General features: G+C 31.9%; 4 protein-coding genes and 1 long non-coding RNA gene across 7 annotated transcripts; 3 read left to right on the forward strand and 2 right to left on the reverse strand.

Moving 5' to 3' along the window:
• Positions 1-43,697: 43,697 nt before the first annotated feature.
• Positions 43,698-53,652, reverse strand: LOC139528886 (neural cell adhesion molecule 1-B-like). Its single transcript, XM_071325121.1, has 10 exons — positions 53,596-53,652; positions 52,092-52,157; positions 51,077-51,370; positions 49,811-50,092; positions 48,746-49,009; positions 47,629-47,925; positions 46,820-47,143; positions 45,950-46,326; positions 44,591-44,637; positions 43,698-43,968 (listed from the first exon to the last, which is right to left on the reverse strand). The coding sequence occupies exons 2-8, from the start codon at positions 52,132-52,134 to the stop codon at positions 46,070-46,072; spliced, it is 1,761 nt and encodes a 586-aa protein (XP_071181222.1). The 5' UTR covers positions 52,135-52,157; positions 53,596-53,652; the 3' UTR covers positions 43,698-43,968; positions 44,591-44,637; positions 45,950-46,069.
• A 2,748-nt stretch (positions 53,653-56,400) lies between these two features.
• LOC139528879 (uncharacterized) lies at positions 56,401-61,651 on the forward strand. Its single transcript, XR_011665715.1, has 3 exons — positions 56,401-56,913; positions 58,473-58,570; positions 59,114-61,651. It is a non-coding gene; the product is annotated as an uncharacterized lncRNA (long non-coding RNA).
• Positions 61,652-68,692: 7,041 nt separating this feature from the next.
• On the forward strand, positions 68,693-80,632 carry LOC139528887 (uncharacterized). Of its 3 annotated transcripts, none has more exons than XM_071325124.1 (7): positions 68,693-69,259; positions 70,132-70,211; positions 70,945-71,262; positions 71,848-71,960; positions 77,904-78,075; positions 79,149-79,320; positions 80,319-80,445. In XM_071325124.1, the coding sequence occupies exons 1-6, from the start codon at positions 68,709-68,711 to the stop codon at positions 79,313-79,315; spliced, it is 1,401 nt and encodes a 466-aa protein (XP_071181225.1). In that variant the 5' UTR covers positions 68,693-68,708; the 3' UTR covers positions 79,316-79,320; positions 80,319-80,445. The 3 variants fall into 3 exon arrangements, with proteins under 3 accessions (XP_071181225.1, XP_071181224.1, XP_071181223.1); XM_071325123.1 differs by lacking the exon at positions 80,319-80,445 and adding an exon at positions 80,001-80,133; XM_071325122.1 differs by having other exon boundaries at positions 79,149-80,632.
• A 3,831-nt stretch (positions 80,633-84,463) lies between these two features.
• LOC139526752 (uncharacterized) lies at positions 84,464-89,973 on the reverse strand. Its single transcript, XM_071321918.1, has 5 exons — positions 89,943-89,973; positions 88,835-89,107; positions 87,986-88,084; positions 86,815-86,854; positions 84,464-85,932 (listed from the first exon to the last, which is right to left on the reverse strand). The coding sequence occupies exons 1-5, from the start codon at positions 89,971-89,973 to the stop codon at positions 85,431-85,433; spliced, it is 945 nt and encodes a 314-aa protein (XP_071178019.1). The 3' UTR covers positions 84,464-85,430.
• A 196-nt stretch (positions 89,974-90,169) lies between these two features.
• On the forward strand, positions 90,170-90,805 carry LOC139526753 (uncharacterized). Its single transcript, XM_071321919.1, has one exon. The coding sequence runs from the start codon at positions 90,170-90,172 to the stop codon at positions 90,803-90,805; it is 636 nt and encodes a 211-aa protein (XP_071178020.1).
• Positions 90,806-144,179: the final 53,374 nt, after the last annotated feature.

Below are 144,179 nucleotides of genomic sequence, written 5' to 3' on the forward strand. Positions count from 1 at the left end.
TGGTTATACATAGTTAACGCCATAATTTATCAATGCTAGTTGTTTGATTGGGTGATTGATTTTGTTTATCACCCATTCCAATACCGTTGGCTTTATCGTGGCGTTCAGATTGTATCAGCGGAGGACGTCCAATGTAGGGTATTTGCATATGCTTAGTGAACACATTTTAAGTCGATGCTATTCCAAAGATTTTCCAATCAAAATATGACTGCCATACATCTCCGTAACCTCTGATGTCGCCACTGAGTAAGCAAATTTCAAACAACCAATTAAAAGAACCAATAAACAATATATTTTCTTGAAAAAAGTTACTCACTTTGTATGCACGTCTGTCTCCTTGAGGTGTACAATAAATTTAATTATATAACATGTTCATTTATATCACTTAATGAAGACAAAGTTTAAGGTACAGATAAAGTAAGATAGATATTTCTACGAATTTTAACTCCCTTTTCAAAGAAACATGCATGTTATCTTTTTTTAAAATCATAATTAAACATATGCATCATGAATGTTATTTTTGCTGAATGCACATAATTCAAAGATCATTACTAGAAATAGCTCCTATCTCTTATTTGGGTCCCCAATACGCGTAACTTTTATACTTTCATAGCTTTCTAACTATTTTGATTTTAGCGTCACTGATTTTGTAGTCGAAACGGCCATGTGACGTATCAATTACCTTTTATAACTATTTACACAACTGGGTCAATGTCACTGCTGGTGGCCGTTTCGTCCCCAAGGGTACCACCAACCCAACTGTCAGCAATAAAAAAATAGCCGTGCTGATAAGTGTTTTTTTAGGACACAACGTGCGTCCGGTATATAAAGTTGTTAAGACTTTTATCTATGACTATTAGTTAATGTATACATTCTTCTTATTATGTCACGATAATACTGCATTTGGATAATCTTAAGTTTTACAGTGCGAACATTGTATAAACGGTACTTCTTTAAAGAAACGTGACTGGCCATTCTTACTATTGGGATTTAAAACAAAGAGAGAGAATATACAAACAGGGCAAACAAAATAGTAATACCAATAAAACAAACACCTATATGACCACGATAAACACGACGAAAGGACTAGCAACATATATATCAAAACTTTACACGAATGACTTAAGACCAAACACCATAGATTTGACATAAACCGGGACAGGAACAAAAGCAGCTCTTGATGCACACGTGATATCAATCTGGCTAATTGCCCAAGCAAGTAACAATCCTACGACAAATCACTTTCAGTAATGTTGGTATTGTGATTTGTGGTGTTGTGTTGTTGATTTGTGAACATGCCTAGTTAATGTCTTTGATTGATTGAGCACTTTTAACAAAATCCTTCATATGTATCAGAGCTTTTTGTTGTTTTCCTTGTTTGATCATGTGCCTATTTTGTTATTTTTTGTATATTTATGTCTAACTTTTTTTCTGTATATGTATATGCAACTCTCTGTCTATTTCCTTTTATGCATTAATACATGTTTTCTTATTTTATGTTTTCTCATTTTCACCTGTTTTTTTATTACTTTCATTGTTGTTTACGAACGTGTAAATCCATAAATATGCAACATTAACTCAATCTACAAAAACGAATGTTTCTACCTATTGGATAGTATTGTGTATGGCTATGATAAGGGTTTTTAGTTCGTATCCGGACCATTTTTATTAATTTAAATATTTTATGTGTATCTATTTTGTGGCTTCATGTTGTTGTTTTGTGTATCCGATTTTTTCTATTTTGTTGTTCTTGTATGTAGTCTCGTTTTAAAACTGTAACATTTTGTAAGTGTTATATTTATATTTTGAATGTGCACCTGTTATTTTCTTTATTTACTTTATTTGAATATGAACCGGGTTGGTTATTTTCTTTTTTTGCATGTGTACCGGGTTTGTGTTTTGCTTTTTTGTTTGTGTACCTGGTTTGCTGTTTTCGTTATTTGCATGTGTACCTGGATAATTATTTACTTTATTTGCATGTATATAAACCGAAAAGAAAAAGAAAGTTTAGCCAATGTCTTACATGAAACAGAACTTTCAAGAGGGAGATAAATGTCAAAAACAATACCCGTATGTTCATGCCTGTACCGACATGTAAGTACTGGCTACTGGGCTAATGACTGGGATTATCAGGTAATGCGAATAGCATATATACATAGGATATACATAATTTATTTTACTACTTGGTATTTCATAATGAAACTTTGTATGTGTGAAATTATTCATTACAGCGGGATCAGAATTTTAGAAATTTTTAATGGAATGATTATTGAATTATTCCCCTTTATCTTTGAATTGTGCGCATTCAGCGAACACGATAGTTAGGGTGCATTTATTTAATTATTTTAACAAAAATTGATAACGTGTTTGTTTTAGAAATGAGATTAAATTCGTAGAAATAACTATCTAATAGCCGTACCTTAAACTTTGTCTCGCATACATCATATAAATGTACTTGTCAAATCATACAAATTATCTCAAATCGTCCGGAGTCAGAAATCACGTGGAAAGTTGGTAAAATAAAACAAGAAGATAACCAATGAAAATAACTCTGAATTAATTTTAAAAACTACTGACGTTTAAATACATGTTTTCGAAAGGAGATATTTTATCAAAAGGGACATTTATTATGTTAAAGAATCACACACAAAATATTTAAAATAAACTACAATTCGTATCTGTATCGGTCAATAAAGCATTTTTCCTTCGACTTTATTACAGTATATGTATACCTTCAAATCAGCGGTATTGTGTAAGTCGTTCAGAATGGTATGTATTCTTACCATCCATTTACATCAATATTGATGTTATGATATACGTCTAAATATGTTCGACTTTAAGACGGACATTCTCTATTGGTTATATATAGTTAACACCATAATTTATCAATGCTAGTTGTTTGATTGGGTGATTGATTTTGTTTATCACCCATTTCAGTACCGTTAGCTTTATCGTGGCGTTCAGAATGTACCGTTGGCTTTATCGTGGCGGTCAGACAGTACCGTTGACTTTATCGTGGCGGTCAGAATGTACCGTTGACTTTATCGTGGCGGTCAGAATGTACCGTTGGCCTTATCGTGGTGGTCAGAATGTATCAGTGAAGGAAGCCCAATGTAGAGTACTTACAGAGAATCATTGACCTTCGGTTTGAAAACAGAGAAGCCTAGTCGACAAAGATCAGATTCGAGTGCATAAGCTGAAACCGAGGTACAAACTGAAACATCAGCCGCTTGGAAATGAACATAGAAGGATCCAATATTTTTTAGTGTCGGGGAGAGGAGTGTACACTTCCAAGATTGAAAACAAAACAGCCGCGCGAAGTTTTGTGAAAAAATTTAATATCGATGCGATTTTAAAAGATTTTACAATCAAAATATGACCGGCACACACATCCGCATCCCCTGATGTCGCCACTGATTTAGAAAATGTCAAACAATCAATTTAAGGAATCATTTATCAATTAACATTGTTTTTTCTTTGATAAAGTTTACTCACTGTGTGTGCTCTGCCTGTCTCCTTGAGGTTTACAATAAGTTTAATTATATAACATGTTCATTCATATCACTTAATGAAGACAAAGTTTAAGGTACAGATACAGTAAGATAGATATTTCTACGAATTTTAACTCCCTTTTCAAAGAAACATGCATGTTATCTTTTTTTAAATCATAATTAAACATATGCATCATGAATGTTATTTTTGCTGATTGCACATAATTCAAAGATCATTACTAGAAATAGCTCCTATCTCTTATTTGGGTCCCCAATACGCTTAACTTTTATACTTTCGTAGCTTTTTAACTATTTTGATTTTAGCGTCACTGATGAGTATTTTGTAGACGAAACGGCCATGTGACGTATCAAGTACCTTTTATAACTATTTACACAAATGGGTCAATGCCACTGGTGGTGGACGTTTCGTCCCCAAGGGTACCACCAACACAACTGTCAGCAATAAAAAAGAAAATAGCCGTGCTGATAAGTGTTTTTTTAGGTCACAACGTGCGTCCGGTATATAAAGTTGTTATGACTATTAGTTAATGTATACATTCTTCTTATTATGTCAAGATAATACTGCATTTGGATAATCTAAAGTTTTACAGTGCGAACATTGTATAAACGTTACTTCTATTAAGAAGCGTGACTGGCCATTCTTACTTTTGGGATTTAAGGATGTACTAAGGTGAGGTTTTGGAATTTGTGTCAAATGTTCGGACTCCTTGGTGTTTTTCCATACAATACCATGTAAAATATTTTGCCCCATAACACCCATTTATTTTTTCATATAAGACTAAATAGCTCATGAAAGGTCATTTACCAAAAAATAAGAAGATTCTTGATTTTTTTTCTTTTGTTTTGAGACCCAAATGATACCAATGCAAATATAAGGCAAAAGCTAGTCCGAGTCAGCCTTTTCCCGCCATATTTTAAATCTCTAATATCTCGAAAAGGAGGTCCATGACCTATCAATATTTTTAGCTTATCTTTATCCTTAATTGATGCTCTACCAGCTTATAGTATCAATTTTAATTTCTTAATTTCTCAATTTTTACCTAACCTCACCTAAGTACACCCTTAAAACAGAAAGAGAGAATATACAAACAGGGTAAACAAAATAGTAATACCAATAAAACAAACACCTATATGGCTACGATAAACACGACGAAAGGACTAGCAACATATATATCAAAACTTTACACGAATGACTTAAGACCAAACACCATAGATTTGACCTAAACCGGGACAGGAACAAAAGCAGATCTTGATGCACACATGATATCATTCTGGCTTATTGCCCAAGCAAGTAACAATCCTATGACAAGTCACTTTCAGTTATGTTCATATTGTGATTTGTGGTGTTGTGTTGTTGTTTTGTGAACATGCCCAGTTAATGTCTTTGATTGATTGAGCACTTTTAACAAAATCCTTCATATGTATCAGAGCTTTTTGTTGTTTTCCTTGTTTGATCATGCGCCTATTTTGTTATTTTTTGTATATGTATGTCTAACTTTTTTTCTGTATATGTATATGCAACTCTCTGTCTATTTCCTTTTATGCATAAATACATGTTTTCTTATTTAATGTTTTCTCATTTTCACCTGTTGTTTTATTACTTTCATTGTTGTTTACGAACGTGTAAATCCATAAATATGCAACATTAACTCAATCTACAAAAACAAATGATTCTACCTATTGGATAGTATATTTATGTGATTTATGAGATAGTATTGTGTTTGGCTAGGATGTTTGGTGTTTTTTTTAGTTCGTTTCCGGACCATTTTTATTAATTTAAATATTTTATGTGTATCTATTTTGTGGCTTCATGTGGTTGTTTTGTGTATCCGATTTTTTCTATTTCGTCTATTTTCGTTCTTGTATGTAGTCTCGTTTTAAAACTGTTACATTTTGTAAGTATGCCTGTTTTCTGACATTGTACTGTGTTGATTGATGAACCGGGTTGGTTATTTTCTGTTTTTGCATATGTACCGGGTTTGTATTTTGCTTTTTTGTTTGTGTACCTAGTATGCTGTTCATTTGCATGTGTACCGGGGGTGCATTTTTCCTGATTTTCATGCGACCTGGATCATTATTTGCTTTATTTACATGTGTATAAACCGAAAAGAAAAAGAAAGTTTAGCCAATGTCTTACAGGAAACAGAACTTTCAAGAGGGAGATAAATGTAAAAAAACAATACCCGTATGTCCATGCCAGTACCTGCATGTAAGTACTGGCTACTAGGCTAATGACTGGGATTATCAGGTAGTGTTAATAGCTTTTTATACATAGCATATACGTAATATATTTTACTACTTATTTCATAATGAAACTTTATGTGTGTGAATTTTTTCATTACAGCGGGATCAGAATTTTATACATTTTTAATGGAATGATTATTGAATTATTCCCCTTTATCTATAGATATGTTATATTTTGTAACGTGCTGTGTTCTTTTCTAGTGGTTTAAATACATTTCTGCTGGTCGATCTGAACATTTAATAAAACAAATGTGATTTGGAATAATTGGCAATGAGCTAACTATCAGAATAAGTTTTGCCGACTTTGATAAAACGAAATTGTAGCCACGTACGAATATCATCAACATGCAAACCACGTTTTAACTGGTTTCATAGTTAGTATTTCCCGCTAATCCAATGAACTCCGATATGAGCCAGAACGGATGTGTTGTTACAAAATGTATGCAATGAATGCATTAAACACAATTTAAAACTACACGTTGTTAGTCTTGAATGTCTTTTGATACATTTTAGTTCATTTATAAGTTTTAGAGTTGAGTATATCCTCAAGTTTCACTGAACTAGTATCAATTTTTTAGTGCAAGCATAATCCTGCCTCCATTTGCTATATTTTCTTGTTGTGTTCCTGCCGTTTTCAGCCCTTTGGTCGGGCTGTTGTCTCTTTAATGCGTTGCTCATTCCATTCTTAATTTACTCAAATATACAATCACAATTAGGAAATAATTTCGGTGCGGAAAATTGAAATATTGTCGCTAATGAATTGAAATAATGATCTAAGTCGGCGTAAACATGGTTTAAATGAATTCAAAGTTACTCAATATACCGTTTTTAACATGAGATGCTTAATTTTGTTTTATTTTGTATTTTGTTCACCATTATTTTCTGCATTTTTATGAAGAAGATTATTCATTTGTATCTTTGAATTCGACAAAAATACAATACTAGTTCATTGTAGACAGGAAATTTCTTTTAATATAATCTGTTGTTCTACTCTTAGATAGTCCCTGTATATTTAGTTCATCATTCACCAGCTTTAATACCTGGGTTAAGTAAATCCATAGGTTAATGTTTATGTAGGTCTTAAAACATAATTTGAATTATTGCCCCTTATACATGATAAATACGATAAGATTTGTCGATAAAGTTAAAATTTGTTGAAAACATTACGTTCAAATACATTAGTCTTAAGTGTTGTCTTTCGGATGAAACCGAGATTGTTTCATGAATAAGCATGTGCATACTAAACTATGAATTGATATTATTTTATGAAAGAAAAATTCATAAAGAACGTTTGTTTATTCAGACAGGGACGTCAAAGGCATACAAATAAACCCTGTAGCAACAAAAAAATATAGGCTTAATCATCACAGTTGAAAATCATCTGGTTTCAATATAATAGAAGGCTTTTGATTACACTGCATATATTTGTAAATAAAGGCAACAGTAGTATACCGCTGTTCGTAATTCATAATTCGATTTAGAAAAAAACAAATCCGGGTTACAAACTAAAACTGAGGAAACACATCAAATATAAGAGGAGAACAACGACACAACAGAAACACTAAAATGCAACATACGCAGAAACGATCTATATTATAACAAATGTATTCTACTGCAGAACGATCTTTTTGAAATGTATAGACAGATTCGTAAGTATCTTCATTTAATGATATATGATATCAAAATACCAACTCACAAGATCTTTTTTACGATATCTCTGTTATATGAATGTGTGTGTGTGTTATGTAATATAATAGTTACTCAGAATCAGAATGGCATTTTGATATATTGCACCATACAGAAATGCTTTAAAAGTAAACTGAAACAGTAACATTATTAACCGCAGAGTTACACCCCGGTACCATATGTATAGAACTATAACTCATCATTAACTTGGAATCATAATTAAGGAATGACTGTACTATTTTTACTGTCTAAAAAGGAATAACATAAAAAATGTGGTGCACACTGAATAACACGCGTAGCGTATCATTTTAAAGTGTGCACCACATTTTTTTATGTTATTTATGATAGACAGAAAAGATATTACAGTCATTTCTTATGATTTATTGATTAGTTCCATTTTAAACTGGAGTAAATGTCATGAAAAAAAGTTGATGATGTCACGGTCACATTAATAAATTTTGTCTATGAGCTGATAGACAAAATAACGTCGGCCAATTAGAAGACGCGTTACATCCACAATTAAATTATTAACTATTAAAGTTACACCTCATTACAATCTTAAAAAATCATATGAACAATCATTAAAAGAAAATTATTAGTGACTCACAGTGTAATAATGAATAAGTATAGATTCTGTAATTTCATAAAGTTTTTATACGATAGGGTTGTTTTATGATGAGTATTTTGTAGACGACACGCGTATCTTGCGCAAATACACAATTTTAATCAGGGTACCTATGACGAGTTTATATGTGATGTATCAAAAAAAAAACTATTAGCATTTTCCAATTGTTTGATGCAATATAACCGACTATCTTTAATCACTGGATGAAATATTAGAAACTCAAAAAAGCTGTTTTGATTAGTTTCTGTTGCCTGAATTATATTCTGCAAAAAGTTTTATGAATAGTTGTTCGTCAGAAAGACAACGACAAAAGTACAATTATATGCTCATTTGTTTTAAAAATTAAAGTAAGTAAGTAACCGAACGTCAAGGAATGCTCAAAACGATACTGAACGCATATGTTATATGTGGTGTGGTAAACCAGGTAAAAGTGTCTGTTTTACATAACAAAATGTCTGCATCAAGTCAGGGATATGACAGTGATTGTGTGTTCGTTTGATGTGTTTCATCTTTTGATTGTGCCTTTTGATGGGGGACTCTCCGTATTGAATTTTCCTCGGAGGTCAGTATGTTTGTGTTTTTACTTTTTTGTATTAATTAACAAGCTTAAAAGTGAATGTCAAGGACGCATTATATTAGGGAAAACAATTCAATAGTTTGAACAATACTAGTGATAACATTCAGAATTATTGATAGAGGGTACATTCCGGAAGTAATAACTACATATGTACTTATAATGTCAAGAGAGGACATCCTTTTCAAGTGCTATTATATAAACAATAGTCAATTATCAGGCACACTTTACTGGGAACAATATAAAAATTAAAAATAGAACGACCATGTAACAATTTAACACCAAGTAAATTGATAAAAAAGCAGAATCGACATATCCGAGTGTGTTTGAGGCGCCAACAATTTTCTTGTTAAAGTGGATGCTCTTCAACTTTGTGCTTGTTTGGCTTTATTACTATTTTGATCTGAGCGTCACTGATGAGTCTTATGTAGACGAAACGCGCATCTGTCGTGTTAAATTATAATCCAGGTACCTTTGATAAACTATTTACTTTTGTATCTGTGCGTCACACATAGGTCTTGTGTGGACAAAATACACTTCTGGCGTATTAAAATTTTGAACTTGTTGGCTGTCGTTCATGTGATTCTTTGTCAATTGTGTTCTCCAATTTATTTATATTGTAGTCCTGTGTTGTCATTTTGATGTTATATTTCACATGGCCATAAAAGTGCGAGGTTTGGCATGCCACAAAACCAGGTTCAACCCACCATTTTTTCCTTTAAAAATGCCCTGTACCAAGTCAGGAATATGGTCATTGTTATATTATAGTTCGTTTCTGTGTGTATTACATTATAACGTTGTGTCGTTTGTTTTCTCTTATTTTTGAGTGTAAATTCACATTAAGATAAGACGTGTCACGGTACTTGTCTATACCAAATTCATGTATTTGGTTTTGATGTTATATATATATGTTATATTTGTTATTCTCGTGGGATTTTGTCTATGTGTGTTACATTTTAGTGTTATGTCGTTGTTCTCCTCTTATATTTAATGCGTTTCCCTCGGTTTTAGTTTGTTATGCCGATTTTGTTTTTTGTCCATGGATTTATGAGTTTTGAACAGCGGTATACTACTGTTGCCTTTATTTACACCACTGGATCGATGCCAATGCTGGTGGACGTTTCGTCCCCGAGGGTATCACAAGCCCAGTAGTCAGCACTTCGGTGTTGACATGAATATCAATTATATGTTCGTTTTTATAAACTCCCTGTTACAAAACTTTGAATTTTTCGAAAAACTAAGGATTTTCTTATCCAAGGAATAGATTACCTTAAATATTTGGTATCCCTTTTTTTTAATTTTGGGTCCTCAATGCTCTTTAACTTTGTATAGTCCTGGTAACTATTGATATACTTTGATGAAAGATACCGAAGGGACATTCGAACTCGTGATTACAAACAAAACTGATAAAGGTTCAACAGACAAACAACAGTAGATCAAGAAGACAAAAACATAAAGATTGAGAAATACAAAATCCACTAAAGGTTTTAAGGTTTCCCCTGGCACAAACCAATATGAACGGACTTCATGATGTCAATACTAAACAAATAATCAGGTTGATATTTTTGCAGAATTCCTTCTTTTGTAATAGCATAAACAGTACCAATGTTACTGCACCAGCTACAAATTCCAACCATTAACTTTTCCAAGTGCTTTCAGAGGCAACAGCTATGACATAGATGTTTAAATGTTAAAGGGCAATAAGGAAGTCACACTTAATTATGTCAATACATATGTTTGATTAGCCTGGTTTCGGTTCTTTTGTGGAATAAAATGATTATTGTCGATTTTTTAACCTGATAATTTATTTTTATGTAAACAAAATGTAATCGTTTGAAGGTAGAGTGATCAAAATAAAGTAATTTCTTATAATGTGATTTTGCAATTAGTGCATAAGTGGAAAATGGTACATAAATAAAGACAAAAGTAGTATATACCGGTGTTCAAAATTCATAAATCGATTGAGAGAAAAGAAATGCATGGTGCGAACTAAAATCGAGGGGAAACTTCACATATAACAGTAAAACAAATAACAGCATGAACACTGATGTGCAACAAAAATAAACGCCAACATACATAGAAACGAACAATTGGGTAACTGCCATATTCTTGACATGGTACAGGACATTTAAAAAAAAGTGGTGGTTTGAACTTGGTTTTGAAATGTTTATTTTTCAAATTCCTTTTGTATTTCCTGCATACATCTAATTTAGCGTAAACCTTTTACTGGTGAATATATCCCTTTTTTACATATTGTAGTTTGCAATAACTTGTATCCTTTAATTCCGAGATACAGTTCTTTATCTGTAACAGAATATATGACGAACATCTGTTTTAAGGGATTCTATTCGAAATGAGTGTCATGCTGATACATATATTTGATATTATCTTGATGCATTGAGGAAAAACGGTATATGAGTATGAATATTCATCGGACTGACAGGTAGACGGACATATAGACTAACGGATATACCGACTCACGGAAACAATTGCCCGATCACCTTTTATAATAAACACGTGAATAACCAGAAATAAAAAAAAAAACCAACCTACATAAGTGTCAATGATTAGTGACGGGAAATTAATTTTGTTTTAAATAAACGTTTGAGTCGTAGTATCTATCTTTACAGAAGTTTTTTTTTCAGTTCGGTTAATCATTTCAATATCGGTATGTACGCAGAAAAGATGCCATTTTGTATCATACACCTATTTGCTGTATTTGTCTTTTGTAGATATATATTTATGTACACATGATTACACACCAAAACACTGAACGATACACTTGGACTGTTTTATATAAACAGAAGATGTGGTATGATTGTCAGTTAATCAAATTTTCACAACAGACAAAATGATACATTTTCCATTTCTATCTCAATTTAATACTACTTATTTGAATTTGTGTCTAGTATGTTCAAATCTCATATCTATATACAATATGACTTAAATGATCAATGTTGTGATTTAAAAAACTACGTTCAGTACATTAAGTCATCTTGTTATTCTTACTATTATCTTAAGTGTAAAAAGATAAAGGAAGTACACTTTTCATAAAGATAGTACTTTAAGAATTTGTTTTTCTTGACATGTGTAATGAAATCGTACGTTTGCTTTCTCAAACACTGTGATATAACAAAGTTATTTATAGTGATGTGTTTAGTACATTTATAGTTTAACAAGTAAGATAATAATCTATAAAAGACGAACAATTTATATCTATTATATCGACAAGAAGCATTAGGTGTAAATGAATAATCATATTCGGGCTATTTAAATGTTAATGTATTGGTAATATAAATACATACACATATACAGGTAAACATGGATCATAATCATAATGAATTTGTGTTGTCATAATGATGAGGCGATTTCAATGATATCGGATCGACAAACCAATACTTCCTTTTGAACAAGTTTAAATGCATTTAACCTAGTGCAGATAAATTGTCGAAATTTTACTTTAAAAGAAGATGTTGAGATTCCAGTAGACAGAAAAGAATACACCAAGCAGTCACAAAACCATAATAGTCAAAATATACAAAAATACAAATATCATTACTAGAAGTAAAGCTGAAAATCTATACAACAACATCAATTACAATACAACAAAATACAAGTCAATTCTTTGTACGTAATACATATTTTATCTAGTTCATATTATGCACCAATGGAAATAAAAACAAACATGTCGGGTCGGATATCCGGATGTAATTGTTTTATACGCATAATAGAAGTCTTCATTTAACATTAAATCCTTTGAGTTTTATTTAGCTTCGATAAGACACTATAGAGTCCAATGCCTTTACTATGAAGTCTCTAGCAACGTTGTGTCTTCCTCTTTAGATTCAACAGACGTTATGTGTTGATTCATAGGAGAACCATGTCGTAACACAATTTATTTTAGATATGAATATTTTCATTGCAGTAACATTCAAGTTACTGATCCGTTGATTTTACTCACGATGTCTTTGTATAACGGAATAAACCCAGATCCACCTCATCAATGCTTTTGAATTATTTCCTATAAAGTGAGAAATCTTAACAAAATATTTAAGAAAATGTGTATGTCTTTTATTGTGATCGTCTCCAATACGACGCAGTTGAACACTTATATCATATACCTGGTTAATGTCTTCCATCTTTATGTTGTTATCCATTTCAAAGTCAAATTAGGAAATAATAGTTAATATCACAAATATAGCTTGAACACATGTATATGTAATAAAATATCATAAATGAAAAAAAAAAATAAAAATAAATACTCCCATTGTGACTGAATGTTTGGGTATTTCTCTTAAACTTATTTTAGGTTATTTCAGCAGTGCACCAGTTGAAAAAAACCGAACTGATATATTTATTCTAATGCAGTGTATTTTTGGACAAACTGAAATATTTTAAAATAGACGCTTATCGGATGGTTCTGATAACGATTACAATGTAATATAGACATTTTTAGAATTAAAAAATATATGTTATATATAAAGTGTTAGTATTATTCAGTTAAAATAGAACAATGCGAATATTTTTTTCATAAGATACTGATTTATTCAATTATTCATTTGAAAGACTCAGATCGTTATATTCACAAATATGGTGTTGTCGTTCTTAACATTTTGACACATATGTGTGAATTAATTGCTATTTCAAAAATATTGAATTAACTCCCTCAGTGTCAGATTTTTCCACAGGGTGAGTTACAATGATTTGTATTTGGTGCACGTGGTGACTGTTTAAAAATTCATGCAATAAACACTTACAAGTTACGGTTGCTAACATTAATCTTAGACTATATTGGTGCGTTATTTAACCCAAGGCACATAATACATAGATATACAACTATTGTCTAAAGATACATAATGTAATGTAAATACAAAATGGTAAAAATGATCTTTTCATTGTTATAGGAATACACAAATGGCATGTAGTCACCCTATAGACAAAGCATATGATAAAAAATAATTGAAAATATTAAAAAAAATATTATATCGCGTTGACGTAAGGGCGGTTGCTATAATATTTATCAAAGGTACCAGGATTATAATTTTGTACGCTAGACGCGCGCTATAAATGTTTGATATCGTATAGTTCATTTTTCATATGGTACAAAATGATACTGCTTTATCATATGGTACAAAATGGTATATCTTTTTCCATATGGTACGGAATTGTTTCTTATGGTACGAAATGGAATATGGGCATTGTACGAAATGGTTATTTTGGGTACGAAATGGCAATGGTACGAAATGGCTATGGTACGAAATGACTATGGTACGAAATGACTAGCTACCTAAATACAGAACTACACCAAAATGATATTACAAAAAATGGACTGAACTTACTTTTACAATTTGACATATTGAATAAACCTTCACGTGTTAATTTGTTATCGGGGAACAAGTACGTTTTATATACTTTTTTTAATATACTATCAATATTTAAGAAAGGGCTCTTTCTTTGCACCGTTACCATGGTTACATTTGTGGTTGGTTGCGGAAAACCTTAACAGTTAATAGCAAATTTACCAATATCTAACAATTTCATCAATTCTATTTTAAACATCTTGAAACGTTCCAACAAACAATAGGGGGTCTTATTAACTTTTATTTATATTGTCTAATAACATAAAGATGATCTGTGCCTTAACAACCAAAATGATCAAAGCTGTTGATTGAATTTGTTTTTAAATCTGAAGAGATATTTATTGTAGAAATTCGAATTTAGTCCAGAAAAAAGTAGGGTACTGTTAAGTTATATGTGTAACATTGATTTATAAAAATATAGGTCCAATTGAATAAATCTTCAAAATATTTCTGCAAAATTTTAAAATGGATTTGGTACCTAAATATTATCTTCATACTAAATAGCATTAGAATGTCTATTCGAGTTTCGATCTTTTCCCACAAAATGAAAAAAATCTAATAGGACTAATATATTATATCACATTTCTTTCTGACATTGAACTTGTTCTTTGGCACAGATAATTCAATGTACAGTGATATTTAAGGTAAACACCATACATGTAGTATATGCTTGATATAACTTTTACTTCAATATGTTTAAATAGTGTGTATTAGTTTCACTTTGATTTAATTTGCAGATTATGTTAATCGAACGGAGGTAGGATATTGTTTGACGACATAAGGCTATAACTAATACAAAAAGTTTCAAAAAACATTTTACATTAACATGATTAACAAATGGTTTTGCAAAGATATGGCTTATACATTTTTTTTTATTAAAAAAATCTGCAGTACACAACGAAGGTACGTGAGCTAAAAACAACTTTCCGTATGACTTCACTTCTATTTTGAAAAATATAGAGCCGTTTTCTTATAGTTGTCAATGAGAGCTGTGTAAAAATACCTTCAAGTTGATGGAAAATATACTTTACATTTGCTTGAATATGTTTGTTTGTAAACACAAACGGTCGTAAACTAGCACACGCCTATCTATAATAATAACTTATCTTTTGAGTACGTGACATGCGAAATGACCTGTTTTTAACCTAACTTTTTTGTTATGCAGTATTTATATTTAAAATAATTACAAAGAAACTATACCATTTGATCGGATTATTTGTGGGCATACTGCCATATTTTTCATACCCACACTTCACGATTAGGGACCTTTGATTTCAACGCGACATGATATATGAATTGACATTTCCGATCACAAGGAACTAACTTTTAACCATTGTTTTCTATTAAAGTTAATTTTTACATGTCTAAGACGCATTTATAGACCAAAATGTTATAATAAAAGATGAACTTAATACGAATACGACTGTTAATCCGAATATAGTATTAAACCAATTATCGACCCATTAAAAAGTAAAAACACAAAAATACTGAACTCCGAGGAAAATTCAAAAAGGAAAATCAAAAATCGAAAGGCAAAATCAAAAGTCCAAGCACATCAAACGAATGGATAACAACTGTCATATTCCTGACTTGGTACAGGCATTTTCTAATGTAGAAAATGGTGGATTGAACCTGGTTTTATAGCTAGCTAAACCTCTCACTTGTATGACAGTCGCATCAAATTCCATTACATTGTCAACGATGCATGAACAGAACAAACATACTCAAAGGGTAAAAATGTCAAAAATAGGGGTACAACAGTCAATACTGTGTTATCATCTTAATATCACTACTTAAACAACAAATGTAACAAAGTAAATGTATCTTTCATGCATGAATAATGATAACAAATATACATAAGTAAAACAGATATATTCACCATTTCCTTTCTCAATTTTTATAATGTTAAGAATTCATTCTTTATAAAAATCAAGCAATTCTGGTTGTAAAAACTTCTTTTCATTTTTAATTGGAGGTGAAGGTACTTGGGAGGACAATCACAAACCATTGATCTACCAATATCAATCGGAAGTTAAAACACAAATAAACAAACAAGCGAAGGCAAGAGAAACTATTTCCGGGGAAAACGCGGTTATTTAAAAAATAATATTTATACAACTATGCATTATTCAAGTATGTCTCTTGTGAAGAGTTGTCTCATTGAAAATTGTACTGCATCGTCTTTTTTAAACCATGATCTAATTTGTAATGGTGTACACAAGAAAAGCATGGATGGAATTTTTGCATCGTTTTTTTTTATGATATCATAATCGAGTGAATGTCATATTAAAAACTTTATTATAGAAAAAAAGTCACAATAAACTATTTTTGTTTATATATAGACATCGATACGACCCAAAAACTGTGGAGCTATCTACGTGGATTCAGTCATACATTTATCAAATCATAAACAAAAATTTCCACTTGCTTTTTAACTGTTTTAAAAATCCCTAATCTACATGAATTTTATTATATAAACATGGGTATACAAGTTCTTTTTCAAAACAAACATCTGAAACTGTAACACAATGGACGAATCACAAACACGAAGTGCTAAAGAATGTGGATATAGCCTGAGAAAATGTGCCGACAATTTTTACAATGAATACTATCAAAAATGTTTATCGTCTTGCTACCCTTCATTTCTCGTTAAAACAACAGAACGTACTTCAGGATACTTGGTGCTCGTAATCTTCACACTGTCGTCAATACAAGGATACACATAATAAGAAAACATGAACGATGTTCACTCACTACCCACGGTTTGATTTGGTGCTACAAGACATTTATTAACAGAAGACAATGTACAATACGAGTACAGAGTAAATAGTTCTAATGTAACAATTGCTGGGACATAAATCATTTACCTGAATCGTATGCGATGTTTGTATGCGTAATCTTAAATCTTATGCAGACTGTAAAACATACATTCAGTGTCTTGTCCGATGGTATGAAGTTCTGACATTTTAGCTGTATTCGTACTGAAATGATGGACTCAACAACTAATTTGTTCATCTCAAGACATGTCATTTTTAATGTTCTACACGAGAATTCCTTGGTGAACATGGATTGTAAATATAAGCATCCGTTATATTGCGGCAATTGCGGCAATGGATTGAAATCAAATTTACAAAAAAAAACTGAACTCAAATGTAGATTAAGAAAGGTGTGGAAGGTCATCAAACTGACAAAATCAAAAGTTATCAACCAACGAAACGAGTTGTACAACAACTGTCATAACATTATATTAATATATTGTTTATATTCTGCTATTATATCTTTTTTAATATATTTGTTATTTTCTGGTTTATACAAGTTTAATAAAACAATGACACAAAACAGCACTGTGTGTTTGTTGAATTTTTGTATCTTGACAGGCACATATAGAATATGTCGGAGTTAAACTAGTTTGGTGGCGGCAAACCCTCCCTAACCTGGGGCAAAAGTTTTCCGATACAACATAATAACTAATTATAAAAATCAGTTGAAAAGGACGAAACTCATCAGATCGATACAAAGCAATCAAACACTATCAAAAACATAGACCAGAAGTGGCCTGGTATTTATAAATCCACACATCAACAAAGACACTTAGTTTATATCTGAGAGAACTCGCTGTTACTGACAGCAATAAGTAGATCAAAGCCAGTAGCAAGTGACTACAATTTATAACATATCAAAATGTACACATCCAAAATCCAATGGTTGTAGTATAAATACGTCACAAACAGTAAAGGAAAACAGGACCTCCTTCATTGTGAATATTAAAGATATCGACATATTGTAAAAATGGCCATGTGCATATTTGTATATCAATTACATTTGGTTTGGTTTTAATTTACTGACAACATATCAATACCTTTATCAATATAAAAACATATTTACACTTTCTTTTGATAAACTAACAGATTTCAAATAATGACTGATGCCTTCCTCTCCTGTATTTTAAATTTAAAAAAAAATCAGAAATTTTCATCTGTATGTTTATCTTTTTAATGTCTGTGTTTATTACTACGTTTATAATTTGTTAAATGGTATCACCAAACCGTTTAGAGATTATGTGTATCTATTCATCGTAGTAAAGTTTTTAGTATTTGACTATTAAGAAGATACCATCTTATTGCAAAACATTCTAACAATGTAAAGTTTATAATACAAAATACAATTAAGTTTGAAGTCCTGAAACAGTTTTGTTTATCTTGAAGTCTTGAAAAGATGGGCGAAAGATACAAGAGGAAAAGTCAAACCCATAAATCGAAAATAAACTGACAACACCATTGCTTAAAATGAAAAAGACAAACAGACAAATAATAGTACACAAGAAAGACTGAGCAACACGAACCCTAGCAAAGCTGGGGGTGATCTCAGGTGCTTCAGAAGGGTAAGCCGATCCTGCACCACATGTGGCACCCGGCGTGCCTTTTTCATACATCAGTCAATGCTTCAGATTTTCTGTTTAGAACACTACTTGCAACATCTGGGAAATTACAATATTCCATCATGGTCGCATGATCAAAAATTGCTAATATTTTTTCCCAGCACAATGATATTGCACGATGAAATTACTCATAATTGTTAATCATGAATATTAAAAAAAACAAATCAATTTTATGTTGAGCTCATTGCAAAACAGGAAGTTTTTAAAAATCTCTGAATTAAACGTAAGCTTTAAAAATACATGTACATTAAATCATAATCAATATGACACAGAATGAAATGTTTCTAACATATTTTGCTTATACTAATGTTCATATGATAAGAAAACATTTTGAATATTTTGATACTTAAAGCAAACTTGCTGTTACAAGATTCAAAAGATAAAAAGCATATTGAAGAATACAATTTATTTTACATTTGAGTAATGTAAGGTTTAAAAGCAAATACTTAATAAACAAAAATAATCTTTTATTTTAAAATCTCCAAATTAAAAAAAAGGGGCACTAGCTGTTAAACTCATTTTAACTGATTTGACTTAAATTCTGATATTTCATCTATAACAATGTAAACATTTATCCAAATTTAAAAGAGTTTGAAATAAACAATTTACAGGGCATATACTCGTGAATATGGAGCTTAGTTTCGTGTGTATTATAATCTAGAAGCCATTTAATAAATATTGAGTTGACCTATGAAAACTCTTTATTGTTATATAAGCGATAATAATATAGATATAGCGAACTCGTGCAGTTGGATTTTTTGGTTAAATTCCATATTATAGACTAAAATATATGTTAATCATCATTTTACCTGTATAAGAATGGTGCTTTGTGGATCGAAATGATTTATCGTTGTTTTAGTTTCAATGTAACATTTTTTTAAGTTTTACTTTAAATCACTGAATATAAATTCATTTGTTATCCATTTCTAGCTAATGCATTAAGGTGAAGTTTGCGTAAATTTATTTCACATAATAGTGTGGTCATAACCTTCAAATCTATGTTTTTTTAAAAAGAACTATTGTTTAATAAGTTGCTATGCTTGATACTAGTTTTTGAAAACTTATGCTAATTAGTGTTTTGTATCGTTCGATTGTAGGCCTTATTAAAATTAATTTAAATTCATTTAAGTGCACAATGAACTGATAAATTAAAAATAAAAACATGTTTTTTTTTACGAAACAACGTATTTGCTACAATGACTTCCCGTTGACTATATTGTACATAACCTTATTGTTTTTAAGAGATTTCGAGTAGATAGCTTCTGATCACTTCAATATGCATGAATATACTTGTCATTTGATACGTCTCCTTGACAAGATTAGGTCTAGTCTTCTCAAGTAAAACAATAGAGACAATCGAAGGTCAATTAGTGTTTGATGTATTGAAAAGATTAAATTAAAAAGTGTCTAAGATTAAATGACCCATTATACTGTTGTCTACCGATATATACTTATTTCTTATTTGTTTTCGTACCTTTTTGACATTGCGATATAAGTGCATTGCGTCATATCGTTCAACATTTTGACGTCCTTGTACATTAATACGATTTAAACTAAAAGATCAGTTTGATAAGACACACTATATTTGTCGTATAGAATACACAATACAGAAATGTGTCATTTTTTTGAAGAGTTGGTACATGTTTTTGTATATCATGAGGTGATGGATGAAATTTCTAAAAGATGACCCTTATCTCAAAGATTTAGAACGGAGGGCAAGTTTAAAATTCGGATATCTTAACGAAATGAAGGGAATCGCTTTTAGATAAATCCTGTCGCATGTTATTTGATCACAAAAATACTGAACTCCGAAGAAAATTCAAAAAGAAAAGTTCAAAATCAAATGGCAATATCAAATGCTCAAACACACCAAACGAATGAAAAACAACTGTCTTATTCCTGCTTTGGTACATACATGTTCTTATGTCGGAAATGGTCGATTGAATCTGATTTATAGCTAGCTAATCCACTCACTTGTATGACATTCACATCAAATTTCAAATGATAATGAACGAGATTATCAAGTTTGTTTTAACTATATTAAAAGGAAAGGGTATTAAACAAAGCTGAGCTTCAAACTATACAGATGTAATTTTATTACACACTTGTAAATAACTACGTGTAGTTATTTTCTCTAAAAATGTGTATACTCTGGTTTTTGGTCGGATTGTTGTCTCTTCGATCGACATATTCCCCATTTTTCTTATCAATTTTATAGGTACCATTAAAACCGCATGTATATAGTACCTTAATAATTTTATCATTATTGATTTTTTTCTTGTTTTATGGTCGGTTTTTGTCTGAGGAGGGGAGAATGGTTGTTACTATTGGTAGTTGTAACCTTCAGTTGTGGTGACAAATCATGTTATTCCATCCCAGTATGCTTTATCATAATAAATAACCTATAACATAATTTAAAAAGATATGACCCTTATCACAAAGATTAAAAACGTTTTTGGCGGGGTTCGTGTTGCTTAGTTTTCAATGTTGGGTCTTGTGTACTATTAATTTTCGGTTTGTCTTTTTATTTTCTATCCAAGGCGTTGTCAGTTTATTTTCAATCTATGAGTTTGACTGTCCCTCTGGTATATTTCGTCCTTCTTTTAATTATACATACATATTGTAACAGAAAAGGAGGAAGCTACAAAAGCTATCATCATTAAATACATTTTTGTACATTTATTTAAAAGATATATTTCGGTGAAGTATATATTGAAAAACGAATTCAGGATTGGTTGTCAAATAAATATCTTGCTGAATTTTGATACCAATAATGGAACGATATATTTGCAGACGCTAGATCATTAAAGGAACAAATGAAATATGGCGTCAAAAAAGTATTTTGGATATACTGTGTCATTCTGATGTGCAGGTAATATGATGTAATTATTTCAGTTTGTGTCTCATTATATCGAATCTTTTAATAAAAAGAAAGTGAAAGTACTTCACCATATTTCACAAAATGGGAAATCACCACAAATATGACACTTGTGAAATATTCTTTACATTTTTTAATAGTTCTGAAGTTTTAGTTTAACATGGAGAAAAACAGTAAAATAACAAGTGTATAAAACTAAAATAAATAAACAAAAATAAATCAATAAAAATAAATATTATAAAATATAAATAACAAAATCTGACTCAATAGACTAACATCAAGTTTAAACAATTGCAGACACACATTTCTTGCTTAACATACTTGTACAACAACAAAAAAAGAAGTAAAAACAACCAATCGATATGAGCAAATCGACATGCACAAACATCGCATATCCATGAAAACTATTCAAAATACAATAAAGTTTAGAGATCACTACAAAAACATTCAAGTTAACTGTTCAGGTTTCAATGAAACATCAGGAGAGCAATATAAACAGCATAAAACCGAAGGCAAAATTCAGATCTATCAATGACGGTCATATATTTGAATCAAGTAAATGTACAAAACAAAACTATAAATTCGATTGAATGGTCGTACTGGATTAAAGTGAATACACTGACATCAAAATATGGATTGTTTTGCCTGTACCAGACTTCAGATTGACACCTCCCAAGGCACCTCATTGTTCTGTTCGGATTGATACAATGCATTCAATTGTTATATATTATCTGGATATTTGAAATATATATTCACAAGATAAGGTAAGATTATTTTTCCTTACAGATAAAGTCCAACAGTGACCGCTGTACTGGAATTCATATTCCCGTTTTTCTGATTTGGTAAACGGTTGTTATTGTTCTAGTTTGTGTATTTTCGTAATTTCGCCAAAGTCGCTGTGACATAAACCAAATGTCTAGCTGTTTTTTCAACGACACAACTAAGAACTGACAGGAAAGAAGAGGATGGACTGTTCTCTCTGCTCTGTATGTTCTGGTACTTTTCATTTAAAATATCACCACATCTTCGAAAACAAGATCCGCACTCTCTAGCAGCCCGTAGTTGTGTTTCATCCATTGCGTGTGTTTTATATTGTGATTTGTATAACTATGAGAAATTAATCAACATATATTTATATAGTCAATTTTGGTTATGTCACGCAATCTGGGGATTTTGGTTTTTATTTTAAAACAATTGAAAGTGTATTATTTAGTCAGAAGAATATTTTTAGGTCATATAGTAAAGCTTAATATAGATTAAAACAGGTGTCATTTGTAGTAACCAGTTATACATATTCCATTTTGGGTTTTCAATTTGTTTATATGTGCCCCTCAATGAGTTCTAACATTTACGTTTTACTAACGAAGAGTCATATCAACTACATGTATATGTTCCTTTGTTCCTTGATATGGGAACATAATTTAATTGCTTTGATTGGATTTATTTAACATGTAAACAACTGGAAACCTACTTTCGTTTGTCAACGGAATTATTTAAACCGTCTGAACTGCTTGAGTAATTTCAAATATAAATAAATCTGCTCTTTTAAATTTAAACTTAAAACAGCCTTGAAAATTTGCCAATATCAATCATTGTCTGACATATTTGATACGATCCATATACCTACTAAACTATTATAAAAAGTTATTTTAAAATTAGTTTGAATGTGACTACTCTACCTGCAAATCAATAATAAATCCTTTGTAATATATTGTCAAGGGTTTAACATATACTCTGCATGTCTGTTAATCAATTAAAGTTACAGTGTTAATTATGCAAATATCATGTCGAGACATATGAACTATTGTGATAAATTTTAATTTCGACCAAATGTGCCTTTGCAACATTTTATTTAGCTACATATATATTAAAGAGAGATGGTTACATTTATAAAGATACAACAGCATGCTAAGGCCGAACGATGACCAATAGTTGTTTTAATTTAATTATTTCAAACTAAAAACAAAAAACAAAAAGAGGCAAGGGATACTAAAATGGACAATCAAGCCCTAGAACAAAACGGAATGAGAACACCATGGCTATCGACAGACAAACACCAAAAGGCAAACAATATTGCACAAAATACAACACATAAAACTAAAAACTGAGTAACATGAACTTCACCAAATCTTGGGATGATCTAATGTGCTATGTAAGGTGAAGTATAACCAGAACTAGATGTAGTAATCTTCGTGTTGTAGTGATGAATCTTATTCTTAGGTAAAATTTGGGGAAAAGGGAAAAGGGGTTTGGGGTTCAGTAATTTGGGACATATCACATTTTCGAACTCTTGATGGCATTCATCGATCAAACTAAGGATCGATTTCAACTCCACCCTTTAGAATTCTTGATTTGATAATTTCCTTGTGAGCAGCAACCCTTTACCAAAGGAAACACAAGCCCTGTAATATCGTATTAACTTGGTGATATATACATGTACTCCGTATAGAGGTGTTGCTGAAATGTCGCTGCATAAAGATGAAAAGTTCTCAATTGGGAAGATTTGTTTGCTTGTTTTTAACAAACCTTTATTGTCAGTATACAGATGTAGGTCAAGCAAGATATGTATAATAAGTTGTAACTGTTGTATGCTTTATCTCAAGTTTGATGTGCTAGATGCGTTCAGTTTTGAATAATAAATTGAGAGAAAACCATCTATACACTGGAAAATTAAAATTAATGACCAAATGTAGAAGGACGCCACAAAACCGTATATTGTAAATAGTTATCAAAGATACCAGGATTATAAGTTAATACGCCAGACGCGCGTTTCGTCTCCGTTAGACACATCAGTGACGCTCAGATCAAAACAGTTAAAAAGCCAAACAAATACAAAGTTGAAGAGCATAGAGGACCCAAAATTTCAAAAAGTTGTGCTAAATATTGCTAAGGATATCTACTCCTGGGGGTAAGAAAATCCTTCGTTTTTCGAAAAATTCGAAGTTTTGTTTAACAGAAAATTTATATAAATGACCATATAATTGATATTCATGTCAACACCGAAGTGCTGACTACTGGGCTGGTAAACATGTTTTCAATTCAATGTGCAGGTGATAAGATGGCTGCACTATATTTGTATTCAATTCATGTCGAGTTACACGATAAAGAGAAAGTCAAAGTACTTCCACTGAATTTATTGATAGAGCAATCGCAAAAAATAAGTTTTTAATAAACTTTTGTTAGGTTTCTCGAATTCATTATTTCGTCTTTATAACTATCATGTTGCATTAGAATTTTAATCTCCTAGGCACAGTTGATCTTAAATGGATTTGGCTATTGTGTTGTTGCCCACTTTGGTCATATAGCTCTTCAATCGTTTCGGTTCTTGTATAAACGTGGCTTTGATGGTTTCCAATTAAAGAAAATCAAGAAAAGCGCGTTTGACAGATACAATTCAGACAGTATTGTTTTCCTTTTCTCTAAAGAAATCAGATTGTCAAAAGTGTTTTATTTTCCGTATCAGTTTTTGTATAATGTATACTTTTGAATATATAGCACATCAACAAACAATCAGCATTTCCATTGGAACCAACTTTATCCCTCTTCTTGTCAACTTGATATTTTATTTTTATGAAGTTGACTTCATACAAGAACTTCATAGGAAGAGAATTAGCAATATCTATTACTTTCTCTTTCCTCTATGTATCGATGACGGTCTTTCACTGAATAATTCAAAATTTGGTGACTATGTTGACGTATCAATCCCATATGATAAACAAGATACAGTTAAGTCGGCCTCATATCTTGATTTACAACTAGAAATTGACAATGATGGTCGATTGTAAACAAAACTTGATGACGAAAGAGATGATTTCAGCTTTCCAATTGTGAATTTTCCATGTATCTTCCAATAGATCCTATATACCTGGAATATCACAATTTCCTTGGTAGAGAGTTGCTGCTCAAAAGGACGGTTTTAAACCAAAAGTTTCAAATCTTAAACTTGAAATCCTTCCTACGTAAATTCTACGGTCGCAATCACGAGTTTGACCGTTACGGAATATCAGTTTCATAAATTGATATCGGATATGTGGTTCCGTATGTCGTAGCTACAATTCCGGACCCTTTCCCCGAATGTGACCTACCGAATTAGACTATTTACTAGGTTTGTAATAACATGAGCAACACGACAGTCATCACCTATGGAACCGGATATGCTTATCCTTCCGGAACACATGAGAAAACTCTAAGTTTTTGGGTACGTATAGCTTAGTAATATGATTTCAATATTGTGTCTTGTGCACTATTGTTTGTTTTTTGTGTCTTTTTCTTTTTAAGCAATGACGTTTATTTTGATCTTTGAGTTTGACTGTCCCTCTGGTATCTTTTGCCCCTCTTTTAAACTTGAACAAATTACAAATAACAAATAACCTATATGATGTTTGCACGAACTAGATCAAACGTTACATAGTTAGTTTTGTTTTAAATGTTTTTGTTCTATATCAAAACAATTTTTTTTGTAGTCTTTTTCTTAAATTTTATTTTAACATGAGTATAAACTGTAAAATAACAAATGTATAAAAGTAAAAATAAACAGTATTGCCAAAAAAAAAGGTACCAAATCTGACTCAAAACTCCATTGCAGATAAATATTTCATGTCTGATATAGAAACCTTTACACTAGCACATCACAAAGTAAAAAGAAACAAAACATCACATGGTAATAAATATTGCAAAGATACTTAAAAATATAACATTCATCCTTGCAAATCATCAGAAGCCATTATTAACATATTCATTTAACTATTGGGCAACTTTGTAAAAGTCCTATTCAAACAACATTCGAGTTTCAATGAAAGGAAACATGATCAAATGAGATTTACAAGTTTAAAACGACATCAATGTTGACACAATTACTGTAGGGCATGTATTGTCAGTCTAATGTTTGTATCAAGTTTATATACCAAAAACTCTCGAGAATGGTCTTCCTGGGTAAAAGTGAAATTTAAAGTATATACTAAGGCATCAAAACACGGATATTTATGCAACCAGTCTGTAGATGGATACTTGCGAATGTAATTCCTTATGCCGTACTGAGTTCAGGGTATTTCTTTGTTTGTATCATTGTTTATATATATTAAATGGTGTTAATAGTCACGTTAAAAATGTCGCCGATTACTGATACAGCATAACAGTGATTGTTGTATAGATATTGCCATTTTCACTTCATGCTTCGGAATGACTCGCAAGTTAAAAGGTCTTTGTTCTCTTAGTTGATGTATTTTCGAATTTTCGCAAAAGTCGTTGTCAAGGACATCAAATATCTAGAAGTTTTCTCTATCACCAAACCAATATCAGAAAGAAAGGAATCTGATGGTCGGTGTTTGTACTCAGTATCCAAGTTATCTCCACATCTACGAAAACACGATCCACATTCTCTGGCAGTTCGTTGTATTTCATCCATTCTGTTTTCAATAACTTTATTTGTATCTGCTAGGAATTAACAAACACATGTATATATAATCGCCGGATATGATCACGTGTTAAGAGTTATTGCATGAGACCTAGGCATTTTCAGCCTTTTTTAGGAACATGTGTAAATGTATTTTATTATTAGATACAAATCACTGGAAATATACGGGTTTTCAGCATGACCTGTATATAGAATCAGTCAGGTAAAACCAGTAGCTACTAGGAAGAGATAAATTGTGATATATGACGTCATTTACAAAACAGTCGTCAATGACGTATTCGTAAATATCATATGTAGACGGGTATCTATTTTTTTCTTTTCTGTTTTTTATATATAGATTAGAACGTTTGTTTTCCTGTTTGAATGGTTTTACACGTCTAGTAATTTTGGGGCCCTTCATAGCTTGTAGTACGGAGTGAGCCAAGGCTGAATGTTGAAGGCCGTACATTGACTTATGATGGTTTACTTTTATAAATTGTTATTTGGATGGAGAGTTGTATCATTGGCACTCAAACCACACCTTCCTATATCTATTTGTTGATAAAAATATTATCTCCATCAATTTTTGGTTATCCAGTATGGTCTATAGATAGATTGAGTCAGACAAATCAGGAAGAAATAAAACGTTAGAAATAACGTCATTGATTTAATTAGTCTTCCATATCGTAATCGTACATACCGTAAGTATACGGGTGTCAATGTATTTTGTTAAATAAAACATTATATCTCTAAAAATATACGGTTATAAAGTATGATATATATATATATATATATATATATATATATATATATATATAGAGCTAGTCAGATAAAATCAGGAAGAAATTAAACGTTAGAAATAACGTCATGGCCCAGATTAGTCTACAATACCTTATACGTAATAGCAGAATTCGTGATAGTTATGTATTTCATTTCAAAATGCCACAATACATAATTAATGATAATTGTAAATTTTGTTTTGTGATCTCAAGTAAAAATTAATGATTGTATTGTTGTATGTTGCATATTGTATATTTATAATACCTGTAAGGTAAATGATAAATTGTTATCTTGTAAATTGTATTGTTATATTTTATGTATCAAATACCTACTTACAAGATGTTTATAATATTTCTCTAAATCTTCATTGTTATGAATAAGTAATGTGAAAACTCATTGGGTACAATTAAGTGTTTTGAAAGTTTGTAAGGACAATCGTTTTCTTCATTCAACAGGGTAATAATTAAAACGACACGTCTACCTGAATATAATGTAAGTTGTCCTGAAGGATTAGCGTCAAAACACCTTGTATTTAATACATTTAAAGATATGACTAGTCTAATGTTAAACGCCATTCGTTAATGCTCACATTTACGAATCATTTCGTGTTACATACATTAAAAACAGTTTGTTAATCAATTTGACAAACACATTGTACCTGAATCTTCAGTATATCATATTTGTATTGCCATCTTGCACTAACAACCGCTTAACTCCTTAATTCAGGATATTTTGGTCTTTTATAAAAAAACAAAAAACAAAAGGGAGACATCACATACATTATAAACTGCCATACACTGTATTCATATCTCTTGATCGCTCCAAATGTGGCAAGATGAAAACACTTTACCAGGAGTACTATATAACATATATTTCAGAAATATTAAAATATTGTCATGACATTTATTTCATATATTCGGGTGCAAATTGTGCTAATGATTACGTATTAAATCCACTTTTGACATTGAAACTATTTTAGAATAATTTTGCAGAATAACAATAGGATAAAATAAAAAAGACATGATTGTATTAGATCGGATTTCAATGTGAGCATACTGTCAACGTATGATTCAAACTTCAACATTTCAGACTTTTGTTTTTAAAACAAATATGAAATTTCATGTGTCTATTACCGTCGACAAGGAAAATACTTTTTATACAATTAAATAATGATTATTTATATTCCTTTGATTTTTCTATATATATAACTGCTTTTATATAGCATTAGAGAGAAGCTTTTTGATAAAGTTTTACGGATCCATGTGATTAATTTATTGTTTTGAAATGATGTTGGCATACAATAAGACCAATACCATATGTTATTGTCTGTTTGTTTTGCAGTCTGTTTAAAAAATAGATATCCGTAATATTTTAAGATACTTTTTAAAGGATATACGACATGCATGTGGTCTTTTGCCATTTAATAAAAATCATTTCCACATGGCACAATTTACTAATTACTTAGAAGGTCCCATTTGTATATCATCTTGACCTAGCGAAAACAAAAATCCGAATTACAATTTGTTCTTCGTCATTTGTAGCCATTTATCTCAAATTTCATAACAGGATTTATTTCAGTACTATATTGTATGACTCATAAGACGATTTCGATTTTGACAAGAAAAGATATATAACATTAGCTGCATTATACTAACTTCACCCACGTATGGAGAATAAATTCTTAAATCAAACGAATTCTAATATTTTGCAGCTACTACTCAGACTCTATAAAACATCACCGCTATTTGGTCAAATAATGTGCTGTCCTTTTTCTCACATATATATATAGTGCATACTTCACAAAGAATATAATATGGTCTTGGTAATATCTGAGTTATTTGGTCTCTTGTGGAGAGTTGTGTTATTGGTAATCATACCATATCTTCTTTCAGGTTTCATGGTGCTGTTAATTTAAATTCCAGTATATCTTTTTATTCTACTTAGTTGACACGCAATGTGTCGTCGTTCAATTTACTTTTTTTCAAAGTGGTATGATCGAATTTTAATTTTACTAGTATCGTCTACATCCCTTCATCCGTTGTTTGACATTTTTGTATAAGGTATTCATCTTGCTGGTAGTTACTGGTGTGCGATTCGGACATAAAGTGTTGTTTCTATTTTTTACCTTTGTGTTTTTACTAACTTGATGTTTACACAATCGACGAACTAAATACGAGTACTATGGATGGTATTTACTATATTTGAACGTCACTGCCAAATTAATCCCGAGTTTAAGTTACACTTTTCGTACTTTGTTAGGTTATAGCACCTTATATTTTTAATAAGCTTTAGAGTTTTCAAATATTTTGGCCTTGGCGTCACTGAAGAGACATTGACATTTCTATCTAAAGACAAACAAACAACAGCACACACAACACAACATTGAAAACTAAAGAATAAACAACACGAACCCCAGCAAAAAACTAGGGGTGATCTCAGGTGCTTCGGAAGGGTAAGCAGATCCTGCTCCACATGTGGCACCCGTCGTGTTGCTTATGTGATAACAAATCCGGTAAATAGTCTAATTCGGTATGTCACATTCATGAAAGGGAAGGGGATTGTAGTTACGACGTAAGGAACATATCCGATATTATTTGTGAAACGGTTATTCCATAACGGTCAACCAACTCGTGATGGCGTCCGTAAAATTTACGAAGGGGTGATTTCAACTTCACCATTTGGAAACATATCCAATATCGATTGTGCTGCAATTTCCTTGACCTGTACTCAAATTATCGCAGCACAATCGATATCAGATATGTTCCGTACGTCGTAACTACAATCCCCTTCCCTTTTAATGAATGTGACATACCGAATTAGACTATATACCTGATTTTTTTATAAAATAAGCAACACGACGGGTTCCACATGTGGAGCAGGATCTTCTTACCTTTCCGGATCACCTGAAATTATCCTTAGTTTTTTAATGGGGTTCTTGTTGCTTGTTCTTTAGTTTTCTATGTTGTGTGTACTATTGTTTATCTGTTTGTCTTTTTCATTTGTAGCCTTGGCGTTGTTTGTTTATTTTCGATTTAGGAGTTTGACTGTCCCTTGGTATCTTTCGTCCCTCTTTTACAAGTTTAGTCCGTCATTTTCTACATAACAAAATACCTGTTTCAAGTCAGGAATATGACAGTTGTTATCAATTATTTTGATGTATTTTAGCTTTTGATTATTTCATTTGATGAGAGACTTTACGTCTTGAATATATTCTAAAGGGTTCGGTATTTTTGTATTTTTGTATTTTTGTTTACAGTCAGTCGATGATACTGCTAGTAAACGTTTAATCCCTGAGGTATCACACGGCCATTTTTTGCTGACGTGAACTTTCATTACTATGTTGTATTTTTTTTAATGTATATATATATACTGTCGATTACATTTTTTTTTTAATGATTTTGCATTCCTAAACTTCGTTTTTGACTTGGACTTCGAACTTTGTCTTTACTAGAGCACCATACATAAGATAATTGTAAATGAAAAATTAAAGCGAATCTGTTAGACATAATTATGAGCTTAACAATCAATCGAGAGAGGGATGAATTAATTGCTTACTGAACTAAGAATTGATAAATATGTACTAGATTTTTCAACCAAATGAATAATTTAACCTAGGTGCACATGTTCTAAGTCAGGAACCTGATGTTCAGTAGTTGTCATTTGTTAATGCGATCCATAAACGTTTCTCGTTTCTCGTTTTTTAATGAAATTTGACAGTTGATATACCTTTAAAAAATCGTGTTGTATTTGATACACCATTTCGTGGTTCTTTTTTTGTTGCTTATTAATTTGCAAGTACTTTCAAATGTTTTATCATAGCGCTACTGATTAGTTTTATGTCGACGAAATACCGAAACACGGGTCTGCCGTATAAACATTACAGCTGGTATCTATACCCGGATCGGACGTGTCAGAATTCTATCTATTGGAATATTGACAATCAAATCTGTTTTTCAGGGGAACGAACGAGAGGAGAACCCTAAACGTAAAATAGATATTAGCAAAAAGTAATGATAAAAGACATCCAGATTAAAGCAAAACCAATAACTTAAGGAAACTCAGAAAACCAGGAGTTCTCGAGAAGGCTTTATAACCTTTAATTTATAATGTTTATAAAGCCAACACGTTATTTTGAAAGCATGCCAATATGTTCTATAAACAGCAAGATTAGTTAGCAGGAGCAGTTGGGTACGTTTTATGATTCATTTGTTATGAGTGAAATTGATAGACTTTCAACTCATCAAATTCCATTCGTTCTTTAATATTTTCAGATGTTCTGTAAGTCGTGAAAATAGGTTTTGCTTGAACATTTTGAGTATAATGTATAGTAGTATTTTTCTTTTATATATTTTGAGTTTCGTATGACGGTAATTTTTACTAGTACACATACACTAACAAGGGGTTAGCTGACGCCAGCCTCCGAGTGAGTAATTTTTCCGCTGTGTTGAAGAACCATTCGTCGCATTTTGGCACTTGTTTTGGATCTTTGTTCGGGTTGTTGTCTTTTTGACACATTCTCTATTTCCTATCTCAGTTATTGTAGTAATGGTTTATATAAAACAGGAATTTAGTTTCTATACACTCAATATAAAAAAAAAAGAAGATGTGGTATGACTGCTAAATGGGACAACTCTCCGCAAGAGACCCTTTTACACAGAAAGTAACAAGTATCTCGTTTATACATTATAAATAACTATTTACATTTTAAAGACACATGTCCTATAATATCTCAGATGAAATCGAAAAAGTCAATGATTCGTAGCATAATCATGAAGTGAATAAAACAGTAAAAATAGATTACAGCAAAAGGAAAACAGACGAAAAACCCAATTATGGTAAATTTAGATATGAATACCTTACGATATTACCAATTTATCAAGGGTGAGATAATCATATTGTTATAAAATCAAAACATAAGCTGTTTGCACTTGATCTTTAAATACATTTAAAATCCCTCAACCACGTGAATTACGAATATATAAGCACAAGTTCAATATCGTATAATCAATTGATAGATCTTAAACCGTACAATGGACGAATCACAAAAAAGAACTTCTAGAGAATGTGGAAGTCTCTTAAGAAAATTTGGAGACAATTTTAATGATGAATACAAACAAAGACCTTTATCGTCTTCCTTCTGCTCAATTCTTGGTAAAGCAACAGAACAGACTACAAGATACTTGCTTCGTTTAACTGCTATAGTGGCGACGATACACGAATGTACAAAGTAGGATTAAATGGACAACAGCCAGTTGTAGATCGGGCCAAAGAAGATTTCCAAGTAAATGTAAGAGTAGTGATACTGAATGCATTGAATGCAAAGAGTTATTCATTAACATTAACAATGAAAATAGAAAATAAATGTGCCTTAAATATCATGACACATCAACATGTATTACATGTACCAAGTATATGTGTGTGAGCGAACGTAGTCTGGATTCAAATGGAGACAGACAGTTTATTTTCCTGAGCATAAGAAGTTTACATTATGGTTATAAATATTCGATGCAATTATATAAGTATTTTACGTCGTTTATATTGTATTGCACATATCAACTCAATTAACCATAAAAGTGGCCTGAAAACCTTGACGTTGCCATGAACGAGGTTTTCTGTTTTATTGTGTGTTTCTGTTGATGATCTCACAGTAGGAGATGTTAGCAAACATTATCGATTATGATATACTGTAGTAGAAATTGTTATGGATTTGTTTTTAAATTACGTTTATGCAAATGACTACAAATGACACCAATATATATACTTCAATTTTGTAATTGTATATAACTTCCAGTTGTTATCTTTGTGCTACACATGTCAGTTTATCATATAAAATAAAAGTAAACTGAAATTATTTTCTATTAGTTGTTCAATTTCGTCAAAACCAAGCATTTGAAAGCTAAGGGTGTATCATGAGCAATATCCCAAAATGGAATAAATTATTCTATACCTCCCCTCAAAACAAATAAAAAAGAAAATGTACGCTGAGATCTCCAACATGTTGAGATTTGTAAACCGATCAGTATTTAAAGCACGTAAAAGACAGGCTAAAAATATCAGCAAGACTTAGTCTCCTATGCTATGGAAACAGACGTAAATCGTTCAAAAGTCAAACATCAGATCAGAACATAAAAACTAAAGACTGAGAAACTAGAATAACACAAAAGCTGCGCCGATGTTCAGACAAATATACATTTTGAGATTATCATTTCGTACCGACTCTTCCAGTAGGTAACATATGACACAGGGTGCGAATTTCGGCAATAAACGTCTCTCCAGTGATGCTTGAATAAATTTAAATATAAACAAGTACGGACATTAACTAGCACACGTCCTTCACATTGGTCTTTAAACCGTTATCAGTACATAAAAAGTAAATATAACTTATTGTAATTGGAGATTTTTAATACGTAGTAATTGTCAGTCAAATGATTTGAAAGAACTATATACGAACAATTATCCATTAGATCAATTTCATGACTGGCACTTTGACAAGTTATTATTTATATCTACAATTCCATATGAGGAAGTTTTGTTTCAGAGAAAGACTTAACCTGATATTGTGTGTGTATATTCCTGCATATCAAGTAACGATTCCTTGTATTCAAATACGAAGTATGGTCACAGTACGTAACACTCATTTACTTTTAAAAGAGAAAAGAGTACACGTCCCTCTCATTTTATTTCAAAATCACTTAAAAAAAGTAGAGCAGCCGCACTTGTCATCTGATACGTCTATTTGACAAGTTCACTTCTAGTCTTATGTGGAGGGTCAATTAAAATTTTTAAATTGATATTTGGAGCATTTGAGAACCAGTGAGCCATTATACCTTTGTCTACAGATATATGATTATTACTAATTTGTAATTGTACCTTTATCACACGAAGACAATCTTTATCATACAGCGTAAAACTGTAATACAAAGGCGTACTGTCAAATATGTTGACATACTGTATTAACCATTGACCTTTTGAAACATCGATACTAATATATTAAAGGACTTGATGATATTCAAAATAAGGCCCGTTTTTTTATAGTTAATCTTTAATGAAATAAAAAGAACAAACGGAAATGCGCTTTTTTTTGACGAAATTTGGATAATGATATAATGGGAAAAGATCCGTAGTAAGAAAGGGACACACAATTCAATTATTTAAACGGAAATTAATATGAATTTGACACATATTTCGGGAAGTCGAAAATGACTGCAATAATATAATTTAGTTATGTTGTATATTTGCAATGTATGTTTACACATTTTTTGCTGCCGGATACTAAGTAAAGCCACATGGATGCACACACTATTTTGCAAATATATCAAAACTATATACGACTGTCCTATATGTGAGAAAAATAAGAATCTTTCAATATCTTTTAATCAACCATTTATAATGCAGTGGTTGTCAAAGTCAGGAATTTGATAGTTGTTGTACATGTACAGTCGTTTCGTGGGTTGCCTTATTCAATAAACATGTACACACAAATTTTATAGTCAAACACATCACATAAACGTAAGCAAATCACGAAGAACACATATTCGCTTAAAAAAGCATATTTTTTTAGAAACAGATGCGGTAGGATATTAGTTGAATAAAATTATATAATATCAAAATCCCTATAAATATAATATTATCTAGATAAAACTATTTTAGGTATAAGGAAAAAACCTATAATTTTGAAGTTACTTAATTTGAAAGATTAGTCAATAACAATGTCCGAAGAGGAACTACATAAAAGTTTTAAGATTGATTAAATTAAAATTCGTCAGATAAATTATTTTGATAACATATGTGTCATGCCAGCTGTAAATTCTATATCACAATCGGTTTATTACTTACGAACACCGATATACTACTGTTGCGTTCATTTATTCATGTATGCACTAATGATTTAGTAAAGGGTATTAGTAAACATAGATTTAGTTTCTTTATACCCAAACTTTTTTTCAACATCTTCTTTATACATTATAGAAAACCATTTACATATAAAAGATATGCACACTAATTAATCAAGTAAAATTCAACAAAAGAATGTATTCTTACTATTATCACACAGTGAACAACACATAAAAAATAGAATATAAGTAAAAATTGACTGCTAAAAATATTCAATTACTATAAATTTAGATATGAGTACCTTACAATAGTATCAATTTATCCAGGTTGAGATAATCATTTTATTATAAAATCAAACACAAACTCTTTCACTAGATCTTTAATTATATTTCACTTCCCTAAACCACGTGAATAAGGAGTATATCAACAAATGCTTAATATCTTATATCAAATTGATAAAGAGTAAACCGTACAATGGACGAATCACAAAAAAGAATTTCTAGAGAATGTGAACGTTTCTTAAGAAAATTTGGAGACAATTTAAATAATGAATACAAACAAAAACCTTTATCGTCTTCCTTCTGCTCAATTCTTGGTAAAGCAACAGGACATACTTCAAAATACTTGCTTCATAGACGCGACGATACACGAATGTACAAAGTAGGATTAAATGGACAACAGCCAGTTGTAGATCGGGTCAAAGAAGATTTCCCAGTTAATGTAAGGGTAGTGACATTGAATGCATTGAAAGCAAACAGTTAGTCGTTCACATTAACACAGTGGCCATGTACTATGACAAAAGAAAATAAATAAACGTGCCGTAAATACCACATCAAAATATTACCAGGTATACGTAGTCTGAATTCAAAAGTACAGACAGTTTATTTTTCTGAGCAGAAGAAGTTCATATTATGGTTATAAAATTCGATGCATTGATATAAATACTTTACTGTTGGTGATCTCACAGTAGGAGATGTTAATAAACCGATATAAACAATTATGATAATATTTAGTTGAAATTGTAATTGACGTGTTTTTGAAATACAATTTCGTTTATGCAAATGACCAATGCAAATACTTCGATGTTGGAATTGTATATAACTTATAGTTTTTTTTTTTTTTATCTTTGCGCTATGTAATCAGTTTATAATATAAATGTATATTGATATTGTTGTTTTCTATTCGATTTATTCGGCCAAAACCAATCATTTGAAAGCTAAAGATGAACAATATCCAAAAATGAGATGAACAAATTTATTTTTCCCCAAAACTCATAGAATGTACACAAACCAATTCAAACCACCTTTTCAGATTTGTAAACCGATTAGCATTCACAACTCATCTAAAGAAACATTGACGACAGTAAAAAATATCATAAAAATATATAATCTCATAGTTGGATGATCAACACTATGACAATAATTTAAAATAGACGAGAAAAAAAAGGCAAACAGCTGTACACAGCAAAGAAAACTAAAGACCGAGGATCTAAAACCAGAAAAATAGACATTTTGAAATAATCTTTTAGTACCGACTCTTTCAAATAAACGTTGTAGATTAAATAAGGCACAAGGTGCGAATGTTGTCAATACAAGTCTCTTCAGTGATGGTCGAATAATTTTAAATATAAACACATACGAACGTAAACTAGCACACGTCCTTCACATTTGGTTTTTAAATCGTTATCAGTACACTACGTATAAGTCAATATAACCCACTTGTAATTGGATATTTTATACACAGTAATTTTCTGTCAAATGATTTAAACAAAAACTATACATAAAACAATTATCAATTAGATCAACTTCATGACTGGCAAATTGACAAGTTATTATTTATATCTACAATTCCATTTGAGGAAGTTTTGTTTCAGAGAAAGACTGAACATGATTCCTTATATTTAAATATAAAGCTTTATCGTCTTCCTTCTGCTCAATTCTTGGTAAAGCAACAGAACATACTTCAAGATATTTGCTTCGTTTAACTGCTATAGTGGCGACGATACACGATACTACGTATACCTGGTAATATTTTGATGTTCCTTTTGAAATAAAAAAAAGCTCTCAATTGAGCGTTAAATGTATTGACCGGGTATCGATATTAATGATAATTTGTGAGAAGTGTACATTGATTTAAGTTTTAATTGCCCTTGATTTTCATTGCACTGAAACTATTTTTGCTTGTATAAACTTTATTGTTTATTTCGTTTTTATGCTTTTCAATTTTGTTTTTGTATATTCTTTTCTACGAAATTTGGATAATAGTGTATTCAAATGAAGAGATGTATCATACTTGCCAATAGATACAATCATCTACCAGATTTAAAACAAAGTGGAAATGATAGGATGATGTGTGCCAGTCAAAAATGAGAAAAAAACCACATCGTGTAAAGGTTATCAAAGGCTCGAAAAAAAGATATGAAACAAAACACTTTACTCATTAGACAATAATATGATAGACATATACAAACTACAACCACTGTTTACCGGCTCCTGACTGTAAACAGACACAAAAAGAATTTAACGGGATTAAACATGTTTTTGAGCGCTCAACAAGAGCTCTCTTACAAGAAAACAAACCCTAACATTAAACTATAAAGTAATTCACCACACACAGCGAGGCACGAACTTTACTATTTACATTTGGGTATGAACTTTTTCAGTTGACATAATTATCCTAGTTTTTTTTTAATCGACAAATGGAAAATAAGGATAATTAAAAAGGCACAAGATTATCAATATGGTTTTCCGTTTTTACATCTTTACTGTTCTGTCAGTAAATATATTGGTTACGATTAACAATTTGTTTATTTTAAACGTGCTGGTATTCTTTGTTGAACGGAACAGCATATTCGCTTCTTTAATCGTTCCCTTTAATCATTATGTACCTATAACACTAAACATTAGTGTCTTAAAAAGTTTTCAAGTGTAACGCTTCCAAATCACTGTATTAAACGTGAACATAGACAGACTTGTCATTTGATACGTCTGTTTGACGAGATCAATAATAGTTATCAGTGCGACGATTAACGAGGCGTGATCAAGTTCAATAGATGTTTGTCGTGTTTTTGTAGATTGAATATACAGCGTTAACGAACCATTGAGATATCATACCTTTATCTACAAATATATAATTATTACTAATGTGTTATTGAACCTGTTGACACGAAGAAATCTTAGTGATATAGAGTAAAACTGTTATAAAATGGCATATCTGCAAATATAATTATTATTCGTTCAGTGTATTCATTTGTTTGTGTAAGTGAGTCTTTTGTTTTAGTTAATCTATTTCAATTGATATTTCAGTGTGTATTTCTATGTTGTGAGGTAATACTATTGTTTTAAGTAAGGGTGGAGGTGGGTAATATATTAAATTATTTGAATCAGATGCATTTGTTTACACCTGTCCAAAGTCAGGATATGTGGTTATCGTTTATTGATGTTGTTTTTAAGTGTTTATCGACAGTCGCTTTTTTTTCTATAGATAAAACCGTTGGATCTCCCGTTTAAATGGTTCTACATTAGTCATGTTATGGGCCCTTAATTGCTTTCTGTTTGGTGTGAGCCAAGGCTGCGTGTTGAAGACCGTTCTTTGACCTATAATGGTTTACTTTTATAAATTCTGACTTGGATGGAGAGTTGTCTCAGTGGTACACAAATGACGAAAATGGATAGACATGTATCTGTATATCTATCCATCAATACATTCAGTCAATGTTTGAATCAAGCTAATGTACAAAGTACAACATTCTTTTAAATGATCTTCCTCGATAAAAGAGGGACGAAAGATACCAGAGGGACAGTCAAACTCATAAATCGAAAATAAACTGACAACGCCATGGCTAAAAATGAAAAGGACAAACAGACAAACAATAGTACACATGACACAACACTTAAAACTAAAGAATAAACAACTCGAACCCCAACAAAAACTAGGGGTGATCTCAGGTGCTTCGGAGGGTAAGTAGATCCTGCTGTACATGTGGCACCCGTCATGCTGCTTATGAGATTACAAATCCGGTAAATAGTCTAATTCGGTAGGTCACATTTATGAAAGGGAAGGGGATTGTAGTTACGACGTAAGGAACATATCCGATATCATTTGTGAAAAAATGTGTACACACAGACATTGCCATATTATTTCCTCAGAATTTTATATTGTTCTAAATAAAAAAAAGTTGTCGATAAAGCCATGTTTAATATACCTGTTTAACCCCGACGCATTTTTGCGCCTGTCCCAAGTCAGGAGCCTCTGGCCTTGTATTATTTTTATTTTAGTTTCTTGTGTACAATTTGGAAATTAGTATGACGTTCATTATCCGTGGACTAGTATATATTTGTTTAGGGGCCAGCTGAAGGACGCTTCCGGGTGCGGGAATTTTTCGCTACCTTGAAGACCTGTTGGTGACCTTCTGCCGTTGTTTTTTCTATGGTCGGGTTGTTGTCTCTTTGACACATTCTCCAATTTTATTGTCCCATTTTGAATTCATGAGGTTTAATTCACTGTTATTTATATAATAAATGTATTTATATCTGCAAAAAAAATAATAAGTCTCGCAACGATTGTTGTACTGGCACTTGAAATCCTGCTTCAAGCAACGGAAATATATAAAACAAAACATTTTTCTCTGAGTTTGTATATCGTCGTATTTCGCCAAAGCCTCTGTTAAGAACAGCAAATTCCTAGATGTGTTTTCGATCCCAGAACTCATACCATACTTTTTTTTTAATATCAAATCAGATAGAAAAGATGATAATGATATGTATTGGTATTCATTTTCGTAGTCGTCTTCAGATCTTCGAAAACATGATCCGCATTCTCTCTCAGTTCGTTGTTTTTCGTCCATTATGTCTGTTGTGCAAATGACTTTTTTTGTTTTTGTTTGAAATATGAACCATATGTTTATATACTCAACCATTATGGAAGTTGGCAGACAACCTAGGAATATTTTTTTTTAAGAATCAGATGTAATAGTATATTTGTTATATATATAAAAAAGAAGATGTGGTATGATTGCCAATGAGACAGCTGTCCACAAGAGACCAAAATGACACATACATTAACAACTATAGGTCAACGTACGGCCTTTAATAATGAGCAAAGCCCATACCGCATAGTCAGCTATAAACAGCCTGATATGACAATGTAAAACTATTCAAACGAGAAAACTAACGGCCTTATTTATATAAAAAAAAAAGAAAAACAAATATGTAACACATAAACAAACGACCACCACTGAATTACAGGCTCCTGACTTGGGACAGGCACATACATAAATAATGGGGTTTAACATGTTACCGGGATCCCAACCTTCCCCTAACCTGGGACAGTGGTATAACAGTACAACATAAGAACGAACTATAAAAATCAGTTGAAAAAGGCTGAACTCATCAGATGAACAAAAATACAAGTAGACGTTGCCGGGTACTTATACATCCCGACAACAAAAATACAGTAGGAACAGATCTTAGAGTACTCGCAGTTACCTGACAGCTAGTTCAAAGCCACTAACAACTAATACAAATATCATGCATATATGAGTTATATATATCAAAATCTCTATAAATATAATATTATCTAAAACGAATTATATTTAGAAACAGAAAACAAAACAAAAAATGTTTGAAGTTACTTTTTTTTTTAGAGTTAAGTCAATCGTTATGTCGTAAGCGGAACTTCATAAAAGTTTTATCAGTCGATTAAATTAAAATGTGATGGATAAATTATTTTTATGAAGTTTTCGTCATGTAAAGTGTAAATGCATTATCATGATTATTGTATGAAATCATTGTAACAGTAAGAAAAAAAGCATATTTTCGCTATGTAAGAACACGCGTTTTCTATTTTGTTAAGGGTTTGGGAATGTTTTATAAAATTTTCGGTAATCTTAACGAATAAACAATAATTGTATATTGGCATCCTTTTCGGTAATCTTAACGAATAAACAATAATTGTATATTGGCATTGTACATGTATATCATCGACAAAGATAAAACACTCAGAAGAAGACCAACAGAGATATCAGAGGTATTACTTATAATGCAGGTTAACAAAAAAAAAACAATAGCTTTTTTCATTGGCAACTCGCTGATTACAGTTATGAGAAATAAAAACAAACTTATCATTTGATATTCAAATTTAAATATTCTTATTATATATTATTAAATAAAACAGTTAAACGTGCGTTAAGGGCAATCGTTAGCGTGTAGATACAGTACAAATCGTTGACCTACACAGGCAAAATTTGCTCACATGAATTTCACATGAATCTCACATGAAATTCACATGAAAAATTTCATGTGAGATTCACCTCAATCGAGCTTATACATGAAACTCACGTGAAAATGTTCATGTGAATTTCACTTGAATTGAGATTCACATGAATCTGATGTGAAATTTTTCACATGAATTTCACGTGAAATTTACAACAAAAAAATTTAATATTTTTCATGATTTGATTAAATTTGAAAATTTAGATGTTATTTGAAATACTTTATTTTAAAAATTCATGTGAATTTCACATGAAAATTTTTTATGTGATTTTCATGTGAAATTCACATGAGTTTCACATGAGATTCACATGCAACTCGCAAAAACTGATTTCACGTGAGTTTCACGTATAAGCTCGTTTGAGGTGAAATTCATGTGAATTTCACGTGAGATTCACATGAATTAAATTTCACGTGAAATTGATGTGAGTGAAATTTGCCTGTGTACTATACAATTATAAACATAGACCCTTTAAATTGCTACAATTATGACTACGATACCCGATTTTGATCGTAATACAATACACCATAACGTATTACCAGAACTTTAATAACAACACAGTATTTCCTAATTATTTTTCACACACATTTTTCTACATTTTTTATAAACAAATTCTACTAGTCAAAATGATAACATGCTGAAGTTCATTTTAAAAACGAATATAAATCGTTTCAATTAAACCCCATGTGTTTTATCTTAAATAATGGTAAATTGAATTGCAGGAAACATGGTCATTAGACTTAAATTTATGTATTAAAATATGCAAATTAATATTTATGTCATTTATGTTGGATCTATCTGCCAACCTATTTGGAAAACCTGTGAGCGATCAAACAGACATAACGTTTTGCACCACAAATGTTGAATTATATGCAGCAACTAGTGGTAATATAATCGGAATTCTAAACAATTCTGAAGATTCGTATCACAATAGTTCAGCAACATTAAAACGAATTTTTATCGCTCGTCACTATTATTCACCATGCTCTCTTCAAAAATTGAATACATAGTCTTATTTGATATTCTTTTTCCTAAATTTTCGTAGTTTTAAAGTTCGAACATAGTCATGGCAAGCATAACGGGTAACGTTTGCGTAGATAGGTCTTGTTACCTCCATGCAGAACACGAGTGTTTCTGATGGAGGTAACTTTGTGAAAGATTAATGAGCTTGTTCGAATTTTATTCATTCTTTGTCTTGTCGTTGTATTGTTTTCTGCGAATTTTGATTATCTGCTTGGTATCTTCCGTCCCTTTTATTGTTTTCTGCGAATTTTGATTATCTGCTTGGTATCTTCCGTCCCTTTTATTGATTATCTGCTTGGTATCTTCCGTCCCTTTTATTGATTATCTGCTTGGTATCTTCCGTCCCTTTTATTGATTATCTGCTTGGTAACTTCCGTCTCTTTTATTGATTATTTTGCTGTAGTATGGTATTGATATTTTGCAATTAGAACTAATGCAATCAATGATTTTTTTTTTTTATTAATTTCCATAACCAGAAAATGAAACGAAATTGAAAAAAATATTCTCCGTTGTTTATGTTGACACAGTTTTATTTCAATGGTTAGCATGTTGAATTGAATAAAAGATAAGGAATACAGAACAGCGGATTATAGATCCTTATTCGAACCAGATGATTATTAGTATTTGAGGAGTTAAGGTTAATATTTCTTATCATAAACCTTGTTAGCGCTTAATTCTTCCCGTTACATTTTTATAAACCTTGTCTTAGTTTTGGTTGGGTTTTTGCTGCCCAGTCTTAAGTTTTCTATGTTAACTGCATTTTAAACGTTATTTAATTGTCAACTGTCATACAAGTGAGAGGTTTAGCGCTATAAAACCAGATTCAATCTACCATTTTCTAAATTTGAAAATGCCTTTACCAATTCAGGAATATGACAGTTATTTTTGTGATTTAATACTTTTTGTTACATGATTATTATCAGAATGTCCTCTTTAAGTCTCCAACGCCTTTTATTTTTCAACTTAAAATGTGTTGAAATAAACTGCAAATGACAATATCAATATTGTAAAATAAGATAATGATATGAAGTATGTTTTTCTTCTCAAAACTATACAATAATACAAACGGCTAAAGAATTTTTTACATTATGAAAAAAGAAATGATTGAAACATTAACACAATTACAAAAAACAACAGATTTTGTATTTTTCACTCCTCATATTTCAACATCGCACATGCTTGTGGAGTGGAGTCATCGTCACTTTCTATGTGACTATCTACGTATGAACATATTTTTTTTGAGAAGTCTATGTCAACATAATTTGTTCTGTTTTCACTACCATGAATGTGAAACTTGTATTCGTTTGGTGTTGGTTCAAAGCTAACTTCAATATAGCTAAGTCTATCAGGACCCTAGAATAAAAAAGAAGAATGTATATTCAAATAGTTTATAATATTGTATATTTGACATCATTTCCCCTCCTCAACATAAAGTTAGTCCTTTAGAAAAAAGAAGTGTAGTCATATTTTTCTATTTTATCATTTTTACCGCAGTTTTGGTTTACTGCTGTAAGTAGTTCGGGCGCAGTCACGAATTGGTTGATCGTTATTAGAAATCTGTTTGACAAATGGCAATGTATATGTTCAATCGTCAACACAATACCGTTGTCTAGCCACGGATCTGACCTACCAATTAAGACTTATCACCCAACAGGTTTGAGCATCAAAATGGATGCCACATGTTGATCATGATCTGTCTACCCTTAGTGAACACATAAGATCATCCCTAGTTATTGGTTATGTTCGTGTTTCGGTCTATCAGGTTTGACGTTGTGTTATCTGTCTTAGTTTTGTTTTTCATATATCGTAGTCATTTTCCGACTTCTGAGTTCGAATGTACCTTTTGTATCTTTTGTCTCTATTTTGTAATGTTTTCTTCTATTTAAAGTTTCATTTGATTTTCCATACCACATTGCAACATGTATTTGACAAAAAAAAGATATATAATTGCAATCTTTATATAAACTACACGAACCTTCTTTATCGCCGAGTTCACAGTTCCACTAGCCTCTCCAACAGATGCTACAATAGCAATTCCCTTGATGAAATAATAACATGTTCAAGAAAAGAGTTCAACTATATTTTCCCCCCATTACACCAGGTTTATATACAGTATGATCACGAACGCAATCAACATATTTTTGTTAAACTAGAAATAAATCTAGATCTTTGTATTTAAATTCAGACAATTGTGCGCATAATAAATTTAAAATGTCGTTTTTTTATAGCACAAGGCTGAATCCGTTAACTGTATCAAGTAGCGCTTGAGAGTATTACAAACTAAGGAACTAGTTATTGTGAACCGTTAATTTTTATGAAATGACATTCATAATTTAGAATTATTTAAATTGATAATATTTTGTACAGCTCTTTGTGCAGGTGGTATTATAAACGCGATTCGGATTTTTTTTATTGTTAACATCTTGTCCGCCCTTGACTTTGTATTGTACCTGCGCCAACAATGTAATAACCAACATTAAAATCGATACTACACACATGAATTTGTTGAACGACACAACATGTATGTGTCTTTATACACTAGCACTATTTTTGAAATCTTTGCTCTGAATAGTCGTTACTTTTGTCATTTCATCAATTCTGTTCTTTTCCCGCCTTCGACAATGTGAAAACAAAATCGTTATTGATGGGTCGGAGTGGGGATTGGCATGGCGGGTCGATAACACGCTGAATGTATCAGAAACGATTACTATCTGGCACATCCGGTACCGCGCCGTGTAGACCTTTGATAACTATTTACTTATTTTTTAGTTTGATTTTAGTGTACATTTAACAATAAAAGCTGAAGGAATTACATCACTTACCAGGACTATAATTTAATATGCCGGACGACGCGCGTTTCGTCTATATAAGACTCATCAGTAAAACAGTTTGCATGATAGAACTAAAGGTATATTAATAGTTTTTTTCAAGGATCTAAACTGCAATGATACTAATATCACTGAACTAGTATACATATTTGTTTAGGGTCCAGCTAAAAGGCTTCGCCGGGTGCGGGAGTTTTTCGCTGCATTTGAAGACCCGTTGGTGGCCCTCGGCTGTTGTCTGCTTTATGTTGGAGTCTTTTTGACACATTCTCCATTTCAATTCTCAATCTAAATATGACTGAATTCATGAATTCGAAAGTATTTATCATTATACCAGACATTAGAACATAATTAATACAAATTATATAATTATCTATATATAATAAATCAATCATATCCGATTTAGATCCGATGCTGAAGCAGTACCAAATCTCAAATACAAATGTAATAATGTAAGAATGACGCAGCGCATGCAAATGACATGAAGTTATAACATTTCACAATCTAACCTCCATTCTCTTGACGTTTTTCAAGTAAGTTTTTTTTCCGTTTTGGTGTTGTTGAATACGAGACGGTCTGTCCTATTGTAAGATTTGCTCGTCTGTCGATAGAAGAATATACAGGGACATCTAAGTTCTGTGCGACTGCATTTTGTGCCACTGCATTTTGATGTACATTGTTCTGCATCTCGTAAACATTGTTTTCAACAGCTCCAACGCCAACTTTAAAAATGAGACTGGTATTGTATTCCAGTACTGAACATCACGTCTACGATACTGGATGTAGACTGACTGTGGAAATCCACCATGAAACCTTTCTCTCCACTGGATAAGGACCGTACTTTCCTTAGGCATTATCTTCATAATTTCTGGTGTTTCAGGACAACCTACAGAAGCAAATACATATCTTTTTAACGAAATGATGTTCGTTTTTTTCTTATTGTATGATTCAATTTTTTTAATAGATGCACGTGTTTTTGGATTTGACATACCTCTGTAATTGTGAAGCACGACAACATATTTCTAAAGATTATGATTAACAATAAAATGTCACAATATATATATATCAAGCCATGTACTTGTTTAAAGGTTGTTATGTTACAAAAGTAGTAGAAGGAATGAAACAACTAGTGGAGTGATATTTTCATGTTCAATTAAAAAAAACAACAAAAAAACTTGAAGTTAACAATATTAATGTTTTTGCAGTATTTTGTAATATAATTAGTTATCAAAAGTACCAGGATTATAATTTAGTACGCCAGACGCGCGTTTCGTCTACATAAAGACTCATCAGTGACGCTCATATCAAAATGTTTATAAAGCCAAACAAAATAAGGACTAAGTTAAGAAATTATTACAAGTATTACGATGATTGCTTACTTGCTGACTGAAGGGAAATGTTGAAGTTGGCTGATCCAAACTTATTACTCAGTTTTATTGTATATGATCGGAAGTCATTTTCATTCCTTATGTTCATTGATAAGACCAGTCTACTGCCATTCACAATTACAGTTTTGTTATATACTTTGTCCATTACCCTCCAAGATTCCAGAGTATAATTGTCTTTATAGTGTTTCATATCACCATCAATAACGGTAAAGTTCGTAATCTCTGGAAAACTGACAAAGTCAACGGTTAGGTTACCCTCTTGATCTTTAATTCCATATTGCGTGTTATTATTGGAGGTAACAAAATACGGTTTTCCTGGTGAAATAAAAATATAAAATTGCAAGGCAAAATATGTACATAATATAATATTAAACAAGACAAAGATTGTGATCTAAAAATGTGTAATACGTTGAAATTCTATCAAAACAGTAAAACATCGAAATAAAATATGTACAACAATTTGAAGACAAAGTACGAAATTAAAGTATACAATCTTTCATTCATTGTCAAAATGCTCATCATGTGCATGGAAATTGGTACTGTTAAGATTATCACTGTTACTGCTGTGGGGTCTGTCATATTTTGTCAAAAGATATTTATTTAATATATTCCCTGTATTAAAGCAAAGAATTTGCAAAGAAAAATGTGATTATTTAAGGATTTTATAATCCCTTGGGGGCTAAATAAAATCACTAATCAGTTCCAAAATTGGACATTTTAGAGAGGAGACATTTAACGGAATGATAAACCAAATTGGTTGTTACATTAACTTCTGACGCAGAAGACCAGAAAATACTTACCTTGTGATTTGAGAAAAAATTCTCCACGAATGAAAGAGTTGCTACCATTCAGCGACACATTATTAGAAGCATGACAAATATAAAGTCCTCTGTCGTGATAACGATCTGTCTCTCCCGGGATGTTGGGAAGTATAAGTCTACCACTGCTATCGTCGGGGAGATATCTGATCAGACCAGAGTAGGCAGACCTATGTTCCCACTGTGTAAAGATGTATTGAGCTGGTACTCCATTAGCTAAACAGTTCAATTGTTTATAGGTACCGTGGTCTTCAAATGTGACCTGTACCGTTGGCGGATCTGTGAATTTACAAACAAATTATGTTACAAATTGAGGCGGCCTTAGTTTACCAATACTGAAATCTCATAAATCGACATTTATCTATTATTTGTGTCAGAAAAAAATCACACGATATGCTTCATCATGGAGAAGGTTTATTAATTTATAATGAAAATGAAAATAATAAGCTACATCATTATGATAATCAGCAATATTAAGTGAAGATATGTGGTTATGCTGAACACTTGATTTTAGGTTAAAATTAAAGTTACAATGTTAGTGTCTGAATAATTGCATTTGTACCATTTACGGAGTTAACTCAATGTGTTTCCTCTGGTACGATTGTAGGGGTGAGACACAAGGTTAAGTCCTGCAACCAATCACGTTGTTCTTTCATCCACTCGACTTTGAATATTGAACAATGGAAATCGTTAACAGACTTACCATGGACGTCGTCTAAGTGAAATGGCAATAATATCGTGCAAAACGAACTGAGACGATCCATACTTAAAATAGGCGATCCATACTTAAGTGTATTGTGACAATCTATTCATCAAAGTATCATTTTTGTTTCAATTTGTCGTGTTTTTCTTTAAGCTAATGCTATTTCCTTACAGGCTGTATTACCACTTTTGCCAACATTTTTTCCGGAATCCAATGACTCTTATCGTAATATTTGTAATTTCGAAAAAACGTGGAGGTGATAAAAACATTTCTGTGTGTATATATGTAATTCATGGACCATGAAAATTATGCGTAAACACATTATGCATTATATGCAATTATGTAGATTTTGGCAATTTGAATTTTTATTGTAAAATTAACAATAATAGAACTTACAAAATACTTCAATGGTCACGACATCTGACGCGCTGCCGGCCATATTTGTGACGGTGCATCTGTACTTTCCTGCATGTTGTCTATCAATGCTCTTAATTTTTAAATACTGTGATCGCTCATCCAGTGAACTTTCATATTGGAACATTTTCTCCCATTTCAATTCTTTTACATCGTGGTTTGAACTGTAGTTGCAATACAATGTCAAATCTGCTCCTTCCTGAATGCCCAGTGTTTTATTGAAAGAAATCGAAACTATTGGCGGCACTATAAACAAAATAATACATAAATACGATTAAAATTTTTTTTAACACACGTTTAGTGTTACACAACAATATAGGTTCAACATACAATGTTTCGATAAATAAATGATTTTTATAATTAATGCTCAATAATGCAACGACTAAATAAATATGATTACTAACACATAATAGGTCTTTTCAGAATCTAAAGGGGAATTGGTCAAACAATTGTACGTACCCCAAAGTGAAAATAACGCCACGTCAATCGTATCATTTCAATTGATTCGGACGTTTATAACGAATAACTACGTTTTGGTGTACACTTATGAAAATAGTACCAGAACGCATTAAATTCTGAAACGGCGAATAGCTAAAATACCCTCAAAATGATATAAAACAAACAATGATATCAAGCATCATTATAACTCTTAACCAAGGCTTCACCAACATGTTTGAAATGTATGATTTTGATTCAGAAAGCATTTTTCACTAATTTTTCTTTACATAAATATAAGGAGAACTTCTACATCGAGCCTTGGCTCACACGGAACAACAAGCGTTTAATCGCCCAAAGCATGACAGGGGTAAAAAAAACATTTAAACGGGAACACCAACGGTCTAATCTATATAAAAAACAAAAAATGTAACTCATTATGAACCACAGTAGAAGTTTCATTATTAATACTGTAAATGTAAATAAATATACTGATGAAGACATTTCATTTTATAACATTCCCGCGGTAAAATTATTATTAATCTGGAGTGTTAAGTATCGACTAAACAAACCATGAATGCCATGAATATAACTATATTTATAAGTACTAACTGTATACAAACAATCGAACAGTGCGCTCCATAACATATGGTACGATATTGCTTTTCGTCGCACATGTATAATTTTGTAAATGGTCTTCTTGCTTTGGTATGAACGTATAGACCAACAACGATGATGCTTCTTCCTCAAGAGTCTTATTGTTAACCATCCAAACTAATTTGCCATTTGGAACCCCATGAATAACAGTACAACTTAACTCCAATACACGATTGAGATATCCGTACACAATGTGTTGAGAATCTTCCTCTACTATCGTTAGGTTGCTGGGACTTTCTGAAGTATATAATATTTATAAGTTTTATTTATAATTAATTCCCCGCAAAGTAAACTCAAATATATATAGTATTGACAATTAATCAATCACACTCTCAGATACATAAAATCATTCGCAATATAAATGATTTATAAGTTTTATCCAACAAAAATATATTTTCAAAAGGGATATTTTTGTTAAAAAAACCGATTACACATGTTCCATGTAGGATATACAAAGTTATGGTAAAACTTACAGTACTCTGACTGCAATGTGTATGTACATACTATCATATAAAACGTGGAGAGGAATGTAGATGTTTCATTCTTAAGCTTGTAATTATATAATAAGAATATTGTTGTATTGCAAAACTTAATCATAACATATTTGTCTTTTATGTTAAATGTAAATATTGTAGCCCTGCAAGTGAAAACAAATAAGTAACTTCTTTTATACAAGTACATATCAGTAGTGCATGTAAAAATAAAATGTTAAGACTATTTCATTGAACGTGTTTCTTGATAAACTATGACTGTGCAAGAACTCATCACAGATACCGGGTTATACTTTGGTACGCAAGACGAATGTTTTTCTTCACAAAATCGTCCGTCAGTTGACCTCCCTTCCACGATTAAAAAAACCAGGTGCTTGTGCAAAAATCTTATCTTGACACAGCCATTTACCCACCTGCAAACATAGAAAATGTATGTAAATATTCAGCAAACGATTGTATATTGGTGTAATAAACAAACCAACACGTTTATTAATGTCTTGCGTCCAAAGCACTTTTCTGGATTTACCTTTATCAGGGACACTCAAAGCTAAGCATTTGAAATCCGAAGATGTAAAAGTACCAAAACTGTTGAAGAGCTATATGTCAATATATTAACAGTTGTTCCAATAGCTATAGAATAGTATGATGAGCGATTTTTTTTATCAAAAAAGGAAACTTTGAAAAGAAGGAGATCTTGAAGTATATATATATACCTGTTGTAATGACTTACTTCCAATAAACAAAGCAAAGTATTCCTCATGGATATTGCTTATAACACATTTGTAGTGTCCTTCATCTTCACTGGAAAAATGGCGAATTTGCAAATTATACTGATGACTTCCATTGACATGTATAATTGCTAGTCTGTTGGATTTAGACAACTTGGGATTTATGATATCCCCATATCCATATATAAAATAATTTTCTGGTCCCTGCCATACTATCTGTTCATTTGACAATTGCTCACATGGTAAAATCACAGTATCATCTTCAAAATGGTACAAAACATTTACTGCCAACAACTCTGTAATAGTTTACGTAAAATGTTTTTTAACTATCAAGACACACAATACACATTCTTTTTTTTATCAAAATGATCATACAAAATGAAAGTACATATGTAAAAATGATAAGAAGTATTATATTGCTAGACTAGAGAATTGTTATCTGTTGATTGGTATGATTCAGGGTTTAGCATTGCGTCCATTTCACCGAACAGGTATATATCATAGGTAAGGGGCAAGTCGAAGCCCGCTATTGTGTGCATGATTTTTATACTACGTAAAAAAACCATTAACAGGCTCTTTATATTTTTCTGCTCTTTAGTCGGATTGTTGTTTCATCGACACACATTCCCCATTTCAATTCTCTATGTAATTGTTATCAACAACAGTGCTTCGTCACTCATATCATAACTAGGCAATGTGCTTACATCTGTATTCCAACAAAAAAGGCGACACAAGAAAATATTTCTAAATACAATCAGTTGTGACAAATTGATTAACGTGTCATACCATTGATACTTTCGAATATGTTTAACTTATAAAAATACAAATGAGTTTAAAGCCATTAAGTGTCTCTCATAAATCTAGAATAGACAATTATAAATTGTGATAGATAAGGTAAGATACAAACGGACATCCAAAGTCATGAGTTGAAAATAATCTGACAAACAAGAGTATACAAGACACTATGAAAAGAATATTATGCAACGTTTTGAAATAAAATGCGGGTCACAATCTTACCTGAAAATGTAAGAGTGAGACTAAACAGTTGGGAAATTCTCATTTTTTTTGAAAATGTGTTAATCCCTAAAAAATAATAATATATGTTATTTACTACATCTTAAACATGTAAACATACTGTAGATTCAAAAGAAAAATGGAAAATATAATTTGTTACATTCACGTGTAATGTTGTCCTTTTAATGTTATAATTAACACTGCCATTAAACCCGGATTTGTTTTTTCTCTATCCATTTATGAACTTTGAACAGCGGTATACTACTGTTGCCTTTATTTACCTACTATTGTATTTTTGAAAAAAGCATGATGTCAATTTCAGTTTTGGGAAGTTAACAGTTCTATATTTTTTGTATAAGATCTACTACGTCCTTATGCAGTAACTGTTAGTCCAGTCAATCTAGCATAAATCTGACCCTAAAATTGAAGTGATTGCAACAGAAGATTTTGAATTTTTAATCTTTTAAATTCTACCCTAAATATACACAGGAAAAAGTCCCATCAAATTTAACTTGAGGAAAACTAAAATATTATGATTTTAAAATTCCTTTGGAGATATACATTGATGCGAGATATAACTTTACAACTTCTATTCAACAAAAGGTATTGATTCCTGATATTTAAGCCGTCTTTAGAGTTTAACAAACAACTCGAAAATGTTTTCGTATCTTTAATCAAGCTATAACCTAGATTTAAAATTCATTAGCTGACCATTTATTAGATTTTCAGCATGGTAAAAAATCTCAAATTGAATAAAACTACATGTAACTAAGCATATATGCTTCTTTTTGTGGTTTAAAGTTTCATTTAACAAGGTAGATGCTAAACATATATAATTTACAGATATAAGCAATACCAAATGGTCACAAAGCCATACATTTGCAATTTCTTCAATGAAAAATGTGCAAAAAACCTTAAATTCCCATAACATATCGAGTTTCTAAATTTCCCGAGCAGAAGATTATTTAATATAGTCAAATACTAACTTATAACCCTATCAAAGTAACATATTTAACATGAATGTTAGAAAATCAACCAAAAACTTACAAAAAACAAAGACTCTTTTATGCGGGGTTATCTAACTTTCTAGCAAAGCGTTGTCATTTTATTTCCGATTTATGAGTTTGACTGTTCCTCTGGTGTCTTTCGTCCCTCTTTTCGTCTCATGTGAATATCCAGAAGAAATAAGAAATGCAAAACTTAAGTTTTCTTACAGTTAGATTTTAAGGGACTTTTCTTTGTATATTTGGGGCTAAATGCTATAAATTACAACACAGACATTTTCTGTAGCAATTAGTTTAAGGCTCAAACTTAGCTTGACTGGACTATGTTGACTCTTAAAAAAATACTTTGACATTATAGTCGTCTGTTTTCTGTGTTGTTGTTTTTCCTATATTTTCTTTGGATGTGATGTTATCTATCTTTTTTGTGACAACTAATTTTTACTTATTTATATCAATAAATACAGCAATATTATAATATATATTTAAAAATGTTAAATACTTACCGATATATATACATCATGATACAATACTTGACGCAAATTTAAAATTTCCTCTTATTAGAGTTCAAAATATAAAAAATAAAAAAACAAATGATTTGGTAATTTCCTTTTATTCACCCTAACAGGAAACTGTTATGTAAAATATGTTTAAAATCACGTTACACTAAACTGAGTTCAATTTATTACAATCATTATAATTATCATCCATTTTATGAAAATTGTTCATGATAAGATATGAAGAAGGTAACACAATGCTCTTCAACTTTGTACTTGTTTGACTTTACAACATTTTTGATCTGAGTGTCACTGATGAGTCTTATGTAGACAAACCGCGTGTATGGCGTACTAAATCATTATACTGGTACCTTTGATAACTAAAATGACATCTTTGATCTACATGTACATGTACTTATTGAACAGCGGTATACTCCGTCAATGCTCTTCCACTTTGTACTCGTTTTGCTTTATAACTTTTTTATCAGAGCGTCACTGATGAGTCTTATGTAGACGAAACGCGCGTCTGGCGTACTAAATTATAATCCTGGTACATGTACCTTTGATAACTAAAATGACATCTATGCTCGGAAATAATGTTCTATTAAAGGTAGATCATAGATATTTATTTACCGTAATTTTCTTATACTTTACCCAAATGAAGATTTTGCTATGCTCTTTTCAAAATTATGATTAAAAGGATTGGTCACCGTGCAATTTTTCAAGCTATGAGACTTTGAAAATGGCATAAATGTGATTAGAATGATCATGTAAAAACACATTTTTGTGCATGATAATAAATCTTGTAATTAAAGATCTGATGCCAGTATAAATTTTGTACTGCAGGATTATCTCATCTTTATTGCCTAGTTGAAAAATAATGATTCTAAAACACCATTGTGTGGTATTTGTTTAAATATTCTGAATATTGCAATAACTCAGCAAATTATTTTTCATATTAATAAACAATATAACAAAAAAAAGTATACATCTGTCTATGAATTTACAGAATAAGGCAAATAACTAGACTGACTGTGTACTGCGATAGGACACTCCAAGACGGCGGTATGCCATGAATCTACCTTGAATTTGCTGTTACAAAGTTTTAAAATCATTATAAATAAAGGATTTATCTCTCTCATAAATGTGTCTGATTTGCGGTTAAGTGTTTGTGTTTACACTAGGTTTTATAAGCTCTTCGATGTTTTATCAGGTTGTTGACTGTCACATTTGTGGGCCTCAATGCAAGTTTTACTGTAAATACATTACACACACACACACAACTTTATTTTCACAACATTACGCTTGCTTAAAACTTAGAATTGCTTCGCTGTATCATACTTCTAAAAAGGACATGGTGGATTGATATCGAAAATGCATTTTCTATCTCAATAGTGCTTACACTTATAAGTAGAAAATTGTAAACCCGTCTTTTATATATTTGGATGCATCTGGATATCCTCATTGATGTTGTCCTATGCAACCACCATTTTACTAAATTGTTATGAGATACATCCTTAGTATTTCAACCCATTTTCACCACACTTCTAACTTGTCATGTGGTCTTAACGTATTTGTATCATTTGTTATATGTTCGGTTTCATAATATGTTTCCTAACCATATTCTAAAATCAATATAGTAGTCATATCGTAGTAATACGTAATTAAGTTTTTATATATGCATATAATGTCGAATGTAAACTCATGATCACAAACATCTTGGTTCCTATTTTTTTACGTTAACATAAACTTCTCAAAATACCTATTCTAAAGTTTGGTCCGAATATACTATCTAATTCTGTCTCGGATAGGCTCCTAATTCTATATGTTTTTCGAAACAAGATCATCTTTTCAATAACATATAATATATAAATAATCAATAAAAACAGATTTATGTTACGTAATAATTTTCAGATGACGTAAATACCGTATTAAACATAATAATTTTGCACCGTGGTGCGAAGCAAACATGCATATTTGATGCGATTCATTGGTATCGTTAATGTTAGCACGATAAGTTTTGTTGTGCTTGTAACACCGTAACACTCGTTAAGAGCCAATCCGCCAGAAAACCATGCAATATTCAGAAAATCGTCCAAATCGACAATCACAACTTGACAAATTTTTATATATCATCTCAATCCTTCACATAAAATAAAAAAAATGGCTACTTAATTTTCGCCAGAATCATATCTATTTTTAGTAACAGCCTCATTTGCATAATTATGTAAATTCATTCGAAAACCAAGGAAAAATCCAACTTTTAATGCCTTTTAAGAACTACCCAGAAGCATATTAAATGGGGGAGTTGAGTTTTTAGAGTAATGTCAGCTGGGACCCATTCATTTTACTATGTTCTGGTCAATACAAATGAAAATTTAAACTATTTGGCACATTGCCAGGAGCACGGACGCAAAGGCTAGATTTTTCATACATGAATTTACATGACTTTTACTTGCTTTTAACTTGCAAGACCCATTCCATATATGTTTGCAACTTATATTAGTTTTAATTATGGTGTATTTTTTTATAATAGATTAAAATATTAAGCTTGGCAAATGACTATTACATGTTAATTTTTGCCTTGGAAGAATGGTGATTTTAGTCCCAAATTGGCACATTTTGATTTTGATTTTAATTTAATTATAAATACAATTGTAATAAAATAGCTAATAAAATCATTTAAAAAAGTAAAATAAATGTGTCTAAAAATTTAAATAAGACGTTTTTGTACTGCAAGTGCAAAAATCAATAAATTGGCTGAAACCAGGGAGTACATCTTTTATGCTCTTCCTTTGACTTATCTCCCTTGGGCAACATGTCAGCTCCCAGTGATGGACTTGGCAGACAAAGTTTACCTCGAAGTTTGCAACTTTAATAATCTAGGAGGACTATTTGGGCTATCCCAGCATTATGCATCTACATATTACAAACTATTTAAGATATCTGAATGCACTAAAGAACAAAAGAATAATTACTGCCAATGCAAGAATCTGCCAATCATGACAATAATTTACCAGACAATAATCATAACTTAGTGAATAAACATGATGCAAACTATGGTGTAGAATTTCCAACAGGAGTCCTTGTTTTATATAAGACGAGGAGTGGTTTATTTTCCTATGGTTGTTATATCATCTCGTCTTAGACATGTTAGAATATGCTTGAAGTACAGGGACTTTTATGGAATTCATTGACATCATAGTCAAGCAAGATGTCAACATCCCGTCCAACCGTCTTCCAGCAAAGCCAATTTGAAAGCTGACCAAGGATCTTCATCATTTCCTGACAGGGTGTATACAGGACGAGTCATTCCACTAGGATCAGGTACATTGTACAACTCTTAACAATCAATTTTCATAAGTAGTAGTACAACTTCTTAACAATAAATTTTTATTAGTTCTTTATACATTTATAAAGGCCGTTTAAGGGGGTCTCATTGGGGGGTGTGGGGTTCTGATCCCGGAACACCGCTTATTGTTTTGTTAGATTCCAGTATCCCGCTTATACTATGCACCTAAGGGAGCTTCCATTTGATTTTTATGGGGGGGGGGGGGGGGGGGCTAGGATGAAAATTTTTGTACTGCATTTTTTTTTAGTTTTTTAGCTGTAATTTCTGTGCTGCCTTTTTATCTTTCACTCTGTTTGGTCCTGCCTTCTTTTTTTTTAGTTCATCTTGACTTTTCTTACCTAAATTGTCGTCCTGACTTATTTTTTTGCAAGTGTCTCATCCTGCCTTTTTTTTTTACTCAAAAATCATGTCCTGCCTATTTTTTTCAAATTTCATCCTAGCCCCCTAATGAGACCCACTATATAGTCAATCTGAAATTAGGAGACCAACATTTGATACAATAGCCAGATGAAAAAAAGAACGGAGGGAGTTGAAAGGGCATGTGAATATTCTTTTACACCTGACCTGTTCTAGGACATCTTATCTATTTCCCATAGCCAAGTGCAAACAAATAATATACTGTAAATTGAGAAATTATTGTAATGTTTTTATTATAGCTAGAATGTGAAAGGGTAATCATGTAAAACATTTTTTTTTGTAATTGCAATTTAATTAAAACTCACATTTTGAGTATTTTTTATATGAATCAAACAGGATATTTCTGAATATCTCAAAATTTAAATCACATTTCAGTCTTGAATTATAAAATCGCATTAATAAACCCATGCAACAGTTATATATTAAATGTATATATGGCGTGAGTCTTGGGACCATTTAATTACCAAAAAGAAAGGGGGAGGATTAGAATGGTCAAAATATCCTTGTCAGCTAAGGACAGAATTTAAATTGTTAAGCTATTAACCAGGGTACAATATACATCATGTACATGTATATTAATTTTTTGCTTAAAAAAAAACAATTTATAGACCATAAGCATGATAAGCATGATAGTAATCAAAATTTATTTCAACATGTTCAACATTAAGCAGGACAATATGTGTTTATTCTCTTACCCTAAGTTTAATTTTAAGTTTTTAATGGAAGTTGTACATGTTCAGGTCTTTGTTTATTAAAAAAGCTTCTACCTGGTGGTAAAGCCTCATTCCAAAACATGTTTTACATACAACATTCTGTACATGAAACACTAGATAACTTTATCTAAAGAATAATCTTGTTTAATGATCTATTATACAATGTCAATGAATGTAGGCCATGGCGACTAAAATATCAAAAGCATTGCAAACTTTTATAAAGTTCAATTTTGGGACCTTACATGTACATTGATGTACATGTATGTATAAATGTATGAATTATATTTATAGAGCCCTTTTTAAAAGAAACAAAAAAAACATGCACAGTGATGCTACACTACCCTACAATTCCTGTGATACAAAATTGAAGAATTATTTTATAGTTTAACACTTTTCATTTGTAGGACTATTATCATGATAATAGATGCAGGCAATGCTGATGATTTTTGTGAATGTGACAATAGCCAGGTCAAACTAAATACATGTAAAGAACAAGATACTGGTAAGATATTATTAACCTATATATTAATTTAACTGTTTGAAAAATATGGTTATAATGACATACAAAGTATATACGTCATCACCTTTATAATAATTATACATCAGTTTTATTGAACATGTCTTTGTTAACTTGGTTTTCCCATTGAAAAATCACTTTTATACTTATTCAATTTGTAGTAGGAATACATGTAGTACATTCATACATATATAGGGCGGTCCTATGTTTTGCATTCAACAACTATTACATTTTCAAGATGGCCACTAAGGATGGCAAAAAAAAGTCGTCATCTTTATTTCCTGTCAGTGGTAAACATGTAAATGAAAAATATGAAAAAAAGTGGTATGATTGCCCATTAGAATAGATGACATACAACTTATATGTAAGCTATCAGTCTTCATATGCCATATGGCCTTCAACAATGCACAAGACCAATACTGCATATCTATTCAGCCATAAAAGGCCAAAAAATTGGAAAATGAAAAAATATGAAAGCTAACAGCCTGATCTATATATATATGTACATGTATGTTTTGTGATTTTCAGATCTAGACTCACAACTAACTGAACTTTACAGCAGTCAACATCAGATTGGAAGACTGATTATGCTTCTGACAGAAACAATTTCAACCAACCAAACAAGTAACAGAAACTTAAAAACACTACTTACATCTTCCATGGGATGATGTTCCAAAAAATAACAGTTCATCATTAATGAAGATTTTTATGTTATGGATTTTCTTTTACAAGAAAGTTAATGTACACTTGTTTTTATAGTAAAACCTTGCTGTTCAAGTATCAAAAAAACATTTAACTTTATTGAAATTTGAAGATTCATATGACTTGTTTTAATTTTGTTATTTCTCAGGATGTCATGTAGAGGTACAGTCATGACAGTAATCTAAACAGCTATTCAATTTCATTCAAAATTCTTTGAAAATTTGGCACTAGTAAATATAAACTGAAGTAATTTGTTTTTCGTCTAGTTATGGGATTTTTATGGCCAGTAACAAAGTAGTCGGTGCCTTAAGTTTTACCCTTGTACTAAAATACCGATTTTCCGTAATTCCATAATTCAGTCATTCCGAAACAAACCATTATACAGTGTTTTTTTCTAAACGCCATAGATATTTGCCTGATTTTTGGTATGTAAGTTGACTATTATGAGTTACAGATCAAGTATAAGTTTTGTTCCACTCCCCTAATTTCTGTTGAAATTACCCGCTATGGACTTTGATAAATTGTTGAAAATCACAGTTATATGCACTTTTTTCCTAAAAGCTTTCAGATATTGGGCTGATTTTTGGTATGTGAGTTACAGATCAAGTTAAAGTTTCGTCATGCTACCCTAATATTTGCTGTAATTTCGGGCTTTGGACTTTGGAAAATCAAAGTTATATGGACCTTTCTTCTATTAAAATGCTTTCAGATATTGGGCTGATTTTTGGTATGTGAGCTAACCATGATGAGTTACATATCAAGTTTAAGTTTCGTTCCACTGTGTAATTTTTTCCAGAATTAAGGGTTTTAAACTTTGAAAATTGTTCAAAATTCACATTTATATGGACATTTTTGTATATGCCTCCAGATTTAGAGCTGATTTTTTTTATATGTGAGACAACCATCATGTTTGTATCCACATGTGTTATTGAAATTGCAGATTTTCAAATTTTTGAGACGTAGCCTTTCGTGTTGCTTTCACACATCTAGTTTAAGATACATTTATGATTATCATTTTTATATTGACTACATTACAGTAGATGCATTTATGATTTTCATGTTTTTATTGACCACATTGCAGCAACGTAGATATATAGGTACCTGGCAAATATTACCTTGTTAGCATACTAGGCTCAAAGGGCCATAAAAAAGTCCATCTCTTAGTGCCTGTTAAAATCATCTCTATATTGCAACTGTTTACAGTTTTCTCTATTAAACCATTATTTTAAAAACTTTAGAAGAAGTATCATACATATATGTACAACTCGTCTTAACATCAACCCAACAATGTTAGATCTGTAAATTTGCTTTCGCAAATTTTTGGTTCTTCCCTCGCCGGGATTCGAACCAATGCTACTGTGATATCGTGACACCAAATCGCCTGCACTGCAGCATATATATATATTGTAAACTATCAAAATGTCAAGATCTTTTACTACCCAAAATTTTTCTGTAAAATTGGGACGTAACATCTATGAGCTATTGTCCCTGAAGTGTGTAAAGGAGTAGGTCCGGTAAGACCCCTTTTTGGCCCCAAAATATAACAGTTTTACAAAATTGTTAAAATGTAAACTTTAAGTTATTTATTGGACAGTTGAATGCTTCTGCTACATAAAAATGGGCTGTTTTTGACAATACAATTGACATATATCGGGTTGTAGCACCATTAAGTCATGCTAAATTACTGAAATCTTCAATATTCTATCATTTTAGTTAAATTTTAGACGGTTTCCGTGTTAAACGAAAGTGGCCACATTCGTGTTCATTCTTAATATTGAAATGTAAGTTGTATTTTATGATAATACATAACATATATAAAGGTTGTGGATGAACACAGATGCGACCACTTTCATTTTTGACAAAAACCATCTAAAAAGTGACGTTTTTTGGCATATTTGAGAGATTTTGCATATTTGAGCATGAATCTGATTGTCTTAAATGACTACATCAGTTAAAATCTTTCACATTTACTAATTGAATCAAGTGAAATAGACACTTAAGTGTTTAAAAAGTGGTCAAAATCTTTCGTCAGATGAAACTGAAATTTGAGGCCAAAATGAGTCCTTACCGGACCTTCTCCTTTACAAATTTTCAGAGTTTTCTGCTAATATCTGACAGCTATATCAATATGATATAAGAAAATATTGCAAAAGTGGTCAGAAAAACTTATTTTTACAGTCTGAACTTATTCTGAATTGTTTTAAATTTATTGCTAATGAATTATGTGTTTTTTATCGTTTTGAGGTGCACAATTTGTCAATTCAAGCTATTTCGGCTCCTGGGAGCCTCTAGATTTTTAATGAATAATTTGTATTTGTATATGATTTTTTTCTTAATGTATTAAATGAAACATTAATTAATCTTTTCCTTTTGTTGTTATACTTATTTATAAATCCAGATCTTATAATATGTCAGATTTTAAAAATTAGACGGCAAAATTGAGAAAATTTGAATATGCAGGCTACCCCATTTTGTTGTGGCATATACTAGACACCAACATTATTTGCCGAGCTTAATATTTTTTTGATTGAGTATATATAGTTATACTTTGCAAGTAGATATGTTGTTTTACAATAATAAATGGGTCTTGGAGTATTTTGGCTCTTAAAAATTACCAAAATCAGCCATTTTGGACTTAAAGCTAAATAGAACATATTGAAATGGTTAGATTATACATACACTTTATAGACAGCATTGTTATTTCTATGCATTCTTACACTTAAAGTAATGTATTACTAGGAACAACTATCAAAAAATTATAAATATTGCCATGTTTTTTTATTTAAACCATCAAAATATGCCCAAAAAGGCTTATTTTTGACGTTTTCGAGCAATTTCAGCTGTTTAAAGATGGCGCCTAAAAAAAATCAAGATCGGTTCAAAATTTCCAAAAAAAATTTTGTGTGGTTAATTACATCAATAAGGTGCACCAATGTACCAAGTATGAACTCATTTGGCAAAATTGGCATTCGGACGGTTTTGCATGGTTTTCTGGCAGATTGGCTCTTAAGTATAATATAAACATGATAAATGCAATTTTCTTTTGTATATACTTTAATCAAAATGATATATCTTTTTCCCGTTTTCTTTTACTGATTTATTGTTATAAATGTTACTGCTATAATATTGGTAATATTACTCTATTATTAAGATATGATAGTACAACTCATCGTTCCTATGAAAAAAATAAAATTGTTCTACAATATCATCAAATTAACATTGAAGTAGATCTATTAATATTGTCTCAGTGTCATATTCAGGGTATGTTGTGTTCGAATTAGAGCTGCGGCTCGTTTCACAAAAAAATCTTTATAGTAAAACATTCAGTATAAATTACGATCAATTTTACATGTTATTTTTTAATAGAGTATGATTTCTCCCTCTATAAAATAATCCTATTGGTATCTATGTTGGTCATTATAATTTATTAATCTCAGAAAGACATATTCTTTGAATTTGTCTTCAAGTTTGACATTAACATGATTAAGAAAATACCTGTTTAAGGTGGTACCTAACACTACAGGTAGATAACACTACAGGTTGATAACTCTGTAAAGTAAGCTAAACGTTTTAATTACGTTGTGTTGTAAAGGGAATATTAAGCTTCTCAATGATCAACATTTGTCAAATTGCTATATAACCAGTGTAACTTTTCTGACAAAACGGTTGGTTCAAAATTTTTGATTTTTTTTTTATATTTTTTGGATCAAAGTAAATACTTTGTCAAAATTTTATGAAAATTAAACGAGCCAAATTAATTTTAGTGAAAGTGTTAGGTTCCACCTAAAGGGATAGAAAAGTAAAATATTTTGATGCCATTGCGAGTTGAAAAAGATTGAAATTGCGAAACACTTACATATACATATCTACTTCGCACACGGTTCATGATAATTCACAATAACTCGTAAGTCTAGCTTTTATTGTTGATAACGACGGGTGCCACATGTGGAGCAGGATCTGCTTACCCTTCCGGAGCACCTGATATCATCCCCAGTTTTGGGTGGGGTTCGTGTTGCTTATTAGTCTTTGGTATTCTATGTTGTGTCTTATGTATTAGTATTTGTCTGTTTGTCTTTTTATTCTTAGCCTTGGCGTTGTCAGTTTGTTTTCGATCTATGAGTTTGAATGCCCTCTGGTATCTTTCGTCCCTCTTTTAGATGCTAAAAGTTTTGAAAGATTTTTCATAGGGCACTTATTAGATACATAAATGCAGCGTTAATTCTTAGGACAGGTTCGTAATAAAGGTACTAGAATCCAACAATATCGCAAATCTATTCAGAGTTTTGCGTTTTCAAAAATTTGCAACTCTGTTCTTTATTTGCCCGTGAATTTTTAGTTCAAACGCCACTAATAAGTATTTTGTTAACGAAACGCACGATTGACGTAAAAATTGTAAATAAACTCATCATAGATACCAGGACTAGATTTTGCATATACGTTGTTACCTTTTCTGATTCATTAGTTACATCACTATCTCGCCTAATTTTTCCTTTGGTCAATTTGTCTTTGTACCAACCCTAAACACCTCTATCGTTGGTGTCCGCAGTTGCTGTCACTCAACCTATATTATTTCAATTTTACGTGTTGCTGTGTAGCGGTCATCCTTTACTCACTCCCATCCCAAACCCCATCACACAATCACTATATATATAAGGATCAGTGTTACTCAATGGCCCTCTCTTCTCTCTCTCTCTCTCTCTCTCTCTCTCTCTCTCTCTCTCTCTCTCTCTCTCTCTCTCTCTCTCTCTCTCTCTCTCTCTCTCTCTCTCTATCTCTCTCTCTGTTTTTATGTTCAACTCTAACAAGTCGTTTTATTTTTGATATGTGAACACAAAGAACTCCAAAACATTTATTTAAAACACTATGTTACACCACACTCTTGTAATACCATCACTGGTTGCATATTCGATCTAAAAATATTGAAACAGTTCTGCTTATTTATTGCCAATAATATTTTCACAACCTTCTATTAATTTGATAATAAAAATAATCAATAATAGTTTGGTCTGATTTGCGATTATTTCATTTCTTTATAAGACGAAATATCATCTCGTAAAGACCTACACTATCTAAAGATTATGTCCCCCTATAAAATTTGCAATTCATCTGCAATATCATTATTCATTTTACACGATTTAAAAATACTTTGCTTGACATTTAATCCATACTAATTTCATGGTTTGAATTACAGGTAGAACGTCTGGTTATGAAGTGGAAGGAAAATTGCAAAGTGTTATATGTATGTATATATATCTTTTTAGCGAATTTACAGATCTAACATTGTTGGGTTGATGTTTAGACGAGTTGTATATATCTTTTTATATTCTTTTTTTAATGAACTTCATTTGTTATGACAATGCATGTATTTAACAATGTCCTTAAAAATATAATCCTTTTTGTTTGTGATTATTATTTAACTAGTAGATCATGTTTCGATTACACTTGTATATGTGTTCGCTTTATTAGACGAAAGAAATTATTGGAAATGTGTCGATTTTGCATTTAGTAAATTTCATTTTTCGAAAGACCGAATCCTGAATACATAGCTTAAGAAGTATCAATTATTTACTTTCAGTTTCGCTTCCTGGAATTTAACTTACTGGGTATAGAAGTCTTATAATGTGTGTTTTTAAATAGTAAATACAAATAAAATCGTTAAAGGTAAAAATCTTGGATCATTGCTTTTCAAGTACATTCTACCCAGCAAAAACTGACTTTGCATCGATCATTTTAAATCAAATGTAATATTGAATCCTATTACTAGATTTGCAAATTATTCACATTGTACCTGTATATTACCTTTATATATGGCTTCAAGTTTTTGTCCTTTATCGACAATAAGTACTTGTGATTTTTACATATAATCCTTTTAATTGGTTTTAGATGGATATGTGTTGGTTGTTCGAAATATAAAATTTATAAAAAATATAAAACATATTGATAATCAAATCCAAATAGAAATCACAATCAGGTGAATATCTCATTTTTATCATATACGTCGGACGATATAACACACTCTATTGTTTCGAGATATTGAACAGTACAGTGAGATGAAAATGAAAATAGCTTCTGTAATGAAATAAATACATGAGTTCAATATTCGATCCGATATGCACTTATATCATTTCTTATAAGAAATAGAATCCTACGTCACTACTTATTATATTCATATATCAATGAACTTACTTGAAGGTTAGTTTAAATGCATATGCAATATTCAAATCTGGAGAACGGTTAACACCAATACACAAAATTTGCATAATATGTAGTCCACGATAATGTCAAGGTGTCCATTATACATAGAACGTCTTCTTGTATAGTTGACGGAAAGGTGCCAAGTGTTTTATCTGTATGTACATTATATTTTTATACGTTTTGATTTTCTTTTGAATTAACTAAAGTTGTTATTGCATTACAATTGTGTAACATCTCTTTTGCTTCTTCTTGCAAGTATGAATATAATGTTTTCGAATAATATTTAATACAAAAGTCAATTCTTCGTTTTAGACAAACGAAAAATAATTGAGAAAGGGTTTATATTCATTTAAAAAAAACTCCTAATGTTATCTTCAACGTGTAAATTTCATAATCACAAATTATAAATTATTTTATTTCATATTCGCTTTCAGATCTACCAAGAATTAAATCTTGTTCTAGGACTCTTATTATGCGTGTATGCAAATGATATGATAATAGAAGTTGTCATTTGTAAACAGGAAGTTTAAATTATCACTGCTGTTCAGTTGTTCTATTGTCTTATGTAAAAGAAACATCATTAGGGAAAATCAGTAGTTATATTTGGTTACTTTTCAAATGTGTTTGTATGTTTTTCTTTGATAAATAGGTCTTGAAAACCAAGCATGTATATCTACAAAAACATATTTTTTAAAAAGCGTTTTGAAAGGATATTTAGTATACTAGTATAACTTTATTTTTATATGCCTTTTATGCTATCGCGGTATACTTATCAAATGACCTCTTTGATTTAACCTATGATAATACGTTCAAATAGGACAGGTAAATATATACCATTACATATGATTAAAAGTGTGTTAGCGATAAGTGCAACAGGTGACAGATACACGCATTATTAGAAAGCCGGAAATAAGCTGAATTTATAAAGACGTTGGTTGATTCAGGTCTGTATAACATTTGAAAAATTATAAAAGTAAGTTTTTGATAAAAAGACGAGACCTGGTAGTATACCATAATTCAACATTGTTAATGAATCAATATGATCAAAACGACTTAGGTATCGATATTATTTTTAGTATTTGATAATACAACTTGGTTATTGTAGAAATGTTTTAACTAAATAAATATAGTCGCGTAAAAACCTTTATTTCCAGCAAATAAAAAAACCGCTTTGCTTGAACTATTTTTACATGTATAATCAAATTATTAAAAGTTCAAACGTTAAAGCTGTTCATGTTCTTTTACATAATTTCGTTTCCTGTTATTGTTTTGCTGGAGTTAAGATTGATTGTTAAACTAAATTTCCATTGAAACCAAATAACTGCATTGATAAACGATACAGTATACTGGTGTTCAAAAGTATAACATCGATTGAGAGAACAAATCCAGGATACAAATTAAAACCCAGGAAAACACATCATTTATAAGAGGAAAACAAAAGAACTACAAGAACATTGAAGTGCAACAAAAACAAAAGTCAACATATATATCGAAACGAACTATTTCATAATAACTGCCATATTCCTGACTTGGTAAAGGACATTTTAAGATAAAAATGTTGGTTGAACCTGGTTTAATGACTAGCCAAACCTTCCTCAATATGACAATACTATGTAACAGAAAAAATCACAAACAACAAATTGACGTCATTGATCGATATGATGTTACAATTTTTTTACTTGAAGTTATTTAGTTTTACGGGTTTTCTGGTTGACTATTTAATTGTCTGTCAAGTAAAGAGAAAGTTTGAGTAAGCACATGCACACCTGGACTATATCGTAAACTAGTGATGATGCGACTGCTTTACTGAGGTTATGCTGGCTATAAACCAGGCTTATTCCACTATTTTCAAGTCAGGAGTATTTGATATGCAACCCAAATAAAAAGCACGCGAAATAGACCTACACCTTTTCCTTATGTTTTCATTGAACTCATTTGTGACTTAGTTTGACTTTATTGACTTTTTCAATCAAAGACGACCACACTGATTGATCTTGTGAGGATATACTCGCTGGGGGACATGTTTGAAAATAAATATAACACCAAATCGCAGTCTCTGTTGCTGATCTTGTACCGTTGTCAACTCCAAAATCTAGAACTATACCATATAATAACGTAGAGTGCTATTAATTGGAGATGTATAAGAACACGATTAATTCCGTAACGTTTTTGAATTCAAATTTTTAATCATTATCATACTGCTATTTATTTTGGAGATGAAAAAAACTCAGCCTCAGTTGTCATCACTTGCCAGTAGCCAAATTTACATTTTGAGTATTACACATCTCAAGACGGTCATTGTTGTTTATTACGAATGTATTTCCCATGCAATCTTTGATTTTATATCTTAACTTTCATTTTCAGTGAAATTTTATAATTGTACCAGTGTATATCCTACAATAACTTTTCTATAAGTAGCACAAGTATTCAGTTTCTTCTGTAAATGCTTAACCTACGCCATGTTTAAAATTTTTAAAATGGTAAAATCGTTGTTATATTCGGTCAAAGTTATATAAAATTATATAAATTGGTGATTGTTTTAGCTAGAATCAGATTAGATTGTTATGATAAATTTTTCATCATAATCATACTGATGAAATATATGTGTTATCCGTAGTATTTATAGATAATTACATTTATGTTTCTTTTTATTTATATTCGGTGGTGTTTTGTATACTTTTGACGCGTTTTCATATATTCATATCACACGACCAAATTCATTTTTGAAAGCTATAAAACTACTAGATATACTTATGTCATTTGTGGTAATAAGTTAATTTATTGGAACATATAATTACTCTTTAATATATATACATTCCACTGATTAAATCTAAATACTCAATTTGTTTAATACAAATACTTATAGAGCTGCGTATACACGATATTTGTCATATGTATTTATATGTTTTTAATTTGTTACTTTTGTCTATATAAAATACTGCGGTATTGTGACTTCATTTCTCTACACTGTTCCGTAAACGAAAATATGGAATGTTTAGATATAAAATAAAATTTTAAATCTATGAAATATTTCCGTTTTTCAGAGATATATCATTTGTACTTTAATAGATACAAATATCATTTGAAATTCGAACAAAAAATATTTATAACTGGGATTAAAGAAAAGGTTATTCCTTAGTGCATTATTTATGTTCTAACACAAACACTGAACAAATACATAATGCATATTATAGCTGTTTGATCTATTTTTGAAGGTGAAGTGGTAATGGAAAAACATAATTTGCGAATAGTATTTGTTAGAGAAGCACCCGTTGGAAAAGTTGCAAACATAAGTGTAGTGTTAAGTTATCATACGTTTATAAAAGATCTCACGTCAAATCGTTTTAAATGGTTTTATTTGCACGTAGAGAGAGAAAAGTGCTGTGGAACACATACGAGTGTGGATACTGTAGAGGTACTACACATAACAGATTTAAGAGAAACCAATGCAGCAATACAAACACTGTTAAAGTGTGACCGTCATCGGATTACAATTTCCTGCATAGCATATCATACAATGAATAAACGTAACAAATGTGTTCTCGAACTGCAGATGGAAAAAAATATCAATCTATTCACCCAATTAAAACCGTTTTGTGAAATTATAAACTGGGATAGCCTTGCTTTCAACAGATATGTAATCCCATCATTGCATTTGCTTAAAATAAAAAGTAAGCTTCAACATAGTGGAGAAGCTGAAAATCAAGTTAAAACCATAATAAAGAAGATACATCTTAATAAAAAATTAAGAGAGACACATTCCAATAATTTTATAATGTAAGTATTTAATCAATCGATATTACATTTACTAAGATGCATATTATTTAACTCATGGACACAGAACGTCAGACATATAAAATGTGTTTGTTACATTTTATCAACTAACATTTTTAATGATATACTATGACATATTTCGTTTCATTTTTCTCATTAAATTGTTCATAAAATTGATATTGAAATTCTCAGCCAATTAACATTATTTTCTTTCAGTATCCAAATGATAAAAAAATGGTTTGTAGAGTTCTCTTAGATCAGAATGATAACTTGAAATGGAACATAACAAACAGTTGTATAGTTTTATCTCTTTAAGCAAAGTGATGTTGGCCATCACAAATAGTAACACGCATATCTACAAATTTTTCTAACCCAAATATATATTTCAATTCATACCGAATCTAAAACCATTTTGTCATTGAAATCTTGAGATAAACAGATATTTTAAAGATGTTGTGTCTTTTATAAACGACTTTTGATATGAAAAAGATGTCGAAATTCATCTTTTAAGGTCATATATAACAAAATCATTAAGTTGCAGAGTCATATAGAACGGTTTTTTTTTGTAATTATACCTACCGACATTGTGTGACTTTGCTATGTTAGTATTTGTATTCTTGTGTTTCGTTTTGTGTTGATTACCTATAACCTCTATTTGGTTTGTTAACAAATTGTTGTCAATATAATGGAAATGAATGCGACATGCATTTGTTTGATGTGTTTAAGCTGATGAATTGCCATTTGATCCGAGACTTTCGTGTTGAATTTTCCTCGGAGTTTGGTATTTTTGTTGTATTACCTTTTTTAACACTGTTTGCTTTATGATCGCTCACAGTACAAATATGTAGTGACATATTTAAATTTTGTTTTCACAGACGCTGTAGTCGTTCAACCAAATATGTATTACTAGTCATTATAGTACTATGGTATGCAAAAAAAGCAAACAGCGACGATGGTAAATATGTTTTTAAATGATTTTGTAATTTATATATTTGACAGTATTTTTTTGTTGTTACAAAGGCCATTACTTCCTCACAAAAACACACAAACTTGTAACATATTTATAATCTTTTGACTACCTCCAAAGCTAAATTTTATGTTAAGTAAACCGTTGACGTACATATATCATTTATTTAGTCTTATTCGTCTTAAACGTCAATACTAATTTTTTTTTAATTACAGGACCATCTACTATATATTTATAGTAGCTGTTTAATCGCATCGTTGTTAATTTGATAGAATTTGATGCGACAGTCATTCAAGTTAAGGGATTTAGGGCTTTGCTCATTGTTGAAGGCTGTACGGTGACCTATAGTTGTTAATGTTTGTGTCATTTTGGACTTTTGTGTGGATACATGTAGTTGTCTCATTGGCAATCATACCACATCTTCTTTTTTATATTAGAGCTAAAAAAAAAAAAAGAAAGGTTCAATTCACCATTTTCTACATCTGAAAATTCCTGTACAGTTGTTGTCTATTCGTTTGATGTGTTTTATTATTTGATTTTGCCATTTGACTCGGGTCTTTCCGTTTTAAATCTTCCTAGGGGTTCAGTATTTTGTTATTTGTTTTCGGTAGATGTTTAAACGAAATTAAGTTTATAGATTATCTTAGTTAATCTGGTTATACAAGTTTATGAATACAGCAAGGCATTATTTTAAATTTTGGGAATTATTTTCATTAAACAGAAGTAATACAGTGGAAACTAATGACTAAACCTGTGTATTTTGGAAAAAACGTTGTTCTTGAATGCATCATACATACAGCGGAGAAATCTGCACCAATGTTATGGACTAAGCTACCAAACGGTAAAACAATAGCCAAGAATAAATGCCCGGCAGACACTGAAAAGTATGCCGTTACTGTTGAATATCATGAGAGTAAAATGGTATACAATCTAACGATAAAACATTTTAACTCAACTGACATTAATTATGTGTATAGATGTGATTTCGGATTTGACTCTTATAAAGGAAATATTCTGCTTAATGAACAAGATTTCATTTGTAAGTAAATGATCAATTTATCATTGCTAGTCCCTTATATCTTTCTTTTAATTAATTTAGATTAAGGATGTATGGGGTACTTGTTAATTTTAGAGACACTGTTCGACAAACATAACAAAAAAGCATGGAGATAGCAAAATACAGATTTCCGCAAAAATGTGAGATCCCTTAGTATATAATGCTCTTAATCGTTGATTGATTGAAAAAATCGAAACAAAATATAAAAACTATCATATATTTGTAATTGCCTCCTTGTTCTACATACACATCTAAACAGTAGGAAATCTATGTAGCCAATTTTTATTTACGGTCCAAACACGGGATAAGTATATGAGAATGCAGGATTATTAAGTTTTTATAAGATTTCAATTCTTCCATGTAATCTTAATAAGTTAAATAAGTAAAAACATACACGAAAAACTTTCTTGAATGTTTATATATTCTTCTTGAATAAAATAGCAATGTTTTAAATAATTTTATGCAGATTGTCTTAAATATTCTTAATAAGATATTTGGACGAATGTAAATCTACCTGTTTTTTTATCCAAATATTTGTTGTTGATAAAAATCTGTTGTTCTTGTCAGCTGAACCCTCGGTTAGAGAAATGAAGAACTTCAGCTTAGATAATAAGAAGTTACATGGTATTGTAATGCTTGATAATGGTTATCCGAAACCCTTGTGTTCTGGAAATTTTGAGGTAATAATTGTATATGATAAGTCTGATATGTTTAATTTGATTAGAAGTCTTAGTGCAATTGCCAAATACTATGGTATGGTATTCGTTAAAGAATTATGCATTATTATTTCCATTTCCTTTAAATATTATTGTTTAGTTGTGACATCAGTTCGATTTGACATTAGATTTGGTCGAGTCTCGAGGTTGGACAACTTTACTGTTGTGGTTACCAATAGCGTTAAGTTGAGAAAAAAAAATTGTTGACCATATCGTCGATACATAACCGCCGAACACTTTTTTGAAAGCTTACATTAGATAATGCATGTACCTAGTCAGGTATACTACAATTGTTTGCCATACGTTTGATAATTTTGGCAAAGGACTTTACGTTTTGAATTGTCCTTGGAGTTTTTGGTATTTTACTGTTAACATAAGAATTACGACTAAAAACTCTTTCATTGAGCGAGATACTAAATCATTTGGTGTACTAAATGTTAAACACCGTCTTCTCAAATATAGGAACCACTGTCATGTGCTGACATTACTTTTCATAAGATGATAAAGCAACGCGTACTTATACTCATATAAAAACAGACAAAGATGACCTCACCCAAATATACCACAAATATAAATAAAATGCTCAATTTGTCATTTATGGTTTATTCTTTTTTTTTAACTTCTGAGTTTTTTTATTTCCCATAATTACAAGATATACAAGACATACATACAATATGATGCATATTCGATAAATACAATGTCATTATTATAAATACATCTTAATTGGAAATATTTTACATTTTCTTTTGAAAAGAAAAATAAAATATATAAAGAAAAAAAAAAAAAGCAAAAAACAAAACACAAAAGGATTATCCAGTTACATCCCTATTTATTTTTTAAATATTACATATTCATGTTGAAATTTTTTTTTCAAAATTAGTAAGACATATTTCTTTCGTAACAGCCATCAACACAGATTTAGTATATAACATGACAATAATATTTTCTTTAAAATAAATTATGATTAAATAGTCACAAGTAATCGTAACAAAACAAATAAATGAAGACACTAGCTGGTATTCAATACAACTTTTTCAAAAACATTCCATACATTGTCAAATTCAGCTATCTTTTTATTTATTACAGCTTTCATACTCTCTAATTTATACATATCTTTCAGCTTTATTAACATTGCTTGCAATGATAGATTCTTTTAAAGCATCTAGAATTATACACATATTGTGTAAGATAAAGAAAAATCATGTTGTATGGGTTAATTGGGGAATATCTTGGATAAGTCTCCAAAAGGAAAGTTTAATTTATTCATTGTGAGACTTATACTACTGGAAAGGAACCAGTTATCAATATAATGTTGAAAAGTTTGTACAGTATTGCAATTCCAAAATATATGCTCTATAAACTCGTTATCTGATTTACAAAATGTACATAAAGGATCATTGCTCAATTTTATTTTAATTAAATACTGGTTTGTTGCAATAATGCAATGGTTAATCCTATATTGCAACCGCTGTAATTTACTATTTTTAGTAACAGCAAAAGGCAGTCTGAAAATCTTCTTCCAGTTAAGATTCTGTTCACCTAAAATGTTAACCCACTTAAGCTGTCCAGTAGGAATAACATTATTTCTTGTCAGTACATAATACATATCTTTTAATCCTTTACAATGTTTCAAAAATATTTGCAGAACGATGGTATAAAAGGACAAAGTAATTTGTAAGATCCTTTACGGAAAGATTTTGATGACTCTTCCACTGCTGAAATAACACTGTTAAATTTAAGTAAATTTGTGTTAATGTTATAATTTTGCTTAAATTGGTCAAATGAAATACATGAAATATACCATCCATTTTGGTCAACTATTTCATTTACAAATCTAATACCACTTTTGAACCATTCTTGATAAATTACTGATTTATGACCAATCTTAATATTATTATTTAGCCATAGTGGATTTGATAAAAATGAATCATAAGTAAAAATTCTTTCTTTTTGAAAAATCATCTCCCAGGATCTTAGTACATCTTTCCAAAAATGGTTGCTAACTGTCATGTAAAGTTGTGTAATATAATCAACACCAAAACTAAACAACTTTCTTCTATCTATATTTGACATGAAAATATTTTGCCATTTACTATCTCTCTGCAAAATCCTCCTAATCCATGTTGATTTAAGTGCTGTAATGAACATATTCAAATCAAGCATTTTCAAACCTCCCTCCAAATAAACTTTGATAAGGATATCCTTCTAAACTCTACGTGTAGGTAAGTTCCATATGTATGTATGAATAAGTTCATTTATTCTCTTAACAATAGCATCTGAAGGATTTAGCAGAGATATAATGAGATGGTTTACAACAGGCTAGCCTAGAGTTATTCAACCTATTATAGTTAGATTCCTTTTAGACCATTGCTTTAAAGTATTTTTAATCTGTACAATTCTTTGAGAATAATTTATTTTAACATTTTTTTCAAGATCTACATGAAAATGATTTCTGGTAAATTAAAAGAAGTTTCGCCCCAAGACAGATTTCTGTTAGGGCATAAATTATCTGTACTATATTTGTTGCTTCAAAACCAAATAACTTGCGTTTTTTAGAAATTAATATTCAGTCCAGATATTTTTGCAAACCAGTCTAATTCTAATAATGATTCTTGTAAAGATTTTTCACTCCCGTCCATAACCAAAGAGGTGTCATCAGCAAATTGTAAAAATTTATGCTCAACCCGTGTGACCTTTATACCACTTATGTCACTATTTGCCCTTATTTTCAATGCCAGAATCTCAACACATAAAATAAAAAAAATGGAGACAGGGGGTCCCCTTGTCTACAACCTCTTCCAATGGTAAAAAAATCTGAAAGGTTCCCATCCTGGATGACAGCAGAGTTGATATTATTGTAAAAACCTTTAACCAATTAATGATAGATTCGTCAAAATTGAAAAATTTCAAAACATTTATAAAAAAGTCCCATGATATGGAATTGAATCTTTTTCAAAATCAATCAAAAGTAATAACCATGGTATTTCATGTTCCTCTGTGTACTGTAATATATCATACATTAGTCTTATATTTTCCCCAATATACCTTCCACTAATAAAACCAGTGTGATCAAAATTTATCAATTTATCAAGGAGACTCTTAAATCTGTTTGCAATAGCTGCGGATCCAAATCAGAAAAGATATAGGGTGCCAGTTTTTTTTAAAAAGTGTCGGGGTTATTACCTTTCGGTAAACAAATAATAATCCCTTGTTTTTGTGCTACAGATAGTTCCCCTGTTTTTGCACCATAATTTAGACAATTTACAATAAAAATTTGAAGATCCTTAAATTTTTGTTTATAGAACATGTAGAACTCTGCTGAAAAACCATCCGTTGCAGGAGTTTGTTGTTTTTCATTTTTTGCAATGCTTCTCCAGCTTCTTCAACAGTAATTCTAAATTCCAAGCTTTCTTTTTCTTTATATGAAAGTATTGGAACACTTCAATTTTTCAAGTCTTTTTTTCTGATCACTAAAGTACTTTTAGTATCCCTTGTTTATAAAGATTGTCATAAAAATATTTAACTTCATTCAAAATATCTTTTTGTTTTGTTATAATTTCCCCAATTTCTTTCTCCACTTTCGGAATAATTTTGCTCATAAAATTTCGTGATTCTAAGGCACAGAAAAAATAAGTAGGGTTTTCCCCTTCCTGTATCCATTGAACACGGGATCTTACTAATTTCCCTTTTAATTTTTGAGTTCGTAAACTTTCAAGCTTATTTTGATTGGCTCATAATTTGTTAATGGAATGTTCATCAACTCTTTTCTTTAATGGAGTTACTTCATTTCGAAGAATTATTTCCCTTGTTTCGTCCTGCTTTTTTTTTTAAAGCTTGAATATGAAATTGTTTTCCCTCTAATTTCCATAACAAGAGTCTCAAGCATAAGCTGACAATGAATTCTAAAATGAATGTCTGTATTATTTATTTTGTCAATATTTTCCATACACAATATTGTTTTTTACTTCCTGAATTTTTTACTTGATAGTATTTATATAGTCTATATCATTTAATAAAGAGTTGTTAAACTTCCACAAACCTTTTCCCCTAATGAAAGGGTTAAATTCTAAATCTAGCAAAATCCTAGAGTGATCTGACCGATAGCTTGTAAGTACATTACAATTTTTTTAGACTGTTTAAAAGTTTTCAGTGAGAAGAAAAAAGTCTAATCTAGCCTGTTTAAAAGGATTTCTCTTCCTCCAAGTGTATCGCTGTACATCTGGAAAAAAGTTCTCTATACGGGTCTATCAAGTTTCTTTCTTCAATAAATTCAAGTACTTTTTCTCTAGCTTTCGGATTGTTAATATTCACATAGTTGCAATAATCTATACATGGGTTTTTGGACAAGATTAAAATCACCACAAATATATATAATAAAGTATTCATTTTCAAAATCATCAATAACAGATATGATATTGGAAAAAAAATATTGATTGTATGTATTTGGTACGTATAGACATACAAGAGTTATTTTTCTATTTTCTACAAGAATATCTTAAATTAAGTAGTTTCCATTTATATCTTTTTTTCTTTCAACACTTTGCATTCAAAATTATTTTTGAACAAAATAGCTACACCTCTAGAGTTTGAGCTAACAGATGAAAAGTAACACTCATAACCCCCACATAGATCTCACTATGTTTTCTATATCATTTGTAAAATGAGTATCCTGAATACAATATAACATACAGGATAATTTTCAAAGTAGCGTTAAATAAATGAAAAAAAGAACAATAAATGAGAAAAAGTTAAAAAAAATATTCAATGGATTGAATATGACAAGTGTGATATAGCATTTTCATAGTTATGAACAATGTCTTACATTTTTTTTAGTTTATACTGAATAATATCTTTACATTAACCATGTTAAAATTTGCCATAAGTTTGAGAAGTATATATTTGCATGTTCAGTTATGAAAATAATAGAAATTAGTGACTGAAGGGAGATAACAAAAAATTACAAGTTAGGTCACCTTAAACATTATAAATGTTATGATTGTATACGCTAGTTCTAAGTATACTAATTTTACCATAAAGTTTCTATGTAATATAAATTATCATCAATATTTCTTATTATAAAATAGTAATGTATAAATAAACTCATCATAGATACCAGGACTAAATTTTTTTATATACGCCAGACGCGCATTTCGTCTACAAAAGACTCATCAGTGACGCCCGAATCCAAAAAAATGAAAAAGGCCAAATAAAGTACGAAGTTGAAGAGCATTGAGGACCAAAATTCCTAAAAGTTTGCCAAATCCAGATAAGGTAATATATGCCTGAGGTAGAAAAGCCAACATATTCCATGGCAGAAATTTGACATATTGATTCAACAGAGATAATTCACAATAAAAAAGAATTGAGTCACTTTCAATATAAGTAGTTAAATTATTAATGGTGTATTCTTATACAGTGTTGATTTTAAGTACAAACGATGAACGTTTATAAACCAAAACCTCTAAGTTGATCATTTGTCTATTGTAATATCATATTATATTGTTCTCATTGCATGTCACAAGGTAAAAATGTTTGTGTTGCTATAACATGTAACTACTGCTTTGCAAATAAAGAATTCATTCATTCATTCACACTAAATTATTACATACTTCAGTAAGAGAGTAAGAGAGTTTCATTAATAGGTAAAACAGATACAATTAATAAAGTCAAAGGTAAACATCGAAATGATCAATTCCTGTGTGAACAGAATTAAGAAAATACACTAAACCGTTATTTTCAAGTTACTTACGGCATAACAAAACAAAAAGAAATAAAGTGTAAAACTATTATCAAAAAAATGTTTTTAAAAACCTTAACGTCTTTAATTTCAGATGCATATGCACGTGTTATGAATGAGCTAACCGTACATGCAATGTTTACGTTAAGATTAATAATCTTTCATTTTAGGGGCAGGACATTTCAAAGTATATAAGCACGAGTAATACAAACATTTCAATATTCTACGAAACAAAGATTGAACTTGACTACAGTACAGATGTGTGTGCAGGCACTGTCAATGTGACATGTACTTATGGAATTCATAAAGTGCTGATCACTCAACTCGTTGATACTTGCACAGGTAAGCCATTCTATGCATTTAAATATTCCTGTAATATCCAAAATAATATTGATGTGCATTCATAGTGGATATATTCTAATTAATTGATATTATCAAGAAGCATACATGAAGCCTGTTGATCGGTGTGATGTTTTAGATTTTGTTTTTCATGAACATCTCATAAAATCGCAGTTATTTTCCATATTAAACGTTGCCTAAAAGTGTTTCATTTATTAGGTTTTACCTCTTTTCTGTGGAGAGACCTATTGTATATCTTTTGATTATTGTTTTTCTTCTTCCGCCTAATTTTGTTCTTGCGATAAATATTTGTTTCGCAATATGTCGCTTAGATATTTGGTATATGATATCGAACAGTTTATGCGACTTTGAAATTAACCCTGCGTAACCGAATACTTTCTTTGTAGTAGTTATCTCCCCGAATACTGTTTTCGTTGTGTCCACTACTCCTTCGCAACCGTAAAAGATTACGACAAATTTATTTTATAAAATTGCTCGTTATATATCTTTCACATGATTTGTTGTATTTTTACTGAAGCGATATGAACACTCCATATAAGAGTTATTTCCCTTTTGCATTTGATATAAGTGACATGCATTTCTATCTTGTAAACCTTAAGTTATAGAGACCTATGATCTTTTGATTTGAGGTCCTTGATCCAAAAAAAAAAAAAAAAATAGGTCATGGTCAAAGTTCAAGGTCAAATTCTAAATTTTGACTTTTGCTTATTTTTGCATTTATCCCATCAGTATGAAGAAACTAATGATTTGATGCCATTTTAAAGTTTGAGTTATTAGGAACTACCTTCTTTTCAACTGTTTTTTTTTCAAATAGTTGTGGAAAGACCTGCAATTGTTCTCTGAACAATTGGTTTTAAATTCTACCAGAGTTTGTGTATGATTATTATGACCTATTTTTACGAATCAACAAGTTTACAAATTCAATAAATTACGATTTTAACGAAAGCTGTTTTCTAACTTATGTAATTGCAATATTCAAGAATATTATTATTGACTAATAAGTTTCCTTAAGTATTATAAGTAATTAAACTAACTGAATACATTTTTATTTGCAGATTTGCGAGAATCAAACCATACAACTGTACATATAATGTTGATAACATTAGCAGGAGTCGTGCTTGTAGGTGTTTGTTTGTCTGTCTATCGTTATCGACAATGTAAACAAAGAAGAATTCCCGATTCAGTTCCTTGTACGGAGTCTAATACAGATCCATTTTTGTAATATATGTAAGTTGTAAGTTGGTGTTTTTATCTTATTAACATGCTGTTGTGGTATATCAACGTACAAAAATCAAAATTATCTTATGATTGTGTGGACACCAGCTGTATCAATAAATAAAAATTAGGTGGTGACTGAAGATTTTGTACATGTGAATTTAGGTTTAAATCATTTGTACAAACTAACATAATATATTAAACAAATTATAGATTTTCATATTAAAGGCTACAGATGAATACTTTTGTGTGACAACATGAGTGGATAATATTAGGTAAACTGATACGAAATTGTTTTATCTTTTGTTATAAATGTTTAGAACCTTCTGATCATTTTTTTTTTATTTGGGAATTTAAGTAAATGTCATGTATAAAGTGATCATGCTTCCACTAGAAATCAAGAGTATTGGATGTCAATATATGTGCCTACAAAAAATGTACTGAAAACATATCGACGTATTAGACACAATTCCGCTACTTCCAACAACACACACATTTGAATTAGTCAAACATATTTTAAAATTTAAGAAGATATTAAACCAAAGATGCAATTCCCAAAACAATGTTGTAATTTCCATTTCCGTAAAAAAACCCAGCTTACTTTGAACATGTTTTGATGATATTCTGTCTTGAAATTCCTTAAACTTATACACATACAAATATAAATCTTGAAAGCCTTTCCTATTTTGTAGATACACCATTTGCATGTACCGTCTGACAGAATAACAAAATTCGTAAAAAACAATTGCAGTGAACATGAACTTACATTCTCATTATTTAAATGTTGGATAGTTGCCTAATTGGAAAGTCATGTACCTTTTTTTTTTATTATATTCATTATGAGTACAGAATAATATTAAAGATGAATATCGAAGAAAGTGTTCTAATATTATTACGTTCTTGAAATGATAACATTAATTCGTTAATACATTGTAATTAAATAAACTATTTATCATGACACATAACAAATTGAAAATAGAATATCAATATGAAAGAATATATTTATCTAGTAGATGTCATATGATCTCCAGTCTTTGACATGGATAAAAACAGCCGTACTTCTTAAAAGACAAATTTAACTGTGCAACTGTAAACTACTCAAAGGAACACCTGCCCTCAAGGACAGTGCATTAATTTAAAACAGTTTTACGGATGAATATAGTGGAGACTTTTATATATATGATTGTTAAGTTTTAATCACTTTTTCTAATAATCTTTTTAAATTTACATAATAAAACAAACATGAAAAAAGATGATTCTGTCTTTGTTTTTTTGTTTATGAAATTATCAATAGTAGGTTTTGTTTTTAATAAACTGTTTTTTTGGTTTACGCTGACAACTTGATGTTTGATATGCTAATTGTTTTCAATGCAGACTGTTATTTATATAATGATTGCGTCCAAGCCCTAAAGAGAAATGATGTACAATAGCAATGAGTAAAACCTAGGGGTGTTTTGAACACAATATGACAAAAATTTCATAACCTAGTATTTTCTTCCTTATGCGCTCCAAATCAAATCATTTGCAAGTAAAGTTTACCACTGTCAATAGTTTGAATTAACTCCCTTTTCATAGATACATGTGTCATGCATTTGAATTGTTTAATCGGACGTATATGGTGTATTCCTTGTGTCGTAACTACAATCCTGATCCCTTTTCACGAAAGTGACGTACCGAATTGAACTTATTACTGAGGTTTTACTAGCATGTGTAAGACGACGGGTACCACTAGTGGAGCAGGACCTGCTTACTTTTCCAGATACCCCTACCCCCAGTTTGCGTTGGGGTTAGTGCTGATTAGTCTTAATTTTTCTATTTTAGGTTTAGTGTACTTTGTTTGCATGTTTGTTTTTTTTATTTTTTAACCACTGGATGGTCAGTTGATTTTCGATTTACGTGTTTGAATTTCCCTCTGATATCTTTCGCCACTCTTTTTTAATCTTGGTGTGTCAGATGTGTTAAGCATCAATATGAAAGAAAAAGTTTAATATACATATTTAATGTTTGTAATGATTAATACAATATTTTTCACTTGAATAATAAGCGTACAAAGTAAAAAATACAGAACTCCGCGGAAAACTCTAAACGGAAAGTTCCTAAGCAAAAGACAAAATCAACAGCTCAGAAACATCAAACGAATGGTACAGAAATTTCCATATGTAGAAAATGGTGGATTGAATCGGTTTATAGCTAGCTAAACCACTAACGTGTATGACAAGTGCATAATTTTTCGTTATATTGAAATCGATGTGTGACCAAAATAAAAAGACATGATGACAATGATACTAGTCAGAGAAGATATCATAAAAGACAATAAAACGCATATAGAAAACGCACAGCACAAACGAAGGATATGAATACAGGACTTTCTATTGGCAACAACACAATGACGGGCTATTAAATTACCGAGTCACGTCAAATTATACTGTCAAAAACAGGCTAAACAATGAAGGTTATTGTTGAAATAAACAGATAAAAATTCTATAACACGTTCTTGAGGTTAATATTAAGATGATAAACATCGCCAGTGCCTAGACCATCGTGTAGTATTTGTGAAGTTGATATGGAATATTTATCAACACGTCTTTGTATCTTTTCATGAAACTTTATTTAGAAATACGACAAGACATTCTTCTGCGCAGACACTGGTCACGTTTACAAAGTCTGGGTAGCAGCGTCAAAATCTCGAACTAAATGAGGTTGAAAATGTAAATCCAATATGCAGGAGAAGTTGATACATTGCTACCAATTAAAAAAGTGAAGATGTGGTTCATTGCCAATGAGACATCCTCATACGAGAGACAAAAAAAAAACCACACAAAAATTCACAACTATAGGTCGCCGTAGGGCTTTTTTTTACAATGAGCATATCCCCAACCGCATATTCAGCTATAAAAGACACAGAAATGATAATGTAAAACAATTCACACGAGAATACTAACGGCCTAATTTATGTACAAAAAATAAACGAAAAACAGCTATGTAATACATAAACAAACGACACCAGGCACATACATACAGAATGTGTCGGGGTTAAACATGTTAGCGGGATCCCAAACCTCCCCATACCTGGAATAGTGATGTACCAGTACAATTTAAGAACGAACTTTGCAAATCAGTTGAAAAAGGCATAACTCCTAAGGTGAGCACATCGTAAACATCATCAGTGATAAAAAAATATAATGTAATATGTAGACAGCTCTCTCACAAGCAAAACACCTCTAACTGTAAAAATATACACTTCAGTCACGGTGACAAAATGTACTGCATCCACACAGCACGAGTAACAAACCCTGCAGTAAATTAAAAAAAAGGAGATGTGGTATTAAGGTTGGGAAAATTTAAAATTGTCTTGTGTGTGATGCTGAGATGACCGCTCATGTTAAATTTGAGCTATATTTAAAAAAGATATGGCACAAGAAACTGTATAAAATTTTGCTGTTTCATTAATTTCTAGTTCTGTAGGATACATAAATGGACAAAATCATATATCATGTACCTACAAGAGTGTAAAACAGACACGACACAAAATTATTCTAATAATAAAACTCATCATAGATATCAAGATTAAAATTTTATAATGACGCCAGACGCGCGTTTCGTCTCAAAAAGACTCATCAGTGACGCTCGAATCAAAAAATGTTTAAAGGGCCAAATAACGTACGAAGTTGAAGAGCATTAAAAACCAAAAATTCCTTAAAGTTTTGCCAAATTCATTATAGCCACAACACAAGGACTAAAAGTGTGTACGCCTGACGCGTAAGTCATACAAATTATCCACCAGAGACCAATAGTCTTATACTAAGTACTTCATCCCGAAAAGATAGATAAAATTTCCGGATAAAGGGACTAGGTACTGCAATGTTTTATGGCTGCAATTATAATATCAAAGGAGTAGGAATTTTGTCATGTCCAACCTGCAGCGATGTTAAAATACAATAAACAAAACCATCTGCCTAATGTTAAAAAGTCTGCAAAATCTTTTGGAGCTTTGATAACTTCTGTCACTCTCCTATAGGGTCACAATACATAAGAACTATTCTTTTTTCACTGCATGTTAATTTTTTAAAATGTTTGAGAGATTGTACAATTGACAAAGAATGCATAAATACATTTTCTCCAATATATATAGACTTGTCAGTGTAATCTGTCATGTAGCTTTTTTACGTCTTTTTACACCAGTAAGATCGGAACCTTCACATGACGAAAAGAGAAAAAAATCCTTTCTGTTAACTACCAATAGAGGAATTGATGCAACCAGCATCAGCAACGTTCTACATCACAAGAAGGTAACATATACAATTCCCATTCATTTTCAAAATCAGTCTGTTTTTATTGTTTGAACCAGTATTTTGTAATAAACAAGCATACCAGGGCCTTGATTTAGAACAATACCTGAAAAACCCTCTGACATGTTACTGTCCGCAGTCACTTTATAATTATAGACCCTTCGGTCATGTTGTTACTGGGGATCTTAACATAATTCTAATTGAAAATCTCTGGAAGGTTATTTCTTATGGTCCTAAGTTTCGAAAACCTAACAAATTTGGAATCATAACTTCAAAAACATTATTGATTCCATTAAGGTTTTCGGCAGGGCATGGGTTAACCGAAAAGCAGTTGAAGTGGACACTTTGTCAGAATTGTAAAAATAATCAGGTCTCTGATAAAACGTCGAAGTTAAAAACTATGTGAATGAGATACAAAAGTCCGTTTACAGGGACAAAGAGGCTGTAAAGCGTCTATCATGATAAGTACTTTGTTGATCCTGCGGAAAAAGCTTCAAACAATTTTCTCTTTGTATGTAAATCGTTCTTCTACGAGTGTCTCGTAAAAGAATAAGGAATACATAATACATGAGCACTCATGTAATCCCATATGTATTGGACAAGGATGAGATATTGGCAAATCATAAGTACTTCATGAATTCAATGAACATTGCACTGAACAACAAATCGGAGTACTAACCTTGTTTGTATTGGATACCTTATCTTCACAAAATTACGTACAAACAACGGTACTTTTTTTTTGTTCAAATGAATTATACAAACATATTCTGTCTTTGTCAGTTGGTCTCTGCTTAGCAGAGAATTGTCGCATGACAATCATACCCCATCTTCTTCTAATATATTGAAAAAAAAACCAACAACGACAATGAAACAGTTAGCCTTTATGTACTTGATAGACAGTCACTGGAACCACCACAAATGTTCGATTATAATAGATCTCTAGCGGTCCGCTCGAAATTTGCATCCATAGACATAACTTATAAATATATACAAAAGATCAATTTTCAAAACGTTAAACTGATATACTGCATAGTTTTAAATGTCGTACACAGTTCATTTGCACCATTCCTGATCCCACGTAACACCATTACACCATTCCTCTTAAACCTTTCATTATACACTATAGGACTATACACATTCTTCCATTGCAATATATGCCATAAACCATTACACCATACACGTTTTTAACATCCATATATCTGATTGTTTATAAAAAATTTCAAATGAGTAATTCCATACGCTCGGTTTATTTACATTTTCACCGACGAAAAACTTTGGAAATGTGTTATATGTACAATGATGTACATCGCATATCATTGAGTGATCTTTAAAAAATGAATAAGAGCATTAGTATGCATTTTAGTATAAATGTATATGAAATGATTGAATTATTATTCACGGTAATGATGGATTATATACAAAAGAAATGAGAAAAGGGTCCTATCTGATATAATCTTACATAAAGAATGTGTGCCTGTCTCCGTTAAAGAACATAATCATAAAACAATAGGCGGTAGTTTGAAAGAGGGACGAAAGATACCAAAGGAACAGTCAAACTCAAAAATCTAAAACAAACTGACAACGCCATGGCTAAAAATGAAAAAGACAAACAGAAAAACAATAGTAAACATGACACAACAGAGAAAACTAAAGAATAAACAACACGAACCCCACCAAAAACTAGGGGTGATCTCAGGCGCTCCGGAAGGGTAGGTGAGTTACAATCACCCTATTTATGGATACTTACGACGGCACACTTAAATAAAATGAAATCATTCACATTGGAAAAACAAAACAAAAAATCTGCAGACGAGCACATTACTCATTTGGAGATTACTCAGTTTCGTTGTATTTCTCGTAACAATGCTCATTTACATCAGACACGTTTAATGTTTCGTATCTTCGAATAACATGAATAACCTTGATATTCGTTTCGCTGTTGTTACTCGAAATGGACGATTCGTCTAGGTTTATTGCTGTTTCTTCGTTACCTGTATCTTGATGTTCATTTTCGGTTATCTTCACATTATCTAAATCAATATAATTCCTACAGGGAACCAGATAGGATTCGTCCGATGATGATCTCAGGGAATTATTCTCCTGACTGGATTTTAACTGATAAACAGTACAAATTACATTTCGATTGGAAATGTTGTTTGCTTGCCAATCTCCTAAATTGACATTTAACGGTTGACGTGTGCTATCTTGTACGTTGTTTCTGGAGACGTGATGGGAAATAGTAGCGTTTATTGAGTTATAATACATACTATCAATTTCATCGTAATGGGTTGGTCTCATAATTGTTTCATCATTTCTGCGTGATAGGGTCCCTCTACTGAGATAAAGATAAAGTAAGTTAAAATAAACTCAGCACAGTAACCAGGATTGAAATACGCAAACACACAAGTATTACGCTGTATTCCGTTCTAACCAATCATACAAAGCGGGCATAATGAATATGTGAGAAATAAAAACTCTCTGTTCTGTTTTAAAACAACGTATAGAACCAGGGATTACGATTTCATCAAACGGCATAGAAACTAATTATACATTATTCAATTTTAATTCAAGACATATGTTTTGTGTTTTATGTAACACATCCATATTTAATGATGTTATGATAATATGATTATAACGAAAGACATTACATTACTTCTAGTTGAACTATGTTTATTTATGTACCATTGTAATTTTGCTAAGTTTCATCAGTTACCAATTTTGACATCGGACCCTAACTTCTTTTAAACTGATATTAACTCTGCGTATTGCTGTTTGTTTGTTTAATCTATATTGGCCAGAAGAGCTCGGAAGTGTTGAGATCTAAGAAAACATGTTTTACCCCACCATAGCTGTGCGCCTGTCCCAAGTTAGGAATCTATGTAAGTCATGTATGTTTATTTTTATTCAAATTTGATTATATGTTTTGTAGTTTAGAGTGACGTCCATTTTTTAATAAGTAAGAACACATCGGCCAGGTGAAGCCTGCCAACTGATGCGAGATTAACCCGCTGTGCTTAAGACTCTTTGGTGACCTGTTTTCTGATCTTAAGTCAATTGTTGTCTCTTTGACACTGTTGTATCCTTAAAGACGCTAAACATTGTTTTTTTTCTAAATCCTGTCAAAATAATCTAGAACTGAATTATATTTTAAACCAATATTTTAGCCATTGATATTTTAGCAAAGAACGATCAAGAACCAACAATAAAGAACACATACATATTTTGGATTCTGCTGGACCGTTGTTTGTACGTCAATGCTGAAATTAAAAATAATGTAACCTTAAAACAGCTAATTGAGTTGAATTCAGGAATAATTACCCGTTTGCAAATACACGTTATAACTTGTAGTTGAGTAATTGTGTTAATTCCAACATATTTACACCAAATTCAAAGAAGTAGGTCCAGTAAGGGCCGATTTTGGCCTCAAATTTCAGGTTCATCTAACGAAAGATTTTGGACACTATCTAAACACTAAAGTGTCTATTTCTGTTGATCCACATAGTTAATGATAAAGATTTTAACTGATTTAGTCATAAAAAACGCTCGAATTCAAGCTTAAATGTGTCAAACAATGTCACTTTTCAGAAGTTTTTTATTGAAAATGAAACGCATCCTCAACATTTATATATGATATGTATTATCATCAAATACAACTTACATTTCAATATTAAGAATGAACACACATGCGGCCATTTCATTTAAGACGGAAACCGTCTAAAATTTAACAAAAATACTAAAATTGTGAAGGTTTCAGTAATTTAGCATGACTTAGTGATGCTAGTACCCGATTAATGTGCATTGTATTGCCAAAAACAGCCCAGATTTATGAAGCAGAAGCATTTTCCTTCCAGTATATAAATAATGTTGTCACTTGTGTATAAAGGCAAACGCAATACTGAAATGTAAGCGACTTTGATTTTTAAATTATATAACATGATTTAAACGTTTTGCCGTCTTTCAGAAATTTAAACGTGTGAAATGTGAAATTTAAACAAAGAAATAATTTATAAGATTAATAATGACTATCGCATTAAATACTAATGATTAATGCGTATAATACTGGGGATATTCATTATCATTATGATGATAATAACAATAAAGATTAAAATAATCATAATACATAATTATGTTAATAATAATAATAACAATAATAATAATAATAGTGATACTTACAATATAAATATTCCACTAATTAAATAAACATAATCTGTGAGGTTCTTTCTAATTGTATTTGTTTACAAAATGGTATTTCCTTGTCTTTTTGTGACATGTTTTACATTTTTACAATGAGACTTAAAATCTTGAACTCCCATTTTTTTTTCATTTATACGAAAACAACTATGATATAATTCCTCATATCTTTCATAGTATTATATAAAAAAAATTACCTTTGTTTCCACACCAACAAATAACGATAATTGAAAATATCACTCCAAGTATCATGGCCAATTCCACCGTGAAGACTGTAACCTTAGAATGTTGCTTTTCTATGATTAGAGATGATATATTATATTAACTACTTATCATTTCTTTACATTTCATTACCCGCCTGTAAGTCTAATATTTGTTTCACAAAACAGACAGAGAGAGAGAAATGTATATTTCATAAATATCATTGTGTAATTAATATTTTCGCTTAAAAAAATCTGCATCTGTGGATCCGTTGTGATTATAAACAATAAATAATTGGTAATTTTCGACTACATCCACGTTGTTTTGTAACTTTGTTGTAGTTGTTTTATGACAAACATACCGTATTTACAAAGAGATGATACAACCCGAAGAGAACCGAAATGTATAGCAACACGTTGAAAATCTCCGATATCCAACAATATGATACAATCCGTAATATTTAATTTCCAGGGCTTATAAATCAATTGCAATATGTGCAATAAACCAACTTATTTTAATTTTTAGTTTCTTGTGTACAATTTGGAAATTAGTATGGCGTTCATTATCACTGAACTAGTATATATTTGTTTAGGGGCCAGTTGAAGGACGCCTCGGGGTGCGGGAATTTCTCGCTACATTGAAGACCTGTTGGTGACCTTCTGTTGTTTTTTTTTCTATGGTCGGGTTGTTGTCTCTTTGGCACATTCCCCATTTCCATTCTCAATTTTATTAGTCTTTAACTGCCAATGTAGAACAAACAGAAACTTGTGTAGATTGATTTGATAAATACATCAATCGATACTATTTACACAAATCAAACTGGGTTACCTATTTGTGCAGCCTACCTGTTTTAACTATGATAATATCTGATCTGCTACTTTCACCAGCTGCAGTCTTCGAAAACACACGTAGGAAGTAAACTGCACCAGATTGTAAACCATTAAGTATAGCGGTAGATTTGTTTTCTGCCGATACTTGACTCCATAGTGATTCAAAATGTTTACGATATTCTACGAAAAAGGTTTCTTGTAATCCGTTATTGTGGTTACCCGTCCATTTGACTATAATTTGTGTATCCAATGCCACAGCTTTTAGGTTTTGTGGTGCTCTGAGTTGTCCTACAAAAATAGAAAAATAATATGAATTATTGAAATTACTTTCTTGAACATCACATGTCTGTGTCGTAATTGTTGCAAGTTTTGCCGCTTATGTTCATATCTAAATCTAAGATTGTTATTATTGAAAGTGACTGTGCACAACTTCTTCAATCCTTCGTACGAACTAAATTACCTTGTAACCCTCGAAATGAATATATGAACTGACGTTATACGTGTTATACACATGCTTTTATAGAATTGTCCATTATATTGGGATATCAACTCGCAATCGTAAAATGCAAGATAACTAGAATAGGTGTAACTCAATATGTAAATTACCAGACCTGACACATATATTGTATATACATATTAAATCTAGGAAGATGTGGAATGGTTGCCAATGCGAGAACATTATTCATAGAACAATCGATTTATTTACAAACAATATGAACAAAATATATTTAATCAATTGAAACATTTACAATTATACATCGTTTCATATGAAACAGAAAAGCATAAATATTCATTAAAGATTATTAGTATTCTTTCCTGTCCTTCAAAAAGAGTTGTATTTTAACATAATTGTTTACAAGGTAATTGTTCATGGAAAGCCATGTCATCATATCTAAACACCTAATTCCTATTCCGAGCCTACGAGCATTTCTCACTGATAACGCATGCTAAGCGGAGAAGCGGTAACTGTTTTTTTACAATTATTTTTTTTTATAATAAAATCGACTACAACTCTCACTAGAGTGTACTTTACTTTTATAAGACCATATTTTTTATAGCTAAAATCAACAAAAATCAAGGTCTGACAAGAAAAAAAAAAGCAACCACTGTATAAATTTCAAACCTCTGAGGCGTTTTCCTGGATTAACCTTCATTGGGAACTCCCTAGATATTTGAAAGCAAAAAATTAACACGAACAGAAATGGAAAATAATATGAACACAAAGGTCCTAAACATCAATTTCAGATCACCGTCTGAAGGAGTTTACACCTTAGCCTTTCAAGGCCAACACCCAATCGCTCAGGTGAATATGACTTGCGAAATGAGCACTTAGTATATATATAAGCCGGAATGAATGATTCGGAAAATGAGAGTAATAAAGAGGACAAGTGCATCCCAAGATTTAAAAAGAAAAGCGAATGGAATTTACCTAGGAGTAAGAACGACAATTTAGAACCCTTTATATCATCTATTAAAACTGAAGTAAAATCATCAGTCAGTGGCAAACGTTTACGGAATCCCTCTGAACAAGAAAGCCAAGCCATTAATAATTTAGAAAGCCGTGATGATATTGTTATTAAACAAGCAGACAAAGGAAGTGCAGTTGTAGTGATCAACAAAACCGACTACATTGAAGAAGGAAATCGTCAGCTTTCAAATACAAAATTTTACAAACATTTAAAAAGTGATCCTACAAAAGAAATAAGTAAACAAATTAATGAGATCCTTTCAGATATGAACAGCAAAAAACACATAGATGAGGACACGTACGACTATCTACGCCCTGATGAAACCTACACAGCCGGTCGATTTTACTTGCTCCCAGATGGCAATCCAACTAAAAAAATATCTGAATTCGTGGATTACAATCTTAGACCACATGTTAGAACAATGCTATCTTACATTCAAGATACTACAGATTATTTGAAGAAAATGGATTCATTAAATCCCTTACCAATTTTGGTATCGATGGATGTGTCTTCTTAATACACAAATATTCCAAAAATTAAAGGAATAGTCGCTGGTGAACAAGTATGGAACAATCGTAAGGATAAACATTCCCAAATAGACTGTATGGTTCGGTTGCTGAGACTAGTGCTTGAAAACAACAATTTTGTATTCAACGACCAGCACTACTTGCAGGTTGACGGTACCAGTATGGGAACCAAAATGGCACCTTTTTTGCCAACATTTTCAAGTCTCGAAGAACGCATCCTTTCGAATGTACCATACAAACCCTTGTCTTTGCTTCGTTATATTGATGACATCGACATCAAATGGAACTAAACTGCAGAACGTCTGCAAGAATTTCTCGATATCTGTAACAACTTACATCAATCGTTAAAGTTCACATCTGAAGTTTTCAATGAGAAAATTGCGTTTCTCGACACCACCATACCTTTAGAAAACGGAGTCATGACAACCGACATTCACACCAAAAAAAAACTGATAAACACCAATTTCTCTCTCCGAAGAGTTGTCACCCGAAACACTGCTCCCGGAGCATTCCGTACAGCCAATCCATCAGGTTAAAACGGATTTGTTCATTGGAATCAAAATTAAACCATCGTTTGGGGCAACTAAGACAGCAACTTAAATCAAGAGGTTATCAGAACAAAAATATTTCAGAACAAACCTACTTATATCAGATAAAATTTATCCGTTCATAGTGTATTAATTTACGTTTTTTGATTGAGTTAACCCTGCCAATTGATATTTTACCGTGTGGTTTTCTATGTTGTGATGTTATGCTATTGTTTCAGAAGAAGGTTTGGATCCATTAAAACGTTTAATCCTGCTGCAAATGTTTGCACCTGTCCTAAGTCAGGAATCTGATGTACAGTAGTTGTCGTTTGTTTATGTAATTTATACGTGTTTCTCGTTTCTCGTTTTTTTTTAAATAGATTAGACCGTTGGTTTTCCCGTTTGAATGGTTTTACACTAGTAATTTTGGGGCCCTTTATAGCTTGTTGTTCGGTGTGAGCCAAGGCTCCGTGTTGAAGGCCGTACATTGACCTTTAATGGTTTACCTTTTTTTAAAATTGTTATTTGGATGGAGAGTTGTCTCATTGGCACTCACACCACATTTCCTATATCTATTGAATACAGAGACAAGACGGCCCGGACAAATAAAATCCCGTTTGTTGTTAGCTTTCATCCTCACGTCTCCACAAACACTGGCGTCTTATTGAAAATTATCCTTCCTTAAAAGAGATTTTTTCATCACCTCCCGTATGGCTTACCGCAGATCCAAAAACCTCAAAGATATTCTAGTAACATCCAAAGTTAATAAACAGGAAATATCAACAATCGGAGGTTATCAACCATGCGGAAAGGGCATTGTAAGTGCTGCAAAGTCGCCAACATCGAAACCCGATTCGTCAGCACAGTCACAAAGAAAAAATACAACATATTTACAACATCAAATTGCAAAACGCAAAATTGCATTTATGTTCTAACGTGTGGAACTTGCAAATTACAAGATGTTGGTGAAACAGAAACACCATTCAACATCCGACTAAATAACCATCAGTCATTTTATACAAAAGAAAGGAACTGCCCAATTACAAGACACCTTTTAAGAGCAGGACATGATTTTGAAAACGTCACATTTCAAATCATTGAGAAAAATCAAAATTGGGATACACAATGAAGACAAAAAAAGAGAGAGATTTTGGATGCACCAGTTACGAACTCTTGAACCTGATGTACTCAATGAGAGAGACGAAAAAAGATTTAAAAGCAAATCAAAACCATAATTATCTTGAAATCATACAAATTAATTTATAGAAATTCATACAATTAATCGAACATCTATAAATGTGTTAAACTTTTATTCCAACTTCATGTAGTTGTAGCTACAAACATATTTGATGTAACATCAATCAATATGTTACACTTTTCCTCAAATCTTGTATAGATTAAGCTACACAAATATTTTTTTGTCATGCATCCGATTTCACCTTGAGAGATGCACACGCCTGATGAAGCTAATTTGTTTAGCGAAATATTGCGTATTTCTATTTTAAATCTAATAGAACTTTTAATGTATTAATTAGCGTGTTTAAGTTATATTCTTAGACATTTATATATATATGTTACAGTGAATTTGTATAATCAGTGATTATGTAGAATCCCTGAAATTTTCAGGGATTATGTAGAATCACTGGCTAGTTTAGGGATTATATATAATCACTAAAATTTTCAGGGATTATGTATAATCACTAGAAAAAACGTCAGTGATTCTACATAATAACTGAAATGAAGAAATAGTTTTATTTATAAAGAAAATGAATAAAAATGAAATTATTTATTCTATAAAATCATATAAAAACATCATTATAAAGTAACATAAATTGTAAATGTTAAGCACAATATATCAAAATGATAACCCAATTTTTTTTAAATGTTATAGGCACACTACATGAAAATGTGAAACACAATATATCAAAATAATACGCCTCACATCTGTTATTTCCTGCACATATCGAATCAGATTTTAACGACACGCCTAAGTTAAATAAAGTGTTTAGTAACACATCTGAAGGTAACCCCAATCAAAAGATGGGAATTTGCAACCTTGAACCGGTTCGAGCAAGAAAGATACCATGTTTTGTAGTCAGGTGATATCCTTTTTCAGACTTTTTTTTAAACAATGGTCATTATGTTTTTCGGGTTTCCCTTTCCTTTTTTAACATGTGGAATTGCTATGAAAATATTACACCAAATGCAAGCTAGCTCTAAAATTTGTTTCTATGTGTCAATCCTAAGTTCTGCCTGTTTTTCTGTACATTTAGATAACCTATTTCTCACAGTTTAAATTTCTTGTTCATTTGAACAAAACTATAACACAAAATAGATGTTCCATAATCTTCTTAACCATTTGCTTTACATGTATCTCAAATAACATGCTTTGTGGATTTAAAAATAGAGCATAAATAAGGACTTTAGTTTTCTTGTTTGAATTGTTTTACATTGTCATTTCGGGGCCTTTTATAGCTGACTATGCGGTATGGGCTTTGCTCATTGTTGAAGGGCGTACGGTGGCCTATAGATGTTAATTTCTGTGTCATTTTGGTCTCCTGTTGACAGTTGTCTCATTGGCAATAACACCACATCTTCTTTTTTACCTGAATATTCATTTGACGCTTGCTTTTAATAAACAAACAATACATGTAAAGCTATTGCTATAAAGGGAATGTTGATATTATTAATTTGGAAGTCTTCAATTTTATCTCGAAACCCAGTGTTGGTAATATCTTTTAGATCATCCTCTGTGTTTAAAAGCAAAATTATTTCATCTGGAAAGGAATAAATGAAAGAAAAAAATATAATTTGTCTATATTATTTTTTTTATTAAACAAAGGGTCATTGAATTATTCATAATCCCTGAAATCATATTAGGGAATTTGTAGAATAATTATTAAAATGTTCAGTGATTATGTAAAATCACTGGTCATTTTCAGGGATTATATATAATTACTAATGGTTTTAGTGATTCTACATATTCCCTGAAAAATCAGGGATTCTACATAATCCCTGATTATACAAATTCACTGTAACATATATATATATATATATATATATATAAATATATAACTTGGATCAGTTAGGGCATTTTTGATTTTTCGTTTAAGGACTGCCCTCCATGCAGTTATAACATTTAAACTACCACAACCTTTGGAAATTTAGAGTTGTGCCATTTCACATCGCAAATAACTATTTTTATTTGGCATATCTTTGTAATCTTTGCTTCGTGTTTGGAAATTTTAAAATTGTACCAGCGTCTGCGGTGTTCGCTTGAATTGTATAAATTTCAAGATTTTGATAGTTTCTCAGTTTGAATATATTAACATGATTCATTTGACATCGTGCTATTATTAAAGAAGGATATCTGTTATCCGAAATATCTAATATTTGTTCATTTTATAGTTATTTAATGGTTATGTTGTACCCTTTTTGACTTGTTTTATATATATATAAACACACACACAAAATCCAAACCAATAAATAATATAAACACCCATATAACAAAAGGAATATTAATATTCAAATAGGTTATATAGACATTCGACTCGGATTGAAAAACACCTGAAAGATAATTAAAAGACATTGTTTACTCTTAATCAATTAACGAGAGTTCCAACTATATACTGGCTCCCGAAGCTGCCAAATCACCTTACAAATAAAGATTTGATTCGTCTTAAAGCCAATGTTCAGCTTCTAAACTGGTAACAAATTGTTCAATAAAGGCCTTTAAAATTGTGGAATTAACTACGTATAGAGTGTCAAAATTGCATGCATATATTATAGATTTCTAATCTGTTCTTAGGTTAGATTTTTTATCCTACATACCACTTTGCCTCATAATCTCATTTAGAACAAAATTCACACACAACTTATTAAATCGGCATGTTTACAGTCAGAATGCGAATATACATATTTAGACTCTTTGAGAACATATTTAGGTAACATTAAGCAAAGGAACTATATGTCAATTGTACCTGCTTTGATACAATTACTGCATTTAAATCTTTACTAAGATCAATCGTAACAACATCTGATAAAAAAAATATAACACTCTAATATTTGGATGAAATATTGCCTCTCGATGATGACGACATCAGTTTGTAAACCAAAAAGATTTATCCTTAAAGAAAGATACTACTAACAATGAAAGCTGTTCTTTCCTGGATCTTAATATTTATATTTTTAATGGGGAGTTCAAACCACAGTCACGATAAAAGAGATGATTTTTCATTTCCTATTTCTAACCGTTTTTAGATTTTGACATTGTTCTTTACTCACTATCTTATGGTGTTTGAATATCCCAACTTGTTCGATTGGCTCGTCTATGTAGCAACATTTTTCCTTCATTATAACGAAAAAAGTCTCTGTATTACTTAAAAGCATTAACACCAGGGTTTTTCTTTATCAGAAACTAGGCAAAACAACTACTTTATTTTATCATTGGTACAAGGACATCATTCGTAAATATTAATCAACATCAGAGATCTCATACTTTCAGGAATTTCGCATCAAATCTTTTCATTTGCTTTTATTGTCATATTCTAAACAAAGCACAAACATGTCATCATTCACCTCAAAAGATAACCAAACTTTCAAACAGACTTTACTAAGAAAGGATATAGTCATACTGTTGTCAAGTCATTATAGAATTAATATTGATTAACACATAGGGTCTTTGCATAAGAAATACACATGTGTAACTGTCAAAAGTCATGAGCCTCTGTCTGTTTTTTTTTTATCATGTTTGTGTTTTTCATTTAAATGTTTTCGAGTTTTGAGTGACATCCATTTTCACTGAATAAGTGTAAATTCGTGTTCAGGGCCCAACGAAGCCTGCATGCTTCTACGTGATTTTAATTTTGTCGCTGTGTTAAAGACAAATTGTTGGATTTGTGCTGATAACTGCTCTTTGGTCGGGCTATTGAAATCAGTATATATCATAGATATGATAAATTTTAAAGCTAACCAATCTTCACACTTGTATGACAGTCGCATAAAATCCATTCTATTGACAACGATTTGTGAACAAAACAAACATATAAGAGTGTATTTCTATGGTTTACATTTAAAATTGAGAATAGAACCTAATTAACTTAACTACATTTCGAGCTGGGAATCATGCACAATCGATTGCGAGGTAAGTTTATTAGTAATTTCCGCACTAAATTGGTACAATGATGTATATCTATTGTGAACAGACTGATCTAACAATCAGGTATACATAAGGTCAATTGTGAAGGCGGCGGATCCAATCTTATTATAGAGTTTTATTGTATATCTTTCTCTGCTTTTACACTAACTGTCAGCATCAGCCTACTTCCATTCACCAACACAGTTTTATTGTAAACTATGTCCATTACTTTCATGGTTTTAATGGAATGGTTTTCATTTAAACGTAGCATATCATTCACAATTACGGAAATATTTTCAAAATCTGGAAAACTTACAAAGTCAATAGTAATAAAGAGTTTCGTTGGCAGGACGTCCTGCATGAATACACCAAATGCTCTTTCTTAAAAAAAATCGGCTCCTTTTGTTGTTCTGTATTATGTTATATATTAAAAATTTAGTTTACAAAGTGATATTCACCTGTTCTGATGAGTTTCACATCAGACTCTGTAAAGTTACTCGCCCATTTCATGTTTCAAATACGTCTCATTTTTTTGAGATGATAATCCTATTTTCTTATTGTATGATCCTTCGATTTTTCACTAAATATAACTATATGCTTCTGCAGTAATAAAAAACGACAACATTACGGCGTTCTATTTTCTATTTCAGAAGTAGTTGAACGAATGAAACATTCAGTAGAGTGATCTTTTCATGTTCAAATAAATAAAAGAAAAACTTAAAGCTAAATCAAACTCAATTGCCAGAACTATTTAAACTAGGGAGATAGTAACAGTGAATTCACATTTTAGGATCATAACTTATAATATTAAATATGATTTCTTACTTGCTGAAATATTGATGTTGGCTGATCCAAACTTATTACTAAGTTTTATTGTATATGACCGGAAGTCATTTTCATTCCTTATATTCATTGATATGACCAGTCTACTGCCATTCACAAATACAGTTTTATTATATACTTTGTCCATTATCCTCCAAGTTTCCAGAGTATAATTGTCTTTATAGTGTTTCATATCACCATCAATAACAGTAAAATTCGTAATCTCTGGAAAACTAAAGAAGTCAACTGTAAGGTTTCCCACTTGACCCTTAATTCCATACTGCGTGTTATTGTTAAAATTAACAAAATACGGTTTTCCTGGTGAAGTACAAAAAAAAAAAGAATTGCAAGGCAAAATGTTTACATAATATAATATTGAATAAGACAAAGATTGTGATCTTAAAATGTGTAATATGTTGAATCATTGAAATTCTAATCAAAACAGTAAAACATCGGAATAATATATAATTACATCAATGGGAAAACAGAAGATGAAATTTAATGTATAGATCTCATTTATTGTAACAATGCTCATCTGGTGAAGGCACATTGATACCGTTTAAGATATCACTGTCATGTAAGCTCTTTTTATACTGTCATAATTATTCAAAATACTTTCATTTAACATATTAACGCAAACAAACTTGCAAAGAAAATTGTAAGTATTTAAGTTATTCCTCGGGGCGTTAAATAAAATCACTAATCAGTTCAAATATGAGAGATTTTAAAGAAGAGAGACTTTAAGGAATGATATATCAAATTGATATTCCTACCTAGAAGTCAAGAAAAAAAATACTGACCCTGTGTATTGAGAAAAAATTCTCCACGAATGAAAGAGCTGCTACCATTCAACGACACATTATTAGAAGCGTGACAAATATAAAATCCTCTGTCGTGATGTCGATCTGTTTCTCCCGGGATGTTGGGAAGTATAAGTTTACCATTACCATCGTCGGGAAGATATCTGATCAGATCATAATAGTCAGACCTATGTTCCCACTGTGTAAAGATGTATCGATCTGGTACCCCATGAGCTAAACAGTTCAATTGTTTGTAGCTGCCGCGGTCTTCAAATAATACATGTAGCGTTGGTGGATCTGTGAATTTACAAACAAATTATGTGGTAAATTGAGGCAACAATAGTTTACCGATGATTAATCATGGAGAAGGTTCTTTAATTTATATAATGAAACGAAAATAAGCTGCATCATTATGTTTATCATCAATATTAGGTGAAGATATATGGTTATACTTAAAATAAACTTATAATAAAGTCAAAATGTTCGTGTCTAAATAATTGCGTTTGTAGAGTTTACTCAAGGTGTTTTCCTCTAGTACGATTGTATGGATAAGACGCAGGGTTGATGCCTGCAACCAATCACGTGGTGCTTTCACCATCCTGTAAGTGTTATTGAATATTGAACTATTGATATCGTTAACAGACTTACAATGGATGTTGTCTAAGTGAAATGACAATAGTATCATGCAAAACGAACTCAGACGGTCCAAACTTAAAATGGGCATATTTTAGTGTTTTGTGACAATCTATTCATTAAATTATCATTTTTGTTTCTATTTGTTATGTTTTTCTTTAAGCTAATGTTAATTCCTGACAGGCTGTATTACCATTTTTACCAATATTTTTTCCGGAATCCAATGACCATTATCTTAATCTTAGTAATTTCGAAAAACGTGCGATTGCATAACTTTTTTTTCTGTGTGTACATGTATATATGTAATTCATAGACCATGAAAAATAAGCGTACAAACATTATGCATTATATGCAATTATGTAGATTTCGGCAATTTTATAATGTTTTATTGTGAAATTAATATTAATAGAACTTACAATATACTTGAATGGTCACTATATCTGAAGCGCTGCCGGCCATATTTGTGACGGTGCATCTGTACTTTCCTGCATGTTGTCTATTTATGTTCTTAATGTTCAAATACTGTGATCGCTCATCCAGTGGACTTTTGTGTTGGAACATTTTATCCCATTTCAATTCTTTTACTTCGTGGTTTGAACTGTAGTTGCAATACAATGTCAAATCTACTCCTTCCAGAATGCCCAGGGTTTTATTCGAGGAAATCGAAACAATTGGTGGCACTATTTACAAATAATACATGTACAGGATTACAAATAAAATTGAGAATAGAAATAGAGAATGTGTCAAAGAGACAACAACCCGACCATAGAGCAGACAACAGAAAAAGGTCACCAACAGGTCTTCAATGCAGCGAGAAATTCCCCGCACCGGCGGTGTCCCGCAGCTGGCCCCTAAACAAATATATATACTAGTTAAGTGACAATGAACGCCATACTACACTTGAAATTTTACACAAGAAACTAAAGTTAAAGATAATACAAGACTTACAAAGGCCAGAGGCTCCTGACTTGGGACAGGCTCGACATTGCGGCGGGGTTAAACATGTTTATGAGATCTTAACCCTCCTCCTATACCTCTAGCCAATGCAGAAAAGTAAACACAAAACAATACGCACATTTAAATTCAGTTCAAGAGAAGTCCGAGTCAGATGTCAGAAGATGTAACCAAAGAAAATAAACAAAATGACAATAAAACATAAATAGCATCAGACTACTAGCAGTTCACTGACATGCCAGATCCAGACTTCAATTAAACTGATTGAAAGATCATTTCATTATCAAATGAATATCAGAAATAATCCTTCCCGTGAGGGGTTTAGTATCATACCATCATAACTTATATGAGAAGAACATAACCCGTGTCATGTCAACAACTGGTTTTTGAATAATGTGTTTAGTTCCGATGCAAAGACCCTATAAGTGAATCAATATTAACGCCAAAATTTGCAATCTTTAATTACCTGACAACAATATCGTAACTATATCCCTTCTTAATAAGTCTATGTAAAGGTTTTATTAGCTTCTGAGGTGAATACTGACATTTTTGTGCTTTATAAAGAATATTTCCATTAAATATTTGATGTGAAATACCTGAACATAAGAAGTCTGCATGTTGAGCTATATTTACGAATGATGTCCTTTTATCGATGATAAAAAGTTTTTACTAGTTTGTGATATCGAAAACCCTGGTGTAATAATTTTTCAGTAATACATAAATTTCTCTCGTTAACATCTAAAACATTGTTACATACACGAGCAAATCGTACAAGTTGAGATATATAAACACCGTAAGATGGTGACATGGGAACAAAGAATGAATTACCAATAGATAAAACAACAATATACAATGTCTGAAAAAATAATTCAGCATTTAATTGATCTACAAGCTAAAATTGAGAATGGAACTTGGGAATGTGTCAAAGAGACAACAATCCGACCACAGAATAGACAACAGCAGAAGGTCACCAACAGGTCTTCAATGCAGCAAGAAATTCCCGCACACGGATGCGTCCTTCTTAATACCATTTTTGATTTTCACATAACACTTTTTAAATTTGATGGGTTCAAAGCTTTCAAAATTTGAAAGTTAGGGATATGTGAGACTCTTGTGTAGAGAAAGGACAGAAATAATACGAAAAGACCAACCAAGAAAGCATACGCATTCATTATAACATTTTAGGGGGTGGGTCATGTTGGTCAATTTCGTCAAATAGCTTTTAACACTATCATTTTTTTTACATTCCTAGTTTTTAGATATTCAGGCTATAAAGTTCTGAATAATTAAAAGCATAAAACATTCATCGACTTTCTACGACAATTTTCATGCTACATAAACTTGTTATACAATATTTGTAGGTGCATGTTTTAATCATTTATGTTCAATAATGATATGACAAATATCATTATTCCCGCCTAATCAAAATGTGTCTTATTCATATATTATATCCATGAGAAGCACCAAAAAAAGGTTCCTGCACAATATAATGATAGTAGCAATACTTTAAAACACATTTCAATTACCCATCCTAAAAAAAGCTTATTCTAGTACTATATCCGCCATGTTGGATGTTACCGGAAGTTGGGTTTTTTGAAGACATCTTATCTATATCATATATCCAAAAGTAGTACAAAACAAAAGTTGGTACTAAATATTATGATAGTAGCATGTGAATAACACCTTTTCACATACTAGCCTTCGATATAGGGCTAATTTAAGTATGATGTCCGCCATTTTGGATTTTACCGGAAGTGTGTCATTTTTTTCAAATGAAAGAGAAATAGTTGAGGAAGGTCTATGCAAAATTTCATGCTTGTAGCAGGATGTGCACAATTTTTCACAAAGCCGCCGTACTAATACCATCAAAATGACATAAAAACAACGATACCAAGCATCGCTATTAACTGTATCTAAGACTTGATGATTCAGAAAACATTTGTTACCTAATTTTCTTTACATAGTTATGAAACGATGTATGTGTTCCATTGAGACAATTTCAATCGAAGTCACAGTTTAAATGTAAACCATTATAGTTCAAAGAACGGTCGCCAACACAGAGCACACACCGAACAACAAAGTATAAAGGACCCGAAACATGACTGGTGTAAAACTATTCAAACGGAAAAACCAACGGTCTAATCTATAAGAAACTAGAAACACTTAAGATCTACAGTGGTAGGTATATTAATAACACTGTAAATCCTAAATTAATATACTAGTGAAGACATTTCATTTTATAACATTCCCGCGGTAAAAACAAATAATCAAAGAAATCTGGAGTGTTAAGTACAAAACAAACACACTATATAGATTAGACCGTTGGTTTTCCAGTTTGAATGGTTTTTTTTGGGCCCTTTATAGCTTATTGTTCGGTGTGAGCCGAGGGTCCGTGTTGAAGGCCGTACATTGACCTATAATGGTTAAATTTTATAATTTTTTATTTGGATGAAGAGTTCTCTCATTGGCACTCACACCACATCTTCCTATATCCATAAATATAAATATGTATTAGTACTCACTAACGACAAACAATTGAACCGTGCGCTCCATAGAATATCGTGCTATATCGCTTTTTGTCGCACAGGTATAGTTTTTCAAATGGTCTTCTTGCTTTGGTTTGAAAGTATAAACTAACAACGGTGATGCTTCTTCCTCAAAAATTCTATTGTTATCCATCCAAACTAATTTGCCATTTGGAATCCCATGAATAACAGAACAGCTCAATTTCAGTGCAAGATTCAGATATCCGTACACAATGTGTTGAGAATCTTCCTCTAGTATCGTTAAGTTGCTTGGACTTGCTAAAGTATATCATAAATGTATACCTTTCATGAATATTTTATTCCAAGAAAAGTTACATTATTAATCAAAAACATATATGGATCAATTTATCAAACATGTTCTATTTAAGATAAACATAGTTTAAGTTAAACCTATTGTACACCAACTACAATGTTTATGTACAAAAGAAGAGGAATTCGAATGCTTTTTACTTAAGCTTGTTGTCTTATAAGTTCGTGAATATATCTTTTTTATATAAATAAATCATAAAACATTTGTCTATTTGTTTACCCGTACATATTTTAGCCTTGCAAGTTAAAATAGATAAGTAACCACTTTTATAAAAATACATTTAAAAACTAGGTACTTTCACTGATATGTCATGTATCAAATCATGATCACAAACGATAGGGCATTTAAGAAAAAAGATAAATAATCTATTTCTATTAACGAAAAAGCTTGACTACTATCGTTAAGTTGCATGGTCTTGCTGAAGTATATCATATATTTATACCTTTCATGGATATTTGATTCCACGGAAAGTTAAATTATAAATAAAAAATATATATAGACCTATGTATTAAACATGTTCTAGTTTTTGAACCCCTAGTTTTTGGTGGGGTTCGTGTTGTTTATTCTTTAGTTTTCTATGTGTCATGTGTACTATTGTTTTTCTGTTTGTCTTTTTTCATTTTTAGCCATGGCGTTGTCAGTTTGTTTTAGATTTATGAGTTTGAATGTCCCTTTGGTATCTTTCGTCCCTCTTCTATTTAATATAAACATAGTTTAAGTTAAACTTATTGTACACTAACTACAATGTTTATGTAGAAAAGGAGAGGAATGCGAGTGTTTTTTACTTAAGCTTGTAGTCTTATGAGTTCTTGAATATATCTTTTTTATATAAATAAATCATAAAACATTTGTCTATTTGTTTACCCGTACATATTTTAACCTCGCAAGTTAAAATAGATAAGTAACCACTTTCAAAAAATACATTTAAAAACTAGGTATTGGTACTTTCACTGATATGTCATGTATCAAATCATGATCACAACAATAGCGCATGAACGAAAAAAGATAAATAACATATTTCTATTAACGAAAAAGCTTGACTGACCCGGGTTATACTTGGTATGCAAGGAACGTGTATTTAAAAAAAAAAATTCTAAATGACAAACAAGTTCTTCAATTAATCTACAAATGATAAGTTTTTCGTATTTCGCATTGCCATTGTTGCTTGTTTCAAACAATAGTACGTAGTTAACCTCTTCTTTAAAGTTGGAAAAATAAAAATTGATGAAGAAAACAAACCAAGTAATGGCTTCGTCTATCGTCAGGTGCCTATATCCAAATTTGTTCAGACAAAGTCACTAAGTAAATTACAAACACAGGACAATAGTATCACAAATATAGAGTAAACGATTGATTCAAAATATTATGTAAATGATGTTTTATCTGCAAGAAAACTTTGAAATTTTTGGTGATTTTAAGTATGTGTATACCTTTTATTACTACTTACTTCCAATGTTTAAGGTAAAAATTTCATCCTTTGATGATTCGCTTCTGATACATTTGTATCGCCCTTCGTCATCACTGGAAAAATGCCGAATTTGCAAGTTATACTGTCGACTTCCATTTACATGTATAATTGATAGTCTTTTGGATTTAGACAAATTGGGAGCTACTTTTTTACCGATTCCATATATGGAAAATCGTTTTGGTCCCTGCCATATTATCGTTTCATTTGACGATTGATTACATGGTAGAATGACTGTATCATCTTCAAAATGGTACACAACTGTTTCGGCCAATGATTCTGTAATAATTTTACTAAAATGGTTTTAAAATATCACGATATTATAAACGTTCACTTTTGAAACTGATTATATAAAACGAAAGTTCACATGTAAAAATATAATTATTATTAGTTTAACGCGCTTATCCGAAGCATGGAATATTAAGCCCATACTAGCCAATCATATTATATTTTTTGGTTCATTAGTATGTTTTATAGTTTAGTATTGCGTCCCTTAGCTGAACTAGTATACATTGTAGGCAATGTGCATGCCTAAGCCCGCCTCCTGGTGCATGATTTTCTTACTGTGTAAGAGAACGAAATGAAACCTGTGCTATTTTTCTGTTCTAAGATTGGTTTGTGCCATTGTTACACATTCCCTATTTTCATTCTTTATTGTTATTATCATCCTCAACGTTGCTTTTTCATTTCTAGGCAATACACGTATGATTATTTTTTAACATCTGTATCTCGACTGAAGAAGCGGCTCAAGATAATATATACAAATAAATGATGGGAGACAAATTGCTTTACTTGTTACGCTTTGAGTCTTTGGAAACGAGTTGACGAAGGTACCAGGCTTATAATTTAATACGTCAGACGCATGCGTCTTCTACATAAGACTTATCATAACTATTATCAGTGACGCTCAGATCAAAATATTTCAACCGTTTAACTTATAAACAGACATGCTAGTAGGAAGCCATCAGGTTCCTTTCATGAATACAGAACACACGACTGTTTAAATGTTCAAAAGAAAGACGATATATATACTAAATGGACATTTAAATTTCAAAGTAGAACATTAACTGACAATACCTAGGCTTGATAAATACAACAGTAGTATGCCGATGTTCGAAAGTCATAAATCGATTGTGCGAAAACAAATCCGAATTACAAACTTAAACTGAGGGAAAATAGGCTAACAAAAGAAAAGACAAACTTACAAAGAGAAAACGTATCCTGGTAAAAAATTTAACTTAGGAACACATGAAAAAAGCTAAAATAGAAAAGGCAAACAGACAAAAAAGAGTACACAAAACACTATGAAAATATATAATGCGACGTTTTAAAACAAACAGTGGTTTTCAATCTTACCTGAAAATGTAAGGAAAAGACTAAACAGTTGTGAAATTCTCATTTTGTTAAGGTTTGTAAATCCCTAGAAATATAAATATATATTTACCATGCATATCTGAAAAGATTGAACAACCTGTAAATTCGTTACCTTTACTCATTGTTGTAATTTGAAGTTTCCCAGTTTTGGGAATTATTTTTAAACATTTACATAAAAAAGAAACTAAAATTACCAAAAATCCGACCTCCGAAAATTCTTACGGAAAGTCCCTAGGCAAATTGAAAAATCAAAAATACATCTATCGAATAAATAACAGCTATCATATTCCTGACGTGATACAGTCATTTTTCTTTGTAGAAAATGTAGGATTAAACCTGGTTTTATAGCTAGCTAAACCCCTCAGCATGACAGTCACATAAAACTATTATATTGACAACGATGTGTGAACATAACATCAAATAAAAAATCTAGTTTCTGAGTTCGCAGTAACTGTTGACCCTTCAAACTTTACTGTGGCATTTCAGTCTCATGTTTTCTGTAAAATTGTTCAATGATCCCTCATTTGTTTTTGCCTTTTGTGTGACATCTCACTTTTGCATATTCCTTATTGATAAATACAGATAAATTATATATATTTAAAATGTCAAATACTTACCATTATCTCTACATCATGATACACTACATGGCTTTAATAAAAAAAATCCTGTTATCAAAGTTCAAAATATAATAAAAAACAACCAACAAAAAAATGAAAATAAAAATGGTTTAGTAATTTCCTTCCTTTCACCTTGACAGGAAATATTTATGTTTGATTTCACGTTACACTAATTTGAGTTCAGTTCATTATGATTATAATCATTATTATTATGATTGAGATCATGTGTTTTATATAAAATCTGAAGTAGGTAGCATATATATATTTTTAAGAATCCATTTCAATTTATGTTGGCGCTTGTTTTTGTAGAAATTAAGTGTTTCTATTGCTCCGTTTTGTTTCCTCTTCTAGTTACTGTGTTTTCCTCAGTTGTTTTTTTTTCACTCGGATATGTGTGGATTTGTATGTATAATATTACATTTTTGCTAGTGTGTTTTGTTGGGCGACTTTTTTTGTGTTTCTTTGGTTCATATGACGTTACTCTGGACTTTTAAAGACCCCACGATTATGTGATTGTTCTATTATACGTCATGATGTTATTGTTCTATTATAAATTTGAAAATATTTTGAACGAAAAAACAGTTTTACTTGCGTAGTGGTATTAAATAAAATATGTTGGTTTCTTAAAAGTTCTAAAGAAGTTCTAGATAGTTTTAAATCTCGGTCTGTTTTTGAAATTAGTTCTAACATAACGTTTGACTTTTAACCCGGTATACCACCATTCTCCATTTTAAATTATATATTGTTTTCAAATACTTTGAACGACAAAATTATTTTATATTCCTTCCTATTTGACGTTTTCATTACTGACGTCAAACACGCAAAGTAATGATATGGTTTTAAATAGGATAGATACTTCTCGTGCTGTTTTGTTAAATATTTGTTTTTTTTGCATGTGACACAGTGATGTCTGTTGTGTCCATGTTTTGACCTTTACATATCATGTCTCTTTTGTTCACGCATAAAAATGTCTGTCATACAAGTGAGGGGTTTAGCGTTTTAAAACCAGGTTCGATTCACCATTTTCTACATTTTTAAAATGCCTGTACCAGGTCAGAAATATGACAGTTGTTGTCCATTCGTTTGATGTGATTTATCATTTGATTTTGACATTTGATAAGAGAATTTCCGTTTTGAATGTTTGTCTGAGTTCAGTATTTTTGTGATTTAATTTTTTTTCAATTAATTTCGATTGATGACTATTGAACAGAGGAATAAGTTCCTCCTTCATAATACATGTCATTCTCACAACACTTTTAAAAGAGGGTTGAAAGATACCAGAGGGATCGTAGATCAAAACTAAACTGACAAGGCCACGGCTAAAAAGAGAAAAGACACACATACAAGTAATAGTACATAGAAAAGTAAGGACTAAGCAACATGAACTCCACAAAAAAAGCAAAAAAACTGGTGGGGATCTCAGTTGCCTCGGAAGAGTTATCAGATCCTGCTCACTAATGGCACTCGTCGTGTTGCTCATATTATGACAAACCTGATAAATAGTCGGTTGATCAAATTCTTGTTGAAAAGGAAGGGGTTTGTAGTTACGACATGAGACACACATATCCGATATAATCTGTAAAACGGATATTCCAAAACGGCCAACCAACTCGCGATGGCGTCCATACAGTTGTCGACGGGAAAATTCCAACCTCACCATTTGGGAATCTTGGTTTAATAGCTTCTTTGTGAGCAGAAATCCTTTATAAAAAAAATCGTGACAGGAAATATCAATTTGGAGATATTTACTCCGTATGCAGGCGATGATGGTATGATGTTACATAGAAATAGAAAGTTCAAAATTGGAAAGCTGAAATAATCTTTGTTGTCGAAAAGTTTTGTTTTCAACCGACCCTCCTTGTCAATTTCTTGATGTGGTTCAAGATATGAGGCAGATTTAACTATCAAATCTGTTGTATCTTTAATCTGTAGTTCTAATACGTCCAAAGCATATTGTGTGGGTATCACGGGTATTTGTATACCTCTGAAAGGTATATTGTAGGTCTAAGAATTTTAGGTTTTGGTGTTTGCATATAAAGTCAATGAAAAACTCAGAAACATCTTGGTCCCGTCTGTTTTCACGAGCATAAACCTGATGCGACATAATAGAGTTTTGTATCTGATCTAAAAACATATACTGATTTTTTTCCGTATAGTATATCGTATCCTGTACTGGATATGCTTTCAATTTTGTATCTTTTTCTAAACATTTAAATTTTTCCATTATCATATTAAGGAAGACTGATATATGTAATGCCCGCGTCACACTGTCCCGATTTTTATATACGATGGACACCCGAATGAGAAAATTGTAAGTTCGTACGAAGTTGGTCCCGATCTCGTTAAAATACCAAAAAGTGACCGAAGCAAGTACGATGAATAACGAAGTCTATACGATGGTGCCGAAATTATATACGATAGCAAAAGATGGACATACGAAGGTTAACCGAAGACGGGTATTTAGCTTCATATCTCAGCCGAAGCCTACACGATGGATCACGAAGGCTACACGATGGATTACGAAGGCTACACGATGGATTACGATGATGGCGCGATGGCCATACGATGTCTAAAAGATACGAACAGTATTTCGACAACATATCGTTTCTGTACAAGTCTGCCATGCATGGCGGGAAATCGATCTTTTTGTCTAATTCTTATAAAACTAGTTTATTATCCCCTCGCCTACTACATGTAAGTTGCGTGTAGATAAAATTGTATGGACACTCTAGAACCAAAATGCTCAAAACTTGGTATGGTGTTACTCGTTAAGAATATCTTAAGGCTATTGACTTTAAAGTTCAAAGGTCAAGGTCACAGTGGCAGTTGTAATACAAGGCAATATCACCCTTGTGGACACTCTAAAACAAATATGCTTCAAAAGATTTTAACCACATTTGGTATATTGTTCCTCCTTGTAATGATCTGACATTTTTTACGTTCACGGCCAAAAGTCAAGGTCATGCAGATGGACTTGTTTTTTCTCCTTGAAATAGCATAATACACAGGAAATTGGTTGCTCATTCTTTTACCTGCTGGTTCTAAAGACAATATTAAAAGTATTTCAAGTTACTGAATGTTTTGGTTGATTTCTAAAAAAATAGTTTATGTATCAAATATGCATATTCAATTTACCATTTTCTGCATGTGTCATATACAAATATAGTGTCCATATTTGTCCCCAATATGTTACATACGAGGGGATGCCACGCTCGACATTACCTTGTTTGAACTGTAAAATGTGTGCACTAGTCTGAATAATCACCCATAATTATGCCCATGTTTACTGATCTATCTTAAAGGTAAGGTAATGGGTTCGTTGATCCCTTTTAATCAAAGAGCTCTTTCCATGAGAATATCATAATAATATAGACAAAAGGAAGGATGTGGGGAAAGCAACAAATGCGGCAAAATATGACATATAGAAAACAAAATGGTTATGGAGTAAACATTCGTGTGACAACAACTCAGACGATACATAAAAAATCAGAATAATGAAGAAAAAGTTGGTTTCCCTATATACGTGTACCTGCAGTGTTGGTGTACGAGGCGCGTTTATGATTTTCATTATGTTACTTGATATGAAAAATTGACAAAAAATAATATTTTACTTATAAAAGTAAATCCTGAGCCTGTAATAGCTGCTCTTCTTGTTCCATTTGAATTAATAGAAACAACGCTGTCGACTTTCTTGTTCTCATAGAATCATATGATATGAGCTCCATGTTTTGTGAACGTCTTTCTTAACTGTCGTATTAGACTGACCAGTGCATATCGCGCATTGCACTTTAAATGTATTTTAGCGCGAAAATTAACTTAAATTTAGCTGGATTTATTGCCGTCGTAGTTCCATCTTGTCGCCTTCTTACTCTTATTCGATGGCAACACGACCGGATTACGAGGTCTTCACGAAGTCGTGTTGCCATCGTAAGACCTTCGGGTATCTACGTGATTCATTCGTGTAGACATCGTAATGTCAAAACTGCCCGATGGAAACGATTGAAACACGAATGCAATACGATGTGCACAGATGCATTCCCGGTGACATTACGATGGTGAGGAGGGTGATACGAACTCAATACGAACCCTCAACATCGGACGCACCTTCGGGGATTTTTTAACATGTTAAAAAATTTAGAACCCTTCCCGAAGTTGTCCCCGAAGGCTAGAAAAAGTGGCCGATGGTTCTACGATGGTTAAAGAAGGCACTACGAATAGCCCGATCTGGATACGATCAGTCCCGATTTAGAAATTTCCATTATCGTGTTGCCATCGGCGTAAAAATCGGAACAGTGTGACGCGGGCATAACGGAATTATTTAAGATTGCATCAATATAAAATTACATCACGAGTTGGTTGACTGTTATGGAATAACCGTTTCACAAATGATATCGGATATGTTCCTTACGTCGTAACTACAATTCTCTTCCCTTTCATGAATGTGACCTACCGAATTAGACTATTTACCGGATTAAAATTTTGTAATCACATAAGCAACACGACGGGTGCCACATGTGGAGCAGGATCTGCTTACCCTTCCTGAGCATCTGAGATCACCCCTAGTTTTTGGTGGGGTTCGTGTTGTTTATTCTTTAGTTTTCTATGTTGTGTCATGTTTACTATTGTTTTTCTGTTTGTCTTTTTCATTTGAAGCCATGGCGTTGTCAGTTTGTTTTAGATTTATGAGTTTGACTGTCCCTTTGGTATCTTTCGTTCCTCTTTTAAACCTAATAACATTGTTCCGTGCGACAAATAAAAAATGCGATTAATTTGTACCGTTAAAGCTGTCATTGTAAGTTATGTTGTGCTCGTAACATAAATTATGATAATAAAAGGCATGTTTCCTTTGGATATACTTTTATTAATAATGGCATGGTTTTTTTCGTGGTCGTTTACTGACTTATTGTTACAAGTTTTACTGTTATAGTGTAAGTATTGCTCGAATTTTAAGATATGATATACAAACTCATTGTTCTATAATATTAATATGTAAACGAAACGTGCGACTGATGCAAATTTTATAAAACATTGTTACTTTTAATGACTCATTGGTTACACCTCTATCTCACCTTGTTTTCCCTTGGTCATTGTGTCTTTGTTACAACCACAAACATATCTATCGTTGGTGGATGTAGTTGCTGGTACTATACCTATATTGTTTAAATCGTAAGTTCTGCTGTGTAACGGTTACTCATTACAAATACTCAAACCCAAACCTACACCACACTCATTATATCTATACTTTCTAGTGTTACTTTCTCTCTCTCCCTACATATCACCTCTCTGTTTTCAATGTTTATGTCTAGCAAATCGTAAATACTATTTAAGGAACACTAATGACTCCAACAAATTTATTTGAAAACACTATATTACTATTGTAGTACCATCACTGGATGTGTATATGATCTTAGAATATCATAACAGTTCTGTCTGCCGTATTTGGCACAACTTTTGGAATTATTGGTCATTAATGCTCTACAACTTTGGACTTTTTAGGCTTTATAACTATTTTGATCTGAATTTTACTGCTGAGTCTTATGTGGACGAAACAAACGTCTGGCGTACTATATTATAAGCCTGGTACTTTTGATAACTATTCTGCTCATATATTGAAAATATCAAATTCGTAACATCCTTTTCAATTTATTAATTCATTAAAAATCAATTCTATTTTAATTCGGTCCGATACGCGATGAATTCATCCATTATAAGACAAGACATCATCTCGTCAATAGCTTCACTTTCTTTTAATTGGTGATCACCCCTTAACAATTTACAATTAACTAGCAGACTATCCAGATTCATTTTACAAAATTAAATATATTGCTTGACATGTTATCCATACTAAAGTCACGGTTTGAATTACAAGAAGAACGTCTTGTTATGAAGTGGATAGGACATTGCCTAGTTTCGTCTGTATGTATATATATCTTTTTATATTATTAATTATAATAATAAAAAAATACAAAAATGGTAGTAGACTGCGTTTTTTCATGAACATGCAGGTACGATGGTAAAGCCTTACTTAAAATCATAAGAAACGAGTGAGTGGTGAAAAAAATGTTTATCCAATTCTTGAATTAATGCATGTATATACCATAAACTTAGTTCTCTGTGCACGATTTTATCATTTTTAACGCAAATATATCGTATACATAATCGTCAATTTTTTTTTCTCTCTGTCTGTTGTGATTTAACAAATATGGCAGGTCATTAAATGTCATGTTTTGAAGTCGAAGTTGATCGATTGTCACCTTATAGTAAATAAATAACGAAAAGCATGGGTATTGAGCACGTGTTTAACATGTGTAATCAGATAATTGTTTATTTTAATGACAGATTCATGCGTATTGCGATCACCGGATTTTTACGAGAAGGGTCACGCTCAGGTCAATATGCATACGGATAATTTTTTCGGCGAATTGCTTCCTGGAAGCAAGCAATTAAAAAGAAGTAAACTTCTTCTAAATATGGACAAATTAAAGAATTTTCCTCAGAAAAAAGTATATATACATAAGTTGTATAATGTAAAATATCCATTTATTTATAAAAAACATATGCATATTTTTTTTTAATTTTAGGTTTCATATGACTTTAACTTGGTTGATATAAAATCATTAAATTAGAAATAATTTTAAATCAACGGACAATCGGTATACTTTTAATAAAATCGATACACTTTAATATATTTCAATAATTTAATTTTGGATGTAACGCGTCTTCTGATTGGCTGACGTTATTTTGTTATGAGCCCATAGACATAATTTAGTCATGTGACCGTGACATCATCAACGTTTTTTCATGGTTTTCTACGGTTTAAAATGGAATTTAGAATTTAATTATAAGGAATGACTGTAATATTTTTTCTGTCTATTCGAAATAACATAAATAATGTGGTGCACACTGTTAAATAACCCGCTACGCGCGTTATTCAGTGTGCACCAAATTGTTTATGTTATTTATTCATAGACAGAAAAAATATTACAACCATTCCTTAAATAATCATGATAATGTAAGAGAAATAAGACAATATCGTACTCAGGGGCGGATCCAGCTACATGTATGTTCCAACCACATGTCCCAACTGCAAATGCATTGATTCTCAAAAAAAGGGGAAAGTTTAAACACCCGGACCCTCCCCCTATTTTTGGATCCGCCACTAGTACTAAACTATGATATATCGCCATTCGTATGTACTTGTTAGTTTTCCGTTGCCAGGGCTGCGTTAAATATCGTAGCTGCTACGTAGTGCTACGTAGATTTTGATCAATTTCTATGTAGCAGCTAGTCTATAGCTACATGTTCAATAGTCAAAATCTACGTAGCACTTCGTAGCTGCTACGATATTGAACTCAACCCAGTAGTTTATATAAGATAGACTTCAAAGCACAAATAACCCCTACTTTGTATGGGGTATAGAAATATGGTTTCACCTGAGCCGCGTTCAATATCGTAGCTGCTCCGAAGTGCTACGTAGATTTTGACTATTGAAAGTGTAGCTATAGACTAACTGCTACACAGATATTGATAGCAGCTATGTAGCGGCTCTAGCTGCTACGATATTGATCTCAACCCAGGCTTTAACATTTCTTGATCGGTATGAGAAAAATATTTCTCATCACTAGTGAAATATCCCTGGGTTGTGTTCAATATCGTAGCAGCTAGCATAGCCCCTATGTCTTAGATATCTATCTATGTTGAACGATATGCTATGTAGGCAGCAAAATGGCGTCATTAGTAATAACCTTCCCAACTTCTATGTAGCAGCTAGTCTATAGCTTCACGTTCAATAGTCAAAATCTACGTAGCACTATGTAGCAGCTACGATATTTAACGCGGCCCTGGTAACGCAAAACTAACAAGTACATACGAATGGCGATAGATCATAGTTTAGTACTAGTGGCGGATCCAAAAATTAGGGAGAGGGTAGGGTCCGGGTGTTGAAACTTTTTCCCTTTTTTGGAGAATCAAAGCACATGCAGTTGGGACATGTGGTTGGAACATAGCTGGATCCGACCCTGAGTACGATATTGTCTCATTTCTCTTACATTATCATGATTATTTAAGGAATGACTGTAATATGTTTTCTGTATATGAATAAATAACATAAACAATTTGGTGTACACTGAATAACGCGCTTGCGGGTTATTTAACAGTGTGCACCACATTTGTTATGTTATTCGAATAGACAGAAAAAATATTACAGTCATTCCTAATAATTAAATTCTAAATTCCATTTTAAACCGTAGAAAATCATGAAAAACGTCGATGACGTCACGGTCACATGTGTAAATTATGTCTTTGGGCTCATAACAAAATAACGTCAGCCAATCAGAAGACGCGTTACATCCAAAATTAAATTATTGAAATATATTAAAGTGTAACGATTTTATTAAAAGTATAACGATTGTCCGTTGATTTAAAATTATTTCTAATTTTATGATTTTATATCAACCAAGTTAAAGTCATATGAAACCTCAAATTAAAAAAAAAAATATGCATATGTTTTTTTATAAATAAATGGATATTTTACATTATACAACTTATGTATATATACTTTTTTCTGAGGAAAATTCTTTAATTTGTCCATATTTAGAAGAAGTTTACTTCTTTTTAATTGCTTGCTTCCAGGAAGCAATTCGCCGAAAAAATTATCCGTATGCATAGTGACCTGAGCGTGACCCTTTTCGTAAAAATCCGGTGATCGCAATACGCATGAATCTGTCATTAAAATAAACAATTATCTGATTACACATGTTAAACACGTGCTCAATACCCATGCTTTTTGTTTTTTATTTACTATAAGGTGACAATCGATCAACTTCGGCTTCAAAACATGGCATTTAATGACAAGCCATATTTGTTAAATCACAACAGACAGAGAGAAAAAAAAATTGATGATTATGTATACAATATATTTGCGTTAAAAATGATAAATCGTGCACAGAGAACTAAGTTTATGATATATACATGCATTGGTTCAAGAATTGGATAAACATTACTTTTCACCACTTACTCGTTTCTTATGACTTTAAGAAAGGCTTTACCATCGTTCCTGCATGTTCACGAAAAAACGCAGTCTACTACTATTTTTGTATTCTTGTATTATTATAGTTAATAGCTTAAACACGTATGTATAAAAGGCCCTGTGGGACATACGTAGATGATATACAAATCCAGCAACACATTAAACTAAAAGTATTCTAGAAGGTCATATAAGCCTTCAAAAAGTCTACATCTGAAGCATCTAACTTCGTTGACCTTTATCAAGAACGGCCAGAACCAGAACTTTGAAATCAAACTAAGAACTATTGGTGATTTTCGGCTGATATTAAAAAGAATATGTGGTATGATTGTCAATGAGACAACTTTCCACCAGAGACCAAAATGACACAGAAATTAACAACTATAGGTCACCGTACGGCCTTCAACAATTAGCAAAGCCCATACCGCATAGTCAGCTATAATAACAGACCCTGAAATGACAATGTAAAACAATCCAAACGAGAAAACTAACGGCTAATTTATGTACAATAAATTAACGAAAAACAAATATTTAACACATAAACCAACGACAACCACTGAATTGCAGGCTCTTGAATTAGGACAGACACATACACAGAGAATATGGCGGGGTTAAACATGTTAGCGGGATCCCAACCATCCCCCTAACCTGGGACAGTGGTGGAACATTACAACATAAGAACGAAAAATAAAAGTTGGTTGAAAAAGGCTTAACTCATCAGGTGGATAAAAAAACAAATACTACACATACAAGTGGACGTGGTTGTGTACTTGTACATCCCAACAACAAAAAGACACTATATAAGTACATATCTGAAAGTATTCGCAGTTACTGACAGTTAGTTCAAAGCCACTATTGATGTCTGATCTTTGGTCGGGTTGTTATCTCTTTGACATGTTCCCCATTTCCGTTCTCAATTTTACAATGTATAGATATATAAGTATATGCTAGGAGCTTTATGACCAACAGGAACATACAAAGAATAGCACAATATAACTTCAGCTATCCTTTAGGGAGTTTGAACCCTAGTTTCTTTTAAAATAATTTCGAAGTTTTATCATCGGCGAATTTTGGAAAAGTATGTCAATACCGAAACACATGTGTGTTTGGTACTCTCGGGGATTATAGGACAGTCACAGCAGTCCTCCTATTTTGAGCTATTCGATACTGTCATGAAAATAATTAATTTTGTAAAGCTTGTGTTTATTAATATTTTATGCTTTAGACCAAAGCTTAAATCTGTAAAGCAAAAAAGTATCAGTGAGGTTGAACTTTTTTAGCCAATGACTCTTTTTAAAAGTCGCTCGGCACGCCTTATATTTCGACTTTGAAATAATGCAGCGTTATCTTTTTTATAACTGTTTGTTACTCTGGATCTGTGTCCTAAACCCTAGCTGGGATAAGCGCACAATCTACATTTATGTATTCTAAAAGGTAATAAAAAAATTGGGAGTGGAAAAAAGTAAAACTGAATGTCCAGTTGAGAAATTTTTCTATAATAAAGATATAATGTATAGGCGGAAGATTACAGAAGCGTATTAGCGCCACAATTTTTTTTTTAATATTTCTTCCTACATGTATGTTTGCGTTTAAACGCAAACCTTTGCGCTAAACGGCAAACCTTTTGCGAAATAACACAAATATAACACAGACCTTTGCGTTATAACGCAGACATTTTCGAAATAACAAAAAATCTGACGTATTCTGAAATTTCAACAAACGATTTCTTACATCAAAATTTAAAAAATGTTTATTCTAAATAATTTATTTTAAAGCAAAAAGATCACTGTTTCTAATTGACTTATAGTTTCACAATTGTATGACATTATTTGTGTTCTAATCTACTACACCCCTTTTTGATAATCAACATTTTCAAAATCTTGACCTTTCAATTAGAATTTGCCTATACCATGTCTTTTTTCTTGTTAAATTTATAATAAATTTAGATCCAATATAGTTTCTGATTATAACATATGCAAAACTAAATTAAGAATTGAAAACGCAAACCTAGGAAGAAATTTAAAAATAAAATGTGTGGCGTTAATTAGCTTTCTTAGAATATACTGATTGATGTACGGAATCATATTTATGGGCTAATCTTCTCCGTGCCTAAAAGCTGCATCACGTTTTCATTAGGCATAATACAATTACATTATTATTTTGATTAATAATTATTTTTTACTAGATCAAAGCCAAATAAAATTTTGCCCGACAATTCATCTGTTTAAGGGGGTATGTAGACTTGCATGATTTTCTTGATAGAGGGTTGCTGCTCACAAGGAAGCTATTAAACCAAGAGTTCCAAATAGTGAAGTTGAAATCATCCCTTCGTAAATTTTACGGACGCCATCACGAGTTGCTTGACCGTTATGGATTAACCAAATGAAATAGGATATGTTCCTTACGTCGTAACTACAATCCCCTTCCCTTTCATGAATGTGACCTACCGAATTACACTATTTACCGGATTTGCTATCACGACGGGTGCCACATGTGGAGGAGGATCTACTTACCCTTCTGGAGCACCTGAGATCACCCCTAGTTTTTGGTTGGGTTCGTGTTGTTTATTCTTTAGTTTTCTATGTTGTGTCATGTGTACTATTGTTTGTCTGTTTGTATTTTTCATTTTTAGCCATGGCGTTGTCAGTTTATTTTCGATTTATGAGTTTGACTGTCCCTTTGGTATCTTTCGTCCCTCTTCTGTTATATGTCCCTACCTAATTTTTTTCTTTCAATTTTGCCTCTTTAAGAGTTTTACTGCTATAACTAAGAGAATACCATTATACTGACATCTGCAGGAGGAAGGGCAATCAATAAACTGGCACGTATCAGTAAACATATAAATTAGTAAGAAAGAAATAAAAGAAGGGGAATTGTAGCAAGTCTAGGGGGTATGGTTAAACTTGCATGGGACAAACATTAATTTCCAACTTAAAGGAAAAACCTTTTTCTCTAAAACACACTGGAACATTTTTAAATCAATGTTCTTGTTTCTGGTAGAAACAATTTATATTTTTTCAATTCACCTCAGAATAATTTTTTTCATTTTTTAGAAACGTCATGCCAAGTTCCTTTATAAAATGAAAAGATGGTCGTTGTCTTAGAATAGTAACTGTATAAAATATTGACAAACTGTTTTTATGTCATATCTAAAATGCAACAAACTCCTTTGTCGGTGTAGCAGTCAGTGACTTTAAAATGATGTCGAGCACTGCCAGATTAATTATAAATTACGGCGGAAACTAGAGGATGGAATGTAGGAGTGATGATAAAACAACGACCTTCCCTGTATCAAATATCCGTGAGAAATGCATAATCAGCATGTTATGTAGTCTAGCTTACAGTTATATTTCCCGCTTCTTTCGCCCTAATTCGACACCATCTAAGTAATCATGTTAGTTGGGTTAAAGCAGTTAAATTTCCCGCTTAGTCTAAAAATAAAACAAGGTGTATGTATACGTGAATATAATTGGGAGACCAAAAATATTTCTTTAAATTTAGTTCATAATTCAGATCTAAATAAAAGAAGGTGTGAGTTGTACATCAATGAAACAGCAACCAAACAACAAAATACTCTTGGATTTTTACTATTTGTTTTTTAACAAATGGTGTGATGAGTGAAAACTGTATAAACTCGGACTGTGGATTTTATATAACTACTAATAGATGTACATTGCAGTTTAAAAAAAAAATAAAGTTAATTACCGAGCGCTAGACGTTACAGGAGCGGATCCAGCAATTTTCAAAAGGGGGTGGGGGTCCCCAACACAAGGTAAAAGGGGGGGGTCCAACCATACTTCCCCATTCAAATGCACTGATCGTTACAAAAAAGAGGGGTCCAACTCCCGAACGCCCCTGGATCCGGCAATGCGTTACATTTAGAGCACCATACTCCTCTTTCGAGCTCTAGACTTTTCAATCTCCATGGCAGCACTGGACTTTACATTTTCAGCGCTTGGGTTTATATCTTTAACACTAAACTTCATCTCCACCGCGCATTTTACATCTGTAGCGCCAGTCTTTCCATATTCATTACTAAATTTTAAATATATCTACAGCGATCAACTTTATATTTGCAGCGCTTGAGTTTACAACTTTAGCGCTGTACGTTATATCTTCAGCCCTAGACTTAACATCATCAGCGCTGGACATTTAATCGTCAATTCTGATCTCAATATCGTTAGAGCTAGACTTTAATATTTAGCGCTGATACCAACATATTCAGAGCAAGACTATACAGCCCCAGCGGTAAACTTTAAATTTCAGTACTAGACTTATTAAATTTCAGCGCAAAACTTTACTTCCCAAGCGTTCGACTTTCCAGCTTGAGCCTGAGACTTTTAATCTTCATAGTCAACAAAACTTTTTACACAAAGAAATGTTTCATTTATTTGCAGAAATTTAGAATCAAATCAATTCAAAGTCGCTTGACAATGAACAGGGGACAGGGCCTCGAAATAGTCGTCAAACTGGTATGTACTGATAGTAATACAACTCTATTTAAAAGGAGTAGGTCCGGTAAGGGCCGATTTCGGCCTCAATTTTCAAGTTCATCTAACGATTGATTTTAGACACTTTCTAAACACTTAAGTGTCTATTTCAATTGATTCAATTCGTAAATGTGGAAGATTTTAACTTAATAAGTCATTCAAAACGCCCCGATTCAAGCTTTAATATGAAAAATCTATCAAATATGCCAAAAATCGTCACTTTTCAGATGGTTTTTGTCAAAAATGAAAGTGGCCGCATCAGTGTTCATCCTCAACCTTTATATATATTATGTATTATCATCAAATACAACTTACATTTCAATATTATGAATGAACACGAATGCGGCCACTTTCATTTCAGACGGAAACCGTCTAAAATTTAACTAAAATGCTACAATTGTGAAGATTTCAGTAATTTAGCATGACTTAATGATGCTAGTACCCAATATATGTGCATTGTGTTGTCAAAAACAGCCCATATTTATGTTGCAGAGGCATTCTACTTTGAAATAAATATCTAAACAATTACATTTTCACAATTTTCTAAAACTGCTATATTTTGAGGCCAAAAAGGGGTCTTGCTGAACCTACTCCTTTGTATTCATCTATCACAAGTACTTCATATATATCAGACTGACTTAAGCAGAAAAGAAGCTAACATTGAAAATTGCTTCCCAATTCAAAACCACTGCACCCTGATATAGGGGCAGGGCCTCAAAATAGTCTTTAAATTATTAAGTATTGATAGTATTGCAACTTTATAGAAAATGTCAGTGATCTATCACAAGTTGTCCTATTAAACTCATTTAAGCAGGCAACTTAAATATTGAAAATTGCTTACTGATTAAAATTCGTCTGACCTTGACCTAGGGGACAGGGTCTCGAAGTAACTGACATGATCTGATACTAATGCAACTTTGTAAAAAATATATCATTGATCACGTAGTTCCTATCAAACTGACTAACGCCGAAAACTTAAATAATTGTTGACGCATCCTCTGCTGTCGCTGCCAACGCCGCCAGAAAAGCAACACATATTTCTCCTTTTCCGTGGCTTTTATAGCCTTCTTTGGTGTATTTGTACATTTTTTTACATAATGATTTGAATATGGTACGCGTGCTTGTCGTAGTAAAATAATACTATAGAACCTGTCATAGACATTTCCTGATCGCAAATGCAAATACATTTTAGCGCGTGTATATATAATTTGTATTTCATCAAATATTTAACATTTTAAGCCAAAGTAAATTAAAAGATATGACTTTTCCATCACATCAGCTCCTAGATATATATGGTGCCGCAATATTTATCAAACAAAAATGCTCCTTGCTTTAGAGTAAAGTATAACCTTAGTTAATATGTTTTGTTAATACATTGTTCTTGTTATTTTTTGGAGATACTTGCTTATTTTTAGCTCACCTGGCCCGAAGGGCCAAGTGAGCTTTTCTCACCACTTGGCGTCCGTCGTCCGTCGTCGTCGTCGTCCGTCGTCGTCGTCCGTCGTCGTCGTCGTTAACAATTTACATTTTGAACTTCTTCTAGAGAACCACTGAATGGAATGGTACCAAACATGGCATGAATGTTCCTTATGAGGTGCTGACCAAGTGTTGTTACTTTGTAGCCGATCCATCATCCAAGATGGCCGCCAGCAGGGGACTTAGTTTAACATAGGACGCTATGGGAAATGCATACAAATGACTTCTTTTAGAGAACCACTGAATAGAATGAAACCAAACATGGCATGAATGTTCCTTATGAGGTGCTGACCAAGTGTTGTTATTTTGTTGCCGATCCATCATCCAAGATGGCCGCCAGCCGGGGACTTAGTTTAACATAGGACCCTATGGGAAATGCATACAAATGACTTCTTTTAGAGAACCACTGAATGGAATAAAACTAAACATAGCATGAATGTTCCTTATGGGGTGCTGACCAAGTGTTGTTACTTTGTAGCCGATCCATTATCCAAGATGGCCGCCAGCGGGGGACTTAGATTAACATAGGACCCTATGGGAAATGCATACAAATGACTTCTTCTAGTGAACCACTGAATGGAATGAAACCAAACATGGCATGAATGTTCCTTTTGATGTGCTGACCAAGTGTTGTTACTTTGTAGCCGATCCATCATCAAAGATGGCCGCCAGCAGGGGACTTAGTTTAACATAGGATCCTATGGGAAATGCATACAAATGACTTCTTTTAGAGAACCACTGAATGGAATAAAACTAAACATAGCATGAATGTTCGTTATGGGGTGCTGACCAAGTGTTGTTACTTTGTAGCCGATCCATCATCCAAGATGGCCGCCAGCGGGGGACTTAGATTAACATAGGACCCTATGGGAAATGCATACAAATGACTTCTTTTAGAGAACCACTGAATGGAATGAAACCCAACATGGCATGAATGTTCCTTATGAGGTGCTGACCAAGTGTTGTTACTTTGTTGCTGATCCATCATCCAAGATGGCCGCCAGTCGGGGACTTAGTTTAACATAGGACCCTATGGGAAATGCATACAAATGACTTCTTTTAGAGAACCACTGAATGGAATAAAACCAAACATAGCATGAATGTTCCTTATGGGGTGCTGACCAAGTGTTGTTACTTTGTAGCCGATCCATCATCCAAGATGGCCGCCAGCGGGGGACTTAGTTTAACATAGGACCCTATGGGAAATGCATACAAATGACTTCTTTTAGAGAACCACTGAATGGAATGAAACCAAACATAGCATGAATGTTCCTTATGGAGTGCTGACCAAGTGTTGTTACTTTGTAGCCGATCCATCATCCAAGATGGCCGCCAGCGGGGACTTAGTTTAACATAGGACCCTATGGGAAATGCATACAAATGACTTCTTTTAGAGAACTACTGAATGGAATAAAACCAAACATTGCATGAATGTTCCTTATGAGGTGCTGACCAAGTGTTGTTACTTTGTAGCCGATCCATCATCCTAGATGGCCGCCAGCAGGGGACTTAGTTTAACATAGGACCCTATTGGAAATGCATACAAATGACTTCTTTTAGAGAACCACTGAATGGAATAAAACCAAACATGGCATGAATGTTCCTTATGAGGTGCTGACCAAGTGTTGTTACTTTGTAGCCGATCCGTCATCCAAGATGGCCGCCAGTGGGGGACTTTTGAATGAAATTAAACATGTTCCTTTCCTTATAAATGAGGTTGTGTTGTCACTTTTAGCCAAATTTTATATTTTTTTATATGATTTCAAAAATCCAAGTAGAATCAGGTGAGCGATACAGGCTCTTGAGAGCCTCTAGTTTCTAATTGAAGAAATCATTTGACTTGTAATGCACATGGAATAACTGCATCCCAATATGTCATTCTTATATTTAGCTCAGTCTAGACAAAATATTCAAAATGTGTTTTGGTGGTCCATCGGCATCCATCGTCCTTGAGAACCGTCGAAAACTTTTAAATGCCCCCCTCACATACATGGATGTTTCTTACGAGTCCTTACGCTTTGCTAGTTGTCAATTGTAAGCATCCGCGAATGACTCGCTGGTACCCGTATATAACTGGTAATAACTCGCAGAAACTCTTAAGGATCATGAAAGGAGAGGAAATTTTTTATTCATGTCAAAAAAAATTTCAAGATTGTCCATGGATCGATTTTTCGGTATTTAACCTCCAGTAGGTATCGTACGTCAACCGCTCGCAACAGAACGTAACAATCTGCTAACTGCTTGCACAAACCCGCAAATGACTCGTAATTGTTTTTGACGACTTGTTTACGATTTTGTGATGGATTATTACGAGTACTTACGTGTTGCCTACGATTTCTTTCGTTCCATGTTACGACGGCTTTATGGATTGCTACGAGTTATCACGAGCACTTTATGCGTAGTTAATACTACTAATAGATACGTTCTCTTTGCGTATTCTCGCGTACTGTTTACGATTTTGGGTAAGGTATTAGAATACAAGCTATAAAATCATAGATGGACTCGTAAATACTCGTAACACTATCTCGTTACTATTCTTAACAACACATTGACAGGTCGTACATGTAACTAGCACGTAAATAGCAAAATTTCGTAATATATACGTTACAATCCATATGTTATCAAATAATGCCCGTAAGCTACTAAATTAAGCTGCTCTTATTTATTCGTGACAACTCGTATCAAATCGTGGAATATAGACATTTTACGTCGTAATAACTTTTAATAATTGAAAATGAACCGTATATACAGTGGAGATCAGTTCTAACCTCTCATAAATTCTGTCAGAATCTGTCAGGAGAACTGTTCTAGAACAGTATGTAGAACTGTCAGCCTGACACCTTTTAGTCAGTTCTAGGTTAGAACTGTTCTAGCTAGAACTGATTTGGTCAGTTCTACCTAGAACTGATTTGGACAGTTCTAGCTAGAACTGATCCTGACAGTTCTACCCTAGAACTGATCCTGACAGTTCTAGCTAGAACTGACCAGATATTTGGTCAGTTCTACTTCTAGAACAGTTCTACGGTTAGAATTGATTTCAAATTCTACGGCTAGAATTGATTTATAAATTCTACGGCCAGAATTAATTTATAAATTCTACGGCTAAAATTGATTTATAAATTCTACGTCTAGAATTGATTTATAAGTTTGTCATAATATAAAGGCTTCGGCAAAATAGCGATTAATATTATATAGAGTTTTGCTATTTTGCCGGTTTTATTTCAGATTTATAATCGGCAAGAGAACATGTTTAACCTCGCCATATTCTGCATGTATGTGCCTGTTCCAAGTCAGGAGCCTGTTATTCAGTGATTTTCTTTGTTGATGTGTTACATAAATTATTTGTTTTTCTTTCATTTTTTGAACATAAATTAAGCCGTTAATATTGGGGGGGGGGGGGGGGGGGGGGGCATTATTATTTCATTTATTTTACATTTGTCATTCGGGGAGTCAGGATGACTCGTTTTACATAACAAAATTATCTGACCTTAATGTAATACGTTATTCCGGCCCAAACCACCAGGGACGGATCCAGTAGTTTAAAAAAAAAGGGGGGGTCCAACTAAAATTTATTGTCCTCATTCAAATGCATTGATCTTCCATAAAAAGGGTGCTGTACAGTAATTCAGTTATAATTTTTAGTCAAGAGGGACTGTAATATATACAAGTTATAGCAATATTGGAAAACAATGACCTCAAAATTTATACGCATAAATTTATAGTGCCAGCATGTCCTCTTTTTATTCAAAGTATTGAATCCTAAACAAATATCAGTAGTTTTCATACTTCAGACTGAGTAGTGTAATAAAATCTTTTGACCGCATCAATCTAAACTGACCTTATTTGCTCTTTCGTTCTGCAAATCTATATAGCTGTACAGTAATTCAGTTATAATTTTAGGTCAAGAGGGACTGTAATATATACAAGTTATAGCAATATTGGAAAACAATGACCTCAAAATTTTGTTCGCATGAATTTATAGCGCCAGCATATCCTCTTTTTATTCAAAGTATTGAATCGTAAACAAATATCAGTAGTTTTCATACTTCAGACTGAGTCGTGTAATACAATCTTTTGACCGCATCAATCTAAACTGACCTTATTTGCTCTTTCTTTCTGCAAATCTATATAGCTGTACAGCAATTCAGTTATAATTTTAGGTCAAGAGGGACTGTAATATATACAAGTTATAGCAATATTGGAAAACAATGACCTCAAAATTTTGTACGCATGAATTTATAGTGCCAGCTTGTCCTCTTTTTATTCAAAGTATTGAATCGAAAACAAATATCATTAGTTTTTAAACTTCAGATTGAGTCGTGTCATAAAATCTTTTGACCGCATCAATCTAAACTGACCTTATTTGCTCTTTCTTTCTGCAAATCTATATAGCTGTACAGCAATTCAGTTATAATTTTAGGTCAAGAGGGACTGTAATATACAAGTTACAGCAATATTGGAAAACAAAGACCTCAAAATTTTGTTCGCATGAATTTATAGTGCCAGCATGTCCTCTTTTTATTCAAAGTATTGAATCGTAAACAAATATCAGTAGTTTTCATACTTCAGACTGAGTCGTGTAATAAAATCTTTTGACCGCATCAATCTAAACTGAACTTATTTGCTCTTTCTTTCTGCAAATCTATATAGCTGTACAGTAATTCAGTTATAATTTTAGGTCAAGAGGGACTGTAATATATACAAGTTATAGCAATATTGGATAACAAAGACCTCAAAATTTTGTTCGCATGAATTTATAGTGCCAGCATGTCCTCTTTTTATTCAAAGTATTGAATCGTAAACAAATATCAGTAGTTTTCATACTTCAGACTGAGTCGTGTAATAAAATCTTTTGACCGCATCAATCTAAACTGACCTTATTTTCTCTTTCTTTCTGCAAATCTATAAAGCTGCACAGTAATTCAGTTCTAATTTTAGGTCAAGAGGGACTGTAATATACAAGTTACAGCAATATTGGAAAACAATGACCTCAAAATTTTTCGCATGAATTTATAGTGCCAGTATATCCTCTTTTTATTCAAAGTATTGAATCGTAAACAAATATCAGTAGTTTTCATACTTCAGACTGAGTTGTATAATAAAATCTTTTCACCGCATCAACCAAAACTGACCATATTTGCTTTTTTATGTGAGTCTATATAGTTGAACAGTACTTCGGTTATATTTTTTTTACTGTAGTATATATAAATAACTGCAATATTGGAAATTGAACAAACATGACTAACTTATGTCTATGGGCGCTGATAACACAATAACGACAGAAGACCCATTACATCCAAACTTAAATTATTAAATAATGAACCGTCACAAAAAGTGAATTTTTATTTAGTCAGTAGTTCATGATTGTTTTTTTTTAAACAGAACTATTTAAGGGCATCATCCAACACTCACATCACTGATTCATATACTTTATTTTAAAATGAAAAGTACATGTATGAGAAGTTCTCTTCTTGGAAAGGTATACTGACTATACTGTTAATATAATTTGAAGAAGGAAAATGATTGGTTTTGTTTGTAGCCTTACGTCCAGTGGCAAATATTTCATTCATGTTCAGATCGAGTATATTTTTCTGACGTTCCAGACTCCCAGATATTATTCATTATCGTTATGGATAAGTTTGGCAACGAGATAATGCAAATCTGAGACCTCAGTGCAAATCTCGAGGTGCAAATGTACATAGTTTTCTTGCGTTTAACAACACTGTGTTCATTACTATGATATCCCATAATTCATCCACTGTACAATTTTCGTTTGAGCATTTGTCCAAACAGAATCTTAAATCATGAATGTAAATCCAAGGCAAACAAGGTAAATTAAGATTAAATTTACTTGAATTAAATGCAGAGTTATATTTACGAAGAGACTGTTAAAAACGGGGAACGAAGAAACGTAAACAATGATGTTTCATTTGCAATCTCATAAAAATATTTCTCCGATGAGTTGGATAACCTCCTATCCACCGATATTTGTATATGTAAATTTTGATCAGTAAAAAATATAGAAAAATCTGCTATTATATATAGTAAAGTAATTGGAACTGATTTTTTCTTCTAAATTCTAAATTGCCCTTTCTGCAGTGACGTCATTTAGAACTGTTCTACAGTCCTGACTGATTTAGTCAGTTCTGCTGACAGTTCTACGGTTAGAACTGATTTGGTCAGTTCTACCTAGAACTGATCCTGACAGTTCTACCCTAGAACTGATCCTGACAGTTCTACCTAGAACTGATTTAGTCAGTTCTACCTAGAACTGATCCTGACAGTTCTACCTAGAACAGTTCTAGGGTAGAACTGTTCTAGCTAGAACTGTTCTAGGACAGGTTAGAACAGTTCTATGACAGAATATTCTGACAGTTCTAATGAGAGGTTAGAAGTGATCTCCACTGTAGCTCGTAAAAGCTCACAACAATTCTTAAACCGGTCGTTAAGGCAGCAACCATTTGATTTTCTGGGAGGGGGTCTATGGATTTATTTGGAAAAAAAATCCATAGCCCCCCCCCCCCCCCCCCCAGAAAATCAAATGGTTGCTGCCTAATGTGAACAAATCGTCGTTTTCTATTTTACCTTTTCAGAGTTGTTTTACTTGATTGTTTGAAAAATCCAAATGTTGTGGTTTCTGAATGACTAGTTCGGTTTTCGTTGTTGAAAATTGACCATTCCAGAGTTATTGTAACAGTACTTATTTGTTGAGATTTTTTTTTAATTTTGTGGTTTCCTAATTATAAATAGAAAATCCTTTTTTGAGATTGATTGAAAATGATATGTTTTTGACCACTTAACATAATCATGATCGCTATATGTTCCTACGGGGCGGGGTAGATGTGATCACTAACTCTCTAGTTTCAGTTTTATTTTTGTCGAGCTTGCGATATTATGTCGCGAAAGCAACATAGCGATCCGACATTTCGTCGTCGGCGTCAGAAGCGTAAATATTTTGTAAAGTTTATTAAACTTTCATGGAATTTTATAAAAAGATAGACAGAAGCTTATTTGTGACCAAAATACAGCGACTATTTTCCCCGAAAATCCTAAGATTAAAATTGGTCGTAAGTTATATACTGAAATATTTATGACTTAAGAGTATTTTTACTCGTAAGATTTTTTTGTGCATAGAGTTACTGTTTCCAGAGCAAAATTTCCCTTTTCTACTGATAAATTGAGTAAGACTTAGTTTTTATTTCATTTAACATTTAGATTCAGTCCGGCTGAAGTTAAATCTTGTCAGTTATCAATAACTTGGTCAAACCTTTGCAGAGTTTTAAGAAAGGAAAGAAGCTGTTAATGACCAAAATACAGGATCAAGAGCAAATTTTTTTTCAGTATCTACTGATAAATGGACTAATTTTTTTTAACTTAACATTCAGATTCAGTCTTAGGTTAAGGTTTTCGGTCTTCAATAATTTTGCAAACTTTCATGAAATTTTATGAAATGTGGACATGACCAAAGAACAGTATCCAGAACAAATTTTGATAATATGTATTTTCATTTTCCGTCATTTACTGATAAAGGGACTTAGTTTTGCAGTTAACAAGTAGTAAATTTTTGGTAGTTAATATATATATATATATATACAGACATTCTGGACATGATAAGTTTGTAATACTTGATGGATTGTTGAAACCTGACCATAAGCTAATCTCCAAGACATAGCATCTGAAGACAAAGTTTTATTTTTATTTTAAATCCTTTTTTTTAACTGATAAATAGACTCACTTTTAATTCAACATTACACTTTTAATCGGACAGTAGCAATCGTAGGCGAAACACAGGGTTTCACGGAACCCTTTACGCATTTTTCTTAAATCATTCTTATGGAACACTTTGTGATGCGTTTCCCTACCCCCCCCCCCCCCCCCCCCAAAAAAAAAATATAATCTTTTTTTATTTTTTTGTAGGGGGCTTTGTTGCCAAATGGTCTAAATTGTCGAACTACTGTATCACTAGCCAGTGCGCGAACTGGTGACAAAATATTACCTCCCCTGTAAACAGTGCGCTCTTCTGACTAGAGGTAATCGGTAAAAAAAACGGATGATGCTGTAATTGTTTAGCTTGTTTAAAATGAGCTAGCATAAACGAACTAAGACGTGTCAACATAATGTGAATATGATAACGAATCAGGTAAATTATTTCTTGTTAAGTTTATCACCTCATCGTATCATCATATGATAGGTAAATGCGTGAATTTTCGATTTTCATGCAATCCTTTTATTATTTATTTTTTTAGATACTATCCAATTAATGGTCGGAACACCTTGATTTTCTCCCAATTTGGAAAGTTGATTATGTTGCATGATATATATTTTTATCGGGGAAAAAAATTGATATGCAGCAAAGATTGGCAGTTTTTAATTTGTGTTGCTATGTGAAATAATGGGAGGTAAATTAAAGTATAAGAAGGCGCGCTTTTTCAAAAAGTAAACAATTTAATTCAGATGCATAGTATTTTGTCAAATGATAAAGAATATCGTAGAAACTTACTAGAAATTCATCTAATTTATAAAATATATACAACATGACATACTGAAATCTGAAAAGGGGTAAATCCACCATATCTTGAACAAATTCCGTTAAAAAGAGGGGGGGGGGGGGGTGAAAATGCTACGAAATTTAGATTATATTTAGCTGGGGTCTACAACCAAAGGATGATGGGACATGCAACAAACTACTTTTTCGATTTGGGTTTTTTTTTTTGGTTTTTTTTTTTTAGCATCTCTGTTCAAACATACTTTGGTCTAATATTTTCAGGTTCTCTTTGGATTGCCAAATATTATTATAATCACCTAATTGAATTTCAAATTATTTTGCAGTGATATTCTGTTAGAAGGAAGACTGTCATAAAATCCAACAGTTCCGGATGGCCCGTTAAACTAATTGCTTAACATCAATAACGCTGTAAGATTCAAGTGTCTGACCCAGCTCAAGTTTAGCCAGATTTTCCACACTAGACAGTGCCTGGCACTGAAAGGATATCAAACGGATGTTTTATGGAATGATTCTCACGTACATATAACAATCATATGCATAGGAATGTGGTAGCTTCTCAATCGTTTTCACTACTTAGTTAATTTTTGCACCTTCTGCAGGAACGAAAAAAAAAATGGATTGCAAAATCTAGAAAAGTTTATAATTTTCTGAAACATAAAATGCATTTAAAATTTATATATCTAGTTCCTGCCATCCCTTAAAACTGTTGCAGGTGTATAGGTTAGTCTGTAATCAGAGTAAAATTTGGGGTGTAAATACGGCCATTTTAGCCAAAAGGTTATGATGAACCTTAACCTCGAGGTTACATTGTAGTAAAAAAAATCCAATAAAAACGTTGAATGTAAATGATATGAACCTTTAAAGTCTTATATTATCACTGCATGAAATGATACGTTTACAAAATTTATTCATAAATTAAATTTCTAGTTTTGAATTTCAGGTCTGATTTATGAAGAATTATTTTAGTAGTTTATGAAAGTTTAATAATTTTTTTAAATTTCTTATTTTCTTAAGTTTAATTCCGATTTATGGGTTATTAAACTTGTTATTTATTTGAAAAATAATAGCAGTTTAAATTTGTTATTTAAAAGGTTTAAATCTAGTTTATCACCGTTAAATTTTTCGTTTAAATATACGTTTATTTTTTATCAAAACTACTAATATCAGACGATTTAACTGAAATTTAATTTAGATTAAATAACAAGTTTATACTGATCAATTTTTGTTCGGTAAATTTGAAATTTAATGCCAGTTTTGGTATACGTTTATTTTTTTATCGAAACTACTAATATCAGACGATTTAACTGAAATTTAATTTAGATTAAATAACAAGTTTATACGGATCAATTTTTTTTCGGTAAATTTGAAATTTAATGCCAGTTTTGGTAACGTGTTTTACATTGTTTTATCGGGGCCATTTATAGCTGACTATGCGGTATGGGCTTTGCTCATTGCTGAAGGCCGAACGGTGACCTATAGTTGTTAATGTCTGTGTCATTTTGGTCTTTTATGGATAGTTGTCTCATTGGCAATCATACCACATCTTCTTTTTTATATTATGTTTCTTGTTTAATTTCAATGATGAAGTAACTCTTCTTCTTAAGGGTCAACAAGGCTTCACTACTGTCATATGAATACATGTTGTACAAAATAAAATGGAGCGAAAACGTTATTAAGAAAACAAGACGACTTTACGATCGGGCTTATTATAATTGTTCAAAAGGAAGAAGAAGAAAAAAGAAACTTTTGTTGAAAAAATATTTACAACTTACGTAAATCAATATTTAAATCTTGAAAATCCCCCAAACCTTTAGAGATTTTCAAGTTAGTAAAGGTCTTCGTCAGATTTTCATGGACGTTCTGTTTATCTTTTATCCCAGTAACAGAAAATACAAAACACAACAAATAACAAGAGCTTGGATAATGGCTAAATTTCATTGATTGATTTTTATCGTCTTTTATAAGGAATAATTCAGTTATGAATAGTTTAAACAACATGTATTTATCGAAGTACATATGTACATATCAACAACACAAATAGAATATATTTTTAGAAACAAGCAGTTTTGATTATCCCCCTTATTATAAACTAAATATATTTTGACATTTTGACATTTTTCTTTCATTTGATATTTATAATAATCATATATATACGAAATTTACTTCTATACAGTGCACTTTGTCAGATATTTTTTAATTATCGTATTACTTTTTTGATAATATTTATGATGGGATGTAATTCTTTTTGTCAACAATCATATCTGTTTCAGAGGAAAATATTTATTTTAAAAATAAGTTATCTCCCATTACATTGGAAAGCGTAAAGATTTAAGATTATACATTTTAAAATTTGTCTTTCTTTTTAATATATTCAACACAGTTTTACAGATGGGTGGATAATTCTTTAAAAAAAATAACCAAATGTGCCGCATACTAGTATAAAAGGGCACACTAAAAAAAAGTAAAATCTGTTTTAGCGCAAATTTCACAATATTCACGAAGTAAACGGGATTTTTTTTCCCAGTCGTCGTATTTTGCTAACGACTCTTTCGCAAATAATGATACCCGTTTGTACAACATAAATCGCTTTTCCGTAAGTGAAAGTTATGCGGACGCATTTCATTTGCGCGCATTTTGTGATTATTAAGTCTCCCAAACAAAGTTTGGAGACTTATTGTTTTTGCTCAGTTCTTATTATTTTTATTATTCTTCTTCTTCCTCTTCTTCTTCTCCTTCTTCCTCTTCTTCCGCCACTTTAAAAATGAACTTGTCCGCAGCGTTTCTACAAATCGCTTAATTGTCAGATTAACTTAGGGTTTCATAGAATGTTAGACTTATATGTCTAGATGAGCAATTTATTGTTCGTTTGTGCATTGGGGTCTATTTAGGGGTATTTTTTTTGGGGGGGGGGGGGCAGAAAGAAGGGAGGGGTTTACAATAGAATCCTATGGGATTTTATTTTCTAAAATTTTCAAAAGAATATTACTTGAAAACTATAAGTGATAGACACATGCAGTCGTCAGAAATGCTCAAAGGACAATAAAACAAATTGCATAAAACATAGGGCAAGTCCCATGGGGGTCATCCCCACCCCCTTCAATTTGAGAATATGCTATTATCTTGTAAACGACCCAGATACCCACCCCTAAACCATATATATTCTTGAATGGGACAATAAAACAAATCAAATGAAACTAATAGGAAGTCCCGGGGGTCACTCCCACCCCATTCAATTTGAGAATGTGCTATTATCTTTTAAACGGTCCAGATCCCCACCCCTAAACCATATATATTCTTGTAGAGGACAATAAAACAAATCAAATGTAAGAAAAGGGAAGTCCATGGGGTCACCCCCACCCCTTTCAATTTGAGAATATGCTATTATTTTGTAAACCATTCAGATCCCCATCCCTAAACCATATATATTCTTGAATGGGACAATAAAACAAATGAAATAAAACTAATGGGAATGTCATGGGGGGTCACCCCCAACCCATTCAATTTGAGAACGTGCTATTAACTAGTAAACGGCCCAGATCCCCATCCCTTAAACATCTATATTATTGTAGGGGACAATAAAACAAATGCAATGAAATAAAAGAGAAGTCCCTAGGGAGTCACCCCACCCCCTCTTGTTTGAGAACTTGTAAACGGTCCAGATCCCCACCCCTAAACCATATACATTCTTGAATTTGAGGATAAAACAAATCAAATGAAATTAAAGGGAAGTACCTGGGGTCATCCCCACCCTGTTCAATTTGAGAATGTGCTATTATCTTGTAAACAGTCCAGATCCCCATCCCTTAACCATCTATATCATTGTAGGGGTCAATAAAACAAATGAAATGAAATAAAAGGGAAGTCCCTAGAGAGTCACCCCACCCCCATCTTGATAGAAAACTTGTAAACGGTCAAGATCCCCACCCCTAATTGAATTTTATATTTTTCACAATTCTGTATTTTATTTGTTTCTGAAAGAAATCGAAATGATTTAAAAGCAGACCGCAATGAGGACCCCAAATTGGATGTATTTCAAATAGATATAGGAAGATGTTTTTCTACAACGGAGATCTATGAACATGCACTGATACGCCTAGACTGGGAAAGGGATATCAAGGTTGGCGTAACCCACCCTTTTTATTCTGTTTTATTAAGTAAACACCTTTTTTTTCTTTTTGTTTCTATCGTAAACACAATCTAACGTTTGGGGCAGGTTACACGTGCTTACCTTTTTCTCTTATGTCCTCTGAGTCATTCAAAAAAAAAGTGCAAAATGACGACCTGATTTAAAAAAAAAAGAAGGGGAACAATAAATGCAGGACCTTCTTTTGGAATCATACAGTGGATATAACTTCTGATCGCTCGTTAGAATTGTCAGAATAATCTGTCATAGAGCTGTTGTAAACTCTCCTAGAACAGTTCTACCCCAAAAACTGTTCTTAGTAGAACTGTCAGAACCAGTTTTAGATAGAACTGTATTAAACTGTTATAGGTAGAACTGTTAGATCTGTAAATTTACTCTCGCATTTTTTGTTTGTTCTGCCCTATATATATATATATATATATATATATAACAAGAACAAAACAATTGCGAAAGCAAATTTACAGATCTTACATTATTGGGTTGATGTTTAGACGAGATGTATATACAGAATGTACACAGTCATGTATCACCATCACTGCTGGTGATCCGATAGATACATCTGTTGTAAAATTGTCACTGGTTCAGACGTACTTGTAAATATAATTATTTCTGTGACTGTATCTTACATTAATTTGTAGGATCCTTCACTATATATATAGATAATTTAGCTGATCTGTAAAAATAACATCTTCATGCCTTTTATAGCATGTACTGTAGTACGATGCTAGATTAAAACTGGCGAAGAAAGGTAACACCCGGCCAGCGAAAGCTTCATTTTTATGAAGCCCATGTGTTCGTGTGATCTAGCGCGCCGGTTACAGTGCAGGCGATTTGGTGCCACGATATCTCAGTAGCATGGGTTCGCCGGGATTCGAACCCATGCTACTGACATATCGTGGCACCAAATCGCCTGCACTGTAGCCGTCCCGCTAGACCACAAGACCACCTGGGCTCCACAATAATAAAGCTTTCAGCGGCCGTGTGTTACCTTTCCTCGTCAGTTTTAATCGAATCCCGGCGAGGGAAGAACAAAAAATTTGCGAACGCAAAGTTACAGATCTAATATTGTTAGGTTGATGTTTAGACGAGTTGAATATATTTATATATTTATATATACCACGCGACCACCTTGGCTTCACAATATGTATATATTATTATTAATAAGACTTATTTACATTTAAGATAAAGAGTTCTTAATACTGTTCTATGTATAGAACTGACTAAATCAAATCTAGCCAATTTAGAATCGATTCTATGTGAAAGTTTGATATCAGAAGTTGATATTACACACTTTTAAAAAGAGAATGACATAGGTTCAGATATTGTCAAGCATTAATGGGCAAGGCTGGAAAAGAAGAAATTGATAAATACATTGTACTGTTATGGGGGAGAAAGGGGGATAGTCATTTGGGGTGTAATTAATATTTTTCGTTTATCTTTTGATAAAATTGATTTTGACAAGGGCGTGTGCGACGTTGAAATGACACCAAAAGCTACACCATGTTATATATCAAATGACATATTTACCTCAGTTTTTGTAGAAATGGAATTTGGCAATATGCCTTTATTGACTTACATAGGAAGACATATGTAAGATATCTTTAGAAATGCCCCAAAAAAAAGGTGCAAGTAGTTATTACAACAAAAAGGAATGCTTATCAAAACAATCATACTAATTAACCAGATAGGTAAATACAGGTAGCTGAAACAAGTTCATGTTTTTCAAGTTTTTGAAAATCATGTGTTGCTGTTACTGCATTTGTACTTAAATAAATATGGATTTGTTATCTTAAAATGAAACAAAGTCATGTGCATATTGTCATAAAATCCAGTTTGCTCAAATTCTCTTTGGATTTCAAAGTTTATTTTTCAACATTTATATCTCGATTTATATAGTTGTGTGTGCTGTAATATTCTCCCATATTACTTGATGGAATTTCTTGAAATTTTGTATCGCATGTTAGTTAATTTACTATGTTTTATTTTCTTCAGTTTTTTCAGATATTTTTCTTGTTTTTAATATTTCTCCCTTTTTGTCGAGCCTGCAACTTTAGTCGCAAAAGCGATACATAGCCATCCTACATTCCGTCGTAGTTGGTTGCGGCCTCCACAATTATTCATTCTGTGGTAAAAGGTTTAAAAATGATAATAACCTTCTCAAACTGTCATTGATTTCTGCCAAACTTGGATAGAACCTTGTTTATGATCAAAAGCTAGTATCTAGTTCCGTATAGAACCTTTTAGAATTTTCTATAGTAGGGTTTCATAGAATAACATTGTGAAGGTGATTCGTTATGGTCACAAATCATCAGAATTCTTGTTACCCTATTTTATGGATTTTCTTTAAACCTTGTAACGTTTCCAGCTTGGAAATTATCAAATTTACTTATAGATTAATTAATTCTGATGATTTTTAAAGTGAAATGAAATGAAATTGAATAAACCGTTCAGACACTTGCAAAAAATGTTACAGTAGATTGTCTTTCAAATACAGGTTTCTTGTCAGCAAGTCTTCATTTTGCACCTATTCCAGATTTTCTTGTTTAGGGTCAAGGGTGTCTATCAAAATTATAATCAGGAGAAATTGAATGCAACTTTGGACCTAAAACCTTTGCTAAAGACATCAAGGGAGAACTTTTTTCCCAAGAAAACAAAATATTCAAGAAGATGAATTACCGTAAGCCAAAAAGAAATTGTCACGCAGAAAAGTCCCAAGGACTCCGCAGTTTAAGTAAAATAAATGGTAGCTAAAATCTCAAAACTACTTTACTCCAAAGTATGTTTAAGTTCAATCAATATCTAAAATTTAAAATAAATAAAAAATCAATCCATAGATCAAGGACAATATTTTTGTTAAGCCCTCCCCCTTTTTCCAAGATCTGTTAGTTTTTGTTTTCTATTAATTACAGCTACGTATTACACTTGGAATTGAAAGTTTGTTTGATCATTTAAACAAACTAGACAGGCAGGGCAATGCATACCTCGTGCCTACTTAAGAGTTAATTTTTACGCACGAAAATATATATATATATCAGATCCTTTGTCGATGCTGGAATAATTGTTTATGGTACATCTTTGTTTTTTCCTGAATTCACTTCAACAATAGTTTAAAAAAAATAGGAAGTCATTAAGTTAATGAGAAATTTATCTAGATTTTTTTTTCCATACATTTTATTAAATTAAATTAGATTAAGAAATACAAGGAATAGAAAATAAATATTCGTTTTTTCATTATCAATCTTGTATTTTTTTCTTATTATAAATGTTATCTGGACTATTATACTAATAGTATAAGACCCTGTTTACACTGGCAACGAAACTGAATCGATCTTTATTTGAATCGATCTTAAAAAGACAAGGGCCGCGTTCGATAAGATCGATCTTATTTGTCAGTGTAAACGGGGTCTAATAGTCCCAGATTTTTTTTCAAAATCATCATATTTTTGACCAGAGAGAGCAGAAAATACAATGAAACCTGTGGAAGGACAGGGACATACCAATTATACAAAACAATTTCTGATAAAAACAGTTTAACATTGAGGTTTACTTAGTCAACATACATCTGGTTACAATTAGTGAACCATAGAGAAAGTGTGACCACAAAGTTTATAGGCAGTGGCTATTCGTCCGGCTAGCCGGACAAATAGTCAAAATTGTCTATTCATCCGGCAAGCCGGACAAATAGCATTTTTACGTTTTTTTGCTATTTGTCCGGCCAAAAATATAATGATGGAGATATAGCATCGTGTTTTGAAGGTTTTAAATAAAGCACGAGTTGTTTTAAAATAATTATATTGTCTAACATCGTTCTATGAAAAAGAACTCATTCTAAAAAAAAAAAATACAAAAAAACTATACATTTGATTCAGATTTTGTTTATTCTAATATTCTAAAGGAATTTGGGTAGGAAGGGGGGGGGGGGGGGGGGGGGGGGGGTGATTCTCTCTTTTGTAGTTCTGTCTATGAATTTCATGTAAGGTAAATAGTCGGGTTAATCATTATGGGCTTTATATGATTATGCACGATTCTTCATTTAAATTGTTCGGTGATTTTTAATTCATAGGAAATTAGAGAAAAGGACAGACACGTGCAACCTGTCCCCAAAAGTAGGATTGTGTTTTCGATAAGATTGTTTTAGAAAAAATGTGTATTAGATACAACAGGAAAAAGGGGGTACCCCAACCCTGGTGTCTTATTGATTCCAAGTCAAGGCATATCAGTATGTTCATATATCTCCGTTATAGTATAACATGAAAATAATGCATCCAAGCAAGTTTGATATAGTATTTTTTCCGAATGCGTTTTGTCTCCATAAGCATAAGGTATATGGGGTTAAATCATCAATAATTATTTCACTTTGATTTCAGGCTTATTCCTCACAGTTAACATCAAATTAAACATGTACACGCTATTGTTCTGGAATCACTCATGTATACATTTGTTTAAAGCAATCACATTCTCTCAGGTTTACTCTATGACATCTTTAAATATAAATCACGATCTCCAATTCTCAAAACGTCCATTGCATACGCGTGTGTGTTATCCGACACCGCGTGTGTTATCCGACACCTCATCCGGGACACTTTCCGCGTCACATGATACTTTTATTGATATTGAAGATTTGCGCATCCGCAGACGGATGGCCGGACGAATAGAGATTTTTAACTATTCGTCCGGCTAGCCGGACGAATAGACACTCCGAAGTTTATATATGTAACAGATTACTGATAACATGCTGAGATAAAACTGTAAATTATGTGTAAAATCAGGGCTTATGACTTAGAGTGAAATATAAAGTTCAATGAAAATCTTTATTCTCCCTGCAACATTGTTTTCTCTCACCAATTTCAAACAAACCTACTAGTAAATAGTTTTCAAATAAGATATTATCTTAAATATTCTTTTTAAAATATAGACAGTGTTAGTAGAAAACAAAGATTTTTAAACTGGTCTTTTATTCCTGACTTTTATTTTCTGATTTGCCATGCATGCAGTGGCGGATTTAGAAATGTTCATAAGGGGGAGGATCACTGACTGCCGAAGAGGGGTACGCTGCAATCATGCCTCGGCAATTCCCTGTTTGACCAACCATTTTTGTTTTACCAAAAATTGGGAGGGGGGGGCTGCCAACTTAAAAAAAAACACCTCTAAATCCGCCTCTGGGCCATGCATGTGTCTATTTTCTTAAGCACGAAGTATAAAACAACGTGATTCTGTCACATGTAAAATTAAAGTCTGTGTTCAGGGTAAAATCAAATTTTCAGGGACCTGATTTTTTGCTTTCTGTCTTATCATGTTTTATCATAACATACCGAAGGCTGTTGGTGATCTTCGTTTGAATTGTCTAACAATTTATTACATTTTATGGCTTTTGCTCATTGTTGAAGGCCGTCTATCAACTTATTTGTTTAATTTACCGTCGTTTGGTCTTTGGCAGATATTTGTGGTATTTGAAAATAAACAATATATTTCTTATTTCTATATTTTAGCCATCCTTCAATTATGAAATATTATGGGTGCTCGATGAAATACGAAAAGTATCAAAAACACGACATGAACATTATAAAGATTGCAAAAAAGTTAGTATTCAATTTGGGCCTACCCATATATCATATATGAACCGCGCTGAAGTACGTCCATTATTCATAGTTCACTATTCACTATTCAATATTAAAAAATGAATGATGAATAATAAAATGGTTTATGTTTCATTATTCAAATCGAAGCGGTGAATAGTGAAATAAATATAAAAAAAATTGACTGTGACACTATAGCTATATTTTGATTCACAATGACTATAAGAGGGTTTACGGAGGACCTAAATGCAACAACATGCGTAAAAATGAGGAAATATAAAAAAAGAAGATGTGGTATGATTGCCAATGAGAAAAATATCCACAAAAGACCAAAATGACACAGACATTAACAACTGTAGGTTACCGTACGGCCTTCAACTATGAGCAAAGCCCATACCGCATAGTCAGCTATTTAAGGCCCCGATAAGACATTGTAAAACAATTCAAACGAGAAAACTAACGAATTACGCGTGAACATTGAAAAATAGCCAATTTTAAATAATGAAATGAATATTTTGAATAATGGAATGGACTGGCAGGACCCTTCAGCCCCTAATAACAGATATATATTATACCTCGATCGAAAGAGTGTTTCTCGTTTATCGTTTTTTTTATATATATATAGATCAGACCTGGACCGTTGGTTTTTCCCGTTTGAATGGTTTTACACCAGTAATTTTTTATCGACCTTTATATCTTGTTGTTGGGTGTGAGCATAGGCCCCGTGTTGAAGACCGTACCTTGACCTATAATGGTTTACTTTTATAAATTGGGACTTGGATGCAGAGTTGTCTCATTGGCACTCATACCACATCTTCCTATCTATGTGGATATCTTTCATAGAGTCTTGTAGCGATCATTTGTACTCGTGCATGTGCATGGTTAAGTATAGGAATCAAAAGGCGATCGAGTTTGGTAGAGTCGAATATAGGTCAGGTTTGGATTTATTAATGGTGGCAGTAGTCAGCCAGTGATAAAGAAGTATTGTTCGAATAAATCTAGAAAACAGATAAAACGCAGATTAATGGCATTGAGCTCCAAGCGTCGTATATATTTATTTATCAAGTAAAAGTCAAGCTTATCAAGTACTGACCATTAAAATATGTAGGACAGAAAGTCACTAGACAAAAAGTCACGGACAAAAAGTCACTTTGCAAAATAGTCACAATTTAGTTCTGAGATTAGTTTTCTTTGAAAAAGAAAACACTTAATAAAAAAACTAAATAGGGAATGTGTGCATGGGCCATATGCAGATAATCCCCCCGCTTGCATAAGACGTTATAAAGGCTCATAAATCAAGAACATTAAAAGTGTGTTCCTGATGTGAGTTTTGTGGCAGTAAGCATTTTTAAACTTCATAACATTTGGTTGAGGCAAATTTGAGTTAGAGACAGGAAACGAAATATTCAGCAATTTTGCATATTTATAAAAGGCATAACTCTGGAACGGTGAAAATTATTGAGACCAAAATTCAAACTTGATATGTGTTATGTGGTGATAAGCATTGTGTGTGAGATTCTTACATTTGGTTAGGGCAAACTAAAGTTAAAGAACGGATACATTTTTTGAACGTACGGACGTATTTATAAAAAAGAGGATGTGGTATGATTGCCAATGAGACAACTGTCCACAAGAGACTAAAATGACACAGACATTAACAACTTTAGGTCATCATGCGACCTTCAACAATGAGCAAAGCCCATACCGCCTAGTCAGCTATAAAAGGCCCCGATAAGATTAGTACATTTTTACGTATACGTACGAACAGACAAGGTTAAAAATTAATGCCTCCTCGGCAACGGCGTGACTGATTGTAAGTGTGACTTAGTTTGTCCTATCAAATTTTCACTTTCTGTCTTGTGACTTTTGTCCTGTGACTTTCTGTCCGTTAACCTCAAATATTTGTATGATGACTTTTCTTGATCTCTCTATATATATACTAACATTTCCCGACGAATATCTAGTGCATGGATTCTACTTCTTGATCCCTATTCGAATTTTATTGACTTTCAAAGGTTATCGCATAGAAATTGGAATCAGTGTCAAGCAAGATAGACACCCGAACATTTTCGTTGAACGAGTCAAATCAATCTTCTGGTGGCTTCATCGATCAGTGTTGATTGAGTCCGATCGACAATGTGAACCTACTTTGTTAACTCGATACTTAAACATTTATCTTCTCTTTCTTACTCGATGTTTGACTTTAATATTGATAAGAACTTGATTATGGAAATTCTTTAATATGAAACATGCCTGGACTATAATATATATGTCGTGTACAAGTTGCGATTTTGTACAGGTTATAACATTTACAAAAATATTGTACATGTTATAACTTGTATAATGCAAAAATACAAGTTATAACATGTACAAAAGTACTTCATACATGTTATAACCTGTACAAAATATTGCTTAAAAATGGTTTTAACTTGTACAAAATCGAAAAATAAGAATATTTTTCTATTATCGCAACATTTTGAAGAATTTAGTTAATAGTATCTAATGTAATTGTCATTGAGGAATGCAAGCTTTTAGTAAACAGTTTCACACTTATTTAAGCCATGATGGACTGCATAAAACATACAATTACATGAAAACACATTTTGCAAACATATATTTCTGAAACTTTGTGAGCATTGTCCTCTACAGTAAAAGACACGTTCTGGCCTATTTATTGTTGTTCTTTATGCATTGGTGAATTTAAATGTATATTTTACTTCATTAAGATTTATTTTAAATTTTGTACAAGTTAAAACCATTTTTAAGCAATATTTTGTACAGGTTATAACATGTATGAGGTACTTTTGTACATGTTATAACTTGTATTTTTGCATTATACAAGTTATAACATTTACAATATTTTTGTACATGTTATAACCTGTACAAAATCGCAACTTGTACACGACATATACATTTTTAGATTTTTTTTGGCAGTCAAGTTGGTAATTTTTAAATAAAATTTAAGCCCAAATTAGCGGCCCAAAAAACCCAAATAAGTAGTTTAATTAGCTGATAATCTTTTTGCAAACCATAATACCCAAACGGGTTAAAATGCAAACATAATTTACACAATTATGCATATACATGTAACCAAGACGATGTGGTATGCTACGGATCGATAACGAAGCCGTACAGTAACATACATGTATATAGATACATGTTCTGCGTGCTGTCATTTGAAAGACAATTTCTCTTTATTTTCAAGGAATCCCCATTGCGAGTAAGATTTTATTGAAATATTATTGTATGATGTTTATAAATATCAAAATAAATAGGCATTTCAAAAAAGTTATTCCCAAAAGGCCGTTTAATCTTGAATTTAATTTGTTCATTTATTTGGAGGTTGATGTCAGCCATTAAACTCCATATACCTGCAGTGGCGATCCAGAACTTTTCATTAGGGGTTTGGGGCAATGACTGACCTTAAGGGGAGGGCGCTCTAGTCATGCTTCAGTGATTTCCTATATAATCAACCCTTTTCTTCAGGAAATGGGGGGGGGGGCGACCCCGTCGACCCCCCCCCCCCCCTAACCCCACCCACCCGGATCTGCTTATAACCTGTCCCTTTTCTAATGTATATTTTTGTTTAAACATGATATACATGTCTATGTATATTTCCAGATATTTATATACCAAAATGGAGACCTACACCTATATAATGATCTGATTTGCGCTACATTGCCATTCCCTCTTAAAACATTTTAAAAACAAAGCTTATCGACACTTGCAAATTCCTACAGTCTATTTTTGATGTCAAATGGGTGCAAATTTACAAATAATGCCGGAAACATCTGACACATTTACAAAATTTTAATGTGGTTTTAACCGCAACACGATAAATACTACTAGCATCAGACACTTAATTAGAAATAACCCTGACCGTTTTAAATTTCCCACCCTTTTCATATATTAATGAAGCTTGAAAGACCTATTCAAGCTATCCCTATAGCCTTCCCCTGGGAATTAATGCATTAAGTTCCATGATAAGAAAAATATATAGTATGAGAATAGGGAATTTAACTAACGGATCCAGAAATGTTATACGTGGGGGGCACACTGACTGCCTAAGATTAGGGGGGGTGGTCCGCTCTGGTCATGCTTCAGTGATTCCCTATATAATCAACCAAACTTCCCCCAGAAACCCGGGGGGCTCCCTGGTCCCCTCTAAATCCGCCTCTGAATTTGACACATCCTCTTTTATAATTTTGACGACTCCTCTCCCAAAAACAACAGTTAAAGATGCTTTTCGAGCATCTGTACAATATTATAGCAGGCTATTCTTCCGACTAAACTTTTGTCTTCCAAAGGTAATCATTCAGTTTTGGAATGTTGACCTTGCTATTGAAATTTTATAATTTAAAAACACAAGTTGTGCACATTGACAACGCTCCAGTCTGAATTGGCCTTAACACTCTTAAATTATCCAGTAAAACTGACAAGGAAACTTATCAGTAACTGCATAACTTCCAATTAACATGTCATTTATATCAACCCCATGCAACTAGGTACACAGCTGCGTTCAATGAAACATGATCACAGATAAAAATAGATGTAAATTCTGATTCAGATCCTTTCTTTTCGATACAACATATAAAAAAAGAAGATAAAAAGGGGGGGGGTGTTCAGAAGAAGAATTATCTTTAATTTTAAATAAAACTGATGTATTGAAATTATTTAAAAGGTGAATGTGTTATATAAGCTTATAATATATTTTAGACGGTTCAATAGAAAAGTATATTGATGCATTTTAAAAAGAGATCATATTGCTCTATGTACCTTTAACTTAAGGGAAAAAAATACATCACCAAAGATTAACCAAAATATTTTAACTGACAATACTACTGTGATAAAAAGTTACTAAACATCTTTACACATTAAAGACATGAATTTAGGAACACGAACATATATATTATATTTATATAACTTCAGTGAAAATTGAAAAACAGTTAGTGAAATATGAAT

The sequence above is a fragment of the Mytilus edulis genome, chromosome 6, assembly GCF_963676685.1.
Source record: "Mytilus edulis chromosome 6, xbMytEdul2.2, whole genome shotgun sequence".
Taxonomy (NCBI): Eukaryota; Metazoa; Mollusca; class Bivalvia; order Mytilida; family Mytilidae; genus Mytilus; species Mytilus edulis.

Bases quoted from the DNA above. Each gene is read 5' to 3' on its own strand.
- LOC139528887 (XM_071325122.1), top strand. From the start codon at position 68,709: ATGGAAAAACATAATTTGCGAATAGTATTTGTTAGAGAAGCACCCGTT. The intron at 69,260-70,131 runs GTAAGTATTTAA...TTGTTTTCACAG, and splicing joins CATTCCAATAATTTTATAAT to ACGCTGTAGTCGTTCAACCA. The intron at 71,961-77,903 runs GTAATAATTGTA...CTTTCATTTTAG, and splicing joins TGTGTTCTGGAAATTTTGAG to GGGCAGGACATTTCAAAGTA.
- LOC139526753 (XM_071321919.1), top strand. From the start codon at position 90,170: ATGAATGATTCGGAAAATGAGAGTAATAAAGAGGACAAGTGCATCCCA.
- LOC139526752 (XM_071321918.1), bottom strand. From the start codon at position 89,973: ATGAAGGTTAATCCAGGAAAACGCCTCAGAG. The intron at 89,108-89,942 runs GTTTGAAATTTA...CTATTTTTGTAG, and splicing joins TCCAGGAAAACGCCTCAGAG to GACAACTCAGAGCACCACAA. The intron at 85,933-86,814 runs GTATGTGTTCTT...TCTTTATCTCAG, and splicing joins TCCAGCAGAATCCAAAATAT to TAGAGGGACCCTATCACGCA.
- LOC139528886 (XM_071325121.1), bottom strand. From the start codon at position 52,134: ATGAGAATTTCCCAACTGTTTAGTCTCACTCTTACATTTTCAG. The intron at 47,926-48,745 runs GTAAGTTCTATT...GTAAATTCACAG, and splicing joins CGTGACCATTGAAGTATTTT to ATCCGCCAACGGTACAGGTC. The intron at 46,327-46,819 runs GTAAGCAATCAT...TTGCTTCTGTAG, and splicing joins CATTTCCCTTCAGTCAGCAA to GTTGTCCTGAAACACCAGAA.